This window comes from Furipterus horrens, unplaced genomic scaffold (genome assembly GCF_987537825.1).
Source record: "Furipterus horrens unplaced genomic scaffold, mFurHor1.1.pri manual_scaffold_2, whole genome shotgun sequence".
Classification (NCBI taxonomy): domain Eukaryota; kingdom Metazoa; phylum Chordata; class Mammalia; order Chiroptera; family Furipteridae; genus Furipterus; species Furipterus horrens.
In genome coordinates this window covers 105240987-105343013 of record NW_028327172.1, presented here as the reverse complement: position 1 = coordinate 105343013, position 102027 = coordinate 105240987, and the positions used below count along the sequence as shown (strand labels likewise).

Genomic DNA, 102027 nt, shown 5'->3' with positions numbered 1-102027 from the left:
AATAGACTTACAAGCTCAAAGAGTCCCAGAGAAGATGGATGCGAAGAATCTCACTCCAAGACACATTATAATTAAAATACCAAAGGTTAAAGATAAAGAGAGAATCTTAAAAACAGCAAGAGAACAGAAGTTAGTTACCTACAGGGGAATTCTTATGACTGTCAGGTGATTTCTCAAAAGAAACTTTACAGGCTAGAAGGGGTTGGCAAGAAATATTCAAAGTCATGAAAAGCAGGGACCTACAGCCAAAATTGCTCTACGCAGCAAAGATATCATTTAGAATGGAAGGGCAGATAAAGAGCTTTTCAGACAAGAAGAAACTAAAGGAGTTCATCATCACCACACCATTATTATATGAAGTGTAAAGGGACCTGTTTAAGAAAAAGAAGATAAAAACTATGAGCAATAAAAATGCAAAAAATACATATCTATCAACAATTCAGCCTAAAAAATAAACTAAGCATACAAAAACAGAGACAGAATTATGGATACAAAAAATGTTTTGATGGTTGCCAGATGGGAGGGGGAGGAGAGAGAATGAGTGAAGAGGTGAGGGGATTAAGAAGTAGTAGTTACAGAATAGTTATGGGGATGTAAAGTACAGTATAAGAAATAGAGCAGCCAAAGAACTTATACAAATGACCCACAGACATGAACAATGGTGGGTATTGCCTGAGGGTGTGGGGGGTGCAGGGTGGAGGGGGGGCAAAAGGTGAAAATCAGGACAACTGTAATAGCATAATCAATAAAGTAATTAAAAAAATAAAGTTTGCATACTTCTGCATAAAATCAAGAGTGTGTGTTCCTAACAGAATGCACAGGTCCACACACCAAGTGATATTGACCTCTCAGAATCATTCCCACTAACCATTTGCAGAATTTGTGCTTCCTGTCTCTGCAGCTTCAGGCTCTGCTGTATTAGAGTTCCTGAATCCTCAAGAGTATGGGTGGTGAAACATTTTCAACTAGGAAGACAGTACTCAACTGAAACTCTGCCACTTAGTCACTCTGGGATACTGACTGGTGGAACAGAGCCAAAGAAATCAGTTCTCACATTGGTCATCGCTGTTAGGAGAGGCTAGATTTACTATTACGTAAGAGACAGAGAATTCACAGAGGTAACTTAGGGTTTTTCCATGTCCAGTGTTTATAGTAAACAGGCAAACCAAACAACCACAGCCTGAAAAAGGACAAGGGACTTTGAGCGCTCAGCAAAGAAGGTGTGGATTATTAACCCCCAGTGAGCCATTAAGTACAGCTGAAGTACTGGCCAACAGCAAGGGAACTCTAGGAAGGCTGGTGGAGATGTGACATAATTATGGCCTTGTGACAAGCAGTGGCAATGGGACTCCACTAACCCTCCTATTCTTTGGAGATTATAGTTGGCCTGGCTGGTTTGGCTCAGTGGATTGAGCGTTGGCCTGCGAGCTAACTGTCACTGGTTCGATCTTCCAGTCAGGGCACGTCAGAGAAGGAAAACTCTGACTCCAAAAAACCTACGCTGCCTTGCGGCATACCTCTTCAGGGGAAAGGCTAAGGGAGTAAACCCCGACAGAAAATCCGGAGCCGGAGTCCCTAAGGCGGTTCGACGTTGTAGTCAACACCGGCAACTCCTGCGGCGCACCTGAAGCCAAGCTGTATTGACTCCGTCTTTCCCTTGGACCCTTCAGCTGTGAAGAGAGGGGGGGTCTGCTGCATGGGCAACAGCAGACCCTCCATATCACCCTGCCCAGGCTCTGCAGCTTCAGCTTCACTGGAGAGGACACTCCAGCGTCATCACAAGATGTCGATTCAACACGGGAGGAGACAGATACCGTGTCACTCCCGAGTCGGACTGCACAGCCATTCTCAGTGGTGCAGATAGACTCTTAAGAAGCTACACCATCGTCTCTCGAGACGGACGGCTGCCGACGATAGTTGGCCTCCCCCCAAAGACCCAGAGTGGATTTAATGTGGAATGAGTGGATCTGAGTGGTGGAAGCATGGATGAAATAGATGCTTTTGGTACTCTGTGTTGTTTCTCCTCTGCACCTCTGACTTCCAGTGCAGCTGTGGTCAACAGTTCCATGTGACCTTGGATCATGTTGATAGCATCCACATCAAACAACAGAAATCCCTTCACTTTTCTGCTGAAAGAACCTGCTTGGCCCAGAGGCAAGCATAGCCTGAAACTGCAGGTGTAAACATCCCAGTGACACCCCTCAATCAGTTGGGGATTGGGGTCAATGGACAAATGCCCAGCCTTATGTTCTTCAAACAGGGGATCCGTGGGAGGCATTTCATAGTGTTGTCATGGGTGGAATTGAGCTCTTGCGCCTACAGGGGTAACTTCAGTAATATACTTATATATGGCCATTTCCTCCTTTCCTGGCTGTTTCTTACTCCAGCTTCCTAGTATTACCCCCCAAATAAACTACCTGAACTCAAGTCTTTGGCTTTTCTTTCCTTTCTTAAAGATTTTTTTTATTATTTATTTTTAAAGAGAGGTGAGGGGAAGGAGAGGGAGAGAAACATCAGTGTGTTGCCTCTCGCACACACTTAGCTGGGGACCTGGCCCACAACCCAAGCATGTGCCCTGACCAGGAATCGAAGCAGTGATCTTTCGGTTCGCAGGCCAGCACTCAGTCCACTGAGCCACACCAGCCAGGGCCTTGGCTTTTCTATTAAAGGAACACAAAGTAAAACACATTCCCATTAAGACCAGAAACAAGACAAGCATGTCTACTATCACTGCTACTCTCCAACATACTGTTTTTATTTACAAATGAGCTGATCTTCTACAAAGAAAACCCAAAGAATCAATAGAGAATCTAGAGCTAGCAAAGGAGTTCAACAAGTGTAGTATATAAAATTAATTTATAAAAAAATCAGTGCTCTGGTCGGTTTGGCTCAGTTGGTTGGAGTGTCGTCCCATACACCAAAGGGTTGCTGGTTCAATTCCTGGTCAGAGCACATACCTAGGTTGTGTGTGGGTTCAGTCCCTGGTCGGGGTGCATGTGAAGGCAACCAATCAATGTTTTACCCCTCACATCTTTCTCTCTCTCTCTCTCTCTCTCTCTCTCTCTTCCTTTCCTTTCTTTCTAAAAACAATGAAAAAATATAATGTCCTCAGGTGAGGATTAAAAGAATTAGAAATTTACCTCTATATCAGCAATAACCAACTAGAAAAATAGGATGGAAGACAAGATTTTGTTCATAGTAACAATAAAACCATATTAAAGAATATGTAAATCTTTTAAAAAATTTAAGAAACACTTAAAGGAAATTAAGGAAGTTCTGAATACATGTTTTTTTGATATTATGTCAGTTCTCCCCAAACTAATCAATAAACTCAATGCAATTCCAATTAAATTTCAGTGCGATGTCTTCCTCCACCCCTCATTCCCATGAACACATCAAACTTATTCCAGTACATTGATATGGAATAATAGTTTCACAAAAATAGCTTGGTCCATTTTGCAAAAAAACAAAACAAAACAGGGCCAAGAGGAAAGCACATATGAATTTACCACATATGATGACATACAAAGTTGTATTAATAAAAATTGTTATGCAGAAACATTTAGAAATCCATGAAACAACTGAAGTGTTTGTAAAAAACAACACATATTTACATGAGCCTGAAATATATTAGTGACATCAAGAACTGTTATAGTAAAGAAAAGACTTATTTAATAGAGTGTTGATAAAACCATTTCATTATATGGAGAAAAATACCGATGGATCTTATGCAGTGTTACTCCTAACATGTGTTAAATGTGAAAGTTAAGACTGTAAGTTTAATAGATAAAAGTTTGTCTTAAAAAGGTCTGTGTGATAGTCCCAAACTCAGTAAAGCAAAATGAATCAACTGATTTTGCTATATAAAAAAACTAGGAAACATTGACAAAATTGTCAATGGGATGAGAGATTATCAACAGAGTCCACAACTGATAAGGGATTAATAAATACTTAAACCAGAGGAGAAAATTTTGTAGATCAACAAAAAGACCTTGACCAAGAGGGAAATAGGCAGTGAACAACATAGTTGTTTCCCATTAGATCAAAGTGTAAGGTTTTAAAGGGTTTATTAGGAAATTTACAAAAAGGGAAACTCAAATGTTGAGTCTATGAGGGAATGCTTAACTTATCAGGAATCAGATAAATGCAAAATAAAATGAGACCTCACTTTAAAAGCAACCCATTTACAAAGATTAGGGCACTGAATGGCACCAAAGCTGGTGTGGGAACGGATAAAAGTGGTACTCACATGCACATAGTAGGATGGTAGACTGGTGCCGTTATTCTGAAGGGCAACCTTACAGTTTTGGGTAAAATTAAATATTTGTATGCCTAGGACCTGGCACTCAACTCCTGTTATATACCCACTGAGGAATTGAGGCTGTGTTGCCTTCAATGTCCCGGCTCATTTGGAAACTCTCTGTACCGCAGAGCTTTCAGGACTATGGCGGAGAAACAAATTTATCTAGGACACTATATTTTGTCTGGAGGGATGGGAAGTGGCTAATCTCCCTAAGGGAGAAGAGCACAAGATTTCCATTCCCCATGCCTTTTATTGAGAAAGGTATGCATGGAAGACACAAGGTCAAAATTCATAAATCATAATTAGCTTTTAGGCACCTGGATTATAGTTGACAATTACTGAGTATAGATATCAATATAGAGAACACAGTGACCAGTCTGTGTCAAGGTTTCTTAAACATTTTGACACCACACTGGCATTAGGTGCAAGGTTTCATACATTCTTTGCTACAGATTATTTATAGTTAACTAAAAGATAAGAAAAGCAGAACAAGCTCCAAAGCATATATGCATTCTTTAAACCCAGTTCCTGTGGGAACTCTCTGAGTGGCCTTTGGTCCTGTCTGCCTCATAGGCCTTCTCGGTTTTCCATTGAGACTTAAAGGCCTCTTTGGGGGGTGGGGGGGGGGACTGGCTCATGGCTTGGGCTATAATTCCCGAAACCACAAGGAGCTGTCCCCTACAAGGAATCATGAAAAGTCAAAGTCAAAAAGGGAATTATGTACAAAGATTTTTAAATAGAAATAGTAGAGCTAACCATTAACTATAAGAATGCAGAAGTAAACTGTGGTGGCTGCACACTAGGATATACTACACAAAGAGCAGAATAATTTATTAGAGATATATATATTGAAGAAGTAATGTGTCATTCATATTGTTTTTGGACATAAAAAGGGACTTTTTTGAAATCTAAGTCTTTGCTACAATATTAGTCTTGTGATACAGGGTAAATTGCCCAACTGCTCCTACTTTGAAACAGACAACTCTTACAATTGTTTTTATATCAAGTTTTTATTAGGCAGTAAAGTGCTCAGTATTACACATTAATGAAATTCATGATCATTAAGAGAGACCTGCATATGTAACATCTTCTTAATGACATTAATATAAGGGGGAAGATGATAGGGGAGGATGGAGGAGGAAATTCTCCATGACTAAAGAAGAAAAAATATGTAACATAATTTTACAGGTGAAATGAAAAACGGTATAACAGTCAGTATTATAAAAGATTTTCTAGTGACCATAATTGATACATGGCACGTGGTCAATACACATGGATACCACATAATCGCTGCACTTCAAATTGAAGTTTGTTTACATGTAACAACACAGTACACATACATAAATATTCAATACATACGCTCACTATTCCTGCAATGCAAACTTTAGTACCTAGTAATAAAGTACATTGTATAGAATATTGAAATAAGTAAAGATGGAGATGAAGCCATGGGAAATAACTGTTAAAGAAACCCAATGTGTATCAGTCCTATAGCAGCCAGCTTAGAAAGATTTGTTTGCTCATGTTTTCATTGAAGATTTGACTGACATATTCTACCAATTAAATGAACAACATGGGAATTAAAATACAGAATTAAACAACAGGCCTCTCTTCTATTGTTCTTCAAGTGAGTTACCAGCACTGCATTCTCGCCTGCTTGTCACATTAGCTCTCACGAGGTCAACTTACTCAACACTTTAGAAAAGTAAGATTTTTATTTTTTATCGAGAAATAGATTTAGTCCCATAAATTTGGTGAGATGCTCTCCCAGTGGAAAAAAACAAACAAAAAACAAAACTGCTGCAAACTCAAACACAGGCTGATGATACCTTATGATAATAGATGGGCTTTTGATACCCAAACTCCTTTTCATAAAATTGAGCTCCATTTGGAGTATGAATTCTAGGTTTGAAATGCAAGGTCAAGAGTATTTGAATTCTGTATTTTTAAAACTATAAAACTCAAACTTTAGTTTTATAATATGTTTACATGAGTTTCAAAACTGCCTTAAATTTTTGTTTAAAATGAACACATTTGCTAAAAATTTCAGAATATACTAAATATTTTAGGAAGTGGCTCTTCCTGGATTAGTTACATTAAATTCAGTTGGAAATAGGTTGAGCCACATGGGAAAGAGAATAGAGTAAAATTTATACTAATTATTAGAAATAGTCAAATTTAGCGAAAACTCGTGCCAATTCTCCTGTGTTAAAGTCAGAGATGACATTTTAACCCATAACTGATCTTTCAGTTTAATGCAGCTCATTTCAAATGAGAGAGAAGTAGTGTAAAAATTAAGTAAAACAGTTATTCCCACAGACCTTGGATATGATAAAATAACAAAAAAAGAAACACACAATTCAATATTTGTCTTAACCATTCATTCATATAAACCCTAGCACAATGATTACATACCCATTCTATTATTTGGAGTTCTTTTCCACCTTGTCTTTTAGAAAAATTTCAACTACCCAGGAAGGTAGTTGAAATAAAGGGTGCCTTCCTTTTAAAAAAAAACTAAAAACAAACAACAACAAACACTGTATATTAAGCCCACAAGCCAAGCCTGAGTGGGAAAGAATGCCACTACTTTCCCTTCACACACTGGGCTAAAATGACAATACTGATTTTGTGATTGAAAATGAAACTCAGAAGCCTTTGGACAGTTCTCCTTTGCTCAAAAGGTGACTTCATTGTCAACTAAGAAGACTCAGTCATGGTACCAAGTGAGCATACCATTTCTTAGACTTTACAGAGATTTTTTTTGTGTGTATTCAATATTTACACCTAATTTACTTATCCAAGTAAAAAAGTTGTCTTTAATCCATGGGCAAAGTTCATCTAAAATAAATTAAAGTGCAGAAAAATTAATGATTGGTCACAAAGACCAACTCATATGGTGGTCAGGGCATATCCCCGCAAATACAGCAGGCCCTGGAATAACATTGTTTTATTATTAATGTTAATGCTTTAGGGTAACTCTTGTATATCTCAACTAGCCTGTGGTAAAACTGGCTTCATTATACTTCATTTTGCCAGAGTTCCACGAACCTATTAATGAATATGAGGACTTACTTAGTATCCTTGCAATGGCAATTCAGGACAGCCACCTTTTCAACTATTAGAACACATTTACTAACACGTGCTACCCGTGCATATTGGCACTCCCGGTTCCACCTGCGCCTTCCATTCCTTCCGTAGATTGAGAAGAGGAAGGGCGGGAGCTTCTGGGGCGGGGCTGACCATTTAGTCCCACAGGAGTGCCTAAACCATGACTTATTTGGGAAGCTGCATCATCAGATTCCCAGCGTTCCAACTCTTCACGCACCAGCCGTTCCATCTGTTCCCTGTGGATTTCACTGTCTCGACCCAGTCTTTCATCCTAACAGGAAAAAGAAACCAGGAAGATAGATGTAGACTGACATGTATTCTTGTACTTAGAAATTCCCTTAGGAAATTTGGTCATCAAATAATCTGTTTATAATTAGGTAAGCCTGGAGATTTCAAACATATAAAAACAATTTTCAGTTACTACAGTAATTTCTTTCATTTTAAGTGAAGGTAGGATTATCAGTGTGTGGAGTATTAAGAAACTAACACCTCTATATTATTATTTAATATTCTCTCATCTGCAGTTAAGGATACAAAGAAACCTCTGTGATTAAAAGGGTTACGAATTACACTACCATAATGTTTCCATGTCACAGGACCATTACCTCGGCCACTCCATCCAGCAATCTTCCCAGCACTTCCCTTCTCTTCAGTTTGGCCCGCTCCATGATCTCCAGCTTCACTATCACAGCGTCAATCTTGGACACAATGCTGCCAATGGAGTGCTCCATTCGGTCCACTCGTCTCACTAGGCTGCAGGAAACCATGGTTGGGAGGGACAAAGTCAACTTGTGTTGGTGTCTTTTCAGCCCAGCTGGTTTTTCAAATGGAAATGCTAAGATTTGTTTCTTAAACAGTATGATAATCTGAAACTTTAAGCAAGTAGTTGCAAACTTTAGAGATAAACTCTCATACATTGCTGGTGAGAGTGCTAACTGGCACAGATGTTCTACAAGTCAACATTGTATCAGAAGTCAAAATTATATGCCTACCTTTTATTCAAGTATTCCCTTTTTGGAAATTTTCTAAAGAAAATAATTAAGCATCTGTGTGACTTTTGGTTTATTAATAGTGGGTCATCAAAATGATTACATTAGGGAGGGGAAGATGGCGGTGGAGTAGGGGCAGTGTTCTCAGCTCACTCCTGTTAAGGAGAGACTCCAGGAACGAATGCGGAGAGGAGTGACTGAGTGAGTGTGGATCCCCGATAGCATGAACAGGGAGGAGAGCGTGGGAGCAGCATGGAGGGGGGTGGAGGGGATTACCACACACTGCAGGCTGAGTCATTCGGTGCGTCTGCAGTACCAAGCCGGAGAGCTCACTAGCCGAGAGCTGCTTGGAGGCTCCCCCTGCTAGGGGCACACCGATAAGTGAATTCTTGTAGGGAGTTAGGGAGAGGATTCGGCTGAAAAAGCCAGAGGAGTGAGAGAACAGTGAACAACCAGGACTGGGAGAAACTGTGTGATCTGAGTCTAGAGAGAAACCTCCTCAGCTGCAACCTCCGACCGAAAGCTCGGCATTCCGGGCTCGCGCAGCACTTGCGCTAGGGCCCTACAGAACAAAGGGACAGTTCTGGGGCAAGGAGACGGGCTGCACAGAAAAGCTGCTGTGGAACTCCAGACCGGGGGAGAGCTCCTGAGCAAGAGAAAAGTGCATGCCCCCAGCGCTTTGAGCAATCGAGCTAGAATCTCACAGAACAAAAGGCGGGTTTGGGGCTAGGAGAGAAATAGGATGCGCAGGGCGTGTAAGTAGGGAAGAGAGTGGAGGCAGTGATTCTGGAGTGGAGATGGTTTTAGGGCGGGGAGAAGGGCCCGCAGGGAAAGGCTGCTGCGGAGTTCCGGACTGGCGGAGAGCTCCTGGGTAGGAGAGCACTGTGCTGACCGACCACACTAGAATCCTGCAGAACAAAGGGATGGTGCTGGGGCAGGAAGGAAGATAGAGCGTGCAGGCCTATAGACAGGGAAGCCAGAGGAAGCTGTAGTTCGGAATAGAGACAGTTTGGGGGCAAGGAGAAGAGCTCATGCGGGAAAGCCACTGCAGAGCTCCAGACTAGGGGAGAGGCCCTGGACAGGAGAGCGCCATTGGGCCCGGCGCTTTGACCGACTGTGCCGGAGTCCTGCAGAACAAAGGGACGGTCTTGAGACAGGGAGAGAGGTAGGGTGCGCAGGCATATAGACAGGGAAGAGAGCAGAAGCTGTAGCCTGGGAATAGAGACAGGACTGGAGGCAGTGCGGGGATTGCTGGCAGGCACAGGCTCGACCAACAGTGGGAAGGAGTAGCTGGACAAGCCTGAGGAGGGCTGAGGCTGCATCAGGAGGGAACAACTAAAGGCAGCTCACAGCAGAGCGGTGGTAGGCCCACGAATAAAAGACTCGCAATCCAAGAATCAAGCAGGACCTTCCCACAGCCAGCCAACCAACCAGAAAAGATTTGAAATCCATGGAATTTTGAATAGGGGTGGACTCAGGAAGGAAGGAAAAACAAAAAACAAACAAACCAAAAATACCCAGAAACTGTGCCTAAAAGTTGAATTGAGTTAAAATCCTCTCATTCTTTTATTTCTCACTCTCTAACTGCCCCTCCCGTCCTTTCTTAGTCTCTCTCCTTTTCTCCCCTCCTCTTCCCTCCCTTCTCTCCCCTTAGCATGTCTCCCCTGCATCCTATTCTTTGTTAATTTTTTAATTTTAAGTTCTCTCCCTTTCCTTCCTATTCCCTTCTTCTAATCCCCTTCCCACACCCTTATCCTCGTCCTCCCTCCGTTTCCTTTCTCTCTCTCTCCTTTCTCTGTGCTAAGCACTTCCAATTTTATTAAATTTCTTTCTTTATTTTGTCCCCCTTCAGTCCACATTCGTTTTTCTTTCCTCCCTTGCCCTTATTTTCCTTCTCTCCCTATAAATATTTTCTTCTCTCTTTCTTTCTCTCTCCCCATTACACTTTATATTCTAATCTTTTAATATTTAAATTTTAATCTTAATCTATTCCCCTCCCCCTTCACCCTCCCCTTACCCCTTCTCTCTTTCCACCCCATCCCCTCACTTCTTTCTCTCCCTCTTGTATTTCTCTCCTTGATCCTATCTTTTGTCAACTCTTCAATTTCAATCTTTCCCTCCCTAATATCTCCTCTTCCTCTTGATTTCCTTCCCTCCTCCGTGTTCTTTCCCTCCCCATCCTCTTGCTTTCCCATCCCTTATTCTTCTTTCTCTATATTCTCTCTTTCTCTCTATCTTGCAATTTTATATCGTGTTTTAATCTCCTAATTTCTTTATAATATATTTTTTAAAAATTTTAATCCAGTCCACCCTCTTCTCCCTCCCCTTCTTCTTTCGTTCTCTCTCCTACCCTTCTCTTCTCTACTTTCTCTCTCTCTTTCCTCTCTCCCTTCCTGTTCTCGCTATTTTCTACTCTGTATTTTTATTCTTGAACAATTCTTTCTCAATCTGTTTCCTACCTTCTAACCTCCTCAGCCCTCTGCTTCAGTTTCTGGCTGTCTGTCTGCCTGGATGTCTGTTGTGTCTATCTTTCCTCCCACGCTAAACATATAGCATATACCAATTATATAATCCTAATACTATACACTTCCATTTTCTCACTCCACACTGTAACCCTCTCCTCCTTTTCAAACATACAGTGTAAATGTTAATTGCTGTCTTACATAACCTTCATCCCAATTGCTAACATTATTACTCTATCAACCTCCCGCTCAAAAATTACCCTTCCTTCATTTAAAACAACTCCTTTCTGTTTCTCATACGAAATAAGAGTCCCAATATCTCCACAAGTATATTAACACGGGCTCATTTGCAACCTATAGTGAGATTGTAGTTGGGTGAGATATTGGAGGGTGTGGGTTTCTTGTCTGGGTTGTGTGATTATGTTTTAGCAGCACCTCCACAAAAGATCTCAAGACAAGGTAGGCAGAGTGACTCCCAATCAACTAACCAGAGAAAAAGACCCACCAAAGAGTAGCTGAAATACAACCAGACAGATTAAAGAAATAACATCAAGGACAACACAGACAGAGATCCAAGATGGCGGAGGAGTAAGTGGAAGCTACACTAACCTCCTCCCAGGACCAGCCAGTGCTGACTCAGCCCCAGTACAGCAGACAGACCATTCCCCTCCAAGTGCCGTCAGACTAAGGGGAAATAAAAGCCCTGCCTACAGGAATTAAGCTGCAACATCCACGGTCCTTAAGCCTGATGGCTAATCACAGATTGAGTAGATTAACAACTAAAGAAGACAAAGGCAGTAGATCCCTGGAAGTCTCCAATAGGCTGCCTAGGGCCAGACTGGTACATGATCTGACGCTACCAGAGGCAGATCCAGGAAGTGCAGATCATTCTAAGAAGCAGCAACAAACAATAGGAATCACAAAAATGGGGAGACAGAGAAACAACCCCCCATCAAAAGGAAAGGCTGAACCCCAGAGAGAGTGCTAAATGAAATAGAGGGGAGCAAAATATCAGATATGGAATTCAAAACATGGATTATGGAGAAGCTGAATGAGCTCAGTGGAAACTACAAAGAACTCCAGGGAAACTACAAGGAACTCCAGAAAAACTACAAGGAACTTACAGAGAATTACACGAGCATGAAAAAGGACATAGAAGCTATCAATAAGAGCCAGGAGGAAATGAAGAATACGATCTCTGAATTGAAGAACACAGTAGAAGGAATTAAAAGCAGGCTAGAGGAAGCAGAAGATCGGATCAGCGAGCTGGAGGACAACGTACACAAAAACTCCCAGACAATGCAACAAAATGAAAAAAGACTGAACAAGACTGAAGAGGTTCTAAGACAGCTGCAGGACAACATGAAACATAATAATATCTGTATCACAGGAATTCCAGAAGGAGAAGAAGAAGAGCAAGGGATAGAAAACCTCTTTGAAAAACTAATGACAGAAAACTTTCCTAACATGAGGAGAGAAAGAGTCACGCAAGTCCAGGAAGCACAGAGGGTCCCAATGAAGATGAACCCCGACAGGCCCACTTCAAGACACATCATAATTAAAATGGCAACATTCCAAGACAAAGAGAGAATCCTAAAAGCAGCAAGAGAGAAACAACTAATAACATACAAGGGAGCTCCAATAAGGCTATCATCAGATTTCTCAGCAGAAACACTACAAGCCAGAAGGGAATGGCAAAAAATATTCCAAGCAATGAAAAATAAAGGCCTACAACCTAGAATACTCTACCCAGCAAAGCTCTCATTCAAAATGGAGGGTGAAATAAGGAGCTTCCAAGACAAAAGAAGGCTAAAAGAATACATCTCCACCAAACCAGCAATGCAAGAGATGCTAAAGGGTCTGCTTTAAGAAGATAAAGAAACAGAGAGAGACAGAGAAGAACACGAGTACAAAGGGGAAAAATGACAATGAATAAGTACTTATTGGTAATAACCTTAAATGTAAATGGATTAAACGCTCCAATTAAAAGACATAGGGTAGCTGAATGGATTAGAAAGGATGACCCACATAAATGCTGTCTACAAGAGACCCACCTTAGAACAAAAGAGCTACACTGACTGAAAGTAAAGAAATGGAAAAAAGTATTTCAAGCAAATGGACATGAAAAAAAAAGCTGGGGTAGCAATACTTATATCAGACAAAACAGATTTCACAGCAAAGTCCATAAAAAAAGACAAAGAAGGGCATTTCATAATACTTAAGGGAAAAATCCATCAAGAAGATATAACCTTTATAAATATATATGCACCCAACTTAGGAGCACCCAAATATGTAAGGAAAATTTTGAAAGACTCCAAGAAAGATATAGACAGTAACACACTCATAACAGGGGACTTTAACACCCCATTGTCAACAATGGACAGATCTTCGAAGCAAAGAAACACCAAAGATATTGAGGCACTGAACAACACTCTAGAGCAAATGGACATGGTTGATATATATAGAAGTTTTCACCCCAAAGAAGCTAAATATACATTCTTCTCAAATGCACATGGCACATTTTCAAAGATAGACCACATGGTAGGACACAAAACAAGCCTCAACAAATTCAAGAAAATTGAAATTATATCAAGCATCTTCTCAGATCACAATGGCTTAAAACTGGAAATCAACCTCAAGGAAAAAACTCAAAAACATTCAAACTCATGGAGAATGAATAACATGCTATTAAATAATGAATGGGTTAACAATGACATCAAGGAAGAAATCAAAAAGTTTCTGGAAACTAATGATAATGAACGCACAACAACCCAAAACCTATGGGATACAGCGAAAGCAGTCCTGAGAGGAAAGTTCATAGCAATACAGGCCTACCTAAAAAAGCTAGAAGAATCTCTAATAAAAAATTTAACCCTACAGCTACAAGAACTAGAGGAAGAACAACAAGCAAAGGCCAGATCAAGTAGAAGGAAGGAAATCATCAAGATCAGAGCACAATTAAATGACATAGAGACTAAACTAACAATTCAAAAGATCAACAAAAGTAGGAGCTGGTTCTTTGAAAAGATAAACAAAATTGACAAGCCTTTGACTTCCGGCCAAGATGGAGGCTTAGACGGACGCGCTAGGTCTCCCTCTACAACTAGAGAGGAATACAACTACTTCAAAACAAAGGATAACTAGAAATTCCAGAAAATAAAACTACACGGAAGCCCAACATATGAAGTTACAAACCAGCGGCACCCTTTGGGCAGGTAAGAGCGAAAGGGGGCGGCGCTGTTTGAGGTCGCACCTGGGACAGCGGCGGGGAGAACAATCCCAGCAGCAGGGAGAACAATCCTGGCTGCAGTCGAACCCCCGGCAGCTCGCGACCCCAATGCTGGGGAAAGCAGCCACCACATCGCCTTGAACAGTGAGGCCCAGGGGGGCGGGAGGACGGATCCCGGTCTCCTAGCGGAATAACTGTGTGAATCCATCTTGGACCCCCGCCCCCAAAGAAAGCGCCACAGGGCTGCGAAATAGGTCGTGGACAGGCACTGGTCGCTGGATTGTGACGACAAAGCACCACGGCACAGCAATAAAGGTTGCTGAACGGCGCCAGTCGCTGGGTCATTACGAGTACACAGGCACTGCGCCCTACAGCCGGCCCAAGAAAACAAAACGCATCTGTCAAAATGAGGCAGACAACTATAGAAATCCCGGTGGCACAGCTCACCAGGCAACAGATGGAGAACCTGACAGATGAACAGATAAGAAACCTGTCAGATGCTCAGTTCTGGGCCATTGTTATCAGGTGGCTTACAGAATTCACAAAAGATCTGGAAAAAGACGAGAAAGAAGCGAAAAACACTCATAACGAAAGGAACAAAACCACATACGAGACAGATGGTGAGGAAAAAAAATCCAGAGTTCATTTCAACAAACTGGAATATGGAGAAGGAACAAGCAGTCAACCAATGCAGAGAGAGGAAATGGGAAGCAACGATGAGAGGATCAGAAACCTCTGGGACAGCTATAAAAGGCCCAACATAAGAATCATTGGTTTGCCAGAGAGCGAGGAAGATGAACTAGAACTTGAAAAATTGAGTGAAAATATAATAAAGGAGAACTTCCCAGACTTGGGGAAGGAAATAGACTTACAGGTCCAGGAAGCACAGAGAGTTCCAAAAAAAAACTGGACCCAGGGAGAACCACTCCAAGACACATTATAATCAAAATGTCAAAAATTAAAGATAAAGAGAGAATCTTAAAAGCAGCAAGAGAGAAGAAAAGAATTATGTACAAAAGGGTCCCAATTAGACTATCAGCTGACTTCTCAAGGGAGACCCTGCAGGCAAGAAGGGACTGGCAAGAAATATTCAAAGTAATGAAAATCCAAAACCTACAACCACGAATACTCTATCCAGCGAAATTGTCATTCAGAATAGAAGGACAGAGAAAGTGTTTCCAGGACAAAATAAAACTGAAAGAGTTCATTAGATCCAAACCACTGTTATATGAGATGTTAAAGGGACTGGTTTAGAAAAAGGAGGATCAAGACAATGAAATCTAAAATGAAAACTGCATCACAAGAAACAACAGAAGCTAGGGAATTGAAACAAAGGCAAAACTAAACAGGCAACGAAAGTGGAAAAAGAACTATAGGTACGGGGAACATATTGGGGGGAGGTCAACAGGGAGGGGGAATGGGGAGAGGGAGGGAGATGTTATAGGAATTAAGGATCATGGTAGGAGGGAATGGAATAGACAGAGAGAGGTTGAGAAGAACTGTATGCACAACTAATGGACATGATCTAAAAGGGGGGGACAACTGGAGGGAGAGGGGCCACCGGGTGGAGGGGAGCAGAGGGAAGGGAAATTGGCACAAATGTAATATTATAATCAATAAAACACATTAAAAAAATGAAAAAAAAAATTGACAAGCCTTTAACCAGGCTCATCAAGAAAAAAAGAGAGAGAACCCAAATAAATAAAATCAGAAACGAACGAGGAGAAATCACAACTGATACAACAGAAATAGAAAGGATTGTAAGAAATTATTACGAACAATTGTATGGCAAGAAATTTGACAACCTAGAGGAAATGGACAAATTCCTGGAAACCTATAGTCTTCCCAAACTGAATCAAGAAGAAGCAGAAAGTCTGAATAGACCAATAACAGCTAGTGAAATTGAAGCAGTAATCATAAAACTCCCAGCACACAAAAGCCCTGGACCGGATGGCTTCACAAGTGAATTCTACAAAACATTTAGGAAAGAACTAACTCCTATCCTCCTCAGACTATTCCTAAAGATACAAGAAGAGGGAAGACTCTCAAACTCGTTCTATGAAGCCAGTATAACCCTAATTCCAAAACCAGGTCAAGACACAACAAAGAAAGAAAACTACAGGCCAATATCGCTGATGAACATAGATGCTAAAATCCTCAACAAAATATTGGCAAACAGGATCCAGCAACACATTAGAAAGATCATACACCATGATCAAATGGGATTCATCCCAGGGATGCAAAGATGGTTTAATATTCGCAAATAAATAAACGTAATACACCACATAAACAAAATGAAAGACAAAAACCACATGATCATATCAACAGATGCAGAAAACGCATTTGATAAAGTACAACACCCATTTATGATTAAAACTCTCAGCAAAATGGGAATAGAGGGAGCATACCTCAACAAATAAAGGCCATATATGAGAAACCTGAAGCCAACATCATACTCAATGGGCAAAAACTGAGAGCATTCCCCCTGAGATCAGAAACAAGACAAGGATGTCCGCTCTCTCCACTCCTATTCAACATAGTCTTGGAAGTTCTAGCCACAGCAATCAGACAAGAAAGAGAAATAAAAGGCATCCAAATTGGAAAAGAGGAAGTAAAACTCTCATTATTGCAGATGAGATGATAGTGTACATAGAAAACCCTATAGACTTTACAAAAAAACTACGTGACCTAATAAGTGAATTCGGCAAAATAGCAGGATACAAAGTCAATATTAAGAAATTGAAGGCATTTTTATACACCAACAGTAAAAACTCAGAGATAAAAACTGAAAGAAAAATCCCATTTACCATAGCAACAAGAAAAATAAAATACATAGGAATAAACTTAACCAAGGAGGTAAAAGACCTGTACACAGAAAACTACATAACACTGAAGAAAGAAATTAAAGAAGATACAAATAAGTGGAAGCATATACCATGCTCATGGATGGGAAGAATCAACATCATTAAAATGTCCATACTACCCAAAGCAATTTATAGATTCAATGCAATCCTTATTAAAATACCAGCAACATATTCCACAGACCTAGAACAAATACTTCAAAAATTTATATGGAACCAAAAAAGAGCCTGAATAGCCACAGCAATTTTGAGGAAGAACACAGTAGGAGGAATCACAATACCTGATATCAAACTATACTTGAAGGCCATGGTAATCAAAACAGTCTGGTACTGGCATAAGAACAGACATATAGAACAATGAAACAGAATTGAGAGCCCGGAAATAAACCCAGGTTCATATGGTCAACTAATATTTGACAAAGGGGGAAAGAACATCAAATGGAGTGAAAAGAACCTCTTCAACAAATGGTGTTGGGAGAACTGGACAAGGACATGCAAAAAAATGAAACTAGACAACCAACTTACACCATACACCAGAATAAACTCAAAATGGATCAAAGACTTAAACGTAAGCCGTGATACCATAAAAGTCCTAGAGGAAAAAACAGGCAGGAAAATTTCAGATATCCCACGTAGCAACATTTTCACTGATATATCTCCTAAGGCAAGGGAAATAAAGGAAAGAATAAACAAATGGGACTACATCAAACTAAAAAGTTTCTGCTCAGCTAAAGAAAACATCAGCAAGATCAAAAGGAAACCAACCATATGGGAAAATATATTCGCCAATGACATCTCAGACAAGAGATTGATCTCCAAAATATATAAAGAACTTATATGACTCAACACCAAGAAGACAGAGAACCCAATTAAAAAATGGGCAAAGGACCTGAACAAACACTTCTCCAAAGAGGACATACAGAGGGCCCATAGACATATGAAAGTATGCTCAACATCACTAGCCATCAGAGAGATGCAAATAAAAACCACAATGAGATACCACCTCACACCAGTCAGAATGGCCATCATCAACAAATCAACAAACAACTTGTGCTGGAGAAGATGCGGAGAAATGGGAACTCTGGTGCATTGCTGGTGGGAATGCAGACTGGTGCAGCCACTATGGAAAACAGTTTGGAATTTCCTCAAAAAACTAAAAATGGAACTGCCTTTTGAACCAGCAATTCCATTGCTAGGATTATATCCGAAAAATCCTGAAACACCAATTCAAAAGAACCTATGCACCCCGATGTTCATAGCAGCACTATTTACAATAGCCAAGTGCTGGAAACAACCTAAATGCCCATCTGTAGATGAGTGGATCAAAAAACTGTGGTACATTTACACAATGGAGTACTATGCAGCAGAAAGAAAGAAGGAACTTCTACCATTTGCAACAACATGGATGGAACTAGAGAGAATTATGCTTAGCGAAATAAGCCAGGCAACGAAATAAAAATACCTTATGCTGTCACCTATTACAGGAAACTAATGAACAACACAAACAAATGAGCAAAATTGAACCAGAGCTATGTAAACAAGAAGTAGACTAACAGTAACAAGGGGGGAGGGGGGAGGGAGAGAAGGGGGTTAGAAGGGGAAGGGTCAAGTCAAAGAACATGTATAAATGACCCACGGACATGGGCAACTGAGTGGGGATTGAATGTGGGGGAAGGGAGGGGCAGGGTGCAGGGAAGCAAGAGGAGGAAAAAAGTGAGACAACAGTAATGGAAAAACAAACAAAAAAATTTTTTTTAGTGGGGGAAAAATGAAAATATGAAGAATGGAAATGCCAGTTCAGTGAATACTAGGACAAAGATTTTCCTTCACGTTGTATATTTTTCTCCCTATTTGATCCCTCCAGAGTTTGGCATTCTAAACAAGTAAGTAATGACATAAGTTTCTTTGCATAGAACTAATAAGACCAGTTGTTAGTAGAGGTTCCTTTTTTTTTTCTGTTTTTTTGACCAAGTCTTTGACTGGAATGTCAAGCCTAAAGGAGACATACTTGGGCTCAGGTTATTACCAAAAAGCCCTGAGGAACTGGGAATGACTTTCAAAGGAAATAAAAGCCCGCAAGATAAAAGGCCTGGTACCATGGTTGGTTGTGCGGTCCACAGCAATCTTTCCAGGGAAGGAACGAAGGTTGTTTTCCTGAAAGATGGCTAGAAGGGACCTTAAGGCACAATGAAAAACCAGAAAGACTTGGAAAGGACAGGTGTGTACAGGCAAGGATGAATGCCAGGTATGTGGCTCAGCTTCTGTGCCCTGAAGGGCAGACTGAAGGTCACCCTAAATGTTCCTGGCGTAAGTTCCAGCAAAGCAGAACTAAAGATCATAAGTGATCATTTGCTGCTCTTGTTGTGTTTATGCAAATGAACAGGATAAATTAAAAATGGACTTAATGTAGTCCCTTTAAAGACAAGGAGGGTAATCTTAGGGAGAAAAATCATTATTCAAGGAAAACCACAATGATCAGTGGTAGACTATAAAGTAGTGCAGCTAACCGTCTTAAAAGTTTCTTCTCATTTAAAATATGGTTTCACTTGAAAATTAAACCATGTCTGTGATATCATCAAAGATATTCAAGTTGCAGGCAAGTAGAATGTCAAGTGCCTTGCAATTGGATGTCTTCCCAATAAGACAGTCTTACAGATTTAGAGTTTTGTTTGTGGATTATGTTACATAAATTAACATGTGTTTTCTGTTTTCAAAGGGCATAAGCCTATGACCGCATTACCTGAGTGATTGTCTGTACATATAAGCCTCACTTAATCCTCTCTGCAGCGCTGCCTCCTGAGACTCAACGGTTTGGCTGAACTAAATGGCTGGGTTGGTGAAGAATGGGGTGGTCTGTGGGCTTCACTTTAAAACTGGTTTCTCTTTTCTATCCTAATGGCTTGGACAGAAAGGACCCAGAGGTCTGAGAGGTGGGAAACCTAAACTATTTCCCTCAGCCCAAACTAAGTATAATTGGCAAGGGGGTTTTGGACAGGTGAGATGTGCCTAGCACACCTTCCTCCAAAGAAGCCCTTTTTTTCTTTTTTTTCCCCTAATGTGGAACATTGAAAAATTAATCCCTGCCTTTTGTCATCTAGTGGTTATGGATTGAATGATGTCTTTTAACCCTTTTTGCCAAATCTGTTGCCCCCAGAACACAACAAGGATGCCAGCCTGTTAAACCAAGCACACCGTTGTCCGGAGACAGCCAACTGACCTGGAGTCTGCACGATCCTTCCCTATGTGGGAAGGCTACCCTCCCCTCCACACCCCCACTATTATTAGGGATTTCTGGACCCAAGGGTAGGTAGGACGACGACCATGTCCAGCTTGAAGCAGCTAGAGGAGCTTGAGACCTTCGCCCATTGTCCTCTACAAGATTACAAAGGGTCTTAATATCTGAGAGGGAAGGATAGTTATTTTTTACAAACCATGGGTATGGACTTGGGGGGGATTGCTGGGGGAGGGAGATGCTGGGTGGAGGGGAGTAAAGGGGAGGAAATTGGAACTATTGTAATAATATAATCAATAAAATACATTAAAACAATAAAAAAAATAAAAAAATAAAAGTTTTGATTACTGAAAAAAAATGATTACATTAAATAATAGATTATTTAAATATGGAATGTAAGGAGACATCAGAAATTATATTGTGAATAAATATTTAATGAAATAGAGTGATGTTCACAATATATTAGATAAATAAAGCAGGTAGAAAACATTATATTCACTTATGATCCTATTATTTTGAATAAATGAAATGTTATATAAATCCTTTAAAAAATAAGTAGGAGTCAACTTCTGGAATGGTGGCATGAGGGCTCTGTAGGCCCTCTCCCTAGTAAAACAACTTTCAGAGTATTATTTAATTTTTAAAAAAATTTCTGAAGGTTTTCTTAAAGGCATAGAGCAAATAAAGAAACATTTATTTACAACAATCCACTAACTTTCAGCAAGAAGAGTGAGAGTCTGTGATATTGGAGGCAGCTCTACTCCATCTCACCTGCCCCCAGCTCAGTGTGGCAGAAGCACTCTGGGTAGGTGGGTCAAAGGAATGCAGGGCTCTCTCTCCCCTGAGATCCTCCCAGTGGAGAGCTACAGAATCTCCCAGGTAGGAGGCAGGCTGCCAGCATGTCTCATCCTATTGCTTCCATCCCAAATCCATGTTTCAGAGGCTCTAATCCAGGCAAGAGTGGCTAAGTATGAGGCTCTTTTCCCACATTCAACTTCCAATTATAGGATGGAGTTTCTAAGCCAGGAGAGGTAAGTTGAGAGATCAAAGGCTGCCATCCAGTTCATCATCTTATTCAGGAAGCAGGGTGTCACTTTGAGAGAGATGAGCCACTGTCTCTGACTCTAGCCTGGAGCAGCAGCATAGAGGTTTGCCTAGGGTCAAGCCATAAGACAGAGAGCTCCAAAGCTTCCCCCAAGTGAATTGGGTTTATTTGGAAGAAAGTGTGGGAAAATTCAAGCCTAAGAGTGCTCCTGAAAACAATGCAGATGGTGGTAATAAGCAGTGAAGAGGCTGGTCACTTCACAAGATCAAGAAGCTCAACTATTTACGCGCTAGTTTCCCAAAGAGAACCAGGGGAGGAGACAGTAGCTAAGAAGACAACTGAAGACTGGACTCAAAAACTACCTCTCAAAGGGGCCTGAATTTAATTGGATCAGATTGTGGAGCAATTTATATTCCATGGCATTATTGAAAACAATGGACCAATCAGCCAAAAATATGTAAAATCCAAGAGATGGAACTGATATCAACAGAGGCAGAGGCTTAAAACAGATCAGGGTAAGACAATGAGACTCCTGTGAACTGATTCCCGGGATGCCAGAGAGCATGGTCATGGCTGTACTGGCTGGGAAGTAGCACCAGAGGCTTCACAATGTAGAGGAAATAGACTTCACTAAAAAAACAAACATTATTAACGACAACGAAAGCATGTCCTGGGGAAAGAGGCATTAGTATCTAGAACGTTTTTTACAATATTTAGTTTTCAATTAAAAAAATTATGAGACGGAAAGAAACAGGAAAATGTGACCATACACAGGGGGGGAAAAGCAGGCAACAGAAACTGGCTTTGTGAGGGCCCAGATAGATTTATTAGACAAAAAGTTCAAAGTAGCTATTATAAATATATCCAAAAAATTAAGAAAATCATGCTTAAAGAAATAAAGAACAGTATCATGCCTTTGTCCTATCAAATAGAGAATATCAATAAAGAGATAGAGATTATTAAAAAGAACCAATAGAAATTCTGGAGTTGGAAAGTACAACCCATGAAATGAAAAGAAATTCACTAGAGAATCTCAATAGTAGATTTGAGTTGGCAGAAGAAAAAATCTGTGAACTTGTAGATCAATAGAAACTATGCAGTCTGAAGAACAGAGAGAAAAAGTAATGAAGAAAAATGAACAGAGTCTAAGAGAAATGTGGGATACCATTAAGCACTCCAACGTATACACAGTTGGAACCCCAGAAAAAAAAGGAGAGTAAGAAAACTTACTAAATTTGATAAAAATATTATACATCCAAGAAGCTTAACAAACATCAGTAGGACAGTTGCAAAGGGATCCACACTCAGACATCTTATAGTAAAAATACTGAAAGATAAAGACAAAGACAAAATCTTGAAAGCAACAAGAGAAAAATAACTTGTCCCAGACAAGTGAACCTCAGTAAGATTAATAGCTGTCTTCTCATCTGAAACAATAGAGACCAGAAAGAAATAAAGGTAAAATAAAAATATCCCTAGATCAAAGAAAACCGAAAGAACCCATGCTTTAGAAGCAATACTAAAGGAAGTTCTGCAAGCTGAAAGCAAGTGATCCCAGACAGTACTACAATTAAAATTCACATGAAAAAAGCAAAGAGCACTGGTAAAGGTAATTATGTGACTAAAAAAACAGTGTTAGTGCATATTTTTCCTCCTTTTTTCTTTTAACCAATTTAAAAAGCAACAGTATAAGACAATATGTACGTAATTGCATTGTTAGACCTATTACATATAGCAATGTTATAATGTATTTGATAATAACAGGACAAAGAAGGTGGGTACGAGTCAAATTGTACTGCAGTTCTTTTATACTTACACTTGAAACTCTTCGTAAGAAACCCCACTGGAGATGCTTCCCCTCCTTCTGGAGCTATGACCACTGTCTTCATCATCATCCTCCTCAGAGTCATCCAGGCTTCGTGGGAAACTTCGGCTGCTCATGGGACGTGGTAAAGAGCTGTGATCCAAGTCCAAATCCTCCTAAAGAAAACGGGGTCATTGAGCAGGAACACCTAGACCCCACAGAAGCTTCACTGAGGACTTGGGCCAATGAGAAACAGGTGTGTGCCATTTACCTCAGATTTCTTTGTGGTTAACACCAGACTATGGTTCCCACATTTTTTAATTTCAGGGATTGGCAAATTTTCAAACCAACTTTTAATTATCAGTGAGAAGTTACTAATGTATTGTTTGGACAAGAATGAACACTATAAACCCAAGGCAAAAAAAAGTAAATGAAGAACTGTACAATTTTTCATAAAAGATACATTTAATAGCTATAAAGAAGAAAGAATATAATCTCAAAATAAGAACTTTGATTAAACTCAACCTTGTGAAAATTTTACTCAGTGTTCTTGTTCACATTTCACTATGACTGGTGTTTTTCACCTAATGGTACTGTTCTGTGGAGCAGCATTTAGAAACCACTGTTTTATACTGTCTCCTCATAGGAAAATGACTTTTCTGAATAACATGCATCTTCATTCACTGTACCTCAATTACTATGTTTTTTTTTGTTTAACCATTTATTTTTAAGTTAACATTAAAATTTTTACCTATTATATTCTTATTATAAAAGCCCATGTAAGTTTACTTTTAATAGCTTAATAAATACTCAAATGGAAGGCAGCTCTTTTATTTTTAATGTTAATTTCAAGAGCAACTAATTTTATACCTTCTAAGAGATCCCTCCCCCCCACTCTGATGGACATTGTGAAATATGTAACTATTCAGGTTTCTCTTTTCAAGTTCATTACTAGAAAGCTTAGGGCCAAATTTGTAGCCCAATCTTAATAGTTATATGTTCTTTTATGGACTGCATTTTTAGCTTCATTCATAGTCTAGTTTTATATTTCACTTTTGGTTTGCTTCATTCTTCATTTCGGTTTACATTTATGCTAACTTATTGCATTGTTATATATTATTGTGATATATATCCTTGTTGGAATAAGCAGGGTACTAATACATAAATTTATGAGAGACAGAAAGAAAAGAGAGAATGACTCTCAATAACCCACTATTTAGTGTGGCATCTGAAACATCATAGTTCTGAACTAAATTAAACCCACCCTCTCTTTTTCCAAGTCATCTCTCATCTGCTGATGTTCATGTTCAGTCAGTTCTTGGTCTCCATCTTGGTCATATTTCGTGAATATTGCTTCGATCTCTGCATCAGTATGGCCCTTCCTGAAATTATTGAGAGGTTACAGATGAACTCATTCACTAACATGGTCCAACCCAAACACAGAGACATCAAAATGCAGGAAGACAGGATAAATTACTGAATCAGCAACAGTCCTCCTCTTACAGTATTGTTTCAGGCAGACACCCACCACTGAAAAAAAGTTGTTTCTATGAGTACTTGGGCCAGAGATACCCATATCACCAAGAATTTATCTTTACATAAGGAATTTTCCATGGTCTCAGAAAGTGTGATTCTCACCCTTTGAGATCCTGTCGAAGTTCATCAAAGTTTAACTTGCCTCCCCCTTGCCGCAGACTCTCTGAAATGTCATCCACAGTATTTTTTTTTAGTTTTAGTTTGACCAAGGCTTTATGGTAGCCCTGTTGAAAAGAAAAGACTTGGTTTAGTGTATTCTCCTTTTGTATTTGATCTGCCTTCAATTTATAGTAGCAACTACTGTAAACCCTGAACAGTACCATTCAATAAGTATGTGTTGAATAAATTAATAATGGACATATCTTCCACAAGAGTTATAAGAGTCAGGGTCTTTCAGTAAACCCAGAAGAACTAAGAGCCCTTTGCTCATATGTGAATGCAAGTTTAGGTTATAGAAACGAAAATCACTACATGTTTCATAGCTGTCTGCCTCAGGATATGTAGGAATGTGAAACAGGTCTTAAGAAAACTGAGAAATCGGAATAACAATTGTTTATTTTCTATATTATCTCCTGGTAATCTCCTTATACATGTTAATATATATTTCAGTACCATGTGGATATGGATTTTTCATTAATAAACTGCAGGCAGACCTTGTTTAGCATTGTAGTACAGGACTGTAAAAATGACCATGCAAGCTCAAGTTATACACAGTGCTGTTAATAATCAACAGGAAAAATTATGACTGTTCCATGACCTTTAAAACTTTTGTCAAACATTAAAAGCTCCCTTAGTGTTGGCTATAAAGTCATAGGGAAATAAAAAAACAGTAAAATGAATGTTTATTTACTACACATTTATAATATTATTGTAGAAAAATTGAAAATTAAAGTGTTTTATTTCTTTGTGAAAAAGTTATTCTCACCCTAGCCAGGTAGCTTAGTTGGTTAGAGCATCGTCCCAATACACCAAGGTTGCAGATTTGATCCCCAGTCAGGGCACATATAAGAAGCAACCAATGAATGCATAATTTAGTGGAAAAACAAATCGATGTTTTTTTCCTCTGTGTCACCCTTCCTCTCTCTAAAATAAATAAATAAATAAATTCTCTTACAAGGTGGGCATTAATAAAAACTTATCCTAAGACCTTCTCAATCACCACATCATGCAACCCTCTCTATCCAGAGGACCCAAATGTTGGGATTTCCATTATGCCTCCCAACGGGGACACCTTTCTGACTGGAAGATTCTTCTTAGGGATGATATGGTGCAAGTTTTTATGAGACCTTGGGGTGTGTGGCAGCTCCATAAACAATGGTGGTGAATATTCCTCCCAAATAAAATATAAGTGGGTACTCCCCCAAATTGCTTTTACTAAATATATGGCCAGCCAGGTCAGTGGGGACCAAAATAAAAGTTGATCATTTTTAAGTCAGCGATGTGCTAAATAAAACTAAAATTTTACTCTTTCCAAAGGGCAAAGAAAGAAGCTAATCACCCTGAGTATCTTACCTTGTATATATTAGAAGAAAAGTATGGTTTACACTACAACTTATTTCAGTAACAGTACTCTGGGATGCAAGAGAAGTAGAAGCACCTCAATTGCTCACTTTGAACAGTTCATATTAAGTTATTGAAAGGAGAATGCACTAGAATTGCCTCTTCCTATCCAAATATAACAAGTTCCTTTTGTCATATGTAAAGTTTTTCATTAGGTTAAGGGCACGTGTTATGTCTCGGCCCAACTGCTAAATGATCTTGAATATGCCTACCTTCTCCATGCCTCAGTTACATCATCCCCAGAGTGTGGATAATAGCAATCAATTCACATAGCTGTCATCGGGAATAAATGGAATAATACATATTTACTCAGCATTGTATCATGGGGGTTCAGAACAAGGCATCCCAAGATATGCCTCTGTGGTATGTAGGCTGTTCTGAGCTAAAGGCAACTTTAGCCACAGGTACACCTCTGCCTCTCTCTTAACTACCTACAAGAACTTGAATTAGGGGCCTTGTCCATAATAAGCAATTGTCAGTGATAATTACTTTTGACCAATCTGTAGGGCAGGACAAACTTCTCTTTACAGTAAGTATCTGCTCTTCTTATCTTCCTACAATGACCGTTTGAAGTCCCCAAGGCACCTTACCTCATTTGTAGCTCAGAAAAGTTTTAAATACCCATGTTGCCTTTCTACCTCTACATCTCTTATGCATATGGGGTCTCTGAATCTCTCACGTATGTGGGGTTCCCATACATACGTATTTGGTTATTTTCTCTTGAGAACCTGTCTCATTTGTATTTCTTAAACCAGCCAGAACTGGGATAGAGGAAAGTGTGTTCCTCTCCCACAGCTGGTGCTGTGAGTGGGATAAACTCACTGGCTAGAACCCCACACCCTCCCCTCCACCCTGGTGAGGCTGCTGAAGATGAGGAGATCCTGGGAGGTCTGACACAGCCCAGGAGAAAGTAAGGGTTCGTAGCATGTCAACACACTCCCATATCTCCTTCTGTAGGATCTGGTGGAAGCAAAAGCGGTGAGAAACTTCTCCTTCTTTTAAATTTTGACTGGCAGGAGAAAATATTTGTGAAACTTGTTTCTTGGAGAAGCAATTCTTGGTTACTTGGTGAGCACTCACGGGTTTTGTTTTTCTCGATTTGGTTTTTCTCATTTTGTTTTATTCTTTGTCCTGAGAACTTGGCCTTATGACCAATGAGAGTATTTCCTCTCTGGCCCCTAACATCCAGAGGGTGCACTTGCCAAGGTGCACCTTCTCTTTGTTTTGCCAAGACAAGCTCTCCAGGGAGGTTTCTTTGTCTGCCCTGTTCCTTGGAGACATGGTCTGTTATCTCTGCCAGCTGGATGATGTACACGTATCTGGCTGTGGATACAAACTTAGGGAATTCTGAATCCTTACTCTGTTCACAGGGGCGAGGCACATGATCCCCTGTGTTTTGGAACAGCTATTTAAAGACACTGCCCTCCCACCCTCAAACACCCTTCATATTTCTTAGGCTAACTTTGGGAATAAAATTTATTGTGAGAGTTGCATCTTTTCCTACTCTCCTTTGGAAAAGCCTTTTACATCCATAGTATCGATTTGAGTCAGTATAGATCCCACTGTCAAGGCCAGACAATAGGTCCTTTTAATTAGAATATTTTCTAAATTGAAAAGAAAGAAATATTTATCTTAGTTCTCATATTGCTATAATAGCCAGGCATTAGAATTCCCTTAATAAAATGGAAGGACAAAAATTAGAACAAACATCAAAGTCAACTCAGACCTCCTCCCATTTGCCTTCAGACATTTGCAAACTGTAAAAAAAAAAAAAAATCAAGACATTGGAAGTATAATTGTACTGCACTTAAAAAGAAAAACAAAAGAAAAAATGGCAAAATTTTTACTTAAAGACAACTAAAGTTTTATGTCCTAAGAACTAGGCTTGGTAACTGTAAGGTTGGAAGCTCCAAAATATGGTCACACAGAAATGTGGGCTAAACTATAGTTAGGGTCTTACTAAAGTGTGCCAGCCCTCAAGGAAATTATAATATAAACTTACAATGTCTATTCTGAAGAATGTACCAATTAAAAAGAAAATAAATTGTAATAAAACTGCTAAGATATTTGAAAAGGATGTAGTAACTTTTTGATCAGTAATTTGGTCAGATTAGAAACTAATGTCAGAGCCTGCTAATTTTCTTTTTTTTTAAATTTTGAGCCCTTTCCATAAGGTAAAATAAAACTATACACCTAGAGGAAAAGAAGCAAATTAAAGATTATGTAATTAGGTAGGCCAAGTTATGATGTGACGTAAGTTACAGCCCAAATTTTGAGAGCAACTGTTCTTATCTTACGAATGTTTGTGAAACCAGAAATGCAGCTTTAGAAGGAGTTCAAAGCCCAGCTATCTTTATCACCCACAATTTCTAAGGCTGAAGAAAGAAAAAGGGGAGACTAGGGTGTTTTTGAAAGCATAAACTGCTTCTATGGCTCCAAGACTCCCTTGTAAAAAATGAACACAAAACTTAACTGCTTTCTCCACAGTTATTAGAAAGAACAAGCTTCAGCCATCAATATGGGTCACCTTCATAAATTCTGTCTAAAAGAGTTTGGACCCAGTTGTTATTTTACATTATCTTATGTGGCCCATGGCAGTAATTGTAAAATAAAGACTAGGGAGTTACTGTTCGTGCTTGTTTGTATGTTCACGTGTGTTGTGCAGTATTTTCTACTTCTGGATAATATTGTTAACTTATAAAAAAGTTCTTTTAAATTGGCTTAAACAAACAAGTTCTTATGTGAGAATACTCAAAAAATATAACAGAAATGAACCCAAAACTTTTTGGAGTTATGTGATCTGGGAAAATATTTGCTATTAAAGCTGTTTTGAGTTTGGTTTGGTTAAATAGGCATATCTTCAGAATAATCAGCATTAAATAATACTTTTATTCTACCTGGGTTTATTAGTCAAATAAGCTCATGTTATGTTTGTTGTCAGCAGGAAAAGTAACTTGGTATAATAATGTTTTCAAAAGTAATCTAAACCTAATTGTTAGGAACAAATACATTAAATAAATGTAAGATCAAAGTTTTCCTTTTAGGTGACCTATTTAGCAATAATGACACTGTTAAAAATGGTTTCCTAAATCTTGGTAACTTGAAACTTTAAAGTTTGGTAGCTAAATTAAACAATGAATATTCACGGAATATTTACTTTTTCCAGATAGGGTAAAATAAAGAAACATTCATTAGTGCACATACCTTTACCAATCTTTTGTTTCTTATTACAGAGGAATTAAGATATTTGGGGTTATTAATAAACATGGCTTATGCCACATTAACATATATATTATATATTAATATATATATCATATATATATATAGAGAGAGAGAGAGAGAGAGAAACTGATTTGTTCAAAAATGTATCAATCTAAGTAAAATACTGGTACAGAAGTTCACAGTTCTTAGTTTTCACTAGAAATTAAGGTTTTTAAAAGTTAAGAATTCTAATATATATAATTAAAGCTACAGAAACAAAAAACAATAGGTAAAACAACTGTGAATACAAGAAAAATATGGTATGTATTGGCTTTAAAAAATTGTATGAGATATGGAGATGTATTATTGAAGAAAAGGAAATTAATTTTGCCCTAAAGTGAGGCTAGTTGTTTCAAAATGGAAAAGAAGAAAAATAGAATAAAAACCTGAATGTAAAAAAGGAATCTTGAGGAACCATATTTCATGTGTGGTCAAGCTAAATAAGACTGAAATAAATTGAATTAAGTAAGTGGATTTAAATATCAAAAGTTAGCTGATGCAAAATTAGATTTAGGTTTTCTTTCTCTCCCAAAAGGACTGTGGTCTGCTACTGATACTGTGAAAGTTTCTGCCAAGAAAGCAAAGATTCTGTTGTTTAACCAAAATAATTTTTTATGTTTTATGCTACCTTAATCAGGTCCTTGACTACTTGAGAAAATTGAATCACCTCAATAGTAAGAACTAAGTTTTGCAACAATCACATAAACTTCTAAATTTGTCTTTGAAATCTTTCATTGTCACTTTGGTTAAATGGATTAACTAAGTATTGCTTCATAATGACTTTATGGTTCTATTTAGTCAAATGTCCAAACCTTTTGATACTTTTTGTCAAACTTCCTAAAATTTAAATTATAAATAGATTTTGGCCTGGGAATAATGTCGAGGTATTCCAGAAGGGCTCCTGGAACACCTCAAAATATTTGTCTTCTCACCTTACAAAGAGAAATGTTAAACTAATTAGGCTTATTTTGGTGTGCTGAAATTACATGGGAAGAGCATTGCCAAATAGGAAATAACATTAAGCCTTGTTTATGTTGTACTTGATTTGTACTTTACGTGAAATCCCTGGAAATCTAAGATGTCCAGACTTAATATGTCTGGCATTAAAATGGAGGGACACACTAAAATGACTGAACCTAAGTATCAGATTGTGGCACATGCGGATAAAAGCCATTCTGTTTTTGCAAAAATGACCCCTCATCGCCAGATCTTTGCTATCCTGATGTTCTTACATGGCAACAGTCTCCTGTACCAGAGAAATTAAGGTGGGTAAATGGCTATAAACTTCTTGAAATTATGACTGACCCTATTGCCCTTGAGTATCAGTCAAGGTCATGAGAACTAATGGAAAATTTGGTGTCAAGCAGAACAAATTTAATTACATGGGCAACAGCAGACCCTCCATATCACCCTGCCCAGGCTCTGTAGCTTCAGCTTCACTGGAGAGGACACTCCAGCGTCATCACAAGATGTCGATTCAACACGGGAGGAGACAGATACCGTGTCACTCCTGAGTTGGACTGCACAGCCATTCTCAGCGGTGCAGATAGACTCTTAAGAAGCTACACCATCGTCTCTCGAGACGGACGGCTGCCGACGACGACGACGACGACGACGACAATTGCCCTTGAGTATCAGTCAAGGTCACGAGAACTAATGGAAAATTTGGTGTCAAGCAGAACAAATTTAATTACATGGGACTGAATGAACTGATGGAAATGGTTACGAGTTTTATGACTTTTTTTTTGTTTGAAATTACTATTTTAATCTTTTGTTTTACAGATAAAAAGAAATTTCTCTTAAATTACCTATGATATAGCAATTTGGTAAATTGTACCTTGTAAGCAGTATTGAAACATTTATACTTTTCCTTCTACCTGATCCCTCCAGAATTTAGAAACTCTTAAGTATTGCTATTTCCATGACAATGTGGTTATTTGCTTAAGTTCAATAAGAATCTGTTCTCCTTATGACACGATGCAACTGGAAATTGGTTTTATTACCAAGCCTTTGGAATGTCATATTTGAAAAAGACATGCATATGACAAGACGGCTTTAAAGAATTAAGATTGACTTATGGAAGCCAATAAAAATACCTGGAAATATTGGCCTGGTACTTTGCTTAAATGGTTCCCAGCAGCTTTACCATGTGAGTAAAGAATGTCACTTCTCAGGAGGTGTGTAGAAACCTCAGGGTATTTTGGGGACCTTGAGAAGAGAGGAACTCACCCAGACCTATAGGTATTGCAGGCATTGTCTGATGGCAAGTCCTTGCCTTGGCTTTTCTGGCTTTGAGAGGTCTTTTTAAGATCAATCTGAAGATTCCTCATGAGAAAGTCCAGCAAAGCAGATTTAAGAGTCTGTGTGTAATTACTATCCCCTCCTTTTTGTTTAAACATTTTATTTATTTATTTTTAGAGAGAGGGGAAGGGAGAGAGAAAGGAAGAGAAACATTGATGTGAAAAACATCAACTGGTTGCTTCTCATATGCGCCCCCACCAGGGACTGAACCTGCAACCCAGGCATGTGCCCTGACAGAATTAGGAACCTATGACCTTTTGCTTTGTGGGATGATATCCAACCAACTAAGCCACACTGGGCAGGACTAGTAATTACTATTCTTGCTGGGCTTATTATTGAAACTAGACAAATTCTGCAAATAAATTAGCCTTAATTTGGCTATCTTTGGTAAAAATGGGAGTATTTTAGAGAGAAAAAATTAGGTTGCAATAGAAACTATAACATAACATTGTGGATATTAAGCTTTTTGTGCTGCACATTGACTTTAAAGTTTTTAAAATTTTCTACGTCTAAACTGAACTAGATCCTGAATATTTCTAGTTTTCTTTTTTGGCTGAGAGGCTACAAAGACGATCAGTTTTCTTAAATATTTGGCTGCAATCCTCTGAACTAATATTTTTATTTTCCCACCCTTTGACTTGGAATTATTAAGAATTAAAGCTGCCCTTTTCTACCCTGGCCAGGAGGCTCTGTTGGTTAAAGCACTGTCCCATACACCAGAAGGTTGCAGGTTCAGTTCCTGGTCAGGGCACATACCTAGGGTATGATTCAATACCTGGTAGGGGTGCATAAGAAAGGCAACTGATTGATGTTTTTCTCTCATATCGATGTTTCTATCTCTCCCCCTTCCTCTTTCTCTCAAAACATGAAAAACATTTCCTCAGATGAGGATTAAAAAGAAAAAAAAAAAAGCCATGCAAGCTAAAGTGGAATAACTTGATATAGACTTCAGAGAAATCACCACAACAGGTTTTCTATGGACAACCTTTGTGCCTCTTGTAGAAAAATCACCAGACACATTCAAACTGCAAATTAGGAGAATCTATCAGATTGTCCTTGCCTGACTTTACTCCATCTGAAGATGATCGGAGACAGACATTTAGAAATCTCCTTGACTGTCTGCCTTCTGAACTCAGAAACTGAGATTACAGTCTGCTCCGATCATTAACCTTTGTGTTTGTTTCCACAGAGATGCCTCTTACTAAATATCTGGTTCCTTGTACCACAGACTTAATTTTGGGAGCCCACCTGCATCACTGCCTCCTGAAATGAGACACGACTGCTTAATGGACTTGAACCTTTCTCAAGACTGAGACTGGTTTAATCAGATGTAGAATACTCTACCAACCCAACTCTTGGCACGTGAAACTTCCAGAGAAATTTTAGAGGAGGGAACTATGCGGGCTCAGATGAGTCACTCCAAGACGTGCCTCTGTGCTATGCAGATTGTTCTCAGCAAAGAAAACTTTCACCTCAGGTGCAAGAGAAACCTCTGCCCCTCCCTTAACTACCTAGAATTTAAATTAGGGTCCTTGCCCATAATAAACAATTGTCAATGATAATCACTTTTGATCAATCTATAGGGCAGGGCAAACTTCTATTCATTAAGCATCTCTTCTTTTTATCATCCTGCAGTGACCCTTTGAAGTCCCCAAGGCACCTTCCCTCATTCATAGCAGTGTCTTATAAATCCATGTTCCCTTTCCATCTCTGCACCTCTTGTGTATGTAGGGGTCTCTGACTCTCTCATGTATGTGGGGTTCCCATACATGTGTATGTACTAAGTTTGGTTATTTCCTCTTGCTAATCTGTCTAATGTCTACTTGATTATTAGACCAAGCTAGAAGAACCTTGAGGGTAGAGGAAATTTGGTTCTTCCCCCTTAGTGTTTATTATAAAAATACAAAAGTATTAGCTATCATTATTATTGCTGTTATTAGCACACAAAATAGTAATTTTCTATAGTGAAAGGATCCCAGTACATCTAATGATTTATGAGCCTTGGGGCTAAGCAGTACCATATGATGCTGGTCCCAACACACTCCCTGTTTTAAATTTGCACTGGGACCAAGCCCGTGGTTTAGCGTAAAACATGAAATGATGTTCTGTTCTGAACTCAAGAATGTAGTTAAAGAAGCAAACTTGGAAATTACTGGATCCATTATTTTCTTGGAAGAATAAGTAGCGCAATTCTTCTTCCTTATTGGGGGAGGGGCTTATCTAGAGTATTTTGAATACTGTTTGCCTTCTTCTTGTATAACTTACGATATATGGGTCAGTTTCCAGCATTTTATATTCTTTACTTTTAATATTGCAAAACATTGCCAAGAGTGCCTTTAATGTGAAATTGTTGGGTTTTGTTTTTGTTTTTTGCCAGTGTCACTTCCTCTGAGGCATCTTCATCCTTTCCGTCACAATCACTTTCTTCATATATGTTGATAAATCTGCCATCACTAAGTGATTTTGGCTGCATATCTGGATCTCTCAATTGTAGCAGTGATATTCCATGAACAGCTACTTATTTCTTCTATAAATCCAATAATTTGTTTTGATTTTTACATCCAGTGTTATCATTCTCCATTTTTCTGCTATACTTTCATCTTTGCTGGCCCATTCACTCTTCAAATTATTCTTTTATTTTTTTTGTAAAACTGTCACATGATTTATCACTGGGAGATAAGGAAGCAACACAACTACATTTTTGTGTGTGATCTGAAGAGCAGAACCTCAGTGACCAAGCTGAGACTTTGCAAGAAGTGACATTATTGGTCATTAATATGATGCACATCAGTAATTTATGTAATGATTTGTAGTGAGGTTTGAATTTTATGCTGTTACTCACAGTTTATATACTGTGATAACTGAAAATAATGGGGGACTCAAGAGTTGAAAATTTTTAGTTTTAGGTGATAGGTAATAAGCTTAGTAATCAATGTACATTAAAAGCTGTTGTTTCAGGAACTGAACGTATGACCCACCCTGACTCCAGCAATAGATGGGATCTGGGCCACTGTACTCCAGGGTGAGATGACCACCGGCCACGATACAGATAAAGACCACCGCCCAGGGCACAGATGAAAGAATGCTGCAGCTTTTATCTGTTTAAACTTTTCCATGAATTTCAACCACCTTACCTACACTTTTCTTCTCCTTATAAAAAAGGTTCGTTTAAAATGGAATATAAGATGGTCTGTTAGGGTACATAACCTGTTGTCTTCTCAGATCACCAGCCATCTGAATAAAGCACCCAGAGAGATTCAATCCTTGTCTCCACTTATTGGTTCTGGGAGATGACAGGCAGAACGAACGCCGGCTTTTCCGGTTTCAAAAGTGAGGTTTGTACTTGATGCTATTACTCAGTCTATACACTGTAATAACTGAAATTTGGACTGTGTTGAGAGGCTGGGGTTATTTACCTGAAATAATTGACATTTATGCATATAAGGACTGAAGTGCAAAGTGAGGACTGCTTGCATATACTCTAGTGATTTGCTATGCAAAGTGAGGACTGCTTGTATACACCCTAGTGATTTGCTAAAATACAATAAACTGTTATGCAAAATTCAGGATAATGCAAATCTTAGGTCCCATCCAATAGACTGTTTAAGAAGGAAAAGTTCTGTTACAACATGATTCACAGACAATGTAGTCCTATGGCTTGAACCAACAGAAAAGGAGCCCTTGTATCTTAGAAAATAAAGTTAGGTAACAAGCTGTAAAATTTAGATGTAGCCATTTGTTGTCTTTTTAAACCAAACAAAGAAATCATTTTGAGAAGAACAAAGTTGCCCAACTTTCCAATCCTGCTCTTCTATTTAACAATGAAGCACTTCCTGAGATGGTAGGTAGTGAAAGACCTCATGTGCTTAGGCTGTGGCCTTACTCCAAATACTTTTTCCTTGGACTATTTTATAGCTTCCCTGGAAAGTCAAGGGTAAAGGATGAACTACAAAGTATTCGCTTCTGAAACATTTTTAAAAAACTGTAACTGAAATAGAAAAAGTGGAAATGTCTTTATAATCTTCCAGTTTATTCTAAAACTCTGAAACTGGAAGTGAGAGCCAACTGGACGAGGTATCAAAAAAAAGGAGATGAAACCAGCAGGTTAGCTCTAAGAGTCTAGAGTTCATTGAGAATTTAATTCCAGGGCATTAAAGGATTCCTGGAATTTAAATCCAGGCTAGTAGGGGACCCATCTCTAGCCCCAAGGCCACTTATAGTACTCCTATAATATAGCAATCTGCTCTTTACTATAAACAATGACAGTTGATTAATGCTGACTTGGAAATCTGACTGAAACATGCTTATCTTATGTAGAAAATAAAACAATTCTGAGAATTAGGGCTTGTCATACCTTTCTGATAAGATCTGAGAGTTCCATTTCAGCTTTCTGCTGGGCCAAATCAGATTTAACTTCAGAGTAAGTATCATTGATGATGGCCAAAAACATATTCTGTTTGTAAATCAAAGGAAGGTTGAGGTTAAAGTAGCAACGTAAATATATTTGTAAACATCAATCTAATCTTTGACACATGCCTTTTTGTTCACCATTTTTTAAAACAATTTGATATCTTAAGAAGTCATACATTAATAGTTTGCTCACATATTGTTGGGGAAAATTATCTTTTCAATTAACTCCTACCAATAGAAAATGTGACATATTTTCTTACTTACAAAACCATATATTGTGATATATTTTGCAAAAAGAAACGAGAATAAAATACAACAAAATATTAATGTAATTAACTATGAATGGAGGGATTATTTTATTATTTTTGCTTATATATGTTCTTTACATTTTTTCTTTTGACATAAATTATTGGAGCGAACTCTAAATAGCTTTTCAAATTTTAACAGTCAACACAGACAAATGAAATTCTGTTTATTCCAAATATTGTTATATAATATTGAGATTTTTGAACATAGAACAGTTAAAAAGATATCTGCAAATAGGAATTTTGAAGGCATGGTAAGAAGGGAGTCGAGAAAAGCTTAGTGGACAAGATATAGACTCTGGAGTCAAGCAAAGTTAGGTTTCTGTCTTGCCAAGATTATATTGTTTCAATTTTCTAATCTTCATTTTAAAATAGATTTATTTGTTTTTGTATATATAAGATGGGAGGAGTAACAGTACCTCCCTTACATATTTGTGGTAAGGATCGATGAGATAATTTACGTAAAGTGCTTAAAGACAGGGCCTAATGTATGGTGCTACATAATTTATAGTTATTATTATTCGGTAATGGTTAGTTCATTTTCCTGACTTTTCCCTTCCCCAGTATAATGGTTTATATTTTCAACACTTGTTTCCAACATATTTTCTGGAAGCACTGCACTCAACTGATCAGGTCCTTCTTTAACATGCTCTTCCTTTGTGTTTCCTTTTTAGCATCTAACTATGATTTGTAACTATAGAGTTGTGCATCTGATTATGTCTATTTTCCCTACAAGTTTATGGAAACTTCATGAGGGCTGGTTGAGCTCTGTCTTCCTTACCACTGCATCCCCAGTATCTAGCACATTGACTGAAATACAGTGGGTCAGTAAATATTGATCAAATGATTGATGAATTAATAAATGAGAATTAATGAATTTTAATGGGCTACCAAATTGTTATGAACTAAGGCGGAATACTGTTTAAGATCCTGCAGCAGATATGAGAATATAATATAGAATACACATAAGTTTTTGGCCTAATGCTCAATTCCAAGGGCTGGCAGTTGTAGTCAGGGTAACATCTCCTACCTCTCCTTTACAATCCAGGCATCTAATGTTTTATTTTTGTTTCCAAATGGCTGTTACCCAATGCCTGCAAATGTATTAGTTGGAATGGATTACAGTGTACATCCTTTGAAGAGATTTCAAAAACTGGAAAAAGGCTGAGAGGCTGAGAAAGGTATAGGGGGAGGAAGTTTAACTTCCTTCTTTCCATCCTGGCTCACAAAGTTCACTCGACTGTCAGACAGACTTCTGCAATCAGAGGTCTTCTCTCATTGATGATGGGGATTTTGCTTCCTGCCTCAGCTGAACCACCTCACACCAATGTGGCTTCTTGTTAAGGAGGGGCAATAAACTAAGACCTGGCAGACATCTCAGAAAGACGGCCAACACTGCATTTGGCTTGTAATTTCCGTAAAAAAAAAAAAATGTATTGACAGTAGCCTCCCTTCTCTCTGGGGGCTGCAGGGAGAGCAATTCCTTCTTGTACTGAATAATTGAGAAGGCGCTATCTACTGGAGGACAGCATTCAAACGAGTCCACATTTGTGCATTTCCAACTGCCACAGTTATGTCCCTCACTTGGCTGGCACACAGAGAAACTTAGGTGGCCTGAAGTCGGCTATGGGCCACTGCAGGACTTTCAGTTCCTGGTTTTTGTTTCCTCAGTAGAGATCCCGGGATCCAGGCGTTCCAGATTTCAAAGCACTACCAATGTTAGAGAGTAATAAAGGCTTACTTTTTCCTCTATTTTTTCTTAATATGTGATGGGAAGAAGAAACTTAGACGGCTCAAGTTTAAACTTAATCATGATACATGTGTATGGCAAGATACAAATGAACTTGCATGGCACATAAAACCACTAAATACCTGGACCAGCTCTGGTGATACTGCACTGAAATACTGAATCTTATACAAAGAATCTTTACAAATCCATTGAAAGGGGAGCTTTGTTGTTTTCTTAAGGTTATGGTTGATGTAGGCATTCTTAAGTGTTTGTCTTTAAATGAAAAAATAACCACTACCTAGGTTAAACTAACTTAATTTAATACTTTCTTAGTGGAGTGGACAAATAAATGCATAAATGTTAAGATGAAGAACAAAATGCCTCTAAAAATCTTAATTAACTTAAGGCCAAATATTAAAAATGTTAATTTGTACCAAATAAAGAGAATAAAAGATAGTTATGAAAATAATTTTTAAAGCAATATCCATACCTTGTTGGATTTAGTTTTAAATTTAAAATACAAATATTCTTTGTAGGCAGTCTCTAGTTATGCTATATATAAGTAAGTGAAAACAAAATATCTTAATCTTGACAAGTTATAATTTACTCTAATATTACTCTTCACATCCTGGATCTCGCTTGCTTTGTCAGTTCCTCCTTTTTAAACAGAAAAGAGAAACAGAGAAATGCAAAGTCATGCTAGCAAGTGACCGTGAAAGCGCTGATGACTGTGTTTACAAAGCATGTGCACATACTCTACTTTTTAGGCAAAGCACTATTTCGGTAACTGTAAATTTGCACTTGATCTGTTTTTTGTTGTTGTTGCATTGAAAAGACTCTATCTATCTATCTATCTATCTATCATCTGCCTATTTTTCTATCAATTGATAAATGAAAGATGATGACAAAACTGTATATCAAAGAGAAGTAAAATAAAATGATTTCTAATATCTACATTTTTCTACTTCCTAAGTCTTTTAAAAAAATGATAGGGAATAGAGTGCAAAGAAAAGAAAAGATGGTTATTTATGAAATTTAAATCACCTCACTATAAATAAAAGTGTACATACCAAAAGAATGAAGAACATAAAGAACACAAATGTAGTGAAATAAATTGGTCCCAAAACTCGATTAGCCTCCTCAATCTCTGCAAAGTTGATGTCACCCAAAATGATACGGAACTGAGTGAAGCTATAAGAACAAAACAAAGCAAAACAAAACAAAACACAATACAAAAACAGAGAATATCCAGCATTGATGCAACACTTCTTAAAAAATGATTTCACACTTTCAGACATTTTTTTCAGTGTAGATAGCTGGTAATGAATAGAAGATTGCCAATCCTTTGGAAAACTCTTGCTATTTATATGAGCAATTGAGGCCTTATAGAATAAAAAGTAATATTCTTTAATGCTAAATATATTATTTCCACTTGGTTAAAAAGAAATATAATAATAATAATTATTGAATAACTTATAAAGCAATAGGCTATAATCTAGGTCAAAGATAGTAATTCTAAACCTTCACAATGGTGACCCTGGATCTGAATTTAAAATCTCTTTCAAAAGTAGGATTAAAAAAATAAAAACTAAAAAAATTTTTTTTGAAGGAAAGCCAAAATTGTATGTCTGAAAGATCCAGAATTCTGACATGCACTCAAAGTGGAGTCTAGAGTTGCCATGTGTCACCAATCCTCAGTCGTAATTAGTAAAATCATTTTTGTTTCTGAGTTTTATCACACAGCATCATTAATTAGGAATCCCCAAGTACAAAGCCCTATTAACTTCCATTATCATGATCATCTCCTTTCCTAATAACTCCTTTCTAAATGGAATGGAAATATGATACTGGTTACTTTTCCTGTTTTTAATATTATATATGAGAACTTTGGAAGGAGACTAACAATTCCTGTACTGGTTTGAGTTTCTCCTAGAATATTAGAAATACTATTTTTTCTTACAAAATAACTTGAAGTTTAAAGCATACAGTAACAATATTGAATAGGAATAAAAATATAGGCAACTGGTCTCTTAAAATCACATTTGGTGCTAAGAAGCCCTTGATCTTTGGAACAGTGTTGGTTTACTAGGGCTGATCTACTATGTCTGATTTCTTTACGACTGTTATTTTATTTTTAAATTATTTTTTAAAAGATTTTATTTATTTATTTTTAGAGAGAGGGGGAGGGAGGGAGAAAGAAAGGGAAAGAAACATCAATGTGTGGTTGCCTCTCACGTAACCCTAGCTGGGGACCTGGCCCGCACCCCAGGGATGTGCCCTGACCAGGAATCAAACTGGAGACCCTTTGGTTTGGAGGCTGGCGCTCAATCCACTGACCCACACAACTATTATTTTAAGCATCAGCATTTCAGAATGGATGGTCATCTATGCATTGGTGGTTCAATGCTTCTATGAAAAAGAATTAAATCTTATTTTAAACAACTATTTTTAGGGTAAAGGGAGAATAAATGGTGATGGAAAGAGACTTGACTTGGGGTGATGAACACACAATACAATATACAATAATGTATTATAGAATTGTACACCTGAAACCTATATAATTTTATTAACCAATGTCACCCTAATAAATGCAATAAAAATATAAAATAAAAATAAATAAATGAAAACATATTTGGGATTTTGCTTGGCTATTTTTGAGATCAATGCTTTAGAAAATGTGCAATGTTCAATTTTACTTTTTATACTGTAATGTTAAAATAAAAATGATAGAAAGTAAAAATAAATAAACAACTACTTTTAAACACTTGGTGGTTAAGTAGCAACTGTGAAGGCTTATCCTTTATCCTCGAGAAGACAGTGAAATCTCTGATTATATTTTTCTTCTTAATTTTATATATACTTACATACACTCTTGGAAAGTACTGAAGTCATCAACCTGAGTGCCAAAGACCAGGTACGCTAACTGAGCATATGCTAAGAAAATAATGAAAAACATAATTGCAAAGCCAAAGAGGTCTTTGGCACATCGAGACATGGTTGTGGAGAGCTGACTCATGGTCCTGTTGAAGTTGATGAATTTGAAGAGCTATAAGGAGAGGGAAGATATCAACAGATGAATGGGTAAACAAAATGTGGTATACACATACAATGGAACATTATTCAGCCTTACAAAGGAATGAAATTTTGATATAGGCTACAACATGGATAAAGCCTGCAAATAGTATGCTAAGTAAAAGAAAAATGACTTGCTTTTTGTCAAATCTAGCAACTTCTACTTTCTCATTCTAAAAGTATTTGTTGAATGCCTACCATGTGCCAGGCACTATTCTTAGAGCTAGGAACACAGCAGTGAACTGAACAAAGTTCCTGTCTTCATGTTTTTTACATTTATATGACAATTAAAATACAGTAAATACAGATTTAATTATAATTTAAATGACAAGTAATATTTTTCCCGTAAGAAAGATTAAAATAAAGGAGAGAAAAATTTCCACAAATGAAAACTTGTAAAAGAAAAAAACAAAACCTTCAGGAAATACTTATGCAATTATTAACTATCATTTATTGTGCATCAACTATGTACCAGGTGAGGTAGGGGAGGGCTTAAGTAGACTGCCTCAAAACTTAACAGTGACTAAAATATTGGTATTCTGCCTCAGGAGTCATCTGGGGCTTGGAGTCAGGGTTTGAATCCAGCTCTGTCTGACCACAAAGCCATATTGTGCTGTTTTATAGATCAGGTTACCCGGGTTGAGTGGCATGACAACGTGCACGGCTCTAGTTAGAAGCCTTGATAGAAGAACATTGGACAGATACAAAGAAGTCAAATCATGACCCTGCCTGAAAGAATGTAATGGATCTTAAAAGTTTGGAGGGGCAAGATATTTACACATGAAGCACTAAAATAAACCACCCAGACTGAGACACACATTGAAAGGAAACCTGTAGAATTTTACTTAAAGACCTCTTATAAACTTTCTCTGGCCACACCCAAATTTTTTTCAGGGTGCTGTAATCACATTATTTAGTACAATCCCTATTAGTATTTCTGTGAGATATTGATTATTATTACTATCGTATGATAAAAGATTGGTACATTAGTGATGGTTTCTCCTGAACAAGCACATGACTGAATACACAGCATGAGGGGTGCAGGATGAGGTCTATGAGCTCTGAGAAACCTCAGGCAGTCCAGGTGTGAATACCAATTCAGGAAAAGAAATAACTGTTGGTAAGTGCCTTTTAAAACTGTATTCAATAGAACTTTCTGCGATGATGGAAATGTTCTATATTTCCACTGTCTAATACAGTAGCTACTAGCCACACACAGACATTGTGCACATAAAATGTGACCAGAGTGGTTGAAGAACTGAATATTTAACTGTATGTAATTTTAATTAATTTAAATTTAAGTTTAGGTAGACACTTGTGGCTAGTGGCTACTGGCTGAATGGCACAATCATTGAACTTGGAATGTGACAGGCTGGCAGCTGCCTCAGAATTACTGAAATTTCCTGCATCTCCAGAATTAAGGCTTATGCACATGATGAAATGCCCTAACCTTTCACATACATGGAAATGTACATTATGTCTTCAGGAAAGAAGGAAATGAGAGATTAAAAAACTACCCAGAAGAAGTGCCTGTCCCAACCTCAATGCTAGGTACAGCTTTCCTATGGCTTCTACCTGGAAAAGAGGCAATCTTTCTAGAGAGCATTTCCAATCAGTACCCTCCCTCCCCCCATTTCTCTTAGTTCCTTTCTCTTAACCTGGTCATCCTACCTGTCCCTGATAGTAGCCTAGGACTCCGAGCCCAGCTGACCTACTGAACGGGCCTCTTATTGCATCTGTTAAACCAAACCTACAGGGACAGGTCTTGCAAAAGTGCAGAAGCAGGGAGCATCATTCACAGTGAGATGAATGATCAAATGAGTCCCACAAGTTTATTTTAAAATACGGGGCAGCTTTTGACTGGCTACTTAAATTTGGCCACAAAAGCAAATTTTGCTAACATTTTGTGTGATTCATTGTAATAAAAAGGGAAAGTATTATGAAAAATCCAGAACATGAAATTTATAAATTACCTTAATCCATACAAAAAATACTATGACAGCAGCTATATTGTTGAACTGTATTTGCCAGTATGCCAGGTGCTCAAAATTGGGGAAAGTATTTTGATCTTCCAGAAACTGTAATAGTACCTCCACGTTTGATGTTCTGTATATGTTAATTCCTATAGCTACCACTGAGAGCTGGAAAACAAAAGATTTACATATTATTACAGTGCTTTAGAAATATATACACCTTACCCTAAGATGAGTAGTTTATTTTTCTTTGCCATATTCTAGGGCTCAAGGTTCTGCTTGCCCAATGGTATTCGCAGAAGTCACTTACACAAATGGAAAGTGTAGATCCCTGCCATAAGACAAATAAAACAATATATTGCCTCCACTTCCTTAGTTAGGAATAGAAATCCAGTGAGTACATGTACACTACACACACACACACACACACACACACACACACACGAGAGAGACAGAGAGAGAGAGAGAGAGAGAGAGAGGTCACCATATTTCAAACTCAAGCTCAAAGAGGAATGACCTGTTTTTTCTGCCACCCTCATTTTTTTTTAAATAATTTATTTATTTGTTTGGTTATTTATTTATTCCTAGAGAGAGGGGAAAGGAGAAACAGAGGGAGAGAAACATCACTGTGTGATTACCTCTCACTCACACCCCCAACTGGGGACCTGACGTGCAACCTAGTCATGTGTCCTGACTGGGAATCGAACCAGTGACACTTGGCTCGCAGGCTGACGCTCAATCCACTGAGCCACAGCAGCCAGGACTATGCCACCCTCATTTAAATCACTTCCTACCCTTCTGCTTTCTCTCCCTCACAGAGCTTTCTGTTTTTGTTCATGGTCTTTTTTTTTTTTCAATTTCCAGCCATCCATTCTTTCCTCTACTCAACAAATACATACTGGATGTTTATGTACACAGCACTGTACTAGAGGACAACAGAAAGAAACCAAAGTAAAATGGACCAACTCTATCCTCAAGAAGCATATACTCTGGTTGAAGATCAAAGAAATACACAATTATAAATAACAAAAAAAAACCTACTGAGGAAATGGTATCACACAAGACGAAGGGTGCAACAAGGCATATTAAACGGAATGCTTGTCAGAGGAAAGAATGAGCCTCGTTCTAGATGGAGGAAATGATGGACAGAGAGGGCTCCTACAGCTTGCAGTGGGAATACATATAGGTCAAGGGTTTTCTTCTTGCTCATTTCTGTCCCTTCATTCATGACCAAACAACTTTTCATATCTGCTATGGTTCTGGGCTATAACACCACACCTGAGGGACACTGGGCCCTATACTTGCATCCGTCACCACTAGATTAACATGCACATGTGGGAAGTGCTTTGGGTTAACCACAACCACCTTGCTCTCATGTGAGGTCTAAATCCATGGCAGGTGGGCTCTGACAGGTGCTGTAATCTTTGCGGCCCATTCTCCCTCTCTTCTCATGGATGATGGTCAAAAGCCACATCATTAGCTCTTCTTGAGGGGCCATTTGATCATGGTCCCAGGTGATTATTATATCAAAGATCTGACTGGCTGCCAATAACAGCTGGAAAAGCCAACCTCACTACCTTCCTTTTCTTCTGTAAGAAGGATTTCCAGGGCCAATCTTGTGTTCCTGTACTGCAGGAATATTTTCTTTGAGCTCTCTTAGTACTCTAAAAACTTTTTTCTCCATGGACTTAGCTGAGAAGGATGAAGACGAAGATAAGAGAAGTACTGACTGACTAAATCCAACAATAACCCTTTACCCAACACTCTCTAAGTACATTGTTCTCCATTCCAGTTGTTTTTACTCTGCACAGGACAAATATTTATAAAAATATGGAATATATAGTCATTTGTACAATATTGATAGCATATCAATACACTAAATTTCCTTGAGACTTTTCCTTCAAAACAGGGAATGAGAGAAAATAAAGAATGATATTTTTGTATTTGGGTTGGTATATCTCTCCTGAGTTTTCTTTGGGATTCTCATCCTTCACAAAACGTAAGTCTCATCCTTGTTTACCTGATTGTTCTGTTCATTCCTATATTCCCAATGCTTAGAACAGTGCCAAGTACATAGTAGGTGTTCAGAAAATATCTGGTGAATAAATCATTTTCACCACATGAAATCTACCACTCAACAAAATTATTTGAATTTAGACTTAATAGTCTTCCTCTTTTTCAGTAATTCTGCTAGTTTTGAAAGACTATTGCTAGGATAAATGATTAACTGAAGTAAGCCTGTAGACCTTAAGAGTGTTAGAGGAAAAATGAAAGTGGAGGAAATAATTTCAAAGCGATTCTAAGATGTTATATTTATATTTAGGACATAATTTCTTTTTAAGTTTCAGCTGGACTTTTTTCAAGTCAGATGGGCAAGCAAATTGGGCCAGGTAAAACAAAGAAGCCTTGGCTTCTTTCATGGGGTAGAAGGTCTGATGGAATATAGGGCATGTTTTGGGGGATGAGCAGAAAACTTGCCTTTAATTCCACTGGGTCAGAAAAGGTTTTGAAGAAGTGAGATTCCAGTAGCCCTTCCTTGTTATTTTTAAAAGACACTGTTATGACTGTTTTGGCAGTGCTAAGAGTTAAGAAGAAAAGAACAACAGCACAGTGAAGCAAGTTTTCAAAGAAATACTTGCAAACTGTTGCGGTTGCTGAATGAAAGAAACTACCCTCAGTTTGTGTGATATCATCAGCTGCTTTTTCCAGTGGTCTCTAAAGTGGAGGAAGCAATTCACTGGGGTGTGGGAAGAAAATATTAAAACGTCTAAGCAGGTGATAAGAAAGTGCTAGAATTCTATTTCTATTAATTTTTATCCGTTGTGTATTTTTAAAAAATATTTTATTCATTTTTTGAGCGGGCAAAGGAGGGAGAAAGAGAGGGACAGAAACATCGATGTGCAAGAGGAACACTGATTGGTTGCCTCTCACAAGCCCCAAATAGGGACCTGGCCTGCAACCAAGGCATGTGCCTTGATTGGAAATCGAACCCAGTCAAGCAACCTTTTGGTCCACAGGTTGGCGCTCAATCCACTGAGCCACACCAGCAAGGGTGTGTGAATTTCTTTTTCTTTGTTTTTTTTTTACTAATGTACCTGTTATACCAGTACACACACTCACACATACACACTATACAAATACAATACATTAGGGTATGTCATCAAAGTTTTCAGACAAGTGTGTATAATCGAAAAAGCTGAATGCCACTGACTAGCTTTTGTTGTTATTGAAGTAACTTAGTTAAAAAGACTGTTATTAATTAGCATAAAATTACATGTAACTTTTTACCATTATCCTCAATCACCTAAATATAAACCAAATCAGTAGGTTTTCATCTTTAGAGTTTCAGACAATAATTGTTTTCTAGAATAATATTTAATGTATATGGACTGCAGTCAGCCATCACACAGTACAGAAATATTTTGGAAAATTATTTCTAATTATCATCATCTTTCCAGCCTCCTTGAATACTGCATTTTTTGAAAACTCTGTTCATTATTAATTCACTGAGAATTTCAGGATAAAGAGTTTACACAACTATTGAAAAAAAAAGGTATGCACTTCCTATCAGTTCCACACTGTGTTCCATAGGATTTTTATTTTAAGTAAAAGCTCTTTCTGAAGTACATATGTATGTGGCTTATGAGGCAGGGGAAGAGTGGTTAAGATGGCTGTTGTGAGGATTAAATGAATTTCTGTATAGGAAAAGCAACACAAACTGTGCTTAGCATAGATAGCTTCTCAAGTGTCAGCAATCATTATTATTATTGCTCCTGTCAATATTGCTATTATTGCCACGCAATATGTCTATGTAATTCTTTTTATGTCTTACTTAATATAAGTAACACATTTTACACTTAATAACATAATGTTAACATATCAATAACATTCAATAACATATTTTCTATATTTTACCAACTAATTCTACTGATGTTTTGATAATGACTTAATGTAAATACTTCACAAATGAGTTTCTGGTTTCAGGGGTGCAGAATAATGACCAGGAAGTAGAATACTAGAAGAGAAAATGATAAGAGGGTAATGTGTCACTGAGATTCCAGAGGGGCATCTCTGCTGCTCGACTTTTAAGCATGTGACAATTAAGCATGTCATAATGTGCTTAACTGTGTAACAGGGCTTAGCAATAGATTAAGCGTTATTTTCCAGGGAGAAAAGCTTGCAAAAATACATTTCCACACTGCAGCTTCTGGAAGGAAGTGGAAGCGAAACCATACTATACAAAGTTTTAGGAGTTTTAATAGAGTCAAGGGCAGGCAGGGGATCTACAAGTGTCACAGTCTTGACTCTGTCATAACTCTTATGATTGCTTGCACCTCATATGGAAAACCTTGCTGGCCATATATTTTGTACACTGTAGGCTATTTGCAGAAAAATTTAAAATACAGGGAGGTTTTCTCTGTCACTCCAAATATTTCAGGATTCTTGTGGTAACTTTATACATGTGCAGAAAAATATACAGTAAATATTACTAGCAGTTGAAGAAAAAATATCATTAGCAAAAAACAGAATCAACAAAACAAAACAGTTTTCTCCCCCACATCTCATATGGCATGGCAAAGGCAAATATGAATTACTATTATTTTTGTTATTAGTGTGGCTGAGAGTTTACTGTAAATGTCTCACTACTTCCATATTCAGAAGAGTTACTCATGCAAAATGAGAAAATAATTAGTAATATTGGAGTTGATATAACAGAGAAGTTCAAGATTTTCCTTCCAGAATATCAAGGTTCACAATGCTGAGAAGACTAAGACTCTAATTAACATGTTTTTATAACAGAGTAGGGAAGTTGGTGTTGTTCTCATACCCACCACAATGATCACAACATCCAGACAATTCCAGAAACTCCTGAAATAGTGTAGCTTGTGAATGCGAATTTCCAATATCTCTTCCACCACATAGTAAAGGATAAAGAAACAAAAGATAATCTCACAGGCTGCCAGGAAGAAATCAAAAGTTGTGACATATCGGATCAGCTTTACAGGCTGAAATTGCCAAGATGGAACCACACCGCCTGTGGCTGGGAATTCAACCAATAACCTGCATTGTAATAAGAACAATTAAAACAGTAACAATAACAACAACATATGGATGCATCCAGGACTGGATGTCCATCTATTCTGTTCCTGCACTGTAAGGTAATAAAAATCCAATCACATGTCACCCCAAACTAGTGGCAAAACACTTTTTTGTCAAAGCCAGTGACTCCATGCTTATAGAATTTTATGTAACAAAAGGTACAGGATTTATCAAGACCTCTTAGACCAAAGAGATTATTCCTTCTCAGTCTCCCTTTTACTTCTCTGGTATTTATACTTTGAAAATACTGTATAGCTTTTTTTTTTTTTTTTTTTTTTTTGTAATACAGAAGTAAATCAACAAACAAGCCTTTCTAGGCCTTTTATTAAATGTAAGCAATTCTACTAGGCAATGAACAGTGTAAGAAATATAAGTTATGCACTCAAAGCATGTATGATCTGGTGAAAATTGTATGTTCTGCACATATATAAAGATAGGGACTGGGTTTCTCATTCATTCATCTGGTAACACTAACTAGCATTGAATAGTTCACCCTGAGGGGTACTTTTTGCTACCCAGAGCCTTACAGTTAATAGGTGCTCAGTAAATGTCTGACTGTCAGAAAGAGTAAAATTTTTTTTTTCACTTCTACCAATGGCATTAATCTTTAGAGGTAACATAAACTGAGGACATTTCTTGCCAAATAACCATTTTTTAGGTGTCACACTGAAAAAGTTAAGTGATTCACTTAATGGTATAGTCTTTCTGTCGATCTAGAAAAAGAATCTCCACCTTCTTAAATTGTAAGACTTTTAAAAGACCTTCGGCCTGCTATTAGGTGTAACCGTTTCTCCCATTACCGGATGCATAGCCCCATCTAGAACCTGAGTATCTAGGGCTCATGCATGAGCAATAATCAAGTACAGGCAGGGACTATGGCAAATTAGAACTGGTCACAGAAGTGTGACATTTTTCCTTCCTTTTTATTGTCAGTCTCCTGTTTTTTCTTGACTATTTTTAACTCACGAGAGAAATACTGAAACGAAGTCTCGTGACAGCCCCAGTGCACACGCATGAGGGCAGGAAGTAGCTCTGTGCCAAGTCATCTCTCTTTGGCCCATCTCACCCTACATCTGTTAACCCCTTCCAGAAATTTAGATAACTGTGTAGAAAAATGAAGTAATTGCCTTGACAATATTCACTCTTAAATATGGGAAGGAAGTAAAAGACATACTTAAGACCTCCTACAGATAGGTATTTCCTTAACAATCAATCAGAATTGCCTGTCTTTAGCCTCTTCCTGTCCTTGCTGAAATCATTAAAATGTTCAATAATATTTGCAATAAGCTTCTCACTCATTTCTAGTAATAACTATTACTTGTTTTAATGTGATACTACTTTCTGCAAAAGTTGTTAATGCAATGAATGGGAAAACACAACTGGCCATGTAAAGTGGAGTTGAGTTTAGCCTCAAAAATTATCCCAAAATAAGGATATTACGAGAATTTCTCCTTCTAACATGGTGGGTAAGAAGGAGAAATTCTCTTACATATGTAAAAGTAATTCATGTTCGCAATGTTTGGGTGTTGGCGACATTTTCACCAGGATGATTAAAGTGGTTGAACTCCCTTATCTATTCTACTTTTTTTAAATAGCACATGTTACTTTCTAATATATGATTAAATTAATTTGTTTCCTCTGTTTATTGTTAATTGTCTATTACCTACCTTCTCCTGGTTGACTGCAAGCTCTGCTCTGCAAGGGTAGGGACCTTTACCTTGTTCCCTGATGTGTCCCAAGAGCTTAGAACAGGACCTTGCACCATATTAAATGTCAAATAAATGTTTGCTGAATGAATGAATGAACAAGGGACCCCAGACAAGCTAGTGGGATCTCTGTCACTTTCCTCACTGACACCTGAGTGGTTGTGATGGCAATGTCACAGGACCTGTAGAAGGAACTATATGTGCTTTTGGTGAATCTTGAGCATGAGCAGGACCCTGGTATCCCACTGACCCCAGAGATAGTCCCTGACTACTGTGCTCATGTTCTCCTAGCAGGGGCATCATCTGAGAGTGGGAAACTCAGGGAAACGAGTCAAGATTTGAGATGGAGGGGCTTTGGTCATGGAGCACATAGCACTGATCAGCCTCACAATGGGTAAAAACAGATGTCAGCAACACAGTGCTTTGGGGATGAGCGTGGACCAGACTTAAGGTTCTTTCCAACCTATTATAGTCCAGGATCCTAACTCCCTTCCCCCTATAACCTTATCCCAATAGCCTTCAGTTTTCATCCCTCCCTTGCTATCAGCTCTGATACTTGACACTCTCATTCAGCCAACTACAGGCAACAGTTCTCTGGCCTATCTCCTAATTAAGATGTACATACAAATACATGGAAATGGGAGGGCTGAGCGCCCTTTGTACACACCTGATCACACAGAAGAGGTTAATGTTGGCGTTGTACACTGAGAAGTCAATAAAAGTTGCCCTTGTTCCTCGGTCCAGCCAGACATTTTTCTTGAGGCTAGCAATCTGAGCAGCTGTTTCCTCTCTTGTTCTTGACAAATCTAGGTAATAGCCAGCTCCACTGTAAGTTGCAATCATTCCCCAGTGGCTACTTCCATTCAAGTCTTTTTCACTTGTGTATATCCACCTAATTAAAAAACAAAATGAAAACAAAGCAAACAGGTAAAATCAATGGAAGTCTTGTGATAATTACAAATATAGTTGGTTCTTGGTAAGAGGGAGTATGTAATAAAAAAGTATGTCTTATCAAGCTGGGTAATGTGCTTGACACAGAGCTTCATAAGTGTTTTTGTACTTAATTCTCATAGAGATATTATTCCCATTTTAGAGATGAGAGCCCTGAGACTTAGTGAGGTCAACTTAGTCTCAAAGCTTTTGAGGGCAGAGTCAGGAACCTAGATCCGGCCTGTCTATCTCTAGACCTGGTGCTACCAGCCCTTAGTTCACATGGCTGCCTTCACATGGCTGTACTCTGGGACTAGATGACCCTGGGCTCCCGAAGAAAACTTCAGCCAAAAGAGGGACAAGTTCATCAAGTGCCAGTCTGGCAACTGAACTTCACACAGCATTTGGTAATTTAATCCACAGATGCTCACTTAGGAACCAGATGTTTCTTTGGCATTAATGGAGATAGAAAGATGAACCAGGATCTTTTCCCTCCCAAATTTGTAACAAGTAGGGAAAGAAAAGTGGTAATTAAACAATTAAAATACAAGGTGGATGATAACAAGAGAAGTATAGAGAAACTGCTCAGGCAGATCAGAGGACAGGTACCCTTGCTTGGAAGTCCAGCGATGGGATAGGTGGATCACGGGAGGCTTGGGAAGAAGCCGTATTGAAACTGGGTTGTGAAAGGTAAGTAGGATTCAGACTTGCACAGGTGGGTGGTAAAGGCATCTTCAAGCTGGAGCCAGGCAGGGCCAGAGAAGTATAAGGCACTTAGCTAGTACTTCTTTGTGGCTTCCATATGATGAAGAAAAGGTCGAAAGGTAAACTGTGGTCATATTATGAAGGGCAAGCATGCGGTCAGTGAACGGAAGGTTTCTGAGAGGCACAGAACAGGGTTATCCTGGTGGCAGCAGTAAAGACCAGAGTGGTGAGCAACAGAGGGCTCACGTGCAGAAGAGAGTTAACGTAGCGGGTCCAGGATGGCCTTTCCTTTGGAAGGCCTGCTTACAAGGCTGGACCTTGGTTGGCATCTGGAACCTGACTGATAAATAGATCCTTACACTGATATAAAACTTTCCCTGGCTGGCAAGGGTGGCTCACTGTGTCTAAGGTGTCTGTACATATAGGGTGGCTTAGGCTTTCCTTCTGGGAGTCTGGGACTTTGTACATGCCAGGCAGATGGTACCTACCTGACCAAGCACCCAGTTAACATCTTAGACACTAAAAATCAAATGAACTTCTCTAGCAGATAACATTTCACACATGTTGTTAAAAATGGTTACCAGAGGAATTAAGCCCATCCCATGTGAGGCCACTGGGAGAAGACTTCTGGAAGCTTGCCCTTTGTTTCATCTGGACTTTGCCCCACGTGCCTGCACCTTTTGCTGCCTTTGCATTATGATCTCACTGCAATACACCTTACCCATGAATATCACTATATGCGGAGTGCAATGAGTCCTGGGGGTGGTGCTGGGGACCCTGCCACAGCAGAGTCAGCAGTCCCTGCAATGACTAAGAGGTGACGAGCCCAAATTAGAGCAGTGATATAGGAAGGAGGAGGAAGGACAGAGAGTGCTTCCACGGCAGGGAGTGTCGACAGAACTTGGCCACTGGTTTGGAAACTGAGCCAAGGGAGAAGGGATATCTCAAAGATGGCTGTACTTTCATTAAGGGCAATGCAAAGATGGTGGTGTCATCAGCAGGAGGAGAGCAAACACAACAAGAAAATGACGAGTTCAGTTTGGGGCATATGGAATTCTAGGAGCTGGTGGGACATATAGGCAGAATATAGATTTGTCTTCTATCACTAGAATATAAGGTCTGTGAAGACAGGGCCTTTGATTCTGCTTTATTTACTGCTGCTCCCAGGGCTTTGCTAAAAAAAAAAAAAAAAAAAAAAAAAGACCTCACTTGGAACATGCTGGACACTTACTGACACTCAGTATATTTGCTGAAGAGATGATGAATATCAAATAGAGATGAGAGTGGCAGCTATGTAAATTCCAAGGGAAAGAATATAAAGAAAGGCAGCGATCTGACTATAGAACCTGGAAGTAAGACAGGAGAGGGAAGAAATGAAGGGGGTTACAGAACTAAGAGAACCTAAGTTCAGTGTCACCCACAGAAGTCAAAAGAATGAGCTACCAACACTGGCACACTCTGCAGGGAGGCTGATTAGGATGGCTGTTGAGAATTGTTCAGTGGATTCTTTTTTTGCATTTCATTTACTTTTTATTCTTTCTTTTTAATTGTTGTTCTAATACCGCTGTCCCAATTTTCCCCCATTGCTCTCCCCTGCCCTGCCTACCTCCTCCCACTTCCACAGTTAGTCCCTACCCTGTTGTCCATGTCCATAGGTCATTTATACATGACCTTCACTGTTTTTTCCCCCTTACCACTTCCCTCCGCCCCCCTGGTCACTGTCAGTCTGTTCCTTGTTTCCATGCCTCTGGTTCTATTTTGCTCATTTGTTTGTTTTGTTCATTATGTTCCTCTTATAAGTGAGATCATATGGTATTTTTCTTTTGCGACCTGGTTTATTTCACTTAGCTTAATACGCTCCCATTCCATCCATGCTATCCCAAAAGGTAGGAGCTCCTTCTTTCTTTCTGCTGCCTAGTATCCCTTGTGTAAATGTACCACAGTTTTTTGATCTACTCACTTACTGATGGGCACTTAAGCTGTTTCTAGCACTTGACTATTGTAAATAACACTCCTATGTTAGCTAGAGGTCACTGGTAGCTTCTCAAAAGCAAGGGTCCTAAGCTTTAAGGGGTGAATCAATGGTAATGAAGTAGAAGTGGCAAGTGAAGACTATTCTTTCAAGAAGTCTAGAATTGAAAGGAAGGAGAAATGAGAGTAACCTGAAAATATGGCAGGATCAAGGGGCAGCTTAAACACAAGAAAGATCCTCTTCAGTAGACCACCCTGCAGTGGAAATCACTTATTCATCCCAAGATCCAATAGGCATTTATTGAGCATCTTTACAAACCAGGCCCTGTTCAAGCTCTGAGAACACAGCAGTGAACAAAACAAAGTCCTTGCCCTCAATAAGCTTGAGGACTGATGGGGAGCTGAGGGCAGGAAAAAGCCCCCTTAACAACACAACTGATATAAAAGAAGAAAACACAGGTTTTGGAGTCAGGTTAGTTAAATCCCAGCTTGATTCCATTTACTAGTCATGGCACTTTGGATAAGTGAGGCTCTGGTTTTCCCCTCTATAAAATGGAGATGATACCTATTTTAGAGTTGTTTGTGAAGAGTAGATGAGATAATGGTTAAAATCATTTCTTAAATAGCATCTGGTATGGAGTAGTGGCAACATAAATTTCTCTTATTTATGATATGAGATAAAGTAAAATATTGGACAAGGTGCCATAGTTTATTGGATGCTTATGGTTTTCATGAACTAGAAAAAGGAGCATTAGAAAAGGAAATCACTATTAGACCCTGGGAAAAAGTCTTTTGAGTTTAGACCCTTTACTCTAAATCTTCAGATTTTTACTAAATTTCTCATGAACTCTGGCATTAAAGAGGGTATACACTAGATAACAAAGAATCTGATCATGAAAAAGGTGTTTCCCCGCATTGTATATGAACCATTTAGATTTGGGGAGCCTCAGTTCCCAAAAAAGGGATCTAGATGAATGGACAGAATTAGCTCAGTAAAGCTGAGATGGCAATTCTCAGCACAGCAATTCACCCAGGGCAGTGACCCCAAGAGGCCCAGCTTGGGAAAGCCTGAGTCCTCATTTCTTTACAATAACAACTATAGTAATTCTAAAAATAATGGCTGTTCTACCTTAATACACAAGATATTTTAATCCATCTGTTTGCCAAAGAGTACAAGAAAATCCCTGTAAATATACACATTACAAATACATACTCAAAATCATAAACATATATTTGAGAAGGATGGGCTTCAAACCAGACAGAAAACTGCCCCACAGGCTTATTATCTACTTCAAATAATTGCACTCTGAATGGAAAATTATTTATAAAAGCTCATAAAACAATTTCTGTACCAGAAAATTTCCTAGTAATAACCTTGTGAATGATATTACTGGGGCTACAAAAATAGAATCCAGGCATCTGAAAAGAAACCTCCAAAGGCCAATAGTTTCTTTCTTGTGGACCATATAGTCACTAACTTAGCCCTATGAAAAATATGTATGTAGAAGAGGAAAGGCAGCCAAAAAATAGATAAAACTTGAGAAACCAAAGGTCAATTTGACCATGGCCTTAAATATAAACAATGAAGACTCACTTAAGGCATCTTCTCCTTAGGTGAAGGAGTCAGAGAATGAATGAATGAATGAATGTCAGTGAGAGGCCAGGGCACATGGCCATGAGCCATAGACACTTACGCGGTTCCATTTCTCGGGCCAAATGGAGCCCTGTCTTCACTACTGACAGAGTAGACATCATAGCACTCTTTAATCTCATCTCTCAGGTCCTGGGGGATAGAACAGGATCCATTTCTGACTTTGAGTTGTCGTATTCTTGGTACCCCTAACAGGAGGTTCTCATAGTAGATGAAGCTTCGGTTGTCAGCTTCATTTCTGTTGTTCGGCTGTGTCTTCCAGTACAGCCCATCCAATAAGGCACCTTCTGTGAACTGAAAGCACAGGAAACATTTTTGAAAAGCTCCAAACTCAGTGGCTGCCTTGCTCCTTCCTGGAATGTTTGCATGACCAACAGTGTAGCACTCGGTGAACACAGTAAAGTGACAAGGGTAGGTTTTGCTATTAGAAAGATTTAAGTTGGATCTTACTCCATCATTTGCTAGTTGTGAGACTTGGAGCAGGATCCTCCTTTGAGCCTGGGTTCCCGCACCTGTAATGTCCATCTTTTGCATGGTTACTACATCTGATGTGAAAGGGGATGATCTGGATCTAAACAGATACGTAGAGTTTTCAGGTCTCAGCGAGGCTCAACTGATTGAGATGAGCCTGCAGTTTTCACTTCACAGTATGAACAGAAACCAAGAAATCCAACTTTTTGGTATTTTCAGGTTTTGTTTTTAGTTTTGCTGAAAAGAAAACACTAACAGGCTCTAAATCTTTTCTAGGCTTATATTTTTATTCCACTGATGGTTATCGAAGGAGATTGTCCAGTGAGGCAAATTCATGAAATGACTGATTACAAGATGATTATAATTTTTCTTGCAGCAACACTTTCTACTGGCTTTAGTTGGGATTTGCCTTTTATTATGACTGTTGGCCATTTTCACTAGATTCCTGTGGGACACATTTTGGTTACAGTTAATATTTAGTATTTAGACTATTTTACTGAGCAGACTTTATAATTGAGACATCTGAAAGGCACTTAAAGTGTTACAGATGTTTTAACTTAAAAGTTATTTAAGTTTTATTGGGTGAAGACCTTTTGGTGTAAATACGGTATTTTCAGAAAAAAAATAAAACAATGGTGCTGACTGGTTTTCTGAAGTTTTATATATATATTGCACAACAGTACTCAAGTCTACAAAAAGTACATAATGTAGCATTTTTTTCAGTCTTGTTAGAATTAGAACTAATGCTTATGTAGTTAAAATGAATAAAGTATATACAGATGTTTCATATATTATAGAATAAATAAATAAATTTTCCTATGTATAATTAAATTTGGGAGCTATGGTAGAAATATTGTGAATATTAATTTATTTTTAAAAATCCAAGATAGGACTTTGTGCAATGTATTTTTGTAAATGCTTCTCAAAATACTTGTCTTTGGCAGTGTTTTGTTTGCTGCCACCAAACTGATAGGATACTATTGTTTAGTTTTAATTATTTTAAAGTGCATGTGGTACTTCCAATGAGTAATGAACCGTGCATTTCTTTTTAAAAAGTACAGCACACTCTATGAATTTTCATGTCATCCTTATGTAGGGGTCATGATGATTTTCTCTGTGTCATTCCACAGAACAACAGGCATACAGTGGGCGCTTATTAAATGGAAACTCTGATTTTTGCTTAGGACTGAAGGTTGGGGTGGAGGGGACTATTTAGATAAACCCACAGCCATTATCAACTTAATTTTCTCTTATTAAAATAGTTAATAATTAATAATCATAGTTTTAAACTTGTTTGGAAAGGAAAGGACTCTAATTTTGATTACCAGTCTGCCATCTGGTGGATGTTTTAATTGTTTGGGCAATTTCCACATGGTGAACCCTCCAACCCCATCCACCCGCCCACCTTTAGAGCTTGGTATTTATCAGCATAGAATTTTGTAGATGGGAGAAGTTTCTTGCTAGTTTGCCTATTGGAAAGAAATCTAGCCATTATCAGTGTCTTATCAGATGATCAATAGAGATGAACTGATTTGCACCACTGAAGTAGGAAAATATTCTTATTATGTAAGTGTAGTTTTGGATGCCAAGTACTTTTAGGCTTTAAAATGAACAGGTTCCTGTGATCCAGTTTCCTCTGTCTTTAAATCAACAGCTCTGACCCCAGGGTTTTATAAAAAGTTTATAAAGTATCTCCTCAGGAAGAAACAATCATTCTTTTCCAATCCCTCCTCCCCACTTTCTGTAGATTCTGAGCCCCATGTCTTCCAGATTACTTCAATGTTTTCCCTGTGGCTTATCCTCTGCTACCATGCTGGAATTTGTGACAATCAGGGAAGGGGCTGGGTTCAAATTACATTAGAGATCTTTGAAAGAATGTGCCTGCCTTGTATCAAGCACGGTTCTAGGGTACTTGCCATCATCAACAGACACAAAAATGAAAAAGCAAAAAGCAAAACAAAACAACTAAATTTTGCACTATGCATCTTACATCCCAAGAGATACTCAACAGATATTTACTGAATCATGAATTACAAACTAGGTAAGGACGTGTCTGTCAGACTAGAATAACGTCCATTTTTCTTATTCCCTGGCCATGTGGAATTACTCTGAAACAACTTGAGATTAATTTACAAGAGGGGGAATATTAGTACTTACCTTGTACAGTTACTAGGTTACTATAGGGATTAAATAAGTTAAGGTATGAAACACTTAGCATGGCGCAAGGCTACATGCTTCTAACAATTCACCATAACGTTCGTATCTTATATGGCAGGCCCTGCAGATACTGCCAAACTGAACTTATGAAGCTAACAGCACAATTTTCAGTGATAAAAGAGGTACTTTCAATTCATTTGCAAATACCTTCCAGAAGTCTTCCATTGAAGAAAGAGTTTTAAAGTTTGTGTTCTCCGTTTTGGCCACTGGGGTGTCTAGGAAGAGTTGTGACATGATGCGAATATAGTAGTACACACCGGAGCTCATCATCCCGTAGGTCACTGGAACACAGAGAGAGCCAGATGAAGCCTGAGGGAAACTGCCCTCACTCCCACATTCCCGGTGGATGGCAGATAGCCACTTCCCATCTGCTCTCACCCTGGCCTCCTTCCCTCTGTCATTCTTCTAGGCTATCTTCCTAGTTCTCTGGTCTACAAAAGAAATAAATTAGCACTGACATGTGAAACAAAATTGGCAGGCACCTTTATTTAACATTTGGGAATTTCAACATGACTCTTCACCTGCACCTCCCAGCACCTCTGGATCAGACCCTCTGACCCACACAGGCCCCAGCAGAGGCCACTGGAGCCCCTCAGCCACAGCTGTGCACGTGCTGCTTCCTTCCCTACAATGACACAGCAGGCCATTCCCTGTTTGTTCCCAGATCGGTTCTCCATTCTTCTTGCCCTTCTCAGTGATGTGAGGTTGACCTCTACAGACCATAGCACACCGGGTCCCTTGCCAGTGGAAGTGGGGCTGAGCAGGAGAGGTGGCGCCATGAGGAGAGAGAGGTTGGGTTCGTTCCCTCCACCCCTACTCTCCATTCCCTCACCACTTGGGTGAAGTTGGCAGGGGACTCTCTAACCCTGTCCACAGCTGCTGAGGAAAACTCTTTGCCCACAGCCATACTGGATTCATGCCATGCTGTTCTCTCCCCTTCTCCTCAAGCCTGGAGGTGGGAAGCTTTCCTGAGTGCCTCACTTCCCTTTGTTGGTCTCCATAACCCTGCACACCTTTGTATAGTCCCTTTATTGAACATTCTTTAATGACCACATCGAGTTTTCCACCTCTTTCCCTTCAGGATTCTGACATATACAAACACGTCTATTTCCCAGCTATCAACCTTTGCATGAAACCCTCTAACCTCAAGTGCCACCCCCACCATGAAGACTTGCTGATTATACCAGCCCATTCTGAATAGTCCTGGATGGAGGTGGGAAAATAATTTATAGGCTTAGTAGGTCACAGATCAGAGTTTGAATCATGGCTATGCCTTTTACTTGCTATGTGATCTGTGCAAGTGGCTGAAACTTTCTGAACTTAAGTTTTCTCATCTGTAAGATAAAGATAACTAGCTATCCCAAAGGTGTTTTTTGGTGCTTAAGTAAAAATAATAACTAAAAATTATCCATATAGAGGCATACACTTAAGTGTCCAATAATGGTGGTTCATCTCCCTTAATCAGACTGCTATAACATAGCTATTAAAAATGTCAGCACTTTAATGAGTACTACCTTCTGCTGGACTCTATAATGACTACAGGTATGATATGCTACAATTCCTATAATTAGTTGACAAAAAGCTTCCAGAGGAAACATTTTATACTTCCTTTGACCACAGTTCTCAATACTCAGCAGGGGATTAATACTTAGCTGATTATATAATTATCTCAGGCATCATAAAAGGCATTTTAAAACCTTGTTTTAAATAATTTGGGAGTGAATGCTATTTAGTAAAATCTCTCTCTCATATAATCCCCTCTTTCCACCTGAGTATCAGAAAATTAAGATGAAAAGAGAGGAGCAGGTAACAGTGATCTAAACAAGAGTGTGTCTGAGAGTCCATCTCGAGCAGCCAGTGGAACAATAAACACATATACTCCACAGGGCATGTGTGCTGTATCAGAGGGGGAGGGACGTTTTCCAGTTTCCTCAGTTAGGCTTCCTCGCCTGTCATCCTATGACCCACTGATTAGGACAAGAACACTCCTGTTTAAGTGTTATATGACCTGCCACCTTTCAAAAACTGAGAGCAGAGTTAAGGGTTTAGACATTTAATCTTTTCACATTTATGGAACAAGATGATGGACATGAAGATGCATAAGATATGATCTCTGCCCCTGAGAAGAGGAGCTCGTAGAGTCCTGGGGACAGCGCTGCCTACCCCACCCCAGAGGGGTGTACAAGATACCATGCAGTCTACAAAGGCCTTCTGTGGACCGGAACCAGTCAGGGAACAAAGCTGATATGATGCTAAAGGGCAGTAGTGAAGCCTCCCCAAGACCAACTATATTAATAAGTTTATTTTTAAAAATTAACTTGAAAATAGAATTTGTGTTAGACTGATTAATATAGATCATTCTGGAAGTTTTTATCTGTGGGTTTTTTGTTGTTGCTAAAAAGAAATTTTAACAAATTATTTAAATTTTTGATTTATAAATATGGTATAGTTACATATGTACATAAAGTTTAGCCAATGATTTTAAAAATGTATCTCCTTTATTTTCTTATATTTTCACTTTTGGTTTTGCTTTTGAAATTCTCACCTGTATGCAATTTAATGACTTCACTTAAGACCCACAACGAGACTGGTAGGGATTGCAGAGGAAATGTGAGAGGGCTAGCTGGGCTCCCATGTGGGACAGCTGAAGTTCTGGAGGGATATTTCACTGGCCAGGGGTTCCCTCTGAGAAGAGTGGGGTCTAAACCTAAAGCTGGGCTTCCCAGCCTACAGCACCAGAGCCAGAAAAGAACCCAGATAACATCTGGCTATGAAAAGCAACAGGCCTGCCTGCTAGGGAGATACAGCTGGAGACTTAGAGAGCCACTTAAAGGGCCAACATACAAACTTTCATTTCCAGCCACTTACCCAGGGCTCTGGTAGAGGGAGGGCACAGTAGACTAGAGACACTTGAGGAGAGTCAGGAGGGGAGGGGTGGCTCCGGGGAGAGAACTGAAGGAACAGCCACCAGGATCCCTGTGCTCAGTCAGTCATTCCCAATACTGCATCAACCATTTTTCTTAGGCAGAATAGTCCATCAGCCTGAGGAGAAGCAGTAGCCCTGCCCCACCTTGTGGAGCTTCAGCTGCGCTGCTGATTACAGGTGGAGGATATATCATTGATTAGTTTAATAAACTAAGTGAAACTCTGGGAGCTCTATAAGACTTCAGCTCTGACCCTCTCCAGGGCCTTGTGCTAATAAAAGCCAGCTTGGTGCGCAGCCTCATTCTTTCTGCACGCAAAAAAAAAAAAAAAAAAAAAGCCCAGGAGAGGGCGCCACACGCTGTGGATCGCCGACAGATCCAAACAGGTAGACCAAGGCCAGTCACAAGCAACATCTGACAAAGGCCTACACCAGGGTCTTTGCAGATCTACCTAATACACAGAAACAACAATTATACAGTCTACATGGGAAGACAAAGAAACAGACCCCGAATGAAAGAATAAGAGAATTCTTTAGAAAAAGAGCCAGATGAAATGGAGAAAAGCAATTTATCAGACAGAGTTTAGAGTAATGATTGTAAGGATACTCAACAGCATGAAAAAAAGACATAGAAAACATAAAAGAGGACCATTTAGAAATAAAGAATGCAATATCTGAAATAAAAAATACACTGGAAGGAATAAACAGTTGGTTAGATGAAGCCAGATGACTGAATCAGTGATTTGGAAGACAAGGTAGAAAAAAGTATCCAGGCAGAGCAGCAAAGAGAGAAAAAGAATTTTAAAAAATGAGGATAGGTTAAGAAATGTTTTGGACAACATAAAGCATAACAACATCCACATCAAAGGAATAGCAGATGGAGAAGAGTGAACAAAGGATTGAGAACATATTAGAAGAAATAACTGAACACTTCCCTATTCTGATGAAGGAAAATCATACACAAGTCCAGGAAACTCAAAGAGCCCCAAACAAGTTGAACCCAAAGAGGTTTACACCAAGATACATCATGATTAAAATGACAAGGTTTAAAAACAAGGAGAGAACCCTAAAAGCTGCAAGAGAAAGCAGGAAGTTACCTACAAGGGATCACCAATTAGACTGTCATCTGATTTCTCAACAGAAATATTTCAGGCCAGAAGGGAGTTGCATAAAATATTCAAGGTGAGGAAAAGCAAGAACCTAAAACCAAGGCTACTTTACCCAGCAAGGCTATCATTTAAAATAGAAGGAGAAATAAGGATCTTCACAGACAAGAAAAAGCTAAAGGAGTTTGTTAATACCAAACCAGTACTGTAACAAATGTTAGAGGAAGGAAGAAGAAGGAAGAAAAAGAAGGAGGAGGAGGAGGAGGAGGAGGAGGGAGGAAAAAAGAGGGAGGAGTGAGGAGAAAGGAGAAGGAAGGAGGATAAGGAAGGAGAACAAGGAAGGAGGACAAGGAAGAAGGAAGAAGAAGAAAGAAGAAAAAGAAAAACCCCCAAGAAAATCAGTTTAACAATAAAATGGCGATAAATATGTAACTATCAATAACCACCTAAAACCTAAATCGCTTAAATGCTCCAACCAAATTATATAAGAAAACAAGACCCATATTTATGCTGCCTCCAAGAGACCCATCTCAGATCAGAAGAGGCAGACTAAAAGTAAAGGGATAGAAAAAGCTATTTCATGCAAATGGAAAGGGGGGAAAAAAAGCTAGGAGAGTAGTACTTATATCCAACAAAATAGACTTTAAAACCAAGGATATAGAAAGAGGCAAAGAGGGTCACCACATAATGATAAAGGGAACAATCCAACAACAGGATATAAACCTGGTATATATTTACACACCCAACATAAGAGCATCTAAATATGTGAAGCATATCTTGATGGAGATAAATAGAAAGATTGACAGAAATACAATCATAGACTGGGATTTTAACACCCCATTGACTTCAATGGATAGATCTTCCAGACAGAAAATCAACAAGGTGACAGAAGCCTTAAATGACATAGTAGGTCAAATAGATTTAACTGATACCTTCACTGCATTTCACCCCAAAGCAGCAGAATATACATATTTTTCAAGTGCACATAGAACATTTTCTAGGATAGACCACATGCTAATATAAAACAAGTCTCAATACATTTAAGAAGTTTGAAATGATATCAAGCATCTTCTTTGACCACAATGCTATAAAACTAGAAATAAATCCCAAAAGAAAAATGAAAAACATGAAAAGACATGGAAGCTAAATAATGAATTGGTCAAGCACAAGATCAAGGGAGAAATCAAAAGATACCTTGAAACAAATGAAAATGAGGACACAACAATTCAAAATCTGTGGGACACTGGGAAAGCAATACTAAGAGGGAAATTCATAGCATTACAGGCCTATCTCAGAAAACAAGAAAAAGCTCAAATAAACATTACACTTAAAGGAACCTGGAGAAAAAACAAACAAAGCCCAAAGTAAGTAGAATGAAATAATAATGATCACAGCAGAAATAAACAAAATAGTCTAAAAAATAATAGAAAAGATCAATGAAAACAAGAGTTGGTTTTTTAAAAAGATAAAAAATGATGGAACAAACATTTAACCAGACTCATCAAGAAAAAAGAGAGAGGACCCAAATAATCAATATTGGAAGTGAACGAGGAGAAGTAACAACTGACACCAAAGAGATACAAAGGATTGTAAGAAAATATTGCCAACAACCTTGACAACCTGGACAAAATGGATAAATTCCTAGAAACATACAATCTTCCAAAAGTAAATCAGGAAGAATCAGAGAATCTGAATAGACAGGTAACACCTAGTGAAATTGAAACAGTAGTTAAAAAAAAACAAAAAAAAAAACTCCCCAAAAACAAAAGCTCTGGACTGGATGGCTTCACAGGTAAATTTTACAAATATTCCAAGAGGAACTAACATCTCTCCTTCTCAAACTATTTCATAAACTTCAAGGAGGAAAGGCACCCAAACTCATTTTACAAGACCAGCATTATCCTAATTCCAAAACCAGATAAAGACACTACAAAAAAAGAAAAAGAAAATTATAGGCTAATATCCCCCGTGAATATATACGCTAAAATCCTCAACAAAAAATTAGCAAACAGAATACAGCAATGCATCAGAAAGTCATACACCATGACCAAGTGGGATTTACTTCAGGAATGCAAGGTTGGTACAACATTCACAATAAGTGTGATTTACCACATAAACAAACTGAAGGATAAAAACCACATGATCATATCAATAAATGCAGAAAAAGCATTTGATAAAATCCAGCACCTATTTATGATAAAAACTCTCAGCAAAATGGGAAGAGAAGAAACATACCTAAACAAAATAAAGGCCATATATGACAAACCCACTGCCAACATCATACTCAATGGGCAAAAATAAGTGTTCCCCTTGCAGTTGGGAATAAGACAGGGACACATGCTTTCACCTCTCTTATTCAACACAGTACTGAAGTCCTAGCCACAGCAATCAGACAAGAAGAAGAAATAAAAGGCATCCAAATTGGAAAGCAAGATGCAAAACTGTCTTTATTTGCAGATGACATGATACCGTACATAGAGAACCCCAAAGAGTCCACCAAGAAACTCCTAGAACTGATAAATGAATTCAGCAAAGTAGCAGGATACAAAATTAATATTTGGAAATTAGTTCCATTTTTTTAATGTGTTTTATTGATTATAATGTTACAGTTGTACCAAATTCCCTTCCCTCTGCTCCCCTCCAACCAGTGGCCCCCCTCCCTCCAGCTGTCCCCCCTTTTAGTCCATGTCCATTGGTTGTGCATATAGTTCTTCTCAGCCTCTTCCTATCTACTCCATTCCCTCCTGCTATGCTTCATAATTCCTGTACCATCTCCTCTCTTATCCCCTTACCCCTCCCTGCTGACCTCCCCCCAATATGTTCCTCATACCTATAGTTCTTTTTCCACTCTTGTTGCCTATTTAGTTTGCCTTTGTTTCAATTCCCTAGCTTCTGTTGTTGGTGCTTATGTTGCAGTTTTCATTTTAGTGTTCATAGTTTTGATCCTCCTTCTTCTAAACCAGTCCCTTTAACATCTCATGTAATAGTGGTTTGGATCTAATGAACTCTTTCAGTTTTATTTTGTCCTGGAAGCACTTTCTCTGCCCTTCTATTCTAAATGACAATTTCGCTGGATAGAGTATTCGTGGTTGTAGGTTTTTGCTTTTCATTACTTTGAATATTTCTTGCCAGTCCCTTCTTGCCTGCAGGGTCTCCCTTGAGAAGTCAGCTGGTAGTCTAATTGGGACCCCTTTGTACATGATTCTTTTCTTCTCTCTTGCTCCTTTTAAGACTCTCTCTTTATCTTTAATTTTTGACAATTTGATTATAATGTGTATTGGAGTGGTTCTCCCTGGGTCCGGTTTTTCTGGAACTCTCTGTGCTTCCTGGACCTGTAAGTCTATTTCCTTCCTCAAGTTTGGGAAGTTCTGCTTTATTATATTTTCACTTAATTTTTCAATTTCTAGTTCTTCTTCTTCGCCCTCTGGCAATCCAATTATTCTTATGTTCAGTCTCTTATAGCTGTCCCATAGGTTTCTGATCCTCTCCTCATTTTCCTTGCTTCCTGTTTCCTCTCTGCGCACTGGTTGACTGTTTATTCCTTCTTTATGTTCCGGTTTGTTGATTTGAACTCTGGATTTTATTTCGTCACCATCTGTCTCATATGTGGTTTTGTTCTTTTCAGCATGAGTGTTTTTCAATTCTTTCTCGTCTTTTTCCAAATCTTTTAATTCTATAAGCCACCTGATAACAATGGCCCTGAACTGAGCCTCCCACAGGTTTCTTATTTGTTCATCTGTCAGATTCTTCATCTGTTGCCTGGTGAGCTGCGCCACCGGGATTTCTATAGTTGTCTATCTCATTTTGACAGATGCATTTTCCTTTCTTGGGCCGGCTATAGGGGGCAGAGCCTGTGTACTTGTCACAACCCAGCGACCGGCGGCAATCCACAACCTTTTTCGCCGCACTGTGGCCCTTTGTCGTCACTACCCAGCGACCGGCGGCGATCCGCAACCTATTTCACGGCGCTATGGCACTTTGTGGTCACTACCCAGCAACTGGCGGCGGTCCAGCAACCTTTTTCGCTGCGCTGTGGCACTTTGTGTGGGGGCGGGGGTCCAAGGTGGATTCCTGCCGCTATTCTTCGCTGGGAGACTCGGGTCCATCCTCCCTCCCTCTGGGCCTCACCGTCCGAGACAATGCGGTGGTTGCTTTCCCAGCGTCGGGGCCGGGAGCTGCTGTGGCTCGACTGCAGCCAGGACTGTTCTCCCTGCCGCTGTCCCTGGTGCTACCGCAAACAGCACCGCCCCCCTTCACTCCTCTTACCTGCCTGATGAGCACCGCTGGTTTATAACTTTGTACATTGGGCTTCCATGTAGTTTTATTTTCTGGAATTTCTAGTTATCTTTTGTTTTGAGGTAGTTGTATTCCTCTCTAGTTGTAGAGGGAGACTGAGTGTGTCCGTCTAAGCCTCCATCTTGGCCGGAAGTCTAGTTCCATTTTTATAAGCTGATAATGGACTAACAGTATGGGAAATTAAGAAAACAATCCCATTCACAATTGCTACAAAAAGAATAAAATACATAGGAATAAACCTAACCAAGGATGTAAAAGACCTCTACTTGGAAAATTATAAAACACTGAAGAAAGAAACTGAAGAAGATACAAATGAGTGGAAGCACATACCATGTTCATGGACAGGAAGAATTAACATAATTAAAATGTCATACTACCTAAAGCAAGCTATAGATTCAATGTGATACCTATCAAGATTCTAATGACTTATTTCACAGAACTAGAACAAAGATTTCAAAAATGTATATGGAACCACAAAAGGGCTTACATAACGACAGTGATGCTGAGAAAGAACAAAGTTGGAGGAATCATGTTACCTAATATCAAACTGTACTACAAAACTATCGTAATCAAAACTGCATGGTACTGGCATAGAAACAGACACAGATCAATGGAACAGAATGGAGAGCCCAGAAATAAACCCATACCTTTACAGTCAATTAATATTTGACAGAGGAAGCAAGTGCATACAATGGGCTAAAGAGTTTACTCAATAAATGGTATTGGGAAAATTGGACAGGTATGTGCAGAAAAGTGAAAGTGGACCACCTTCTTACACCACACACAGAATACGTTCAAAATGGATCAAAGACTTAAATGTTAGACCCAAAACATAAAAATCATAGAAGAAAATATAGGCACCAAAATCTCAGACATTGTTCATAGAAATTTTTTATTAGATATATCTCCTAAGGCAAAGGAAACAAAAGAAAAAATAAACACATGAGACTACATCAAACTGAAGAGTTTTTCACAGCAAAGGAAATCATCAACAACATAAAAAGATAACCCATGGAATGGGAAAACATATTCACCAATACACTTGGTAAGGGGTTAATATCTAAAATTGATAAAGTACTTAAAAAACTGAACACCAAAAAAAAAAAAAAAATACCAAACCAAACAACCCAATTTAAAAAATTGGCAAAGGATCTGAATAGATACTTCTCCAAAGAGTACATACAGATAACCAATAGACATATGAAAAGATGGCCAATGTCACTAATCATGAGACAAATACAAGTTAAAACCACAATGAGATACCATCTCACACCTGTCAGAATGGTTATCATCAATAAATCAACAAACCACAAGTGCTGGAGAGGATTTGGAAAAAGGGGAACCCTTTTGCCCTGTTCATGGGAATGGAGTCACTGTGGAAAGCAGTATGGAGATACCTCAAAAAATTAAAAATGGATCTGCCTTTTGACCCAGCAATCTCACTTCTGTGAATATATCCAAAAGAACCCAAACACTAATTCAAAAGAACATAAGTGCCCCTATGTTCATTGTAGTGTTATTTATAATCACCAAGATATGGAAGTAGTCCAAGTGTCCATCAGTAGATGAGTGGATAAAGCACCTTTGGGATATTTACACAATGGAATACTACTCAGCCATAAAAATGAAAATTTTACCCTTTTTGACAGTGTAGACAGACCTGGAGAACGCAATGCTAAGTGAAATAAGCTAGTAAGAGAAAGACAAATATGGTATGATTTCACTCATGTGTGGAATCTAAAGAACTGAATTAACAAGGAAAATAGGGACAGACTCATAAAGAGCAGGATGACAGCTGGGGCAGGAGATGTTAGGGGGTGGAGGGTTTGAACAAAAAGGAAAAAGGACTCATGGACATAGATAACAGTGTGGTGCTTGCTGGGGGAAGAGGGGTGTGAGGGGACCAAATGGTAATGGAAAAAAATAGAATAAAAATTAAACACACACAAATGGAGGTGACCAATCCACTTGGCTATATGGCGCCACCTGCTGGACATTCAGAAGAACAATGATATCTAGCTTTGAAGGAATCATTCAAGCATTAATCAGCAAACAGTAGTTCAATTGCTTCCTTGTGCCAGGCCCTGGGATGGTCTCTGGAATATCTTTGAGTGACATGTCCACACACTCTAGGAGTCAGTTGCATCGTGAGTCCATTTAGTTTGTACCTAAAGGACCCCTGTATTTGGAATCAGTATGATTTTGGTTTGAGTTTCCACTTTGCTTCATCTTCAATGTCTGCTTCTATGTTGTGGGTCTCAGTGCCTTGGGATATCGGGCAACTACTTAACTTCTCTGGACTTCAGTTTCATTATCTAGAAAATGATAATAATAACATCTAGGGCTTTTGTGTAGTCCAACTGGAGAAATGTATGTAAAGACATTTTACATATTGTCAAATGCAATAGAAATATAAGACTGTTACATCATTTCTCCTTTCAGTCCCTAATAAGGAAAGCCCAAATGGAAGGTAGCATCCACTCTTTAAATAAACTAAACTGTGAAGAAAAAAAATTACAGCATAAAATAGGTAACCTTAAGTGAGGAATAGAAAGGAGAAAAGAATATTTTAAAACATAATGTAAAGAACACGTATACACGTATATCCTATGTGCATATATTTCTTCTTCTATTTAGTCCTTGTCTTACATTTCAAGTTCCACTTTCCATAAAATAAACTAGGATAAAAAATATCATTACAGCATCAGCAACTAATCAGCATATTAACTAACCATAAAAACATGCTCTCTTTTCAAAATAGGCAGTAGATACTATATTATTCTTAGTATTGTAAAAATATAAGCTCAAATACTAAAAACAAATAAAGGGAATTGTACTTCATGAACTCCAAATTGTTAGAATAAAAAGCAAGGAAAAAATTTCCATGTAACAAAAGAAAAAAAAGAAAAAGAAAACTAACAGGAAAGCATAAAAAAAGGGGAAAAGAAGACAGAAATCTGACAAAGCATGATGTGAAGAGGTTAAACTTACTAGATGACAAAATCTTATTAAAGATGGGTTAAAAATGCATCTCTAGAATTTTTGAGACACTCAAAATGAAGCAAAAAAATAAAGGAATGAGAAAATGTGTATTAGACATATATTCGGAATAAAATACTTTTAAAAAATCTGTTAAGTGGTATAATTATCTGACAAAGATTATAAAGTGAGGATTGAGTTAAATAGGTTATTTTATATTGATAAATTATTCCATATACAATGATTTAACTATAATGAACTCACGTACTGAATAACACCAAGATATATAAAGCAACACTTTCTAATAGCATAAAGAGAATTACCAAAACCACAATTGTAGCTGGAAACTTAAATTTATATTCTCTCAATATGAAACAGAGAAAATAGACCAAAATTATCCAAGCTTATTAGTGGTTTTAATTGAAAATGTGATTTAATGTATATACACCAGACTATATACTGTATCAAAAGAGATCATACATTCTTTTAGAAGTATCCACGGAACATTAACAAAAATTAGCAATATGCTAGGCTACCAAAGGGAATATCAGTAAATCCCTAAAATTAACATGGAACCAGACAAGTATCCTTATAAGGAAGCAGCCATGTGAAGAGACACAGGGAGAACACCCTCTGAAGACAGAATTGTAGTGCTGCAGCTACATGCCAAGGATACCAAAAAGTGCCAGCAAACTGCCCCAAGGTACAAAGAGGCAAGGGAAGATTCCCTTACAGGCCTCAAAGGGCATACAGCCATACAGGCACTTTGATTGTGGCCCTCTAGCCTCCAGAACTGTGAAAAAATACATTTCTGGGTTTTTAAAAAAGATTTTATTTATTTTTAGAGAGAGGGGAAGGGATGAAGAAAGAGAGGGAAAGAAACATCGATGTGAGAGAGAAACATCGACCAGATGCCTCTCATACAGGCCCAAACTGGGGACCACACCCACAACTCAGGTATGTGCCCTGACTGGGAATTGAACTGGGAACCTTCCACTCTGTGGGATAATGCCCAATCAACTGAGCTACACTGGTCAAGGCCATTTCTGTTGTTTTAAGCCACAAAAGTAAACTAATAACCCCACCACCACAAATCAAACAAAAAAGCTCTCACAAAAACAAAAAAACACCAACCAGCCAACGTTTTTCAACCCACAATTGCAGAATATTAATATAAAAAGAACAAACATACAGATAAAACCAACCCATTTTTAAATTTAAAAAAATTTTCTCTTAATAATTCTTGTGCCAAAGATGAAATAAAAACTGCCAAAGAGATATAAATACACCAGATGTAAAGATGGCAGAGCCGAGGGCCTTGGTCCCAGTATTCCAGGCCATCTACCACAAAGCGAAGCCATTATCCTGAACAGGAAACCAAACTTCTCTGCTAGCTCTGTGCTGTACTGTACCATAACCTCACAGGAACATGGTGGAGATAAAATAAGAACAGATATCGGAAGGGACTCTACCAATTAAAAATACTATATATAAATGCAGAGTGCTATACATAAATCAAGGGATTAGCCTTGAACTGTTTTAATGGTCATATAAAGAAAAGTTCTGTTAGTGAATGAAAAGTACTAGAGAATGAGAGAGAATGAAAATGGGTAACTTTGCCAACATTTAGTGAGAATCTCTATGTGCCTATCTGAGAAGTACCTAACAGCATCTCTTCCTCCGTGCTTGCGCTGAGGGAGACAGATGCGTGAACTAGTGTCACAACCCAATGTGAGGAGTACTATGACCGAGGTGGGCCCAGATCATGGTGCAGCTCAGAGGAGGGGCTAGTGGATTAAGGCTTCTTCATGCATATGGTTCTTGAGCAGATCTTGAGGGATGAAGAGGAATTAAACAGACCAACAGGAAAGGAGCAGCAGAGGCCTTTTTCAGACTCATGGGTGGTTTGATGTGGTTCAGTACCAAGATATTCATAGGAAATGATAGGTCTAAAGAAGTAAGCAAAAGCTGTACAGTGAAATGCTACATTCTATTATGTAAAGATTTTCAACTTTATCTTGAAGGTGAGATGATTACAGCATATTAAATGCAAGAATGACCTGGTTTAATCTGGTTTCAGACACTGCAGTCTGGAAGCAGTGCCCAGGAGTCTTAAGGATCTAGATATTGGACCCCACTGCCTCCAATCTGTGGTCCAATGGCATTTAAAGTTACCTTCTTAAAATTTAAATAAATCTTGTCACTCCCCTTCTTAAAACCCTGGGTTCCCCCTTACCAATGCCTACCAGATCTACAGGGTCTGGCCCCTGACCATCTTTCCATCCTCCTCATCTTATGACACTCTCTCTAGTAATTGTCTTTACTTAAGTTCCAAAATGTTCTGAGCTCCTTCCTACCCCAGGATCTTCAGTCACGCAGGTCTCTCTTCATCTGACTGACTCCACTCTTGCTTCAGGTTTCAGAGAGGGCTTCCCTGTATGGAAATCCTCTTTCCCAATTGTCTTCTTTCATATCACTTGCTGCATTTAAGGACAGAGCCTAAATCTATTTTTAACTAAATTACTTGAACAGCTGAATGAATGAATAATTGAATACTTCAGGATAAGGATGATACAGGTTTTAAATAGGGATAAAAGAAATATATGAAAGAAGGCAGATCTGAAAGGCACCCAAGAGGAAGAATTAGGTGGAAAACTGATGAGAAGAGTGAGGGAAAGCATCTAGGATGATGCGCAGGTTTGGGGTGAGGCATTCATTTGAGTGATGCTAATTAATATTAACCTGATAAAGAACATTAGGGAAGCAATTTGGATGAGCAGGATGATGGGTTCAGGTTTAGGATGTTAAGGATGAGACACCTGAGAGGTATACTACTGGAGATGGCAGTAAAAGTTGGCACAAAGTGTGTAGTTCATAAGAGAGGTCTAGAGGGACTTGGGAATGAGCATACGGGTATCAGTGGAAACTGTGGAAAGATCACTGTCTAAACCTGTTTTAGAAAGAAGAAAACTAAGAGTGAAGAGAGCAAGGAGGAACACAGAAAGAGGGAGTCACAGATGCCTAAGAGGGACATTTCTAGAATGCCAAATGCCATGGGACCAAATGCCAGACAAAGGCTGAAAAGAGCACATAAAATTTGGCCATTAAGAGGTCCCTCAGGCTCTGGCTGGTGTGGCTCAGTGGACTGAGTGCTGGCTGGAGAACTGAAAGGTCACCGGTTCAATTCCCAGCCAGGGCACATGTCCTAGTTGGGGGCATACGAGAAGCAACCTATGGATGTTTCTCTCCTTCTCTTTCTCCCTCCCTTCCCCCTCGCTCTAAAAATAAATAAATAAAATCTACAATTAATAAAAATAATAGAAAAAGGTCACTCGGTTATTTGATATTGCCTGCAAGATTTTAACTAGTAATCAGAAGGATAGTTTTTGAGCAATGCGGTAAGGGCTCACTCACTAAAAGCGAGCGAAGCTTGCTAGAAGTAAATCATGCCTGCTTATCCTCACTTTCTTTTTAACTCAGTTAGCAGCTGATAGATCACAGAAACAGTCCTTATTCAGCCAGGCATTTGAAAGTCTTATTATCCCATTTCATGAATAGTCTAAGCCTGATGATAATGTAATTCTGTGAACTCCATCCAAAGGGCTTTGGCTAATGGACTGATGTTCTAGATCTGCGATAATTTCAATGAATTGGAATGATGAGCAAATCCTAATGAGATAAAATTTAACAGAGCTTAGAGGGAAGTCTTCCACTATGTTCCAGGAAAGGGTGCTCAAATACTAACTGCAGGACACAGTGCTGTATTGTTTGGGGGGAAGAGACCAAGGAATCATATGAATTATACGAGGAGTTGGGCGATGGTAAGGTGTATGAACCACAGTGCAGTATCTGGATGAGTATGCTCATGGTCCCACTTTTCCACTCTTTCATTTGAGACTTCTGCAGTGCTTTCCAAGGGATTCTGATAAACAGAACATGTGCCAGAGGGAGTTTCTACTGTGTGGGTCACTCAAAAGCATGTCTCCAATCACATGATCAAAAGTTGATGATCAAAAGTTAAAGGAACTGGGAAGGTTTAACTTTGAGAAGACAGGGAAGAGAGGATGTCTGTCTCCAAACTTCTGATGGGCTAAATTGGAAAGAGACGTGGAAAAGATACTTGGTATATGTAGGCGTGGTAAATGGAACTAAGAGAGGAAGTTAGATGGGAATACACTTTGGCTTCACATAGGACGAACTGTCCCACATAGCTACAGAAAAGTGTAATGAACTATTTTAAGTAAGTAAGTCTCCTGACCTGGAACTCTTGCTCAATCAGAAGCAGGATGACTGACCATTTGAGAGGGATGCTGCAAGGGAATACTAGCATTCAACAGAAGTTTGATCACATGGTCTCTAAGATCCCTTCTTAACCAGAGATTCTACAATATTCTAAAAATAAAACTTTGCTATGTAAAATATATAGCTACTTATTTATACAAGGAAAAAATGTGATCAGTGTGAAAAACAAAAAGCATACAAATTTTAAAGTAAATAAGGATAAAACCCAATTAGCTACATGACTTAAGGTATGCTTCTGAAAGCTCTAATCATTTATTTATTTGGCCTAGTTCCAAAACTTGCCAGTGCATCTAAAAACCCACTTCCTGGGGCCATGTATGAAAGGCTCCAATTCAGTATATCTGAACAAACTGTAATTTTTATTTTTATTTATTTATTTAAATATTTTATTTATTTATTTATTTATTTTTAGAGTTAGGGGAAGAAAGGGAGAGAGAGAGGGAGCAGAACATCAATGTGTGGTTGTCTCTCACGCACACCCCCACGCTGGGACCTGGCCCACAACCCAGGCATGTGCCCTGACTGGGAACCAAACCAGCAACCCTTTTGTTTGCAGGCCAGCACTCAATCCACTGAGCCACAGCAGCCAGGGTGCAAGCTGTAATTAAAAAAAAAATTATCTTGGTGATTATGATGCTCAGGAAGTTTTAGGACCACTAAAATTCTAGACTTACTTATAGGGTACTTGTATTTTTGCATAAGAAATATGTATGTATGTGTGTGTCATGCTTAAAAATTTAATAATAATAATTCTAATCAACTTAATATTTAGGGCTACTGTTATTTAATATTTAAGCTCTATTTCTTTGCAGGGAGCAAACTCATCTTTTGTATTCTAAGTTATTAGCGCTTGGAATACAAAAGTTAAAAATATCACATCTCTTGCTTTGTAAGTTTCAATGTAATGAACAAATCACCTCTAGCTTTTCAGAATTTCTATCTTAGATAAAATGGTTTAAAAAGTAAGGAAAGACTCCTTCCTAAACAAATAACAGAAAATTTCATAAAATTAGTAAGAAAAAAATAAGAGGATGGATGTCGTTCATATACACGTGCTTTTGGGCTTAAATAACTGATTTTTTTTTCTTAAGTTCCCACTTGGGTAGGCAAAGTTTCAGAAAAATGTAAAAAGTAGACACACCCTGCTAAAGCTCTTTAAGAGCTTACTAGTGTTAGTAAAACCAGAGTAGGGATACTAAATAAATCAATATTCAATTTCTTAAAATTATAAATATTGAAACTTTGATGTTCTTTAATCTTATATGTTTAACTTACAAATTTTTTTATTCTTTTTATAAATATAGTAGATAAAAAATTGTTTTAAGGAAGCATTTAATGCTTAGTCAATTAAATTCAAGGCAGTCAATTTTAATGTAATAAGAATGGCATTATTAGAGTATTGACTAAATTTGATTCTCTCCATATACAAAGAAGGAGACTCTTTCTAAGGTTGGTGTGAATTTTTAAGCATTTCTAAGTGTACATTGTAAGAATGAGCTCATTTTCCAGAGGAGGACAGTAAGAGGTCCTGGTGGTCACAAATCTGCTTCCTATCTGTTCTCATAAAGAGTTTTAGAAGGGACATGACAGAACTACATCATTCAATGCCCTTTAAACTCAAAGGATAAATCCATTGTCTGTGACTTTTTGGACTTTGAGGAAAATTCTTTCTAAGACTTGTTTCTGGCTAAGGCTTCTCTCCCTTCCCCTCCCAAAGGATGCAGGGACTTACTGAAAGAAGAGAGAAAAAAGAAATAGATCAGTCTGCAGTATGTTTTCTGTAGAGTAAAAATCGGGTGATTGTTGAAGAATGAAGGCATTCATACAACAAATCTAAATTCAAAAGAAAGGGACCTTATATATCCATAGAAGCAATACTAGGTTGACATTATTTGTATTTCTGAAAGTTACATTTGTAAAGTCATTTTGCTGAAAATAATTCTCATGTAGATTTTACATTAATTGATGTAATAGTGAAAGTGTAATTATTGTTAAGAAATCACTCTGACTGGTGTGGGCTCAGTGGATTGAGTGCTGCTCTGTGAACCAAAGGATTGCCAGTCCCAGTCAGGGCACATGCTTGGGTTGCAGGCTGGGTCCCTGATTGGGGGCACGCAAGAGGTAACCACACATTGATGTTTCTCTCCCTCTCTTTCTCCTTCCCTCCTCTTCTCTCTAAAAATAAATGAATAAAATCTTTAAAAAAAAAAAGAAATCAAAGGCAAAAATCCTTTTACTTAATTTCTTGGTGTATGGCAGGTTGCCACTTGCATCTCAGAGTGAAAATGGTCACAACTGACAACGAAATAGCCAATCACATAATGCTAAATTTTAATTAACGTTTACCAGAGAAGAGAGCTTTACCAAATTCTAAATTGGAATTGAAAACAGAGATTCTCTAAATGAACCTTTGTGGTGCATATACAATTCCTTTTAATTATGATCTTGACAGGTCAAATATTTCCAGAACTTTTCCTCTAGTGGAAGGAAATGTTCTACTTACAGATGCACAAGACTATGAGAAAAAGGAGGTATGTGGCCAGTTCCCGTAAAACACTTTTCAGGTACTTCTCTCTGTTAGTGTTGCTTTCCTCCATGAGTCTTGTTCCCCAGAGACCTTTAAAATAATAAGAAAACTTTATGAATGACAAAGGAAAAGCACATAAAATAGTATAATCTTTAAGGGAGATTCTCCCTTCTTCTTATTTTTTTACCATGTAACTGGGAAATTGTTTTAGCAGGAGTCCTTAGTAAAATTTTACAAGGAACAGGAAATGAGGGCAGTCTAAATGAGAGATTAAATAATTGTGCATACACATGAGCTCTTCCTATACGGGGGGTGGGGGTGGGGCACAACCTGGTAATTATCATATTACTAAACTTAGTACATGATGAAACTTCATGGCAAATGATACCTTTTAGGTCATCTCTGAGGAAAAGAAATCCCTGTTGGAGCACCATTTCCTGATGGAAACATCTATCAAGTTTCTAACACACTGGCTACAAATCTCTCTGTATCCGTCTTTGTTCTTTAAGAAACTGTAGCAGCTGACTAGGCTAAACATGCTTAGCTTAATAGTTTTAAAGTGCCAATTACCACACAATCTTTAAATTAAAAGCAACAAATTTGCCAACTTTTGTCTTTGGAGAGAGTAAAATCAGCAACCATGTTCTATATTTTTGCAGATGGGAAAAGTGTTGGGCTGGCTGAGCAAAGATGACATAACCCTCCTTGAGCTTGCTGGAGAGAGTTACTGCAATTGAGGACTGGGAGACAGACATGGTGGCCGTCCAAACCCCCATTAATGAACAGTGTGGTAAAGTCACATTGCTGGCTACTTGGAAGCGACTTAATGTTTTCCAAAAGACAAACTTCTCCATCCTTTTAGTTAGATTAGCTTGGCTGTTAAGGGAAACCAGCCTGGTCCCTGGTTGCCTCACACTTTTATTTCACAGACATTAACGCCTTCAATCACTGAAACTCAGAGAGGGACTGAAGGCACAATCGAGCCACACAGAGAACACGGAAAAACAGTACACGGTCCTTCACTTTGAAGAAATGCCTTCATCACTAGTGTTCATGTATTCTTAAGGCTTATAATAATAAATTAGTTCTATTCCTAAATTTGAGTATTTCATTTCCTTTTCTCTTTTCTTCCAAATTTCCTTTAGGAAAATCAGCATCTGATTTCAAAGACAGTGTGTTACACCATCGTAGGTTTCACCACACTGAAAGTGGAGCATAACTTATGACCAGGTTTGCTTCTGCCAAGATCTGGTAGTTGTCAGGGAATTACTCACTCAGAAGAAATGCAGCAAGCAGAATGTTTGTTCACTGAAATGATCATATTAAAGAATTATTACAAATTTATATGACATGGAAAATTACAACTCAGAATAACACAGATGCAGCCAAATGTTAGGCTCAGTAGCCCTGGACCCAACCACACTATTTCTGTGGGTACATTTCTTTTGGAGGCCAGGCCTAAGATACACACACAAGTAGAAATTGTTAGTGTCTTTACTGTAAGGACAGATTGTTGCTTTGCCTCACTGGGTCAGTGATTTCACTCTTTCCTATGGTTTATAAACAGTATACACTAAAGAACAGTCAAGGTTCTTAATATTTACAAGTGGCACTGCTTGACCTATAAATAGAAAAACCAAACTACTTTCAAATTTTAATCAAGCTAAACTGGCGATTAAATTCTTACCTGTGAATGAAACACTCCAGTGAAAAGAAACAAGTTCCTTTATTTATACTTTCATTTCATTTTTTAAAATATATTTGATTTTAGAGATAGAGGAAGGGAGAGAGAGAAAGAGAGAATCATGGATGTGAGAGCAAAACATTGACTGGTTGCCTCCTATATGCTCCCTGACAGGGGATTGAACCCACAACCTAGGTATGTGCCCTGATCAGGAATTGAACTCACAACCTCTTGTGTACAGGACAAAACTCCAACCAGCTGAGCCACACTGGTCAGGGCTGTTTATACTTTTATATAATATATTTTCATGCATTTACTTTTCTAAATTACTTGATTTACCTCTTCAAATATTTATTGCTTTAAAAATTTCATCTAATTTCCTTACTGGGTGTGTAGGTTGGGTCTGTCTCAGGGTACAGGGACCTATCTGCATTCCGACAGATGAGAAATGGCTGCATCCCCAAGTAGAAAAAATAGCTGTTCTATTGCGACCTACTTCCCATATTTACAGAGCTAATAGAATAAGAATGGTTAAGGATAGAATTCAGGTCCAAAATGGCACCATTCTTCAAAATCATGTTGTCTTTTCCCACAATTGTCCCAGTTGTGGAGGGAGTACCTTCCCAGCATTCCATGCACTCGTGTTCAGTACATAAGGTACCCCCAGCTGTTAGGGAGAACATGATGTGAGGGGGACACTGGGAAATATCCAACTTTCTTCATGCTTAAAAGGGTGCTTGGTTATTGCCATAGCCTGGAATTGGAGCACATCATTTAAACAGTGTCTATTCCCTTGTGCAGTGTTACTTGTTAATGTAAATATAGAGGAACTCTGAGATGGATAATCCAAAACACAAAAGGTGTCACAAATAAATAATTGATTTTGAAAAAAATGGCATCTTTTCAATTATTTTATCCAAATGCTTCCAAAATCTTTTTACTTTGCAATATATAAAAAAGAAAAAAATCAGAATGATACAACGTAGTCCTGTGTACTTCTCACCCAGCTTCACCAATTATCAACTAACACCAATCTCCACTCACCCATCCTTCCCTTTCATTATTTTGAAACTAACCCCAGCTGTCATATCATTTCATCTGTAAATATTTCAGTTCCACAGTAAAAAGATTCAGTGTGGATCTTTTGCCTCATATTAACCCTGTCCCATATAAAATACACTAAACCCTTATGACTTTATTGATCATGACAAAGTACAATGTAGGGATTGGGAGCCAGAGTTGAGTTCAAATAAGGGCTCAGCCATTTATGGGCCAAGACCTTCCCTAATGTCATGAGCCTCCAATTCCCCATTTGAAAATGGGAGAAGAGTACCTCTTTGCGATGTTGCTCTAGGAATGAGAATTATGTGTAAAGTGTGCAGAGTGGCTGGAAGAGGCTGTATCTTTAGTACCAAGCACAAAAGAGACTCTCCATAAATGTTTGTTAACTGAATAAATTCTGTTACTTGCATAACCTTATCACGGAGTAACAACCTTCTTTCAAAAACAATCCCCACAGCAATAAAAACACGGTATCTCATTGTTCAAAATCTGTGCAAATAAAAAGGGAAAAGAAAGAAGTGATGAAATGAGGTTTAGATTAAAATAAAGGGAAAGTCACAATAGCCAAAAGGTGAAAACAACAAAAGTGTTCATCAAATGATGAATGAACAAAATGTGGTACATACAATGGAATATTATTCAGATATCAAAAGGAATGAAGTTCGGATACATACTACAAGATTGGTAAACCTTCAAAGCATGAACCAAGCCAGCCGTGAAAGGACAAATACTAGAGGATACCAATACTGTAATATCTGAGGAGACTAGAATAGGGAAATTCATAGACAGAAAGTAACCTGGAGGTTAGCAGGGGCAGGGAGGAGGGAGCATGGGGAGTTGGTGCTTAATGGGTCGAGTTTCTGTTTGGGATGATGAAAAGGTTTGGAAATGGACAGTGATGAGACAACATAGTAAATGGAACGGAGGTTTCTGTTTGGTACAGTAGCTTAGCCCCAACCCCGACGAATATAGGTACTACCTTATGATGTCATCAGAAAACAAAACTAAACAAAAGCATGTATGTCTAAAATAACAAACAGGAAACGACTTTAAAAGTTAGTACACAAATTCATACATAAAGCGCACTCAACTTTGGAAATTCAGAAAATATTGATAACTCGTAGAGTGTCAAATTGTATCTTTGCACCAAAAAGAGTTTGCTAAGACAGAAGTAAACAAGATCATAGCGGGCACCTTTAAGTTAGGGGCAGTCTAAACTTTTCAGCCATCCTTCACTTCCTTTGGTCCAGGCCTTCAGCACCTCTTCCCTGCCTGCCTCCTACTTGGTCCTCCCGTTCCTCTCTGCAAGTTCTCCTACACAGCACACTGCCTGGCTCACATCGCCTTTCAGCAAGTTCTGCTCCGCTAAAAAACTTTCAACCACCTTGGAACATTAAGGGATAAATTCTTAACTCCTTGGTTAGGCATAATGCTTCCCACAGCCAGGCCTCCAACATTTCTTTACTATCTTACTTCTGCTCAATCAGCAAAAAGGACCACTGGTTGTCCATCTTGGGTTCATGTCATTAAATAACAACACAAGAGTATGTTGAAGATAGAAGGGACCTGGGAAGTTCAACTCTTCCTTTTTATAAACAAGCGCCTGAGGCCCAGGAAGTGTGAGTGCCTTGTGTAAAGCTACAAAGGCAGGAGACTTCCAGGGAAACTTGTGACCACTCCAAACTGAGTAATCTCTCCTACCTTTAGAAACTGAAAGCTACTTTCTGTTCTGATCCTAGAGCACTACTAACAAAATGTATATAAGATTTCTGTCATTGGTAATCCAAGAGGGGGAAAAAAAACACAACTCATTCACAGTTATTTATTTTACTTTCCTGGGTTTGTCCAGTTAAAAGGATCATGATTTACTATTACATATTAACTTATAAGAAACTTCCCTCTCACTTCAGGGAATATTTTTAAAAAACACATTTCAAACAATATAAAATAGTACAGTTGACCCTGAACAACACGGGTCTGAACAGAGCACCTTCACTTACACCAGGATTTTTTTTAATTGACCTATCCAGTTCAAAACCCAGTTGTTCAATGGGCAACATGCAGAGAGCTGACTGTGGTTCCAAGGGAAGGTCAGTGCCCTCAACCTCCTGGTTGTTCAAGGATCAACTGTATATAATTTGAATATGGTTTGAACCATAAGAAGTATTAGTTTTTTAGTGATCTACTCACATAGGTTATTCAAAAAGGATCTTTTGTTTCCCATCAGGCTCTGAATCAAATTAACTAGCATAAGTACTAAAGTAAAAAAAGTGGCAAAATGTATACTTTTTAGACTTTATGATTTAATTTATGAAGTACAACATGGGAGGGACTTGTTATAAGTTTTACATGTCTTATTTAATTCTCCAAACTCAAGAACTAAATCTTATGAGTATTTATTAAAAACGCAAAAATTGGGGATCAAAGAGGTTAAGCAATTTGCTCAAGGTCACATAGCCAATGTGTGGTAGAACTGGGGTCTATATATTGGCCTGGTCTTAGTCACATTGCCATAAAAACACCTGGTGTGTGTGTGTGTGTGTGCATGTGCGCGTGGTGTGTGGTGTGTACCCATGTGTGTGTGCGCGCGCACACCCGCACAAAATTTTCAAAACTGACACAAAGATTACAGAAGGGAAGGGAAATTTTCAGGAGAATTGAGAATGGAAACTCTCAAAAGTGGAGATTAAAATAATTCGGATGGTAAAAGCAAATGCAGCTCTTTCCCAAGGATGTCTCTGACAGAACGTTGCAAAAACAGGATCCCCATCTGCTCTCGGAAAATCTGTGTCCTCTTGGGCACTGGCAAGTTCGAAAATTCCTTTCCTGCCTTTTGGAGAGCTGGGTGCACTGAACTAACACATTTAACACGGCTGGTATCTGTGACTTCAATGTTTTGTTGGAATTTCAAAGAACATTAATTTAGTTATTTAAAATCGTACTTCTAAGTTTTTTAAACAATGAAACTTTTTGCAACTGTTTTAGAAAAATGCCTAGAATTAGAAATGGCCAAGGAATAAGTGTTTTCAGAGATATAATTTTATTTTTTTAGTGTTCTCAACAGCACCCTCTCCCAGACACAACCACACACATCAAAACAACATAAATGACAACCCAATGACACTCCTCCCACAATCTGGACAACACCCTACTGTTACTCTTTGGAGAACGGGATGAGAGGCAATTAGAGATCAAGACCTGGGGAAGCCCACGGGTACTAATACAGAATTTTCGTTTTAATTTAGTGAAATTCTCAAGTATACTGTGTAATTACCATTAGTTGTACTATTCATTTTTGTTCTATAAAAAAAATCCCCAGATGTATCCTTTCACTTTAATACGGCTTTCACTTATTTCCAGAAGTAAAAAAATATATGCTAACATTTCTTCTTCTGGAAGGAGGTATCCAATAAATTTGCACGGACAAAGGCGCAGCGGAATTCGGCTCTGGGTACCGGAAATAGAGCCGAATTAGCAGAGGTAGGGAATGCGCTTCCAAGGGGGGCGGGGACGCAAGGGGGATGCGAGGTGGAGCCCCGGAAAGCAACCCGCAGCGGGCGATGGCTCGGTCGGCGCCCGCGGTTCAGGTTTGAGCATCAGCAGCTGCGGGTCGCGCTCTTACCTCGCAGCCCGCGAACCAGCCTCTCGTTCCAGGCCACTCGCGGAGGCTGACCGTCCAGGGCGAGGTGGCGATGCAGCGGGTCCCCGCCGCCGGCCGGGCTGGGGCTCGGCGGGCTCTGGTCCTCTCGCCGGCGCCGCCTCCCGCTCGGGTGGCCGGCGCCGTGGTAGCCGCCCAGCCCCCGGCCCCGCGCTCCCACGGAGCTCACGGCCGAGGAGGCGGCCGACCTTCGGCTGCCCGGGCGCCACTCCACGTCCATCTCCACCACCATTCCTCCTTCTTCCCCTTCCACCTCCTCTTCCTCCTCTTCCTCCTCGGCCTCGAAGCCTGGATTGTCACGGCTCCACGCCTGCCGCGAGCACGACGAGAGAGGAGGAGACGGGGAAGCAGAGGCTCCGGCCGGGGGGTCCCGCGCGGCCGCCTGCCGGATGCGCTCCATCTGGATCTCCAGGCCCCTCTGGTCGCTGAGGCCACCCGGGGCCGCACCGCCCGCCATCAGTCGGCCCGGGCCCGCCGCTCGGGGCGCGGGCGGCTGCTTCGCGTCCCCGGGCAGCTGCGGCTGCACGCGGCTCGAGTTCACCATCGCGGTCACTGGTGCCCGGCGCGCCTCCGCCCGGAGCAGCGTTCGGCGCTCCCCGCCGCAGGAGCCATGTTCCTTTCTTCCCGGGGCCCGCCGCCCGCTGCTGCTCCCCGCCCCCGACCTCCCTGAATCCTGCGTCCCTCGCCCGCCCCCTCGGCCCGCCTCCCCCTCGCCTCGCCCAGCGGCCCGGGAGCGCTGCAGGGGGAGGCGCGAGGGAGCCACCCCCGCGGCAGGCGCGCAGGGCCGACGGCGCCCGGGCCGGCGTTTCGAAGGGAGCCCGAGTTAAGCGCGCGCGCGCGCGCCCACATTCCATTCGGGTGAAAGGGCTCGGGCGGGGACCGAGTCGCTGACCCGTCCGCTCGCCCGCCAGCCCGCCTTTGGGAAAAAAGGTTCTGGGAGCTGTCACAGTCTGCGCGACCCTGAGATCATGTTTGGGTCCCCGTTAACCGCTAGTCACTTCTGCCTCGATTTACCAAAGTGCAGAGAGAGAGAGAGACAGAGAATTTTGTGGGATGGTGTGAACTATTGAAATCCAGCCTGAGCTGGTGAGCAGCAGGGGTACAAAAGCTTTTCTTCCTTTGAAAACTGCCGACAACTGCTAACGTTAACGTCCTCCGCTTTTGACGGTCCTCCTCTCCCGTCTTCTGCTGCTTTTTATATTGTTCTTCAGTCTTTGGTTGACACCTCTCTCCACTCTTGTGGGACCCGGAGGATTCCGCCTTGGGCCTCTCAGATGACTGGTGTTTCCAATGTGAGCTCACCCCCTTCCTCTCCCCGACACCTCTGCAGGGGCAGCAAGCGCTGGCCTCTTGAGTAACAGAATCTTACATCAGGCCCCGGGTTCGGAGCTTGATTGTCACTCCACCGAGCACATCCAACTCTATGCTCTGCAATCGTCTGAAACTTACCCCAAACTAGTTATCGTTCGCCCTCCTCTATTAAGCCTGCTCCACTTCCTGTACCCCCAGTTGAGATTCGAGGCATTGCTGTCCTCCTCACTTTTCCAGCTACACTTCATGATATCCTCATCTCTTCTCATCCTACACCTCATCTTCCCCCAATCTTGTTACTTATGCCCCACGAATGCCTCTCTGGTAGGATCTCTGTTTTTCTCATTTTTCTCGTTATTGGTATAGTCCAGCGCCGGGTATCTCGTGTCTTGTTCTGTTCCACATTGCAACAACGTATTTGTCCATTCCACCTCCATTCTCCACTTCAGGGGCCCCAGTGTTTCCCAATTTTATTCCAGAACCAAAGTTGCTCATGGCACATTGATGCTTAGACACCTCTGGGGGCTTCTGAGAGCTTAATGGATAAAATTCAACTTCTGTAGTTTGGCCTCGTGAATTTTCATGATCTGCTCCTGCATTTGTTTGGTAGTACTGCCATCTGAAGGCACAGACTGGGTGGTTTAAACAACAGATACTTATTTTCTCACACTGGAAGTCTGAGATCAAGATGTTGGCAAGGTTAGTTCCTTCTGAAGACTTTCCTTGGCTTGAACATGGCAGTTCTCTTCCACTATCCACACATGACCATTTCTCTGTGTCACTGTCTTAGTCTCTTCATATAAAGACACCAGTCATATTGGATCAGAGCCTATCCTAATGGCTTCATTTTAACTTTTTCTTTATTTTTATTTTATTTTACTTATTTATTTTTAGAGAGACGGGAGAAGGGCAAGAAAGGGAGAGGAAATCTATATGAGAGAGAAATATTGATTGGTTGCCTTCTGTAAGCACCTGAAACTGGCAAACCAGGCATGTGTCCGGAACTGGAATTGAATCAGCCATCTTTCGGTTTGTGGGGCAACACCCAACCAATTGAGCCATGCTGGCCAAAACCTAACTTAACTATCTTTCAAAAACCCTGTCCTCAAATGCAGTTTTATTCTGAGTGGCTGGGGGTTAGCACTTCAATACATGAGCTCTTGATGGGGATACAATTCAGCCCATGAGAACTTTCCATCTACTTTTGTAGCATGGTTTCCCATCTTATACATCCACATGCAACATCTTTTGTTGCTGCCCTATGTGCTCATAATATGCTACTTGTATTTAGGCAATCATGGCTACCTATCACCTGGTCCTGCAGTTTATCTATTTAGGTACCTGTCCTTTGCTTAAGGCAGTACTGGTGGATTTGGAGCACAGGCATGGCTCATGCTGTCCATCAGTTCATACTGAAGACATTTCCCAGGCATATAGAGCAGCTTATGAAACAGCTTCTGCCATCAAGAGGAGACAGAAAAATAACTGGGATAGGGTTATGATGCCTACAATCCAGGGACTCTCCAAAGATGCTGAGGCCCTGCATAGCACCCACAGCCTGCATAGTCAATGGATTCTGAACAGACACATGGCCAGAGGAGTGCCAGGCCTGAAAAGAGTACACAGAATCTGAGCCAAAAAGTACTGCTGGAGAATAGGCTAATGCAGTGTTTTAAAAGCGTGATCAAAAGATTATCAGCATCACTTGTGGCACTTGTTAAAAATACAGATCCTGGGTCCCCACTCCAACATTATTGGTTCAGAATCTCCAGGATTTCTGGTTGAATCTTCTCAGAGGGTTCTGGTGCATCCTAAGTTTGAGAAACACTATTATGTCCCAAATGGAAGGACTTTTATGAAAATTTACCCCATATTCCTAGTGCTTCATTATCACCAGTGATGCCATTATCTGGATAGATAGAAGAAACTTCAGTGGTCCTTGAGTCAGACTTACCCTTTGGCTTTGTACCTACAATGTGCTAATTCAGAACCCTGGGTTCAGATCCTACTCTGTCATGTCCTAGCTGTTGACCTTGGGCAGATCGTTTTTCTTCCTGCACCTGAAAAAATGGAAATAATGTTCAGGTCATAGGGTTGTTGTGAGGATTAAGTGAATTAGTGCAGGTAAGGCACGTGGAATACTGCCTGGTGCATAGTAAATGTTCAAGTGTTAGCTATCATTAGCTCTTAGATCTTAATTATGATAAAAGTTTCATCTGTTTTAAATTGCACATTTGGAAGTCTTTGTGTCAGCCAAACTATGATCTTGAGGACAGGAGGCTCCATGCCCAGCACAGAACATTCTATAACACACACTTCTTAGGCAACTACTATACGCCAGGTACAACACTAGCAGAGAGTGCCAGTAGTGAAACAGGCAAAAAGCCTGCCCTTATGGAGCTTGCATTCCCTGAGGGTTTGTTGAGGGAATGAATGAATATAGTCAGATGCCGTAACTTTCAGTCACATAACTAAACCTTTGACAAAGAGTGGGGTTTCCTAATTCTTCATGTAGAGCTCTTAACTTTTACATACCAGTACTGCTCCTCTGGGCTTCAGGGGCCCTGGGAAGAAATTAAGCCCCCATGAAGCTGTGATGGTCCCTGCTTAAAATGCTATTTTCAGATTTGTGATATTCATTCCCAAATATTTTTTTGATTTTCCTTAGTTCAAGGTTTAGAAAACAGCAAATTACTGCTTGGTGTGTTCATTTCCTGTTTGTTCTTACTATTTTTTTGATAGTAGGTCTATAGTTCAGAGACCTACAGAAAAGAATACTGAATGGGAAAACAATATCAAGGAATAATAGAAAAAAAATTAATTTAATTACTATCTATTTATTGGGTTCAAATCCTGCACTTTTACTGTGCATAGAAATGACATCATTATTTTAGTTAGAATATGCTAAAAAAAAACCCAAAATACTATTTGGACAGATCCTTTGAAGAGCTGTAATCTCATTGGATAGATACACATACTTAGTCTGAATAACAACAGATAGCAGAATATAATTTAATGTCAAGTCAATAATTAAGTGTGGGGAACCACTCCTCGTGGTTTCAGGAATTGTAGTCCAAGCCGTGTGAGGTAGGCCCTCCCGGGAGGCCTCTGAGTCTCAGCAGAACACTGGAAGGCTGTGAGTGAAACAGGACCAAAGGCCACTCAGAGGGTTTCCATGGGAATTGGATTTAAGGAAAGCTTATCATGCTTTGGAGCTTGCTTTTCTTTTCTTATCTCTTAGTTAGCTATAAACACTCTCTAGTAAGGAATGTATGAAATCATGCACCTAATGCCAGTGTGGCCTCAAGATGTTTAATAGACCCTGACACAGACTGGTCACTGTGCCCTTTATATTGATACTTGTAATCTGTAACTGTTAACTGTAATCCAGGTGCCTAAAAGCTATTGATGATTTTTGAATTTTGACCTTATATCTCCCATGCGTACTCTTCTCAATAAAAAGCATGAGGGATGGAGGTCTTGTGCTTTCTCCACTAAAGGGAACAACCGCCTCCTTTTCCCCTCAGACAAAATACAGTGTCCTGGATAAATTTGTTCCGCTGTGGTCGTGAAACCTCTGCCTGACAGAGTAGTTTCCAGCCGAGCCAGGGCGTCAGCCTTATCTGGTGCCCAAACATGGGGCAGAACAGCCTCAGTTAAGGCTTTCAGCACAAAAGGGGGTTGAGAAGACAGAGTGCTGGCATGGGAGGAGAAAGCCCCAGATGTGTGTTAAGAAGTGCAGACTTGATTTTGTAATATGCCTTTTTTTACAGTATCAATTATTTAAAACAAAATCTGAAAGATTCTTCCTAAGACTATACCCTTTTCCTGCAAACAATTCAGGTTGATTGAAAATGTGTCCACACATAGATAATTCAAAATTAGTTGTGTGCTTACCCAATATTTTAATTACAAATCATGTAAGACATATGATTTTTAAAATTCACAGCAATATTTGTGTAATATAATTTGGTTCATTGTGTCCTAAACCATGCATTTCAGGAGTTTCACTACTAATTTCAGTCTTAGTCCTCATAAACCCTGCAACAGCCATCCAATATATTTCCTATGCAATACTACTCAGTTTTTTTTGGCTTACTAATGTTCTCTTTTGTGCTTTTACCTTGACACATTTTTCCCCCTTCAGAGCTCCTAGCTTAGCTGAAGCAGGACTCGAGGCTGTACATTTCTTTCCCTATTCACAGAATTCATTTCTTTAATATTCATCTTAAAACTCTATATCTTATGTAAAGTTTTCCCTTATTAGAGAAGTGAGATGTGCAAACCTATATATATTTTTTCATCTGGTTGCCACAACCATATTGCCATGTTACAGATTTCAGTAATCTGTAGGGCCTGAAATACCATGTGGGATAGGTAACAGCATGGGTTTTATTTGACTTTATTTCATCAGTGTAGTAGGTTCTTCTGGGGACATGCTATACAAAGCCCAACTCTTAGACCCAGTGCCATTGTGGACACGCAGAAAAGCTATTTTTAAAGGCCATTTTAAAAACACTGTAGTCTAATTTAACACTTAGTATTCTTCACACAGCTGACTTCTGTATTATTAGAATTGCCTATTTGTTTCCTATTTTGCTTTTATTTTCCAGTGTAAACCAATGAAGTAGATACAGGTTGAAGAATAAGTTGGTCCTGCAGATTCCACCTTCAAAAGGAGTCTGGCATGTGTGGTACTGCTTAGCAACCTACCCAAACATGTTTCCCCTCAATTTTCCCCCCTAGACCTTACTTATTCAAAAACAGTGTAAAATAAATTTTACCACTAGACATCTGAAATTATTAGAGGAAAATTAGCTGTTTTGGGCTTTATAAGAACTGCTAATCATACTAAAGTTTTTACTTTATTTCTCTACTGTTGTAGAGGCTAAGATTTGTGCTTTTCTTCATGTCTAGAGTTTGGTATGGGTATATCACTGCCTCTATGAGGGTTTCTGCGGCACCATTATTGGCTGGCACTGTGATTCTGATGACCAAATGTCTCTATCTCAATTTCCTTCCTTGAATGATGAGGTTAAATATTGACCTTACTAATTTCAACATAATTTTTGTAGAAGGGATAATGAGGGGATATTAATAAATTCATCAAGCACTTATAGAGTGTCCAGTAGATGCCAGGGACCATGTTAGATTCCTGCTTTCAAGGGAATTAAGTCTTACAAGTGAAGGATGCCTGGGAACATCTTTAAAATATATATATATATATGGGTCATGCAGGTAGGTTCTTTGGCTCCTCTATTTTCTCTACTGTACTTTACATCCCCATGGCTATTCTGTAACTACCTATTTGTACTTCTTAATCCCCTCACCTTCTCACCCATTCACCCAGACCCCCCTTCCATCTGGCAACCATCAAATGCTCTTTGTATCCATGATTCTATGTCCTTCTTGTTTGCTTAGTTTGTTTGTTTTTGTTTTTTGATACAATAATCTCTTTTATTAATATGCTTTATTAATTATGCTGTTACAGTTGTCCCAATTTCTTTTCCCTTTGTTCCCCTCCATCATATGACCCCTTCCTTCCAGTGGTCCCACCCTCTTTGTCCATGCCCATTGGTTGTGCATAGAGTTCTTCTCAACATCTTCCTATCTACTCTACTCCCTCCTACTATGCTTCTTAATTCCTGAACCATCTCTCTCCCTTTCCCCCCATTCCCCCTCCCTGCTGACCTAACCCCCAAAATATTCCCCATACCTATAATACTTTTCCCGCTCTCATTGCCTACTTAGTTTGCCTTTGTTTCAATTCCCTAGTTTCTGTTGTTGGTTGTTGTGATACAGTTTTCATTTTAATGTTCATAGTTTTGAGAACTAAACAAGTCCCTTTAACACTTCATATAACAGTGGTTTGGTTCTGATGAACTCCTTCAGTTTTACTTTGTCTGGATGCACTTTCTCTGCCCTTCTATTCTGATAACAGCTTCACTGGATAGAATAATTGTGGTTGTAGGTTTTTGCTTTTCATTACTTTGAATATTTCTTGCCAGTCCCTTCTTGCCTGCAGAGTTTCTTTTGAAGAATCAGCTGATAGTCTTATTGGGACCCCATTGTATGTAATTCTCTCCTTCTCTCTTGCTTCTTTTAAGATTCTCTCTTTATCCTTAATTTTTGACATTTTGATTATAATGTGTCTTGGTGTGGTTCTCCCTGAGTCCAGGTTTTTTGGAACTCTTTGTGCTTCCTGGACCTGTAAGTCTTTATTTCCTTCCCCAAGTTAGGGAAGTTCTGCTTCTTATTTTTTCATATAATTTTTCAATTTCTAGTACTTCTTCTTCACCTCTGGCAACCCTATGATTTGGATATTGGACCGCTTATAGCTGTCCCATAGGTTTCTGAGTTTCTCCTCATTTTTCTCACTTTTCATTTCCTGTTTCTGCACTGGTTGACTGTTCCTTTCCTATGTTCCTATTTGTTGATTTGACCCTTGGTTTTCTTGCCCTCACCACTAGTTTGTTATATGTTTTCATTCATTTCAGCAGGACTAGCCTTCATTCCTTCCTTGTCTTGTTTAAGATCCGCTGTTAGGTCTGTAAGCATTTGTATAACCAAAGCTCTGAACTGTGCCTCAGAAAGATTTCCCATCTGCTCATCTGTTAGATTAGATATTTGTGGTCTGGTCAGCTGTATGATTGAGATCTTTATCATGATCCGTGCCATCCTGACAGTTTTGTGTTTACCTTTGCTTCCTAGACGGGGCTGTCACACCTCCTATGTGATAGGGAGTGGAGCCCTGTGCACTTGTCACTACCAGGAGACCCTTCTCACTACACTGTGGTGTTTTGTGCAGGCGAGGGGTTCAAAATGGATTCCTGCCATTTACTCTCTGCTGAGAGACCGGAAGTCTCCTCCTCCATCCCCACCCACTCCGACCCTCACAGTCCAAGGCAACGGAAGTTTGCCTTGCCCGGCGTTAGAATCATGAGCTGAGGGATTTAGTATGCAGCCAGGGGTGCTCCCCATGTGTTTCTTGCCTCTTTTTAAATATGGGTGTCTGCACTTACCGCCATCCCACCACCGCCGCCGCAGCTGCTGCCACCAGCACAGCTTGACCTCTCTGCCCTGGCTTCACCCCTCCTTCCTGTCTGGATGAGCACCACTTCTTTATAACTTCATACATTGGACTTCCATGTAGCTTTATTTTCTGGAACTTCTGGTTATTTATGGTTTTGTGGTAGTTGTATTCCTTCTTAGTTGTGGAGGGAGACAAAGCGTGTCAGTCTATGCCTCCATCTTGGCCGGAAGTCAATATAATTTCAATGCTTAGTTTGTTTTTAAGATTCAGTTGTTGATAGGTATGTATTGATTGCCATTTTCTTGTTACTAGTTTTGATCATTTTCTTAACTCCCTTTAACATTTCATATAACAATGGTTTGATGATAATGAACTCCTTTAGTTTTTTTCTTGTCTGGGAAGTTCTTTATTTGTCCTTCAATTCTAAAGTATAGCTTTGCTATATAGAGTAGTCTTGGCTGTAGGGCCCTGCTTTTCATGACTTTAAACATTTCTTGCCAATCCCTTTGAGCGTGCAAAGTTTCTTTTGAGAAATCAATTGATACTCTAATGTGAATTCCCCTCCAGGTAACTAACTGATTTTTCTCTTGCTGCTTTTAAGATTCTCTCTTTAGCCCTTGCTGGTGTGGCTCAATGGATTGAGCATCAGCCTGTGAATTGAAAGGTTGCTGGTTTGATTCCTGGTCAGAATAAATGCCTGAGTTGCAGGCCAGGTCCCTGATTGGGGCCATGAAAGAGGCAACAAGTGAATGGTTTCTCTCACATATTGATGTTTCTTTCCCTCTCTTCTCCCTTCCTCTTCTCTCTAAAAATAACTAAAATCTTTTAAAAATTCTCTCTTTATCTTTAACCTCTGGCATTTATAGTTATGGTGTGTCTTGGAATGGGTCTCCTTTCATCCATTAGTTTGGGACTCTCTATGCTTCCTGTACTTGCATGCCTATTTCTTTCAACAAATTAGGAAAGTTTTCTTTCACTATTTCTTCAAATAGATTTCTAGTTTCTTCCTCTTTCTCTTCTCTTTCTGGCACTCCTATGATGAGAATCTGGGAGCACTTGAGGTTGTCCCAGAGGTTGCTTATATTATCCTTATTTTGTTTTGTTTTTTAATTTATTTTTGTTATTGTTCTGATTGGTTGTTCTTTGCTTCTGAGGATCTCTAGGGTGGGACAAATAGTGTTAGTCAGGTTGATCGAGTCTCAGATTCAGCACTAGCCTGCCAGCTCTGTGGCTATGTGAGGGGAGGGCTCTGCTCACCTTTATCCTGGACACTTAAGTTTCTCCTTGTATGCTACTGGTGTCTTTCCATCTGCTATTCTGGTGCTATAGCTCAAACAGAGTGATTCTCCATGTGTGGGTGTTTTAAGAGGACTGCTTTTTATTCTGCCAGAAGCTGGAGGACTTATCTTCCTTGCACTGGAACCCTGGGCTGGGAGCCGATTGTGGGGCTGGGACTCTTTGCTCCTGTGATATCCCTCCCAAATATTTTTAAATTTTATTTATGTACTTTTAGAGAGAGGGCAAGGGAGAAAAACATCAAAGTGTGTGGGAGATACATCGATTGGTTGCCTCTTGCATGCCCCTAACCAGGGACGTGGCCCACAACCCAAGCATGTTCCCTGACCGGGAATCAGACTGATGACGTCTTGGTTCCCAGGCCAGCACTGAATCTACTGAGCAACACCAGTCAGGGCCCAAATTTATTTTATTTTATTATATTTTATTTTATTTTTTGGTTTTTCAATTACAGTTGTCCCATTTTTCCCCCATTGCTCCCCCCTACCCAGCCCACCCCTTCTCTCGCAATCATATCCCTCCCCATTGTCCATGTCCATGAGTCATTTATACACGTTCCTTGACTAGACCCTTCCCTTACTTATCCCCCTTCTCTCCATCCCCCCACCCCCCTATTGACTACTATTTTACTCTTTGTCTTATTTAGTTCGTTTGTTTGTGTTGTTCTTTAGTTTCCTGTATTAGGTGATATCGTATGGTATTTTGCTTTCTTTGCCTGGCTTATTTCACTAAGCATAATTCTCTCTAATTCTATCCATGTTGTCACAAATGGCAGGAGTTCCTTCTTTCTTTCTGCTACATAGTATTCCATTGTGTAGATGTACCACAGTTTTTTGATCCACTCATCTACAGATAGGCACTTAGGCTGTTTCCAGTACTTAGCTATTGTAAACAGGGCTGCTATGAACATAGGGGTGCATAAGTTTTTTTGAATTAGGGTTTTAGAATTATTCAGGTATAATCCTAGCAGTGGAATCACTGGTTCAAAAGGCAGTTCCATTTTTAGTTTTTTGAGGTAATTCCATACTGTTTTCCATAGTGGCTGCACTAGTCTGCATTCCCACCAACGGTGCAGTAGGGTTCCCGTTTCTCCACATCCTCGCCAGCATTTGTTGTTTGTTGATTTGTTGATGATGGCCATTCTGACTGGTGTAAAGTGGTATCTCATTCTGGTTTTTATTTGCATCTCTCTAATGGCCAATGATGTTGAGCATTTTTTCAGGTGTCTATGGACCTTCTGTATGTCCTCTTCAGAGAAGTGTTTGTTCAGGTCCTTTGCTCATTTTTTAATTGGGTTATTTGTTTTCTTGATGTTGAGTCATATAAGTTCTTTATATATTTTGGAGATCAGTCCCCTGTCTGTGATATCATTGGCAAATATGTTTTCCCATATGGTTGGTTTCCTTTTCATCTTGCTGATGTTTTCTTTTGATGAGCAGAAACTCTTTAGTTTGATGTAGTCCCATTTGTTTATTCCTTCCTTTATTTCTCTTGCCTTAGGAGATGTATCCGTGAAGATATTGTTACGTGGGATATCTGAAATTTTCCTGCCTATGTTTTCCTCTAGGACTTTTATGGTGTCACGGCTTACATTTAAGTCTTTGATCCATCTTGAGTTTATTCTTGTGTGTGGTGTAAGTTGGTGGTCTAGTTTCATTTTTTTGCACGTCCCTGTCCAGTTTTCCCAGCACCATTTGTTAAAGAGGCTCTTTTCACTCCATTTTATGTTCCTTCCTCCTTTATCAAATATTAGTTGACCACAGAGGCCTGGGTTTATTTCTGGGCTCTCTATTCTGTTCCACTGATCTATATGTCTGTTCTTATGCCAGTACCAGATTGTTTTGATCACAGTGGCTTTGTAGTATTGTTTGATGTCTGGTATTGTGATTCTTCCTGCTGTGTTCTTCTGTTTCAAGATTGCTTTGGCTATTCGGGGTCTTTTTTGGTTCCATATGAATTTTTGGAGTATTTGTTCTAGGTCAGTGAGATATGTCATTGGTATTTTAATAGGGATTGCATTGAATCTGTAAATTGCTTTGGGTAGTATGGCCATTTTGATGATGTTGATTCTTCCCATCCAAGAACATGGTATTTGCTTCCATTTATTTGTATCTTCCTTAATTTCTTTCTTCATTGTTGTGTAATTTTCAGTGTACAGGTCTTTTATCTCTTTGGTTAAGTTTACTCCTAGGTACTTTATTTTTCTTGTTGCTATAGTAAATGGTATTTTCTTTTTTATCTCTGTCTCTGATATTTTATTGTTGGTGTACAGAAATGCCTTAGATTTCTGTATATTTATTTTGTACCCTGCTATTTTGCCAAGTTCACTTATTATATCGAGTAGTCTTTTAGTGGAGTTTATAGGGTTTTCTAGGTATACTATCATGTCATCCTCATATAGTGATAGTTTTATTTCTTCTTTCCCAATTTGGATGCCTTTTAGTTCTTTTTCTTGTCTGATTGCTGTGGCTAGGACTTCCAACACTATGCTGAATAGAAGTGGAGAGAGTGGACAGCCTTGTCTAGTTCCTGATTTCAGGGGGAAATGCTTTCAGTTTTTCTCCATTGAGTATGGTGTTGGCTTCAGGTTTCTCATATATAGCCTTAATTATGTTAAGGTATGCTCCCTCTATTCCCATTTTGCTGAGTGTTTTCATCATAAATGGGTGTTGTATTTTATCAAATGCTTTTTCTGCATCTATTGATATGATCAGGTGATTTTTGTCTTTCATTTTTTTAAGGTGGTGTATTATATTTATTGATTTGTGAATATTAAGCCATCCTTGCATCCCTGGGATGAATCCCACTTGATCGTGGTGTATGATCTTTTTAATGTGTTGCTGGATCCTGTGGACAATATTTTATTGAGGATTTTAGCATCTATATTCATCAGTGATATTGGTCTGTAGTTTTCTTTCTTTGTTGTGTCTTGACCTGGTTTTGTGATTAGGGTAGTACTGGCTTCATAGAAAGAGTTTGGAATTTTTCCCTCTTGTTGAATTTTTTGGAATAGTTTGAGGAGGGTAGGAGTTAGTACTTCCCTAAGTGTTTTGTAAAATTCGTCTGTGAAGCCATCTGGTCCAGGGCTTTTGTGTGCCAGGAGATTTTTGATTACTGTTTCAATTTCCTTCTTTGTTATTGGTCTCTTGAGACTTTCTACTTCTTCTTGATTCAGTTTTGGAAGGTTATATGTTTCTAGAAATTTGTCCATTTCTTCTAGGTTGTCAAATTTCTTGCCATACAGTTGTTTGTAGTAATTTCTTACAATTGTTTGTATTTCTGAGGTATCAGTCGTGATTTCTCCTCTTTCGTTTCTTATTTCGTTTATTTGGGTATTCTCTCTTTTTTTCTTGATGAGCCTGGCTAGAGGCTTGTCGATTTTGTTTATTTTTTCAAAGAATCAGCTCCTAGTTTTGTTGATTTTTTGGATTGTTTGTTTAGTCTCTATGTCATTTAATTCTGCTCTGATCTTGATGATTTCCTGCCTTCTTTTTCCCTAGGTTTTGTTTGTTGTTGTTGTTCTAGTTCTTGTAGCTTTAGGATTAGATTTCTTCTTTGAGCTTCTTCTATCCTTTTCAGATATGCCTGTATTGCTATGAACTTCCCTATTAAGACTGCTTTTGCTGTGTCCCATAGGTTTTGGGCTGTTGTGTGTTCATTGTCATTAGTTTCTAGAAATTTCTTGATTTCTTCTTTAATGTCATTGTTAACCCATTCATTGTTTAATAGCGTGTTATTCATTCTCCATGAGTTTGGATGTCTTTGATTTTTTTCTCTGAGGTTGATTTCTAGTTTGAAGGCATTGTGGTCTGAAAAGATGCTTGATATGATTTCAGTTTTCTTGAATTTGTTGAGGCTTATTTTGTGTCCTATCATGCAGTCTAATCTTTGAAAATATCCCATGTGCATTTGAAAAGAATGTATATTTTGCTTCTTTGGGGTGGAAAGTTCGATATATATCAGTTAAGTCCATGTGGTTTAGTGTGTTGTTCAGTACCTGTATATCCTTGGTGTTTCTTTGCTTCGATGATCTGTCTATTGTTGATAATGGAGTGTTGAAGTCCCCTACTATAAGTGTGTTGTTGTTAATATCCTTCTTGTGGTCTTCTAGTGTTTGCTTTATGTATTTGGGTGCTCCTATATTGGGTGCATATATGTTTATCAGTGTTTTATCTTCTTGATGGATTGTTCCTTTAAGTATTAGGAAATGTACTTCTTTGTCTCTTTTTATGACCCTTGCTTTAAAATCCTTTTTGTCTGATATAAGGACTGCTACCCCAGCTTTTTTTTCAGGTCTGTTTGCTTGGAATATTTTTTTATATCCCTTTACTTTCAGTCTATGTAAATCTTTTGTTTTGAGGTGTGTTTCTTGTAGACAGCAAATATGTGGGTCCTGTTTTCTTATCCATTTTGTTACCCTATGTCTTTTAATTGGAGCATTTAATCCATTTACATTTAAGGTTATTATTGACATGTATTTATTCATTTCCCTTTGTACCTCTGTTCCTCTCCTCTTTTTTTCTCTTCCTTTTTCTTAGAACATTCCCTTTAGCATCTCTTGCAATGCTGGTTTGGTGGAGATGGATTCTTTTAGTCTTCCTTTGAGAAACTCCTATTTCACCTTCCATTTTTAATGAGAGCCTTGCTGGGTAGAGTATTCTTGGTTGTAGGCCTTTGTTTTTCATTGCTTGAAATATTTTTGACCATTCCCTTCTGGCTTGTAGTGTTTCTGTTGAGAAATCGGCCGATAGCCTTATTGGAGCTCCCTTGTAAGTTATTTGCTGTTTTTCTCTTGCTGCTTTTAGGATTCTCTCTTTGTCTTGGAATGTTGCCATTTTAACTATGGTGTGCCTTGGAGTGGGTTTTGGGGTGGTTCCTCTTTTTTGGAACTCTCTGTGCTTCCTGGACTTGCATAACTTTTTCTCTCATGAGGTTGGGAAAATTTTCTGTCATTTTTTCTCCTATCAGTTTATCTATTCCTGGTTCTTCTGATCCCTCTTTGATTCCAATTACTCTTATATTGTTCTTCCTTATGTTATCCTGTAATTCCCTTACCTCTTCTTCATACTTTTTCAATCTTTTTTCATTTTGCTGTATCGTCTGAGAATTTTTTTCTACATTATCTTCTAACTCACTAATCTGATCCTCTGCTTCGTTTAGTCTGCTTTTGACTGATTCTACTGTGTTTTCAGTTCAGAGATTGCATTCTTCATTTCTTTATGGTTCTTGTTAATAGTTTCTATGTCTTTTTTTATGCTGCTGTAGTTCTCTGCAAGTTCCCTGTAATTTTCTTGGAGCTGTTGGTAACTTCCTTGGAGGTTGTCATAGTTGTTTTTAAGGTTGTCGAGTATATTGAGCTTCTTCACCACCATTGTTCTGACATTTGGGCTATGTCTATTCCATCTACCTCTCTTTCTGGGGATTCCTCTTTTCTTTTCATTGAGAGGTTATTTTTGCGTCTTACCATGTTGGATTCTTCTTGTTTATGTTTGTTTTTTGCATTTGTTTGTCTGCTTTGACTTCCCACCTTTGTGGTATGAGGTTCTTTATGGGAGATCTGGGGGATTCAGTGGTGCAGTCTCTTTGATCTCCTGAGCCTGATGTTCTCCGGGTACCCTTTATGTCATTTGTTTATGCTGTCTGGTTATATTTCAGATGCTCTTTGTTAGGATCTTCTTTCTGGCTAGTCGATTGACAGTCAGTCTATCCACTTTGTCTTGAGTTCTTTTGTGGAGATGCTGTTAAAAACATAAACACACAACCCAGACAGGAGACCCGCACCCTCAAAAATATCCCCCACCCTCTATCCCATTATCATCAGCCAACGAGCCAGTATTAATGTAAATGTAGAGAGATTAGAGCTTTTATACTATAGGAAGAATAGATAAGAGTTGTTTTTAAGGAGGAAAAATATTATTTTTGAGAGAGGGGATAATAGATTAATAATAGTTGAGACTGTGCAAGACTGTAGGTAATATTTATATTGTATGTTAATAACTATAGAAGAAAAAAGGGAAGAGTGCAGAATATAGTAGGAAAGTGGAATTGTATAGTGTTGGATTTATATAGTAGTTATATTCTATTTATTTAGAGTGAAAGGGAGACTAAACTAGACCCACAAACATATAAACAACAATTAAAGAGGAAGGATGAGAAGGAGAGATTGTATGAAACAAATTAGAGATATAATTTTTTTTTCACCTTCAGGAAGAAAAAGAAAAAGGAGAAAGAAAAAAGAAAAAGAAAACAAAAGGAATGTTTTTACTCAGTTCAGCCTTTGTGTGTCCTCTTCTTTTTCTGCATCCACAGCTGGTCTAATGTGGCAGGTCAGAGGTTCCTATTCCTTGCACCAGCGGTGTGGGCGCGGTGACCGGCACGGCGCCTTCCTTTGGTGCCTTTTGGAGCTAGCTGAGGTGCCCCTACGCGCAAGGCGCCTCAGAGCCCACCTCTGGCCTGCCAAGCCGCTCTCCGGGAGTTGGTCTCTCACCTCCCAGTGCTGGGCCCCAGACACTGTGCACAGTGGAAGTGAGCGATTGGCGGATGCTTTTGCGCTTGTGCACCTGTGCGCACCCAAGTCGACTGGCCGGGGAGCTAGCCTCAGGCCTGCTGCGCTGAGCTCAGGGAGCTGGTCTTTCGCCTCTTAGGGCGGGTCCCCGGACACTTGTGCTCAGCAGAAGTGAGTGTCCGTGAGTCGCTGCTGCCTGCTGTTCCCACACAGCAGCCACCCACCATTCCTGCACCTGCCTGGGCGGGCACGAGCAGAGCCTGAGCAAGTGCTCTGTGCTCCGACCTGGCACTCCGGCCTGGCGCCCACTGGAGCTGGCCAGGGGTGACTGCGCACAGTCTTCTGCATGTACAGTGGACCCTCCCTGCACCCGTTGGGGCACTGATCTTATGTCTGTTGGGGTGTGTCCGAGGGGCACCTGGGCCGGTGAATGAGGGCACTTCCCTATGTGCGCCCACGTGACCCAAGAGGAGGGTTGGGGAGTGGGCGAGCGCACTTCTGTGCCTGCACTCCTCAAGAATGTCCTATCACCCCCAAATTCCCCCCCCCTCCGCAGTTCACAAGAAAAAAATACAAAGGAAAAATTACATTTTCACTTGTACAACAGCATGCTGTCTCCCATCTTCCAGCGTCAATGCCACCTGGTCGAGTCCCATCTCTGCAAGCAGGCAGAGATCCGCTTTCCTCCTGACTCCCTTCTGGGGAAGCCTGTGGTTGCCAAAAAGCCTCTGTGTCCTTCCAGCCGCAGCTCAGGCAGCTGCCCCAGTCAGGGATCCCGTTTCATCCCATTTTCTTCCACTATCCTCACTAAACAGGTTGTTCCCAGATGGTTTTTCTCTAACCCAGCAGTGCCAAGGCTGGACTCCTGTCAGTGTCCAGCTGCTCACTGAGATGTTCTGTCTGCAATTAGTCCAAACTACAGACTGGTCTCAGGAGCTTGAGAGCGCAGCCTCCCCTCACTCCTCTGCCATCTTCCTCCTAAATTTTTAAAATATATATTTTATTGATTATGCCATTACAGTTGTCCCATTTTTCCCCCTTTGTCCCCCTCCACTAGCTACCTCTCTTCCCTCCAGCACTCCCCCCATCCGTTAGTTTATGTCCATGGGTCATGCAAATAAGTTCTTTGGCTTCTCCATTTCCTTTACTATTCTTAACATCCCCCTGTCTATTTTGTACCTACCAGTTATACTTCTTGATCCCTGTTCTTTTTCCCTCATTCTCCTCCTTCGCCCTCCCCACAGATAACCCTACATATGATCTCCATATCTATGGTTCTGTTCCTGCTCTGGTTGTTTGCTTAGTTTGTTTTTGTGTTTTAGATTCAGTTGTTGATCGTTGTAAGTTTGTTGTCATTTTAATGTTCATAGTTTTGATCTTCTTTTTCTTAAATATGTCTCTTTAACATTTCATATAATAAAGGCTTAGTGATGATGAACTCCTTTAGCTTTGCCTTATTTAGGAAGCACTTCATCTGCCCTTTCATTCTAATTGATAGCTTTGCTGGATAGAGTAATCTTGGTTATAGGTCCTTGATTTACACCACTTTGCATACTTCTTGCCAGTCCCTTCTTGCTTGCAAAGTTTCTTTTGAGAAATCAGCTGATAGTCTCATGGGGACTCCTTTGTAGGTAACTCTCTTCTTTTCTCTTGTGGCTTTTAAGATTCTTTCTTTATCTTTAACCTTTAGCATTTTAATTATGATGTGTCTTGGTTTGGTCCTCTTTGGGTCCAACTTGTTTGGGACTCTCTGTGCTTCTTGGACTTGTATGTCCTTTGCCAAATTAGGGAAGTTTTCTTTCATTATTTTTTCAAATAGATTTGCAATTTCTTGCTCTTTCTCTTCTTTTTCTGGCAACCCCAGTGATTCAGATGTTGTTATGTTTAAAGTTGTCCCAGAATTTCCTAATTCTCTTCTCATTTCTTTCTATTCTTGTTTCTTCATTCTGTGCTGGTTGACTGTTTATTTCTTCCTTATATTCCAATTCATAGATTTGAACCCCAGCTTCCTTCCTTTCACTATTGGTTTCATGTGGATTTTCCTTCACTTTATTTAGTGTATCCTTCACTTCTCTCATGTGTTTGCTCTACTCAGTTGAGGTGAACTGCCCCCAATGCTCCAGCTTGGTGGAAACTCCCTGTCCAGCAGAGGTTTCAGGATCGCAAATGAGAGAGAACAAAATTACCCAGACACTGTCTTTTGTCTGGGAGGAGGAGAGGTGGCAAATCTCTCAAGAGGAGAAGAGCCCCGAATGTTCCCTCCTAGTTCCTTTTATTGAGGAGGGTATTCGGGAGGTACAATGTCAGGATTTATAAACTACCAATCAGCTTCAAATGCTTAGGTTACAGTTAACGATTACTGATTACAGATAACAATGTAAGGAACACAGTGACCATTCTGGGTCAGGGTCTGTAAGACAACTTGGCACCATACTGACACCAGGTGCAAGACTTCATACATTTTTTCAGGTGTTTGATGCTACACATTGTTTATAGCTAACCAAGAGATAAGAAAAACAGAGCAAGCTTCAAAGCATCATATGCATTCTTTAAATCTAATTCCCATGAGAATGCTCTGAGTGGCCTTCGAGTCATGCCTGCCTTTGCCCTTCCCGGTTTTCCAGTCGAGTCTTACAGGCCTTTTAATGGCCTGGCTCATGGCTGGGCTACAGTTCCCGAAACCACACAAAGCGGTCTCCTACACTCAATTATTTCTCTGAGCATCATTATAACCAGTGTTTTGAACTCTGTATCTGTTAGGTTGGCTATCTCCTTCTCACTTAGTTCTCCCTCTAGAGCCTTGATATACTACCTCTTTTGGGTCATACTTCTCTGTCTCCTCAACTTGACAGCCTTCCTGTGTGTGCTTCTTTGTATTAGGTAGAGCTGCTGCACCTGTTATGTTTTAAGGGGAAGAGCCTTCGGTATTCATCAGTGTCGGGTGACCCACTTCACCATTTTGTGGTGATGTATGTGGGGAGGAATCAGAGAGGGAAAAATGCTGCTTTCTCAGCACTTGCTCCTTTTCCGGTCACTTCACCCACTTCCTTTATGTGACTGGTGCCTTTCTAGCTGTTGCCCTTGTGACGGTTCCCAGAGTGGGTAGGTTTGCATACATTCTATGACTATGGGGCCCTTAAATGTCCTCTTCTGAGAAACAGGAACTTTCTTCCACCCGCCCACCCCCCCAGCTGCCACTGGTCTTCACAGCCAGAAACAATGAGGCTTTATTTTCCTGGTGCTGGAACCATGAGCTGTGTGGTTTGGGCTGGGGCTGTGACTGATACTCAGGTGTCCCTTCCAACTTTCATAATGTGTGACTGCTTATTCTTCTGGCCCACTGCAGCTGCTGCCTTTCTGCCACTACTGCCTTCCTTGCCTCTGCTCCAGCTCCTCATTTCCCCATCTGCA

The 102027-nt window shown here is 39.3% G+C and overlaps 1 protein-coding gene and 1 non-coding gene across 2 annotated transcripts; both read right to left on the bottom strand.

Moving 5' to 3' along the window:
- Window positions 1-6129: 6129 nt before the first annotated feature.
- Window positions 6130-83132, bottom strand: PKD2 (polycystin 2, transient receptor potential cation channel). Its single transcript, XM_090266283.1, has 15 exons — window positions 82436-83132; window positions 76044-76157; window positions 58082-58215; window positions 55290-55540; window positions 50657-50881; window positions 48016-48244; window positions 43184-43351; window positions 41003-41184; window positions 39209-39329; window positions 36049-36147; window positions 24675-24796; window positions 24301-24418; window positions 23049-23212; window positions 8020-8167; window positions 6130-7685 (listed from the first exon to the last, which is right to left on the bottom strand). Exons 1-15 carry the CDS (start codon window positions 83013-83015, stop codon window positions 7449-7451), a joined length of 2892 nt encoding a protein of 963 aa, XP_090122409.1. The 5' UTR covers window positions 83016-83132; the 3' UTR covers window positions 6130-7448.
- Window positions 56769-56874, bottom strand: LOC150019241 (U6 spliceosomal RNA). The gene has a single exon (XR_016509441.1). It is a non-coding gene; the product is annotated as a U6 spliceosomal RNA (small nuclear RNA).
- Window positions 83133-102027: the final 18895 nt, after the last annotated feature.

What these genes read in the sequence shown, in the direction of transcription:
- PKD2 (XM_090266283.1), bottom strand. Translation starts at nt 83,015, where the DNA reads ATGGTGAACTCGAGCCGCGTGCAGCCGCAGCTGCCCGGGGACGCGAAG. An exon ending in TATTTTTTGTATGGATTAAG is followed by an intron (nt 41,185 to 43,183) that starts GTAATTTATAAA and finishes CTCTCCTTATAG; the next exon opens with CTCTTCAAATTCATCAACTT. An exon ending in TGCTGGATGGAGTGGCCGAG is followed by an intron (nt 7,686 to 8,019) that starts GTAATGGTCCTG and finishes TTTTCCTGTTAG; the next exon opens with GATGAAAGACTGGGTCGAGA.